Below are 144,179 nucleotides of genomic sequence, written 5' to 3'. Positions count from 1 at the left end.
CATCACTCTGAGATTTTCAATTGTTTTTGCAATTTTCATCACCACAGAGTGAAGCACTGAGCAAAGAGGTTGCCATCAGCACAGAAACACTCCAGACGTCGAGATCTGAAATCACAGAAGTCAAGCGCACTCTTCAGAGTCTGCAAATCGAGCTTCAGTCACAGCTTAGCATGGTGAGAGTGTCTTAGACCAATCATTCAAAAACTGATCTTTAACATGAAATAATATAATATAATATAATATAATATAATATAATATAATATAATATAATATAATATAATATAATATAATATAATCAATAATATTCATGATTCAAAACTTTCTTAATAATCCTAGCTATCCATATGATACATCTTCTCACTAATATTTCTGATGTGTTTTTTGCTAATCATGATATGAATGAACTTGTGTGTAATATTAATATGGCTTTCAGCTAAACCTGTGATGATTTTTGCTAATTCTCTCCATATGATTTCTTGCTAACCTTCATGACCCTCCCTTCCTTAAACATGCTTCATCTTCTTGCCTGTTTAGAAAGCATCTCTTGAAAACACTCTGGCTGAGACACAGAACCGCTATGCACAAATGCTCACTGGCTATCAGGTTCAGGTGACGAGTCTGGAGGAGCAGCTGCAGCAGCTTCGTGCTGATCTGGAGCGTCAGTCTCAGGAATATCAGATGCTGCTGGACATCAAGACCAGACTGGAGATGGAGATCGCTGAGTACAGGAGACTGCTGGATGGAGAAGCGACCACCAGGTGAACAATTCACAGAAAATTTTAGTAGATTTGGGGAATATGTAGATGTTGTCTCTCCTCACCTTTCTGCTCACTTTGTCTTTATTTCATCTTCTAGCACCACAACCTCCTCTAGCTCCACCACTCGGAAGGTTGTGATTGTCACAGAGGAGGTGGTGGATGGTAAAGTGGTAAGCTCCTCCAGTTCTTCTGAGAGCAAAACTTTCACCAAGTAAGCATGTTGGGTCTCCACACATCAACGAGATGACTTCCATCCCTATGACATGCTTTCTCAATGCTTCCAAATTAAAATAAATTCAAGTCAAAGCAGTTCACGTGTCTGTTGTTCATTTTACCAAAATTTTCTATGAACCCACAGATCTGGGCCTTTAGCTAATAGAAAAGTTATTAACAAAAATCTTAACAAATATTTTCAATTGAGACCAAAAGATTGAGACTGTGTCTGTGTCCTTAAAGGCTGTTCCACATGTCCTTAGGAAAAAGCTCTGCCCCATGCTGTAGTTTTCATTATTCTAGGTACTAATAAAGAGCCTGCACCTTAAGATTAAAGGAGGCATAGGATAGTGTGTGTTTTCCCAAACAGTGTCCAACACCATTGAAAAGCGTGCTCCAGAACAGGCTGAATGAAGGTGAACTAAATATGAAGTCTGTATGCTCAGCAACTCTTAACGGTTGATCTTTCCTCATAATGTATGTTACATCATTATACCATGTTAGGTCTGAGATGAACTGGACACATAGAAGCTTAAAAGATTCCAATCAAACTACACATTGACCAAGCAGGAGAACAGGGGGGGGGGGGGGGGGGGTTAGGTATATTTTAAAGTTATTTAAAGTTGATTAGCATATCTTTTGATTTAACAGCATTTGCTGAAATGGAACATATCTGGCGCTACTGAACAGCTGCATCAACAGCAGCTTGAATTTGACAAGAAAGAGTTCTCTTTAACAGCAAACACATGGTCTGTGTTTGTGAACCCTTTATAATTTCCTACATATCTGCATAAATATGACCTGGAACATCATCAGATTTTCATCTAGTCCTAAAAGTAGACAAAGAGAACCCGATTAAACAAATGAGACAAAAATGTTATATTTGGTCAGTTATATGTGACAATGGTCTTGAATGTCCTCCATCTGTAAACAATCTGTCTGACTGTGGATTGGTGGAGTCCAAACTCTTTAGAGATGGTTTTGTAACCTTTACCAGCCTGATGAGCTTCAACAACTCTTTCTGAGGTCCTCAGAAATCTCATTTGTTCGTGCCATAATAGACTTTCACAAACGTGTTGTGAAGATCAGACTCTGATAGATCTCTGTTCTTTAAATTAAACAGGATGCTCACTCACTCACACCTGATCATCATCATATTGATTGAAAACACCTGACTCTAATTTCTCCTTCAAATTAAAATACTTTTGTCACTCACAGATATGTAATATTGGATTTTCCTCAAAAAAATAAGTGATAAGTATAATATAAGTGTAACCAATGTATTGTATGAAATCTATTTCATGTCGTGATAAACATTTCCAGCTCAGTATAAAGGCAAGAAAAGCTGTTATTGCCTAAGTTATCCTGGAGGTGTCAGTAAGTAGTGATGTTAGGTACAAGTGAAGGCTGGGCACGTGCACATATACACCCACACACTACGCAATGCTCCGTGAGAAGTGCGGGAGAGAAGCTTGCTCTTGGGTTTGCTTGGTAAATTTCACATCATCTAGTGTGTACCTCTAAAATGTTGGGAGTTTCAACTCCTGGGGATTGAAGGTATTGTGCGGTGCAGGAGCTCCTAATTTTTCCCCACTGCCATATTGTCAGCTGTCAGAAAGTTGTTAGCAACACTATAGTCAAATCACTTATCAGATCAATTACTGATTAAATTTAAATCTAAGAACCCTTTAAATGTGATCCTGGTGGTAAATCTAAATCCACAGTCACATAATTACAATATTTTTGTCTAACTTTTTGTTTAATTGGGTTCTCTTTGTCTACTTTTACGACTTGTGTGAAAATCTGATGATGTTTTAGGTCTTTAGAAAGTTCACTTACTTTTTCCACAGCACTGTGAATGTTTAATGGGATGTATTCAATAAAGACATGAAAGATTATAATTGTTTGTCTGTTGTTAGCTGTAGCACATTGTATTTGTCTACACTGATAAACCTTGCTGTAAATTACAGGGTAAATAACTGCACAATAGCCAGTGATTTGCTGTAATATCGGGGAACAGTATTTTAGTCATATTAGGTGCATCTTTAGGAATTTATGTAGTGCAAATAAATCAATTACAGTAAATTACTCTATGTACCCATTACAGGTACCAACTGTAACTTTAAACAGTAAATTACTGTCCTTCGAACTACTCCCATGCATTACACACTATCGGAAAACGACCAATGATTAAACAGGGGCGGAGACTGAACATAATCATAATAAAAGCACGTGTCCAAAGTAACAAAGTCAATGTCACTGAAGACTGATAAGCGTGCTTTCGCTACGTGCTCACGCATCAGGCTCGTGCAAGGTCGTCTCTTCGACCTTGGACAGGAACTTGGCTTGGGAGGTCACCTCGTTGACCTCACTTTAAGCTGGAGCTCTGGAACTGAGACAACCTCGTGGGTCTTAGGCTGAAACTCAGGGGATGAGACCGCCTCGTGCGTCTCATGCTGGAGCTCTGCAGGTGAGATTACCTCGTGGATCTCAAGCTGTATCTCTGGAGAAGAGGTCGCCTTGTTGACCTCTGGCTGGAGCTCAGCAGATGCTCGGTGCATATATATATATATATATATATATATATATATATATATATATATATATATACACACACACACACACATATATATATATATATATATATAGAGAGAGAGAGAGAGAGAGAGAGAGAGAGAGAGAGAGAGAGACTTTCATTATAAAGACAATCATCTAGGTAATTTAATTTGTGTTGAATTATTACAGGATTGGAAACACATGAGAAGCAATGGTGACCATTATGTTTTGGATTGTGTAGATTTTTTTTATTGTTTTTTTAGTGGGGGGGGGGATAACAGTAAAGAATATTTCATTATTTTTATAACACCAGAATGACTACGCAAAAAGTCATTCTGCAAAATGCAGAACTTCTTTTATTGAAGGGAAACAAACACGAGGAAAAGACTAACTAGGAACCATCATTATTTGTAATTTAATAACTAGAACATAAACTCTAAGAAAAAAGTACTCAATAATCAAAACACAGTGACTCGACAAAAGCAAAAAGAGACCCAAGCAGAAAAGTAACCTGACTTGCATTAATGCTCCAGGAACTGAGGAGGAAAAAACAAGCAACGTAAATAGAGCACTGATCCATCAGGGGGAATAACAAACACCTGGGTATGATTAGACATGAAATGGAGGGAGAAGTTCTGCATGACAGTCACGGCCCTCTAGTGGCCAAAGATGGAATTGTCCCTGTGAGCCATGACAACACTTTAAATGTATATGCAGTAATATACTGTGAGTGTTTGCGTTGCATTACAGTAATTATTATTATTCACTGTTAAAGTGACTAGCTGCCAACAGTGTTGCCAGTATTTTAATGTATAAAAGCCTGGTAGGGTCAAACAGTATATACCTGTGACTTTGATGAAGATCAGATGACATTTTATGACAAATTAATGCAGGAAACCAACTAATTCCAAAGGTTTCACATACTTTTTCTTGCCACTGTATAGTGTGTACAGTACAGAATATATTATGCAGAGGCCTCATGAACCAGAAATAATAACGTGTGTGTGTGTGTGTGTGTGTGTGTGTGTGTGTGTGTGTGTGTGTGAGTGTGTGTGTGTGTGTGTTAGGGCCTGGTAATATTGCTTAAATATTATATTTAGTACTTTTCATTTACAAGCACTAATACAATTGTGTGGAAAAAATAGAGTATGCTAAAATTGTAGGATATATACAGTACTTTTGTTACATGTAGAACATTTCTCTCATATTTACTACAGCTTCACTGTTCCTGTGGGTGGGGGTGTGGGGAGGAGGTGGGGTGGATTTGGGGGTGCCAACACTGATCTTGCATACCCCTCAGCGAATGTGCAGTTGCGCCCCTGGGAACATGTTTAACTCATAGTACTCAGAAGTGCTTCATGTTGAGATTTTTTGTCATTTTTGTCTTCACAGAGTGAAGCGCTAAACAAAGCGGTCACCACCAGCACAGAAACGCTCCAGAGAGCTAGATCTGATATCACAGAAGTCAAGCGCAAACTTCAGAGTCTGGAAATCGAGATTCAGTCACAGCTTAGCATGGTGAGAGTGTCTTAGCCCAAATATTCAGACACATCTTTATAACAATCTTTATAATATAATACAATAGTACAAGTAATTTCTTGCTAATCTTCACAATGCTACTCAATATAATACAATTTCATTCTAATATTTAGGATAATATTTTTTAATAATTATGATAAGAATTGTCACTAAGAATGATGAATTTGTGTGTAATATAATTATGGCTTTCAGCTAATCCACATCATGACCTCTTGCTAATCCTCAGTGAAGGTTTTCACCAATCTTCTAATTTGTTATCCCTCATGAACTTTATTTAGTAAAACATCTTCTTGTCTGTTTAGAAAGCGTCTCTCGAACGCACTCTGGCTGAGACACAGAACCGCTACGCACAAATGCTCACTGGATATCAGGTTCAGGTGACGAGTCTGGAGGAGCAGCTGCAGCAGCTTCACGCTGATCTCGTTCACCAAGCTGTGGAGTTTCAGATGCTGCTGGACATCAAGACCAGACTGGAGCTGGAGATTACTGAGTACAGGAGACTGCTGGATGGAGAAGCGACCACAAGGTGAACATTTCAGAAAAAAACTCTGATTTGCATAAATGTTGATGTTTTCTCTTGTCCAGTTTTTGTTTACTGCTCATCTTTATTTCCTCTTCCAGCACCACGAGCACCTCTACCTCCACTACTCAGAAGGTTGTGATCGTCACAGAGGAAGTGGTGGATGGTAAAGTGGTCAGCTCCTCCTGGACTCCTGAGAGCAAAACTTTCACCAATTAAACATCATGAGTCTCCATGCACTGATGAGATGACTTCAAGCCCTGTGACATGTTTCCTCAATGCTTACAGAGAAAATAACTTCGAGTCAAAGCACTTCACATGTCTGGTGTTGATTTTGAATTCCTTAAAATAGTTCCATCAATACTTAGCTTAAAAATTGACAGAAAAATTTAACAATATGTATATTTATTTTTTTTATATCATGTGTGAGGGCTTAGTTTAGAATTGGGTGTACTGGAAAACAAAAATATATAGAGTCTGAAACTTACATCATAATCTATAATTAGATTGTTTCCAGGCAGACTTGCCATAATGAATTTATTCATCATTATTAAAGCATTAGTTAAATATTATATATATATATAACTGTAAAATTCCTCATGGAACCATTCCTATTATGTAATGGAAACAATTAGAGTTTCTGAATGCCATGTATTTTTATTTTAGCAGAAAATTTAATTTCAATTTTGGAAACCTAAACAGTCTGTTTAATTCTTTGACACAAATTTCATTTCTGATCTCAACACATTTATTTTCTAACTCTGGATGTTTTAATCACTCACTCACTGTAGATAGCTTTATCATTGTTTACATCATACTAGCACTCATGTTAGCACTGAGTAAGAGTCACACTCTAGCCCAAAGATAATTATCCTAGATAAATAAACGGAGTATGCAAATATCTCAGCTAGAAAATGAATCATATATAAACAAATGAACCTCATAGTAAATTAGACTAAATGGTAGCCTCAAGCTTAGTGTTTAGCTAGCTGATTTACATATATATGATTGTCGTCCTAATCTAGTTAACACTGACTTAGAAGACTCTATAAATAATGCTAAATACAGATATAGAAGAGATCCATCTGTCAGACTACAGAGTGAAAACAGAACAGCTATTAAACATAAACGCTAAGGTCTGTGTCATGCTACCATCCAAACAGGTAAATCTTAGTCTTGTTAACAGGCTAAATTCTTGATAAATAAACTGACTCTATATTCAGGAATGGATAATACTTGGGTATTAAGTTTTGTTAAGTTACATATAAATGTTGTACATTTAAATGTGTTAACTATGCTAGCTGCTAAAGTTTTAATATTTTCATTTATCGACTTAAATTAGCTAGCTATGTTGTGTGAATTGGCTTGATAAATTAGCTAGCTACTACAGGTTTGTCATTTTGCTAGTTGAATTAGATAGCTAGTTAATTTTTTATGCTAATATGCCTTAGCATTTATTCTAAAAGAGAAAGTATTATAAAAAAAATAAAAATTTTAAAAAGTTAACCAGCCAGGCAAATTCTAGGTTTGTCTGAGTTAGCAGAATATTTTCTATATAACTGATTGCTTAGACCAGTGATTCTCAACCACTGTGCCACGGCACACTAGTGTGCTGTGAGAGATCGTCATGTGTGCCGTGAGAAATTATCCAATTTCACTTAATAATACACCATTGTCGAGTGTCTGTGCTGTAATATAGTGACTGGCAGAGTAATGTAATATTCGTCCGCATGGCAGCAGGTAGCTAATTGCCTCGTTCCTTCTTAGAGACAAGAGAATTAGTGGCGCATGCGACGGGTCGTGGTGACAGTGATGGAGAAGTTTTTAAAAAGGAAAAATGCAAATTGAACTGGGCCCTGGACAAGATTCTGACCCAGGTGAAGGCCCTAGTGTGAGTGGTGGTAAAAAGAAGCTCGAGGCAATATAGCAAAAGCTATCTTTCGTTCGGGTTTACTTTCACCGGGGATGAGATGACACCGACTCCATTATGCTTGGTGTGTTGCGAGAAACTGTCCAACAGCACCATGGTGCCAAGCAAGCTTAAACACCATCTCCAAACGAAACACCCGTCGCTTCAAAACAAGCCGATGGACTATTTTGTTCGCCCACGTGAAAACACAGAGAAACAGGCAACTTTTATGAGAAAAACCACAAAGGTAAATGAGAAAGCCCTCAAAACTGGTTACCTAGTTGCTGAACTCGTAGCTAAATCAAAAAAGTCCCACATTGTGGCAGAGACGTTAATACTACCTGCCTGCAAAGCCATTGTCAACGAGATGCTCAGCCTGACGCGGTTAAAGACATATCTAAAGTCCCGCTCTCAGATAACACAATTGCCAGACGTATTGATGACCTGTCCACAGACATTGAAAGCCATGTTTTGGAAAAGATACGCATCAGTAGGAAATTTGCATTGCAACTTGATGAGTCTACGGATATTAGTGGACATTCTCAGCTCTTGGTCACTGTGCATTTTGTGGATGGAGATGCCATTAGATAGATAGATAGATAGATTGGGATAAATTCTTTAATATCTGTATACCGTGTTGATATTTCTGTAAAGCTGCTTTGAGACAATGTCTATTGTAAAAAGCGCTATACAAATAAAATTGAATTGAATTGAATTGAATTGAATTAGAGAAAACTTACTATTTTGCAAGGCACTGCCAGAAAAAACAACAGGAGAAGAAATTTTTCGGGTCACATCGGAATATCTTGACCAGGGAGGACTTACACGGGAAAATTGCACAAGTGCTCCAATTTTCCACAACATATCTGTGTGAGCTGAGCTTTTCAAGCCTAACTGCTATAAAAACTAAAAACAGAGAGAGACTAGGAGCTGTTGAAGAAGAGCTTTGTGTGTGTGTCTTTCTTCAATTCCTGCCAGGATATCAGCTTTTTGTTCATCTAAACAGGCCCAGGTTTCACACTGAGTGAGTATAAATAAATTGAGAAACTATATTGTAATTATATATACCGTATTAGGCTACAGAGTGTCATTTTGTAACATTTTTGGTGGGTGGTGTGCTGCAAGATTTTTCCAATGTAAGAAATGTGCCGTGGCTCGAAAAATGTTGAAAACCACTGGCTTAGAGAACTTGTGAGTCAGGTGATGAACTTGTGGTCTGCTATTTTCATCAGTTAACAATATGATCAGCAGCAACAGTGACTGAATGTGAATGGCCACCAATTAGCATTATGTACATAGCATCATGATAATTAGTCACTACCAGCCAAGATCAGGATAACAAACATCTGTCTTCTGTACCTGCAGGTTCTGTCCAGCAGAGAGAGATATTCTCTCTCTCTCTCACACTCTCTCTCTCACTTCTATATACTCTGTCAGATATTCTCTCATTGCTTTGTACAGCTTTACATTGTATAGGAAATTAGATATTTATAAGTATACATAAAGTATATTATTTGTAGTACTGTTGTTTTGTTGGTGTTTTGTAATGGTTGTTGATGTTTTTCTTACTGTTTTTTATTTGTTTATTTGTTTTTATTTGTTGTTACTGTTTTTTCTTGTTGTTTTCGACTGGTAGTAGCAGTAATAGTAGTAGTAGTAGTAGTAGGAGGAGGAGGAGTAGTAGTAATAGTAGTAGTAAGAGTAGTAAGAGAAGTAATAGTAATAGTAAGAGTAGTAGTAGTTGGTTTGTTATTGTTGTCCCTGTGTGTGTTTTAGGTTTCTGATTTATGGTCTGCAGTCATATTTTCTCCAATAAATATATTTTTTAACACCAAAAAAGTTATAACAGGTTTTACACACTAATAAAATTAAATACAATTAAATAAAATAAACAGCAGAAACATTCATGTAGAATAAATAAAAGACAGATGGAAAAGGAGTTGATGTTGAGATTTGTACACGGTCAGTAGAGGGCAGTGAAAGAGTTGTGTCCCAATCCTGCTTTTAACACTTACTCGACTGCTTGACTAAATAAGTTATTATTATTATTATTATTATTATTATTATTATTATTATTATTATTATTATTATTATTATCTCTGTACATAATCTCTCTCTCTCTCTCTCTCTCTCTCTCTCTCTCTCTCTCTCTCTCTCTCTCTCTCTCTCTGACTCTGTGTCTCTCACTCTGTCTGAGTTCAGGGTGTAGTGAGAATTTAACAGATTTAGCAGATTAGCACTGAGCACATTAATTTTATTATAAACTACAACTTTGATCCTGACCTTCAACACTTCACCCCCAAACACCCATTCAACTTTACCATCTACTTTATTATATTTATTTGTTTATTAACTACATAAAATCATGCTGAATAGGTTTTTATTTCTTCTCCTTAAGAATTGAGCACAGTGTTCCTGCCTGTCTGATCTCGTCCTCATTCCTCTGCTGAGTTTTTGACGTCTGATGAACCTGTATACTGTTAGCATAGGGGCGAAAACAGGGGTGAGAATAAGGGGATGATTTCACCTCTTCAGTATGCTTCTAACTTGTGTTTGCATGTTCGTTTGTGTTTGCAAGTGTCTTACTGTTTATTATCGTGGAGATGCATAGCATACTTGAGAGGCCCAAAGCGCACTGTGCCACCAAAGAAACCCACACAACCCATTAAATTTAAATGGCTGTAACATATAATCAATCCGTAGCATCAAACTAATGCACCTCACCATACACTCCCTTGAATGAACAAGTCCTTCTTCCATTTTTCATTTTTCTTTTCTTTTGCACCTGATTTATCATAGAAAATGTCAGGGTTACGCATGTAACCCTGTTCCCTGAGAAGGGAATGAGACATTGCATTAGCTGAACATTGTGGGAAGTGCCCTAGCGCATGAGCGATATCTGAAGCTTGTGTAACATCATGCCTATTTAAAGGCCTGCTGTGATCAGGTGACATGGCAATTAAATGCGTCGCATGATATATAAACGACACCTGTGAACCGCACCATCAGCCTCTATAATCTGAAGTGAAGACGCAATTCACAGGCATGCCCCGGTATGACAAAGCTACGCAACGTCTCCTTCCGTTCTCAGGGAACAGGTTTATATGTGTAACCCAGATATCCCCTTTCAAAGGGAACTTCCCGTTGCGTTAGCTGAATGCTGTGGGCACGAGAATACCCAGTCCATCATACTAAGGGTACGGCCTGTTCAAAAAGACCCGAGTCTGAGGGTCACTGCAAGACACTCGAGCATGGGCCAGAATGTATATCCAGGCTGTAAAATCGAATGAATGTGTGCGGCGTAGACCACGCTTAATTGCGACGCGCTTAATTGCCACATCACCTGATCACGGCAGGCCTATAAATAGGCATGACTTTAAAAAAGCTTCAGATGCCGGTCACGTGCGAGGGCGCTTCCCACCACGTTCAGCTAACGTAACATGAAGTTCCCTTCTCAGGGATGAATGAAAGTAACTTATTCCCGAAGACTCTGTATATATAAGAAAATGTCTCATTTATTAGCTACACATTAGCTGCAAAATTTTCACTGGGTATAGAATCTCTTACTGCAAACCAAAACAGACAAAACATTTTACAAAAAAAGTGGAAATTTTAACTTATTTGATCAGCTGGTGATTGTAATTAAAGGTTAACGGTCATGGCAGTGTAACAGTCAGTACAGTAATTTTACGCTTTAACGAGTGAAGAGTCATTACAGCATAATACTTATTACAGTGTAACCGTCATTACCTTGTAATGGTCACTGCAGTGCAGCTGTATGGGGTTCTAGATTCTAACTTTCTTGAACCCTGAATATGATCTACTGTACTGTGTTAGTGTGTTAGTGGTGTTTGGTACACGTGGCAAGTGATCTCATTGAGAGTGGTTGCAGGTTTCTAAGTCTCTCTGTCTCTCTCTGTCTCTCTCTCTGTCTCTCTCTCTCTCACACACACACATGAACAAGTTAGTACAGACTACTGCATGTTCTTCATGCCTTGCCTTCGTGGGGTGTAGTCTGTTGTGACAGAATGTCACTGTGTTCATATTTTATAATGACTTACGAACATATAAACAGCTTGAAAGTGCAAAGACACAAAAAGCCCACAGATAACCTGCAGAGATTCATCACCTGAAATACAAGTGCAAGCTTTAAAGTGAACTTTCTGGTCACTATAGATCATTTCTAACTGAGGGTCGTAGTCAGAGTCTGCAGCTTAAGTCCAAATGTTAAGTCAATATTTGTTACTGATTTATTTAGCTACTGTAATTTTATCCATTAAAGATTCACTCCTTGAGATCAGCAGTGCCTCTGATTAAGATCCGTCTCCTTTGATCATTTCAAGGTCTTTAAAGTAAAAATATTATTAAGTAATTAACTAATAGTGTCTTATTTATGTATTTTATGTATTTGTGTATTTATTAATGTCCCTCAATCAACCACAACCTCACTGTACAGCTCGGCTCAACCACACTCAAGCCAACAAGGATGGCCAGGAACATTGGGGTGACTCTTGAGTTCAGCTTGACCTTTACAGACCACATCTCAACAACTGCACAGTCCTGTAGGTTCATCCTGTACAACATCAAGAAAATCAGACCCTACCTCACCGAACAGGCTCCACAGATACTAGTCCAGGCTCTTGTTATCTCAAAACTGGACTACTGCAACTCACTACTCTCGGGCCTCCCAGCAGCTCCATCAAACCCCTTCAGATGATTCAGAATGCAGCAGCACACCTCGTCTTCAACCAGCCCAAGAGAACCCATGTCACACCCCTCTTCATCTCCCTCCATTGGCTTCCTGTAGCGGCCCGCATCAAGTTCAAATCCTTGATGCTCACCTACAAGACCTTGTCTGGAACAGCGTCCCCTACCTCAACTCTCTCCTGAAGGCCTACGTTCCCTCTCGCAATCTGTGATCGATTAGTGACTGACATTTAGCAGTTCCTACTCAGGGTGGCTCAAGGTCCCTTTTAAGAACCTTAAAACTAACTGTTCCTCAGTGGTGGAAGGAACTTCCAACCTCAATCTGGACCACAGAATCTCTCACCATCTTCAAAAAACAGCTAAAGACCCGCCTCTTCCATCAACACCTAACCAACTCATAATAAATAACTAAATAAATAAAAAATTACTCTGGCACTTACATCTCTACTCTGCACACTTTGCTACTTCTGGAACTCAATTAATGGATCTTGTACTTGTATTGTTCTCTGCTTGATATATCACTTTGCTTGTATTTTCTCATTTGTAAGTTGCTTTGGATAAAAGCGTCCGCTAAGTGAATAAATGTAAATGAAACATGTGTGAGAAGTCTCTCTCTCTCTCTCTCTCTCACTCACTCACTCACTCACACACACACACACACACACACACACACACACACACACACACACACACACTTCCTTTAAGAAGAAAAAAGCATGCTGACAGAAAGAGCTTGAGGTGAGATTAAACAGTGATTTATGAAGGGTGGAGAAGAAAGGATCCATCACTGTGTGAAAGTATGACAAAGTGTGTTTGTATCTGTGAACGGTTTGTGTGTACATGTGTGTGTGTATGTGGGTGTGGTTCCAACACACCCTGAATTAAAATTAAACCACAGAGCAATTCAGCAACTAATTCACTATAATTAATCACAGTCACAGACTAAGAACCCTGTGTGTGTGTGTGTGTGTGTGTGTGTGTGTGTGTGTGTGTGTGTGTGTGTGTGTTTGTGTGTGTGTGTACGTTACTCATGACCTGCTGAACTGAACACTCTGATCTCGCTTATTAAAACATAAACCGCACAGTGTACATAGTAGCACTGTTTTTTTTTCACGTTAATACAGTAGTGGGTGTGTCCCATTTAAAATTATTGTCTTCACACCTGTGTAGTGTGATACAGCCATACAGCTCACTACAAAACCTACATCACAAATTAGATATAATTCTTCTAGAATTAAACATTCCAGAGAGAAATTGTTTTTTTAAATATAAATTAGTAGTTGAAAGTTTTATGCAGTTTATCAAACTGATTCTTTTGAACTGATTCAGTTTCACCTGGGGGAATATAAACCCTCCAAATTATAACAAATTAAATTCTAAAAACCAAGGCAGCTAACGCTAGCTAAATTTCATAACAATTTAATATTAACTGTTTGATCTTAGAAAACACTAAGTAGCTTGGTAAGGTTAATCAGTTACTTCTTTTTTAATAATAATAACTGCACTGAGAGAATGAGCGGAGCATAAAAGAGCACTTCTACATTCACATGTATAACTTACTGCAGGTTTCACAGTAAGATGAACATCGTGAAGAAAATATGTTGTGTTGAGTGTAAATGTTGACTGCTGCTTACCAATATATTTTCAATCAGTACGTTACATTATCTACTTATACTTACATTACTTTGATTAACTTGTAAAAGCTATGAATAATCATTTAGGTTTTTAATACATAGTTGAAAATATGTCCTTTGATTCATTTATTTGTCCATGGGTCATATTCGGCTTGTGTTCACTGGTGTAGGTTTTGTCGTCAGGAGGGTCATGCAGATGCAGTTACATGGGGTATTGATAATAGCTAGTCAGAAAATATGATAGCGGAGTTCAAAACAGAAAAAACTTCAGAAGGTGGGCTTTATTTTATTTTGGGGATTTCATTTGGACTAGCTTTATCGTGGCCTTTATTTGATGGCCCATTGAGACATTGCTACCTGTTAAAAATCTATATTAGTATTTGTTATGCCTACTATGAGCTGTGTAGAGATGTTTGATTTGGATAAGGTGGTGACATCGTGTCTCTCTTGCTGCAGTAAAGTTAGTTTCAAACTTAGACATTTTTGATAGTTCTATGCTATATGTATTGAATGTGACTTAAAAAGGAGAAACAACTACACCCATTTAATCGAGTTGGGAAGCAGATTCGGAGTCGGTACAGCGTTTTCTCACTTCGAGGATCTGTGTGACTGAAGCTTTAGTGAGTGTGCGGAAAAAAAGAAAAGTGTGAAAGGTTTGACATTTCAGGAAGATCTTGCTGCACAGGAGTTATGAAATGCAAGCCACTCTAACCAGGTGGATATAATTAGAACTTGTCAAGTGACAAGTGAGTGTTTTTTATTTAAAACAATGGGTCATTCCAAAGAGATCCAACTCACTAGGTAAATGTCAAAAAACAAAGAACAGGCAGTGGGTCAGGTGATGTTCAAACCAGAAATAACACACATGAATGTAAGGCTTGGTGCGTCAGGTAAATATACAGAGCTGAACAAATACTTTATGAGGTGAAAGTGCAGTGAGGGTGCTTATACACTCCCAGGTGTCCATGTTTGTAAGTGGAGGTGCATTGTGAGAAGTGGAGATCAGTGCAGATTCTGGTGTGGACATGACACTATGCTAAAGCTGTATGTGGTCATTGTACTGTGAATGCTATCTTGCTATGGGCTCATAACCTTATTACAACCTTTCTAGAAGGTGCCTTAGTCCACCACGATCCTCACAGAGCCGGCATCAGATTTAACAGACCTGAACAGGCTTCTGATAACCTTCGTAAGGTGACCTTGCACAGAAACCCTGCAATGTTGCTCCAAAATCATCTGGCATGAACACCGAGCTTAGCTGATGGATCTGTAATTTGCTCAGTGGCCTTGAAGGGTTTCTGCCCAAGGTCCTATCACAGAGTTTTGGATTGACTCTGCAGCTTTCCATGAAGCAGAACTTTCAGAAGGTTCCGTTGCTGTGTCCTGCAGGTAGTCTAGGTAGTGCATGTGCAGGTTCTTACGTGTGTACTTTACCAGTTTGTCTTCTTTTTTTTTCTTTTTCTTTTTTTTTACAGATTATAATAATAATTTAATTACAGTGATTATTAAAAGGAAACCACAAACCTGCTACTACACAATGAAAAGCACTCATCACTCAACAACTTTAGACAATAATAATTATATTATATTTATGTTATGTTATGTTATGAGGTGCACTGTGCCTTTGTGGTTAGTGTGTTTGCCTCACAGGTTGGGGGTTTGATTCCCGCTGCTACCCTGTGTGTGTGTGTGTGTGTGTGTGTGTGTGTGTGTGTGTGTGTGTGTGTGTGTGTGTGTGTAGTTTGCATGTTCTCCCCGTGCTGCGGGGGTTTCCTCCATGTACTCTGGTTTCCTCCCCCAGTCCAAAGACATGCATGGTAGGTTGATTGGCATTTCCAAAGTGTTCGTAGTGTATGAACTGATGTGTGAATGTGTGTGTGTGTGTGTGTGTGTGTGTGTGTGTGTGTGTGATTGTACCCTGTGATGGATTGGCACCCCATCCAGGGTGTACCCCGCCTTGTGCCCCATGCTCCCTGGGATAGGCTCCAGGTTCCCCACAACCCTGTAGGATAAGCGGTATAGAACATTGATGGATGGATGGATATTATATTATATTTTAATGGTGATGTTTGGAGGTGAACTATAACATATTGCTGAGACTGTGATTGATGAAGTGTGTGTGTGTGTGTGTGTGTGTGTGTGTGTGTGTGTGTGTGTGTGTGCGCGCACATGATCAAACTGTATGTAGCGTGAGAAAACTACTGTAACATTAATGAGTCATATTCGAATAATATAATTTCTCCCCTAAAGGCAGAGAGTTCAGAGCAAGGATTCAAATTAAACATTAAATTTCCTCTATTCCAAAAATTCATAAACCAGATAAATTTATTAAACTGTAATTGCAATTATTTTTTAATTCAATTCAGTTCAGTTTTATTTGTATGTCGTGTTTAACAGTGGACATTGTCCCAGAGCGGCTTTACAGAAATATATAAATTCAGGATATTAATTGATCCCTAATGAGCAGCCAGAGGCGACTCAGAAGGGAAACCATCCTCATCTGGGTGACAATGGATAGTATAATTATAAATAAGTCCCTTTGGTAAATGTGCTAATACAACATGCTCAAATAGTGCAGTTGTGTAAACAGGAAGTTCATTACAGTTTCTGCATGAAGTCTGTTGTGTTGAACTTCTCCACTGTTCACTGATGGAGATTTGAGTGTAAAACTGTTTGTGGTATTTGCAGTGCTAAAGCTATCGCAGCATCTGCTTTCTAAATGTGTGAAAGCCTACCCAATATATAAGTTTTGAGGTCATTTATGCGATAACATATTCAGAGATTTTAACTCATTATATTCTAAAAAGGTCTTGACATGGAAACATGTATCACTTATCCAGCTTTTTTATGTTTTTTGCAGATAAAGTAATAGCCATTCGTTCTTCCTTCACTTCACAATTGTCAGTCCTGTCCCTGAATTCGCTATACCGGTTTCCTTTGATCAATTTCAACATGTTTCTCTAAAGGAACTGTGTGATCTGGTTAACCAGATGAAAGTAACATCCACTTCACTTGATGTTGTTCCCTCTGTGATTATAAAAGCAACTTTTTCTGAAATTGGCCCCAGTATCCAGGTGTTGATAAATTCATCTTTGGATGCAGGGGTGGTCCCAAATTGTTTTAAGCATGCTATTGTTCAACCTTTGCTTAAGAAACAGGTTTTGGATGAAGGTTGCTTTAATAATTATCAGCCTGTCTCTAAGATATTGCTTCTGTCAAAGCTGTTAGAGAAAGTTGTGTAGTCACAATTGCTCCTGTTTTTAAATTCAGCTATGCTATTGGAACCTTTACAATCTGGTTTCACTGCTTTTCATAGCACGGAGTCTGCTTGGTTAAAAGTGTCCAGTGACATTTTACTCGCAGTGGATGTTGGAAAAAATACTGTTTTGATACTGCTAGATCTTACAGCTGCCTTTGATAGTGTAGACCATAACATACTTCTCTGGCACTTAGAGCATCTGTTTGGTATCAAGGGTACCGCCCTACAATGGTTCAGCTCATATCTTAAGGACAGGTCCTTTTCGGTAGCTTTCGATAATTTCTCCTCATCTTCCGCTCCTATTATTAGTGGTGTACGTCAAGGCTCCATTCTGGGCCCACTTCTTTTTAACTTATATATGCGTCCGTTGGGGAATATTATTAGGGCACACGTCTCTTTTCATTTATATGCTGATGATACCCAGTTGTACATACCGTTGAAAGCTGGTGACTCCATTCAGCCATTGTTGGACTGTCTGGACGACAATAAAAAATGGTTAACAAATAATTTCCTCCAACTTAATGAAGACAAAACCGAAATAATTGTTTTTGGCCCCCTGAGATTTAATGAGCTTTGTAACCATTTCCCCTCAATTTCTTCCCAGGTTAGGAACCTTGGTATCATCCTGGACTCAGAATTATGCTTAACCAAGCAAATAAATTCAGTTGTTAAGAATAGTTTTTATCAACTGCGAATTATTCCTAAACTTAAAACATTTTTGCTTTTCCAAGATTTGGAGAAGATTATTCGTGCTTGTATCACGTCGTGCTTAGATTATTGTAATTCATTATACTTGGGTCTTCCTCAGCCATCTCTTGCTCATCTCCAGATGCTTCAGAATGCAGCTGCAAGGCTGTTGACAAGGGCAAAGAAATTTGATCGATCACCCCAATTTTAGCATCGCTCCATTGGCTCCTTTTCCATTTTAGGATTCAGTTTAAGATTCTGTTGTTTGTCTTTAAAACTCTTAATGATCAAGTTCCTTCCTATCTCAAAGATCTTCTTACACCACATTCATCTAGCAGATTTTTAAGATCTTCTGATAGGTTTATTTTGCATGTCCCTCGATCCCAGTTAAAAACAAAGGTTTACAGTTGCTGCCCCTCGTTTATGGAATCACTTGCTACTGGATATCTGCCTTGCACCTTCTATTACCACTTTTTAAAATAGGCTGAACATATCTCTTCTCCCAGGCGTTTTAATCAAATTTTTACTATTGTCTATTGTCTGTCTTTATTTGGTTTTATTCTGTTTTCTATTTTACTTTTCTTGACTCTGTTCAGCACTTTGGTCAGCTTTGCTGTGTTAAACATGATTTATAAATAAAATGTAACTTATTAAAATTTAATTAAATTTTTTTTTTTTATTCTAAATCTTTTGTAGGTTTGATGGTTTTGAAAGTAACGTGAAAGTAAAGTAATTAGTAATTATCATGTCCCCTGATACATCCCTCCACAGCCCCTCAGGACCGCTCTTCTTTGTCTGCTTGGCTTTATGACCATTCTCAGATCAGGCCTAGTAGCAGGCCGCGACCGTGGCCGCCCGGTTCCCCTGGCTGTTTGCGGGGGTTGGTGGGCTGCCATACTCACCTTCTGTGTCTCCCTCGCACTAGTGCTGGCCCTCGACACTCGACACAACAGGGAAGAAACTGGCTGAATGCCACCATATGTCGAGCTCACTCAGCAGGTCTGCTTGGTAGGCCTGCAACACTGTCATTGTCTGCAGTGACCCACAAGCAAGACTACTCCTGCATAGGCCTTGCCCACCATTGCCACGGTGGCCTTACATGGTGGCTTGGATGGCAAAGCTGGCCCCCCTAAATTACCTGCCGTGGATGGAGAGAGGTAGCTCGCAAGCGCCTCCTCTACCTTCAGTATAGCTAAATATCCATGTCATTTATTCCCCACAATGGGGCTTATACATGGTTTTCCCCCAGAACCCTGATATTTTGTCATGAACTTCTGGAAGAAAGGGGAGTTTCTGCAGTGTGAGGGATTTACTTTCATTGGGGAGAGAAAGTTCAACCATCCTTAGTAATCACTTCAAGCAGCTCTTTATATGCTGCTCTCAGTTCTTAGTACACTCTTCTCAGAGAGGAATTATTACTATTATCTTTGTGTGTGTGTGTGTGTGCGTGTGTGTGTGTGTGTGTGTGTGTGTGTGTGTTTTGTTTTTTTTTGTTTTTTTTGGGGGGGGTGGTCCCTTTTGGTTTTGCATAGCGGAAGGAGGAGTCGTGACACAAGCTCCAAAATCCAGCGGAGAGCCGGACCCAGAAGACAGAGCAAAAGATAGAGCAGCGCTCGTCCTCTTCCGGATTCATAAGAGATACCCCGGACCTGAGACGGCTAGCTGCCTCAGCAGCGGCCGGCCCAGATCCGCGAGGCTTTGAAACCCAACTTGCTTCAGCTTCCGAGAAGAGAGAGAGTCGCGAACGGAGCTACCTTTTGTAGGCATTACAATGCGCAGCCTCTCAAGGCTTCTATCGCGTGCTCCTGTCTAGACACTTCATACAGAAAGTGTGCACTACTCCCCATGATGAAATGGGAGCAAGCCGTAACACACTTTCTGAATTCCCTCACTCATACTTTTCTCTCTCGTTCATTCCCTTATTTTTCTTCTTTTTTTTTTAAAGGGATTGAAAAGTTCTGAGATTTTCAGAAAAGATAGAGATGAAATGAAGTATCTTTTTGTTTCTTTACACAAACAAACAACATGCATGTCTCGCTGAAATTAATAAGACTGATGGCGCAGTTCACAGGTGTCATTCATATATCACGCGACACGCTTAATTGCCACGTCACCTGATCATGGCAGGCCTATAAATAGGCATGCTTTTACACAAGCATCAGATGCCGGTCACGCGCGAGGGGCGTGCCCCTAAGTTATGCGCCCCTATGCTAAATGCAACGTGAAGTTCTCTTTGAAAGGGAACAGAGCGACATCCTCAGTGGAGCAGGAGGGCAGAACTTGGTTGTCCTTGTCAGCAGACTCGGGCATGATATCCCCGGCCTGGCTTGATTGCGGAGTGATGGCTACTGCACAGCCAGTGGGAGGAACAAAGCTAAAGGCGGAGCCTGAGGGGGAATGCGACATTCCCTGTGATGCTAGAAGGGAAAGTGCCACTCTCCGCTAGGTCCATGGGGGGAGCGAAGTTCTCCGCGAGGTCAGAGGGAAGCTCCAAGATTTCCACAAGGCCAGAGAGGGGAGGCAAGGTTCTCCGCGAGGCCAGAGGGAGGAGCGATGCTCTCCGCGAAGCACGAGGGGGGAACGATTCCCTCCGTGGAGCAGGAAGGGGGAACAACATATGGCATGAAGCAAAGAAAAGGAGCAATGTCTTCAGTGGAACATGGAGGCAGAGCGACGTCCTCAGTGAAGCAGGAAAGTTGAGCGACGTCCTCAGCCGAGCAGGAAGGCAGAGCAACATCCTCAGCCGAGCAGGTAGGCAGAGCAACGTCCTCAGCCGAGCAGGAAAGCAGAGCGAAGTCCTCAGCCGAGCAAGAAGGCAGAGCAACATCCTCAGCAGAGCAGAAAAGTGGAGTGACGTCCTCAGCAGAGCAGAAAAGCCACGCGATGCCCTCAGCGGAGCAGAAAAGCAGAGCGAGGTCCTCAGCGGAGCAGGAAAACAAAGCGGAGTACTTGACCATACCGGGACGCAGAGAAGCATATCCTTCAAAACAGGGTGACTGAGCGGCATCCTCAGTTGAACAGGAATGCTGAGCGGCATCCTCAGACGAGCAGTGAGGCTGAATGATGTTTTCCATCGACTCGGCATGCTGGACAAGATCTACAGTGGGGAGGCAGGGTGGGAGATTGTTCCAGTCTGGTTGGAAGGCACCCACCTCGGCTTCTCTCTCTCTCGTACAGGGACTCTTTGACCCTGAAAAATTCCACTGCATCCAGATTCATGGTCATACGTTCTGTCAAGCTTTCAAGGTTGAGATGGATGCAAGTGCAGAATATCAAAGTTTTAATAAAGAAACAAACAACATACAAAATACACTATAACTAGAGGCAAGACACTGTGGCAAAGATAAACATAAACTAAAGAACAAAAACACGGCTACAGAGACAAAGGTAAAGAAAGGCAAACGTGAGACAAAAGGTGCAGTGCAAACTGTGGCTATATACATGAGTGCTCAATTAACAGGAACGTGATTCAGGTACAGGTGGTCATGTGACTGTGATGCAGGGGCTGCTGGGAACTGTAGTTCCGACTTCCTTCACTGATTTCATGACAATTACTAATTACTTTACTTTCACGTTACTTTCAAAACCATCAAACCTACTGAGTTTTTTCAGTAATTTTATTGTAAATGTAGGACATAATCAGAAAAAGTCGGATTTATAATAAAACGTGCCTCGGGTGTGTCACTGTGTGTAGGACGACCAGACCCATAAAATATAAAACTTTTCTAACTAGGCTAGTTTGGTGTCACTAGCCAAGGGGAGGCACAGCTAAGCTATCACTGTATGGGTTTAGCTGCTACAGAGTCATGTAGAGTTCATTATCTTTCCTTCTGCTCTGCTCAGATCATGTTCACGTAAACTGGAACTCATATAGACATTTACACACCTTGTTTTCCTGCTCAGCATCAGAGGATGTTTCAGTTTCAACACCTTCACTCCTTTAAAAAAAACTAATCAGTGTGTATCCATTTTCGCCTCACACTGACTGTGAGCTAGCGTTCGGCAGAAATGAGTATGTATTTTCCTCTAAACCCTATCTGATTGGTCTCGCTTCCGTTCACTGAAGATATAACAGTACAGGCATCTTCTTTTACTGACGTTCAGTTACACAGAGATGAACCACTCTGTGTGGAGAATTATTCGGGGATAAAGGAAAAATCACCAGGGCTACAGCCCCAAATGCCCGGGCGGGGTTACGCCCCTGCAGCCACGCTAAACCTGATTTATTTTTTAAATGCATTTTATTTCATATTTTTTCTTAACAATAAATTTATAATGCAAGTAACGTCATTTTATTGGCGCCAGTAACTGTAATCAAATTACATGAATTTAAAATGTAATGCGTTACATTGCATTATCAGAAAAAGTCATTAGATTACAGTAACGCTTTTCTTTGTAACACATTATTCCCAACACTGCACTTATGTATGCACTTACTGCACATGTAATGAGAATATTTCTTGTAATCACCAAAACAGTATGATCATTCAATTTAGTACTTTTAACAATTTAAGATACACATTTCAAATCACCCTTGGTTCTGAATAAATGTTATTGTACTGGAATACAGTGTACACAGTCATCACAACTTACATTATCCAACCAATCTGACTAAAGAGATAATATAAACATTTATACGACATGTAAAATTTGATCAAAGAACATGTCAAAAGTCACTTATGCAGGAAAACTATTTTTTCACAGTATTTTCTCAACATTACTGTGGTTACATTGTGAAAAAATAAATGTAAAACATTTACTGTAAATGGAGGTAATCTCAAATTAATTAACATCAAGCCTGTCTTCAACATTGATCAACAATGTTCATCAACATCACAGTGAATATCCTCGATGTTCATGCACCGTGGGAAAAACCTTCTGGCATGACGAAATCCAGGCTTGACATTGCTCTGCAGTTATGTCATTGCAAGCCTCATCCATGGCTTTAAGGAGGATGACATGCTCATGGGGATGGTGATCATACACCTTCCACCTCCAAGTAGAGAAGAATTCCTCAATTGGGTTGAGGAAAGGGGAGTATGGTGGGAGATATAAGGTCATGAACCGAGGATGAGTCTGAAACCATTCCCGAACCAGCTCTGCATGATGGAAGCTGACACTGTCCCACACAATAACATAACTGATTTACTGTACCATAAAAGTATAGTTTATAGTTAGCAGACTTACCGGTTTTCTTGGCAAAATGTTCTGATGATGGAGCTGACAGCTGATCTTTTGAACACCTCTGTTAACCACATGCTCAACAATTATGGCCCAGACCTTATTTGAAATGACAATATGTTGCCTTCTTCTTACATTCCTCTAATGCCCACCTCTTTGTCTAGGCCCATGCCCACCTCTTTGACTAGGCCCATGGCCACCTCTTTGTCTAGGCCCATGCCCACCTCTTTGGCGGGGTCCACGTCTACCTCTCTCTTCCACTCTATCCTGCTCCATGTTTGCCCATTGCAAATGCTCACACAAAGTTCTACTTATATGATATTCAATTGTGATCACCAGGTGAAAGAAATTAGTAATACTTGGGTTTTATTATGATTGGTCTATCCTGGTTGAAACCGCTCTTAAAGCAGTTGTTGTAGTTGATACCTTACCAACACACACAGACCAGTTGAAAATCTATAGACATACTAAATGATTAACTGATTAACCATTAAGTTTAGTTGGATTAAATGATAGACAAATGTATTAAACTGAATGAGAAGAGATGCAAATGAACAGTTTGATAGTAATAGTATTACGAAAGACAGTTACTGTGAATTAAACATTTATATAGCGGAAACTTATTATTTGTAGTGAAAGGAATACGTTGTGATTTTGTCTTTTGTACTAACATAACTGAAAATATGCTGAAATGTTTGAAAAAAGTGCATTTTAATGATCTCTTGTGAGACTAGTATTAAGAGTTTACTACAAACTTACTACAATTGCATTAAACCAACTTTTAAAAACTGTAAAACATGAAGCTGAGGGGAGGGAAAACATGACATTTCCTGCTTACATCCCTCTGAACTAGGGGAGACAGTTGGGGGGGAAACTACAAAATTAAGGTGTGTGAGACCCCATTAATACATGTTGAGGGATTAAAAATAAAGATCTATTGAAGTAAATGTAAAACCACAGATTAAGACAGAACACATGAAGACACAGTCCTCCATGTCCACATCATTACTGCACTGCAAACATAATGCCAACTCAATCAAGGACTTTCTGTAAACTTCTGAATTCATTCTGCTGCTCCATCATGAGTTCCATCATCAATAAAGATTAGTGAGAATATTCCAGAAGCAGACATGCAAGCCATGACGCTACCTCCACCATGTTTCACAGATCAGCTTGTATGTTCTGGATCATGATCAGATCCTTTCTTTCTCCACACTTTGGTCTTTCCATCACTTTGGTAGAGGTTCAGGACGTTTGTGGATCATCTCTGTATTTCTTTGTGAATTCCAGTCTGAATTTCTGACTCTTACTGCTGATGAGTGGTTTACATCTTGTGGTATGTCCTCTATATTTCTGCTCTCCAAGTCTTCTTCAGTGGATTGTGAGACCTTCACCCTGCCCTGTGGAGGTTGTTGGTGATGTCACTGACTGTTGTTTTTGGGTTTTCCTTCACAGCTCTCACAATGTTTCTGTTATCAGCTGTTTCTTTTTCAGGACATTCCAGATTATTGTATTGACTATACCCAATGCTAGTGCGATGCCTCTGATAGATTTTCCCTCTTTTCTCAGCTTCAAAATGACTTGTTTTCTCCCATAGACAGATTCACATGTTCCAATATTTCTAATCACCTGATCATCACTGTGATATATGATTTATAAACGTTGAGGTCTAGAAACATCTGATTTTCGATGAGAAGAACAGCTCTGAGTTGTAGTGTTATAATCACTGTAACTGTGTGCGCAGTCACAGGGAAGTTAACTCCAGATGAAGTGTGTGTGGTTTAACCATGTGTTTGTTCAGATTATTAATTTAAATATATGTGCACATGCCAGTTTATCTCCGTCTTAGTGAAATCCTCCTTAATTATAAAACTTTTACTTCCCTACACTTGCTCACAGCTCCATTCCAGATCCAACAAAATCCTCTTTAATACTGTGTGTTTGTGTGTGTGTGTGAGAGAGAGAGAGAGAGATAGAGAGAGAGTGTAAGATGATGACAAGGTGCAGAACCAGTTGAAGGATTCCAAAGATGGACGTTCAACAGGAATCAGATCATGTGTTTCTTCTTCAAACTGTTTCCACAAAGTCTGAAGCACACAGTTGTGTAGAACGTCTCGGTACGCTGTAGAATTCCAATTTCCCTACGAACTAAGAGGAACCCAAACACTGTTCCAGCACGACAAAGTGCACAAAGGGAGTTCCATGAAGATGTGGTGTGTAAAGGTTGGAAGAAGCTAGAAGATCTTGAGTGTTCTGCACAGAACCCTGACCTCAACCCTAGTGAAGACCTTTGCGATGAACTGGAACTGGAGTCTCCTCACATCAACATCAGAACCTGACTTCAACCTCACTAAAGCTCTTGTAGCTGAATGAACACAAATCCCCACGGCCATGCCCCAAAATCTAGTGGAAAGTCTTCCCAGAAGACTGGAACAGGACGTTCAACAAGGACATATGGGTGTGATGAAAACTTTTGGGCATATAGGTGTATATTGTTCAGATCATTGGCAAATTGCTGTGGTATAAAAGGAGTAAAACACAGGGATTGTGCCCTTCAGTATAGTGCCCTTCAGTGTAGTGCCCTTCAGTGTAGTCTCTTTCAGTCTAGTGTCCTTCACTGTAGTCTCTTTCAGTGTAGTGTCCTTCAGTGTAGTCTCTTTCAGTGTAGTGTCGTTCAGTGTAGCGTCGTTCAGTGAAGTATTCTTCAGTGTAGAGTCTTTCAATGTAGTGTCCTTCAGTGTAGTGTCCTCAGAGTGACCTGTTGTGTGAGAGCTAAACTGTGATGTGAAGTCGTGACACGTCGAACAAACAACATGAAGAGACATGAAAAGAAATGAAAGAATGAATGAAAAAGGGATAGAGTGTGGAATTTTACTGCAGGCTGTTCTCACACACAAACACACACACAAACACACACACACACGCACATTCGAACACACACACACACACACACACACACACACACACACACACACACACCTGTAGAAATGTAATCACTCTAATGAATGGATTAAAATTAAATCAGATTAATAAATATATAAAAATCATACAGTAATGTTTATTATGTGTTTACTGTAAGCAGATATTTAAATGTGTACAATATAAACATATCACAGTCGCCTTTATTTATATATCACAAATATAAATATTATATATTTAAAAGACGAGTGTCAGCCAAAGTGCCATACTTCATCTCGGCTAATTCCAAACAATGAAATAAAAGAGAAATAAAAGGAGATACAAAACGAGAATAAAAGAATAAGTAATAATAAATAAACAGTAAATCACAGGAGAAATAAAAACATTAAAAGACAAAACCACAGATAAAAGACGGGACACAAACCGAAGCCCTGATACTACAGATCTTAAAGACCTCCCGATGCCTGGGAAAATAAATATGTTTAGAGTGGATTTAAAAAGGTCTATATTGAAGGATGTCTTTATGAAAAATGGTAAGCTGTCTCAGATCTCAGAGCTGAGGTGGAAAAGTCCTGCTCAAATCTGAACATCTTCTGTCTGAGGAACGGTAGAACGGAGCTGCTTAGACAATCTTAAAGTTCTGAAGGTGTTTTGAAGACAGAGGAGAACAGAGATATAACTGAAAACTTCTAACTTTAAATACAAATAACAAAAGCTTGAACTGTGTTCTGTATTTGACTGGCAACCAGTGAAGGGAGGCCAAGACAGGAGAGATGCGTTCTGTCTTTTTGGTGCTCTTTTTCACACCATTACCCTTCTGTGTAAATGCTAGAGACTGTTACGTGTGTGAACATCTCAGACCAGCAGTTTCTGAAATACTCCACCATCACCTGAAGCTCCTGGACTGTACTTGCACGAGTTTATACACTGCACTTCTGGGACATGATTGGCTGATTGGATAATTACATGAATGAGCAGGTGTTCCTAATAAAGTGGACTGTGTATATATAAAGATGGTATGTAGAATAAATATTGTATAAACCATACAAATAATCTAAATTATATCTACAGCAGTTTCTTTTTTCATGAGTGAGTCTTAAAGTTTTAAATAAACTTTAACTCTGTGACTCATTTCTGATCTCTTCTAGTCATTAATTATCATGTTCAACAGCGGGCGTGTCACCTGCACCTGTGTGTGTGTGTGTGTGTGTGTGTGTGTGTGTGTGTGTGTGTGTGTGCTTGTTTATGCACGTATTTGCCTTTAGGACTGGGAGGAACCCTATTATATATATATATATAAAAAAACAAAAAAACAATACAAACTGTATTATAGAAAAAAAAAACATTCAATAGAGGTTTTGTGTGTGTGTGTGTGTGTGTGTGTGTGTGTGTGTGTGTGTGTGTGTGTACATTTCACCTGCAGGATGATTAACTGCTGAAAACATCAGACAGCATAAAACTATACAACTGTACAGCTCCTAAAAATATTAACTAAGTAATTTCATCCATCCATCTTCTATACTGCATATCCTCACTGGGTCATGGGGAACCTGGAGCCTATCCCAGGGGACTTGGGGCACAAGGCAAGGGACACCCTGGGTGGGGTACCAATCCACCACAGGGCACAATTACACACACACTCACACACCCACTCATACACTTCAGACACTTTTTTTGGATATGCCAATCAGTCTACAGTCTTTGGACTGGGGGCGGAAGCCGGAGTACCCAGAGGAAACCACCAAATTCATTTAATAATCAATAATTTCCTTTTTTCAGGAGATTGTATTTTAAAGATAATTTTGTAAAATCCAAATAATCTTTACAGATCTTTATTGGAAAGGGTTTAAACGATGTTTTTCATGTTTGTTCAATGAACCATAAACAGTTACTACACATGCAGCTGTGGAACCATCGTCAAGACACGAACAGTTTACAGGCGTTAGGTGATTAAGGTCACAGGTACAAAAATTAGGACACTAAAGAGACATTTCTACCGACTGAAAAACACCAGAAGAAACATGTCTAAGGTTCCTGCTCACCTGCGTGAACATGCCATAGACCTGCTGCAGGGAGGCATGAGGACTGCAGATGTGTTCAGAGCAATAAACTGTAATGTCTGTAATGTAAGACGCCTGAGACGTGCTACAGGGAGACAGGAAGGACAGCTGATCGTCCTCGCAGTGGAAAATTACATCCTCCAGACGTGATGGAGAACTTGCAGATACTTTAGTGGAAGAGTGGAGGAACATCTCGCAGCTAGAACTGACCACTATGGTGCAGTCCATGAGGATGAGATGCACTGTAGAACTTAAAGCAGCTGGAGAATACCAGATACTGACTGTTCCTTCTTATTCCTTCTTATTCCATTTCTGTTCCTCAAACGTCTGTGAAACTTCTTCAGTTTATGTCTCAGTTGTTGAATCTTTTTATGTTTATACAAACATTTACACATGTTGAGAAATTTGCTGGAAATAAAAGCAGTTGAATGTGAGAGGACCTTTCTCTCTTTTTTTTGAGTATATTAATGAAAAACAATATAAATGAGTAACAGCAAATAATATAACATGATAATCAGAGCTGGTTAAAGTGGTAAATGACCTACTACTGGGGTGATTCTCATTTCTTATTTGTGCATCCACATTTCCTTTCCTCGCTTCCTTTCCTTGTGTCTTTTCTTGCAAGGATGAGATGTGAGAAGAGAAGAATCGAAGCAAGTCAAATAGAATATCTTTGCTCTCGGCCTCGTCACAAAACGACTTCAATTAATGATGATGTCACCTGGATTACCTGACTGCACTTCAGGGATCTGCCCTTATGTTTGGAGTTTGGTTAATAACAACATTATTAATAAAGCAAAATGCACTGAAAGTATGTGAAATGTCTGGGTTATTCAACACTATATATTGATATATTAATATATTAGTGAACAAAACATAATTTATCACATCTTTTGTGCAGCTTTGCATATCCAAACATGCAAGGATCAATTAATTACAATACTCATTGTTATCATATCACAGTAAATTCACAGCACTCACAACCACAGTATAAAAGGACCTTCTATGCATTCCCTCTTTGTGACGCACAGGCTTAATTACCTTGTCTCTGTTGTTACTTAACCTTATCGTGTCTGTTTATTCTAGTGTTTTGACCTTGCTTACGTTTATGACTTTGTCTCTTTGCCGTGCCCTGTTTGTGCTGTTTGCCTGATTGCCTGACCTCTGCATGTTCATGATTATTGTCTTCTGCCTTATCCTTTGGAATTGTTGTTTCTGGATTAAAATACCTAACCTGCAATTGCTTCTGTCTGCGCTTCCAATACATGACGGAATACTTTGCCTCAACATGGAAGCAGCAGGAGAGTGAGGAAATCGTCACGCTAGCGTAATTAGGGATGTCTGGCCACCATTCATGTCAGTCCAGTTTCCCCTGTGAACTGACATAGATCTTCTGGATCCGAATAATGGATTGTGCGACTACCCGAGGCAGTTCCTGTTCCACTGCCAAATGTACCTTTCAAGCCTGGCGAACCCCAAGCTGGACAAGAGGCAGTGGCTTGGGTTCATTGTGTCAAAGCCTTATAGCCTGGCCTACCAATGGTTGGAACATCTGGCCAGTACAGGGTTCAGTGCCCTCACCAATGTAACTGTTTGTGGAATTATTTCTAAAGGAGTTTGGGAATCCAGGGCAGAACTGCAACATGGATGAACTTTTGAGGGGAGTCAGAATGATGAGCAAGTCCGATCTACCATCAGACAGGGCAGCCTCCACCGCTCAGCTCCAGCACCAGGCTGACAGGGCGGCAGTAGGGGTGATGCAGGCATGCAAGACTGAGGGCTGCCATAAAGAAGCCACCCTACAGTGTCCAACGTGCACTAAACTCGGGATACGTGAATCATATTTCTGCTCCCAGGAATGTTTGAAATGCAGCCGGCACACCCATAAATTGCTCCACAAGAGAGCAAGAGCTGAACTCAAGCTTGAGACCCATAAGGTGGTCTCAACTGCTGAGCTCCAGCCGGAGGACAACCTGGCGACCTCATCACCAGAGCTACAGCTTGAGATCCATGAGCTGTTCTCAACTGCAGAGTTCCTGCCGGAGGTCAACGTGGCGACCTCTGCTGGTGAGCTACAGCCTGAGATCCACGAGGTGGTCTCCACTGCAGAGCCCCTGCTGGAGGTCAACATGGTGACCTCGGCTCCAGAGCTACAGCCTGAGATACACAAGGGGGTCTCCACTACAGAGCCCCTGCCAGAGGTCAGTGTGGCAACCTCCTCTTCAGAGCTCAGCATGAGACCCATGAGGTGGTCTTATCTCCAGAGCTCCAGCATAAAGTCGGAAGAGACGGCCTCTCAAGCCAAGTTCCTGTACGAGGTCGAAGAGACTGCTTGAGTCTCAGGCTTGAGACTGACGATATGGCCAACCAAGTTATGCTCAGGCTTGAGACTGATGACATGGCCAACCAAGTTATGCTCAGGCTTGTGACTGATGACACAGCCAACCAAATTCAGTCGGCAGAGTCAGTGAAGAACAACACTCAGCCTCTCTGCATTGGAACCTGTGGGTCTGTGTGAACATTTTGCACAGAGGTCCAGGACCGTCGGGAGGGAGTGTATTTTGGTGCTTCAGGAGAAGAACCCACACCAGTGACTACAATTCCCATACTGCACCTCACCTTCATTCTAATCATGCACATCTGTATCCAATTCACAGCACTATCACAAACACAGTTTAAAAGGAACTTCTATGCATTCACACTTTGCGAAGTATACGCTCAGTTGCCTTGTCTCGGTCATTCCCAAGATTTATATTGTATCTGTTTATTCTGGTGTTTTGACCTTGCTTACGTTTATGACTTTGTCTCTTTGCCCTGCCCTGTTTGTGCTGTTTGCCTGATCTATTGTCTTCTGCCTTATCCTTTGGACTTGTTGTTTTTGGATTAATATTCCTAAACTGCACTTGCTTCTGTCTGCGCCTCCAATACATGACAATTGTAAACAGTTTATTATTTAATTATATTTCACACAAAATTCCATCACATCATCAAAGGACATTTTGTATGATATTGTGGCAAATGTAAAGGAGGAGGGGATTTTATATGTGTGTCAGGTTTTTCGACAAATACACTTATGTATCCTCGCTCCTAGCTCCTCTGGAAGCTTCCTCACTCCACGTTCCTCGCCTCCATACAGTGCAATTTGAGAACTGATATGTCCTTCAAAATGGTTGACATCTATCAATTTCCAGGTCAGGGAAATGGAGGATGTGGATGGAGGAGTGAGAAAATGAGAGAGCATCAATTTGAGTATTGAGAAGCACTCCTGGCCTCTGATCAGGGTTGTGTCTCCTGCTTGTGTTGCTTAATTTTAGTGCAGATTTTGATATCATTGCATGCCATCCTATTGAAACTATTCTCTTTGATAAACTAGAAAATGTTGTCATTAAGGTAACGGTCCTCTCCTTGCTCCGGTCTTATTACACTGATTATCAGTAGTAATTATATATGCATACTGAGGCAACGTTTGGTGTTCCGCAAGGTTCTGTTTTAGGCCCACTGCTTTTTACTTTACATTTATTCACTTAGCGGACGCTTTTATCCAAAGCGACTTACAAATGAGAAAAATACAAGCAAAGCGATATATCAAGCAGAGAACAATACAAGTAGTGCTACAGTACAAGATCCATTAATTGAGTTCCAGAAGAAGCAAAGTGCACAGAGTAGAGGTGTAAGTGAATTTTTAAAAAATTTTTAATTTAATTACATTTTTTTATTATTATTATTATGAGTTGATTAGGTGTTCACGGAAGAGGTGGGTCTTTAGCTGTTTTTTGAAGATGGTGAGAGATTCTGCGGTCCGGATTGAGATTGTAAGTGCATTCCACCACTGAGGAACAGTTAGCGTGAAGGTTCTGGAAAGGGACCTTGCGCCACGCTGAGTTGGAACTGCTAAATGTCGGTCGCTAATCGATCGCAGATTGCGAGAGGGAACGTAGGCCTTCAGGAGAGAGTTGAGGTAGGAGGGTTCTGTTCCTGACAAGGTCTTGTAGGTGAGCATCAAGGCCTTGAACTTGATGCGGGCAGCTACAGGAAACCAGTGGAGGGAGATGAAGAGGGGCGTGACATGGGTTCTCTTGGGCTGGTTGAAGACGAGGCGCACTGCAGCATTCTGGATCATCTGAAGGGGTTTGATGGAGCTGGCTGGGAGTGCTGAAAGCATTTACATATGTTACCTATGGGCAAAATTATTTATAAACATGGTATTAACTATTATTTATTATTAGCTATTAACCCAGACACCCCAGCCTACAAACATGGCCACCCTGGACTCCATTTCCCAGAACACACATGTACACGGTCACTGTCTAAGTCACTGGACTTTTAATTGTGCATACTTGCTTCCAATTACACACACACACACACACACACACACACACACACACTCACACTCACCCCTTGAAAAGATCATTTTTTATCCTTTTCTGTGTGTTTTTGCCTAGTCTTTGATATCCTGTTAGTACATTGCCTGACCATAGCCTGTTCATGTTTTTGATTTGGATTTGGATTGTTTGCACTGACTTTTATTAAAACTGCCTTACCTGCACAACAATCTGTCTGAGTCTCCCTAACATGACAGAATACTTTGCCTCCAAACATGAATGCAGAAGGAACACGAAAGGGACGTCATGCCAAGATAATCATGCCAGTGCTTAACTCCATCCGTTTTGCTCTATGGACTTTCATGTATCTACCTGAACCGGTTAATGGATTTTCTTTTTATCCAGAAAGTTTTCTTTTGCAATGCCAATTTTATTTTGGCTTCTCCCTGCAGAGCTCCCTCCAGCAGCCGACAGGGCGGCCTACTTCCCTGCGTAGTTCCATCTAGCAGCCGACAGGGCGGCCTACTTCCCTGAAGAGCTGCCTACAGAGGCCGACAGGGCGGCCTCCCTCCTTGCAGAGCTCCCTCCAGAGGCCAAGGTCAATGTGGCGACCTCACTTCCAGAGCTCCAGCCTGAGATCGAAGCGGTGGTCTTCCCTGCCGAGCTCCAGTCTGAGGTCAATGTGGCGAACTTGCTTCCAGAGCTCCAGCCAGGGACCAACAAGGTGGTCTCTCCTGGCATGTTACTGTCAGGAACAGACAGTGTGGCCTCCGATGACATACTCTTGCCAGAGGCTGACAGCACAGCCTCCCATGCTATGGTACTGTCAGAGGCTGAAGCTGCGGTGTCCCATGCCATGTTCCTGTCAGAGGCAGACGGTGTGGCTTCCCATGCCATGCTCCTGTCAGAGACCAATGGTGTGGCCTCCCTTGTTCAGGAAGCCCTGAACAAACCCTGCTCACACCTGAGGCCAACTAGATGGCCTGCCGAGCCCTGCTCATGCCCAAGACTGACAAGTTGGTTTCCAACGCCATGCTCATGTTAGAGATCGGTGAGAGGGCCTCCCAAGACCTACTCTTGCTTGAGGCCAATGAGACGGCCTCACACACCATGTTCCTGCCAGAGGCCGATTACACGACCTCCCAAGCTATGCTCACACCTGAGGCCACGAAGACAGCTTCCCATGCCATACTCCTGCCAGAGGCCGACTGTGCAGCCTTCCATGTCATGTTCAAGCCAGCCACCTGACCCCGGGATGCATGTCACAGCATGGCCATCTGACCCCGGTGGGCATGTCGCAGCCCGGCCACCTGTCCCCAGCAGGCATGTTTCTGAACCTCCGCCTACTTCCTGCCTGAAGCCTATTGTTCCCGACCCCCGGGAGGGTGTGTCATGTCACAGCAATACCTGAACTCCATTTCCCAGCAGACACAGCAGCCTACAAACCTGGCCTCCCTGGACTCCATTTCCCAGAACACACACTAACACTGCCTCGTTCTCTCTCACCAGACTTTTAATTGTCGAAACCTGCTTCCATTTACACACACATACTCAGCCAGAGACCAGTGAGGTGGTCTCCCTTGCCAAGCTCTAGCCAGAGGCCAATGTGGCAACCTCACTTCCAGAGCTTCAGCCTGGAACCAACGAGGTGATCTCCCATGCTGAGCTCTGAGGTTAACGTTGCAACCTTTTTTTCCTCACGAGTTCTTCCTTAACACCGTCACCTCTGGCTGCTCATTAGGGATAAATTCATACATTTAAAATAGATATCCTTATTTATATGGTAAATGGCGCACTTATATAGCGCTTTTATCCAAAGCGCTTTGCACTGTGTCTCATTCACCCATTCACACTCACACACCAATGGTAGCAGAGCTGTCATGCAAGGCGCTAACTTACCATCGGGAGCAACCTGGGGTTCAGTGTCTTGCCCAAGGACACTTCGGCATGTGGAGTCATGTGGGCCGGGAATCAAATCGCCAACCCTACAATTAGTGGACATCCTGCTCTACCACCTGAGCCACAGCTGACCCCATTATATAATTCTGTAAAGCTGCTTTGGGACAATGTCCACTGTTAAAAGTGCTATACAAATAACACTGAACTGAATTTAATTGAACAATTAATTATTTTATATAATAATTAACAATATAAATAACATTAATTCTTATTATTTTATTGAACAACAACAACAAGACTAAGAAGAAGAATATTGAATTGTTCTTGACTTGTTAGTGCGGTTCTGCTTAGAACCCTGTGTGAAAGGGTACTCATCTGTTTGAAGCTAGCTGGCACATTTTTCACAAAGAATATACTATACATGCTCAGAAATAAAGGTTCCTTAAGGGTGTATTGCCAAATAAAAGGTTCTTCCGCTTGTAAAATGGTTGTTTTGAAGGTTCCACAAAACAAAAGGTTCCACCTTAAAAGAAAAGGTTTGATTCTATTGTGTTGAAACACTTTACAACTAAACCAGTACAGAATTCTAAGACTGACACTCCGTCTGCAGGCTGTGATGAGTTTTATTAGACGTTCTCTACTCGACTTAGTGTGCTGGATCATGATCAGGCATGCAGACACAGGAGAACTGCAGCAGGTTCTCACAGGAGCATGGAACAGACTGTGAGACTTTATACAGCTTCACACACAAACTGTGATTTACAGTTACAGTGTTTCATTGTCATGTATATCTGTATTTATTTTATATGTGTATTATAGAGACTATACCTACATTCTAATTAATTTCATTTTTGTTTCAGTAAGTCTCCAAGAACTATTTTCTCTCATTTAAATTCAATTACATTTATTTATTTAATTATTTGTGAGCCAAAAAGGCATTTCTGATTTTTATTCCTGTTATTTAGGTTAAAGTTTGTGTTATTCTTGAGCAGCAGAGAGAGAGACATTGTAATAATGATAAACTACATCAAATACAGAAGTCATAAAAAGTGGTTTTATACCAAAATTAGGAATGCGTGGGAAACGGAGTTAGGAGTACAGATAAGTGAGGAGTGTTGGGAACATGCTATAGGGAAGGTACAGTCTACCACTTCTTGTGCTCGTCTTGGACTTATCCAGTTCAAAGTTTTACACAGAGTCCATCTGTCCAAGTCGAGACTTTCTGTAATATATCCGGACGTAGAGGACAAGTGTGATAAATGCCATGGCTCTCCCTGCCATCATGATTTTCTTCTGCCCTGATCTCCATGGTTTTTGGTCTGGTTTTATTACCATCATGTCCACTATTCTCAGGGTAGATTTAAAGCCTTGCCCAGTGATTGCTGTGTTTGGGATTCCTGACGCCTCAGTTCCATTGAGCTCGGTACAAAAAGATATTATCACTTTCACATCCCTAATAGCAAGACGTTTCCTACTGTTGCATTGGAAATCTGCTAAATATCCATCTATCTCCCAGTGGCTAAAGGATGTGATGTTTTTTCTAAAACTCGAGAAAATAAGGTATACGGTGAGGGGTTGTATGGACAAGTTTTTTTTTTTATAAACGGCATCCCTTTATTGTATACCTTATGGCGTTACAGACACTTCCCACTTAAATTTTTGTGCCTGTTGTTGGATTTTACAATATCTATGTAACCAGTGATAGTTATTGGGTAGCCATGATGAGCCAGGGGGGTGGGGGGCGGGTTTGTTTTCGGCGTTTGTACTTTTAATTTTGTTTTCCTTTGTTACTATAAAAAGAAGGGGGAAAATGTGAATGATTTCTGCTGTGTGTTGCTCGGTTTGTTTTTTCTTTTCAGTTAAATAATTGGGAAAAAGAAATGAGTAAAAAAGGAATGTTCAGCAGACAAGTTCAGCAGAAATGTTTAGTTCAGCAGACATGTTCAGCAGAAATGTTCAGCAGACATGTTCAATAGAAATGAAACTGGAGATTGTTTGTTTGAGCTGATACTTAAAAAAAGGGGAAAAAGGTTTTCACACACATGTTTAAACTTATAGGACTAAAACTACTAACATGACACTTTACTGATATTTTAAACCAGGCGTTCACTGGGTGTGGTTTAGAAATGTGTGTGTGTGTGTGTGTGTGTGTGTGTGTGTGTGTGTGTGTGTGTGTGTGTGTGTGTATGTGTGTGTGTGTGTGTGTGCACGCCTTGACCAGTGAAAGTAGCTCACTTGCGAAGCAAATTAAAAAACAATGTAAAGCAATAAAACCAAGTATAAAAATTACACCAAATCATGTTTTTAATTTTTAACATAATATTTAAAATATATTCAGAACTTCAGTTAGTTCACGTTCAAGGGGATTACTCACCAGCCAGAAATGTATAGTACAGGGGACTGTAATTATCCTGGGGGGGGGGGGGGGGTTGGGGGGGGGGGTGAGTGTGTGTGTGTGTGTGTGTGTGTGTGCGTGTGTGTGTCTGTGTATTTGCCTTGAGGAGTAGGTGTTGGCCAAATCCTCTACATTATGTAACATAGTATTGTGTAATCTTTCCCTCCCTCCTCCTGTTCCCTTTGCTCCCTCCCTCGTTCCATTCTGAATAAAAAGGTATCTGTTGTGCATCTCCTCACTCGCTCATCACTTGTTCCCTCTCAAGTTTGATGCTGAATTAGACTCCATTGCTTCATCACCATGACATCCGTTGTTCAGTCTCGTACCAGCTTCAGCTCAGGTGGATCTGGTGGTTCCATGCGCTCCATGGGCGGTGGCCGTGTGAGTGGCGGGAGAGCCCAGAGCCTTTACGGAGGCAGTTATGGTGTACGGGTCTCCAGTGGCCCGGCACTCCTCGGCTCTGCAGCTGGAGGTGGCTATGGCGCAGGTGGTGGCTTTGGTGCAGGTGGTGGCTTTGGTGCAGGTGGTGGCTTTGGAGCAGGTGGTGGTTTTGGTGGAGGCTTTGGAGGGGCCGGGGGCGGTTTCAACTTAAATGATGCCGTCGATGTATCAACAAGTGAGAAGCTGACGATGCAGAACCTGAATGAGCGTCTGGCCTCCTACCTGGAGAAGGTGCACACACTGGAGAAGGCCAACGCTGATCTGGAGCTCAAGATCCGCCAGTTCCTCGAGGGCAAGACCTCACCAACGGCCCGAGACTACTCTGCCTATTTTACCACCATCAGTGAACTGCAGGACAAGGTAGGACTCTACATCACTCACTATATACTTACTCACTATGGTAGGGCCCTAACTCGAGGGCCTTCACTCTAGGCCTTCTCTCACTGACTACCTTCTTTGTATAGTCCCTCCAGGATTTAGTGATGTTGAGATTGCAGAAATTAATGCAAAATCAAGCAAATTCTGTAATATTTGCATGAGCCTGCAATTTTTCAAAATCATCACAACGCACATTCAGTCAAAGCACTCTTCTCTTTACGTTTGTCGAATAAGAGTACAGCTAAAAGGTCTCATTTACCAGCAAAAATCACTTTGAAAGTCTGTGTAAAACAACTTTGTGCAATTTAAATTTAAATTTAAAGTGAAATCCTGTAGGGACTGTTTGTTTTGCTAAGATAGATCTCTATCCAGGTTAGGGCCCTCAGTTCCTCACTAACCCCAACTCACCTGGGTAGGACCCTCAATTCTTCACGATCCCCATTTTACTGTGGAAGAACCCTCAGTTCTTCACTAAAACATTCTCACCAGCTTAGGACCCTCAGTTCCCTCTCCAGGATGAGACCCTTAGATATTCACTATCCTGATCTTACCTTGGTCAATTCTTCATTATATCCTTTCTCACAATGGTATGGCCTTCTCTTACTTACCATCTACTTCCTCACTGAAGTAAGGCCCACAACTCCCTCACTATCCCCATTGACTATCTGCTTGGTTAAGTGGTTTGTGTAGATGCAGGGTTAGAACGTCACTTTCTCATAAAAGTAGGACCCTCACCCCATCTATATCCCCTTTGTCAATAATACAGGAGCATGCTTATTCCTCACTACATTAGGACTCCCAGTCCCTCACTATCCCCTTGCTCACTGAGAGAGTGGTTAGTTAAGGGGTCAAGGTGAAGGGGCGGGGTTTTAAAGTGTGGTGTACACCATTGCATAAGCAATAAATCACCTGTTATTCTGGCTCAGATAAATAAAGGAGGGTAATAAAAGCAGGAACACACTTTCACTGTTTTGTATCAGTGAATGGAACACCCTCCGGCATACACACACACACACCCACCCATCCACCCACCCATGCCCACACACACACTCAGACAGGACCACACCCGCCATTCAGAATAACAAAAAACTCGAGTTACTGCCACATTGTGACTCATCACCCTGTGGCTATGTTTGAAATTACACCGGAGATCCAGACTTCCTCTTCACTTTTATTAATCTATTTATCGACTGTGATGTGTTCATTTATATCCTGTAGATCCAGGATGCCACACGCATCAATGGAGGCATTTACCTCAGCATCGACAACTCCAAGCTTGCTGCTGATGACTTCAGAGTCAAGTATGTTCCTTTCTATAAAATAATAAAATAATTTTTCAATTAATCCATACTTCAGTGCAATGAGAGTTATTTTGTGTAATAACAGACAGAATGTTAATCACACTAAGTATCTAAGCTTTTTAGCAATTAATAATTCCATAATTCATGATGTTGACCTCAGTTTTGCTCATTTGCTTTGTGTTTAATTGTGAAATATATGAAAATATTTTGGAATTTTTCAGGTATGAGAACGAGCTGGCCATGAGGCAGTCGGTGGAGGCTGACATCGCTGGGCTGAGGAGAGTCCTGGACGAGCTGACGTTGGCCAGATCCGATCTGGAGATGCAGATTGAGGGTCTGAAGGAGGAGCTGATCTTCCTCAAGAAGAACCATGAGGAGGTGTGTGATGGAGTGACATAGTTATCTACACATCACCATAGAACTAGCACAACATTTCTGGTGGCTGTACCTATCTCACCCTGTTAGCTCCATAATTTTGATCTCCTCAGCCAAGAAGTGACATCACATCGCTTACAAAAGTCACTTGATTGAAAGCTGACAGTGAAGTGAAAATAAACACTGAAATATAGTTTTGTTACAGTTTTGTGGAAATTTGTGGGATGTAAACACGTATAGCTAGAAAACTAGCAAAATAGCTACTGAGGTATAGGCTACTACCAGCCTACTATTATCCAGCTTGATTAATGTGCAGGCAACACATTTTTATGTTTTTTTTTGTAAAAAAAAAAAAAAAAATGTAAAAAATCCAAGATTAGTTAATGTTATATGGCTTGTGTTAGCCAGGAAAGGTTGCATGTGTCAAACTAATTTTACTTTCCAACGCTTTCAAATTTTTATTTAATTTTGACTTTTTTACATATGTGCTCTGGAAATGCACAGGCATCAATTTCACAAGATAATCTAGCAAATGCTAATAACCTAACTATACAGGACAAACCATTCTTAAGAAGCTATTTAGGCTACATATTTAATAGACTAATTGATTTACCACTGTGTAATTAAATGGTTTGAATCCCAGGCAGTTTCAGTAAATAACAATGATGGACATGGTTATAAATCATATCACACTATAAGTAATAACAATATAGCATAGAATTAGTGCTTATTTCAGGCCTTGCTGTTACACCCTCGTACTTCACCACCACCCTTGTTTTCTCTGCAGGACCTCCTCGCTGCACGCTCTCAGATGAGCGGTCAAGTCCATGTGGAAGTTGACGCCAAACCGCAGGAAGACCTCAGCAAAGTCATGGCTGAGATCCGCGAGCACTATGAAGCTGTCGCTAATAAAAACAACCGTGAACTTGAAGCTTGGTTCCAGACCAAGGTAAAAAAATAATTAATTTCCTTGTACAAGCATTTGCACTGTGCTACAACTTCAGACTTGTCTTGTTAAACACTGCCATGAATGTTTTTTTCTCCAGAGCGAGGAACTGAACAAAGAAGTCGCCGCCAGCACAGAAACGCTCCATACCAGCAAATCTGAAACCACAGATTTGAAGCGCACGCTGCAGGGGCTGGAGATCGAGCTGCAGTCACAACTCAGCATGGTGAAGAATAACATTTCTACATTTATATTCTAGACAATCAGCTAGCATCACCACTGTAGCAATGCTAAAAATAGATGGTATTATTACAAAACTAGCTAGCAAATTCAGTCCTCATGAAGCAATTCTAATAAAACCAGCTCATATTGGTCATACTGCACAGTAGCTAACATCATTCACAAAGTTAAACTATGATAGCGCACATTACAACTATAGCGATGTTAAAAAACAGATCATCGCTATTATCATTACTCAGCGTTGCCAACTCTCACACATTTGGCATGAGACGCACGCTTTCAGGCTCTGTCTCACGCTCTCATGCTACCCAAGTAAATCTCACGCCAAGTGAAGATTTTGTTAAAGTTAGTATGCCATTGGGGATAGCCTTCATTATTTGTGTAATTATATTGTAAGTGTATAATTGCCCATTCTTGTCAATAAGCTGGTTTCCAATTAATATGTTACACTGGAAGCAGTTCTCCATGTACACCGACTTATTATAAGTGATATTACTATTGTTCTGGTACAGTAACATTTGTTTGTGATAACTAGCCAGGAAAAGTCGTACTTGACAGTTAAAACTGTTATAGTATGATGTTTGGGGCGGGACACTTCAGATTCTAGAGAGCATTTGATTGGACAGAAAATCTGACGAGAAGCTGAAGTGTACAATGGTGTAATCAAAATTGGTGGCAGAGAGAGACTGTAAATTTTTAATTCATATGTCTTCTAAATATGAATTTTGTCATTGTTTTGGAGTACACTATACTATACTTATAGATTAAGCGAACACATTCATACATTTTACCAACATAATTCTCATTTCCACACAGCAAAAATCTAATTTATTATTGATTATTACCAGCTTTGAGTGCTCATTTATTAACCCAACATTCTTCTTTGCAGAAAGCGTCGCTGGAACACACTCTAGCAGACACAAAGGCACGTTATTCAGCCAAACTAGGAGGCTACCAGCAGCAGGTGACAAGTATGGAGGAGCAGCTGGTGCAGCTTCGTGCTGATCTGGAGCGTCAGTCTCAGGAGTATCAGATGCTGCTGGACATCAAGACCAGACTTGAAATGGAGATCGCCGAGTACAGGAGACTGCTGGATGGAGAAGGTGCAAGGTGAGATATCAAAAACACAGTTTACCCAGAATGCATTGCAGTGGCCTGACACACTTTCCACTTTCCATTTCTCACTTTCCATCTGTACAAGACACACTGCTAGGTAGTTACTTTGTAAACTGGCTAGCTAGCTAACTAGACCAAAATGTGCAGTAAGAGTAAAAATATGTTTTTGTGTGTGTGTGTGTGTGTGTGTGTGTGTGTGTGTGCAGCAGCTCCAGCTCCAGCTCCAGCTCCAAGCGCAAGGTAGTGACAGTGGTGGAGGAGGTGGTGGATGGCAAAGTCGTCAGCTCCACTTCCAAATCCATCACGGAGAAACACTGAGGAAACATCACGGATGAGAAGAACATGAACGTCTTCTGAGAATCTTATGACAATAATCCAAGAATTATGACAACGCTAAAGCATCAATAAAGTGTTCAAACTCTTAAACAAGTGCGTTTGTGTCATGTGGTTTATTCACCCTCGGTTGGGGTTGCGGGGGGGGGTAACAATGGTGCACCAATTTCACAATTCTATGTGTGGATGCTTCAGAAAAACCTTTACATCGAAGTGGAAATGTAGGTTTGAATTTATCATGCTAAAGCTGACAGATTGGTCAGGTTAAACTTTAAATTAGTTATAAAGCAGAATGGCTGTAGACAGGATAAAAATAAATTATTCAAAGTATTAGTTAAGTAAATGGGAGGATAGAGTGATAGAAAGAAAGAGAATTGGAAAGTAAATAAAAAGTAATATGATTATGAAGAAAGGACATAATGAGATGGGAATGTTATAAAATACATACATATAAAATGTGAAAATGATGACGCATGAAATGAATTATAAGTTTGAAAACACAGATCAGTGATAGCGCTAGCCCATTCTGGATGTTTTTAAATTCAGTATGTATCTAAATTCCAAACAAAAAAAGTACTGCTCATCTTTTGGATAAGACAGGAAAATGGGTGCATGAGACCGAAGAGCTCTGAGAGCCACAAGCCATGACGACTGATTTCAGGGCTTTAGGTTTGACAAAAACAACTTTGATGTCTTTAAAGTTATATACAATAGCTCTGGATATTCAGACATGCAAGCAATTGGGTCATTCCAGTTGAAGTGGTCCAATGCAGGTTACTTGACCCTTTTTAATTTTCCTTAAAAAAAAAAAATTGGAGTAATATATTGGCATTGCAAAACCGCCACTTTTTAAAAAATATATATATTTTTTTACTTTCTTTAACGACGATGGCCATCTTTGTGTCATGGCCCAAAACAAACAGGTTATACAGCTGTTTATGGAAACCCCAATATCTCGGCTCGGGATTACACTATCTCCTTGGAATAAAACTAATCTCTAGAGAACAGTACAAGGTACATGTACAAATATAAATATTTGCACATTCATGTTCCTTAGTCTTCGAACTTAAGTCCAAATGTAATTCTCAAGATTGCTTACAGTTCTTTATTTTGGGTCAATTTATAATGGGAAGGGTCTCAGCCTTAATTTTTTAGGGGGTACCTAGGTAAGTATGGTGTGCATGCAGAACATTTCAGGTTTAACAATTCTCTTATATCTTTTGTGGGGGCAAGAAAGGGTAACTTTTAATAATTCCCCTCAATGTCAGGTTGAATATCTCTGGTAGGAGACCAGATACGAACCTGAAATTTTCACAGAAATAAGTGCTCTATAGTAAAAATTTTGAGCTTCCACTGGTTACAGAACTAGTGCTAGTAGAATCTTGGAAAAAGTCTACTTTATTCATGCATTTTGAGAAATGAACAGATGTAATATAATCATAACAAATAATAAAAATGAACAGTATTTTACAGTAATTATGTTTATAATAGACATATAATAGCTTATGCTTGTCAATGAGGTTGTAAGTGAAAGCAAGTTCAGGTGGATGCAAATGTTTAATATTTAATTTAAATCAAAAACAAAACAAGAACTATGAACTCGTGGCAAGGTACAAGGTCTAGGAAATATAACTATGAAACAATAAACACGAGACAGACAGGATAGCATAATACAGCAACAGAAGACAAACGCAAGACTACCAGTGCAGTGCAAAAGTGTCTAATATACTAGTGCTAATTAACCCAAAAACATGAAACAGGTGAACCAGTCATGTGATGTGGTGCAGTGGCTGATGGGAATCGTAGTCTCAAGTCGTTTCCGGCAGATCCATGACAGAGGTATAAAATGTTAATACATTTGATATTGGCAACAGTGAAGCATGATGTATAACAGGGTTTTTAAAATCTGCGGAGTTTAGATCCAACCTCCAAATGTACCTGCCCGTAATTTTCTTGAAATCCTGAAGACTTTTGTTAGCTTGTTCAGTTGTGTTTGATGTGGGTTGGAGATAAACTCTGCTGAACAGTGGACCTCGAGGGCCAGATTTGAAGAACCCTGATCTATCATGTTCGTACAGGTGCGCAGTTGGTGTGTGTGAATAGATTTTATCCAAATAATTACAGTGTTCAGTTGGGTGTTTTACAAATGAACAGTGTGATAAACAGAGATGTGGTGGTGTTTCCCCTGTGATAAAAGCATTAAGTGATTTCTGAGCTGTAGTCATGTTTTGAGTGGTCTCAAACCTGAAAGGTTCTGCCTGCACACTATACTTACCTAAGCACCCCCTAAAAAATTATGACTGAGACTTGAACCCTTCGCATTATAAATTGACCCTAAAAGTGGAACTGTAAGCAATCTTAAGCATTACATCTGGATATGTTCGACGTCTAAGAAACAACAATGTGCAAAATTTTTATATTTGTACATGTACCTTGTAATGTGCTCTACAGATCAAGGGCCATCCTGAGCCGTCCTGAGCCATATAACCAAAACATCCAACACAAAGATGGCCGTCGTCATAAAACCAAGTAAAATAATAAAAAAAAATTTAAAAACCTGATGGTCTTTCAATGTCAATATATAGATGTTAAAAAAGGTTGTTTTTTTTTGTTGTTTTGTTTTTTTGTTTTTTACAAATATAGCTAAAAGCAGCAATGGCAGATTCCTCCTCAAGATTGTGGCACATTTCAAAATTGACAGAGTTGACAGAGTAGAGAAATGTATCCCACAGATGCAACATTTCAAAGCATTTGAATCAATGGTAAGTTCATTTTGTAGTTTTCTGTCCTCTGCTCACGTGTTTCTGAGTGAGCATATACAGAAAATATACACATTTCAGCTTGTCAAGAGGCTTGAATGACCACTCAGGCAATAAGTTAAGTTTTTTACAATGCTTTTTACATTGTTCCATGAGTGCAATCATGTAATTTCTCAAAGACGTGTTGAAATTTTATTTTTAAAATTCAGTTCTTCACTACCCCCAATTTACTGTGGTAGAACACTCAGTTTTTCACTTAGATCTTCTCACCAACTTAGAGCCCTCAGTTCCTCACTACACATCTAAGTGGTTAGTGTAGATGCAGGGTTAGGACATCACTTATTCATAAAAGTAAGACCTCTCCCCATCTATATCCCCTTTATCACTAAGATAGGAGCATTTTTATTCCTCACTACATTAGGACTCCCAGTCCCTCACTATCCCCTTGCTCACTGAGATAGTGGTTAGTTAAGGGGTCAGGGTGAAGGGGTGGGGTTTTAAAGTGTGGTGTTCACCATTGCATAAATCACCTGTTATTATAATTTCTGTGAATGCTGGCTCAGATAAAGGAGTGTAATAAAAGCAGGAACACACTCACTGTTTTTGTATCAGTGAATGGAACACCTTCCAGAATACACACACACACACGACCACACCCGCCATTCAGAATAACAAAAAACTCAATGCACAACTCAAGTTACTGCCACATTGTAACTCATCACCCTGTGGCCATGTTTGAAATTACACCGGAGATCCAGACTTCCTCTTCATTACTTCCTTTTTACTTTTATTAATCTATTTGTCGACTGTGATGTGTTCGTTTATAACCTATAGATCCAGAATGCCACACGCATCAATGGAGTCATTTACTTCAGAAACTTCCTGTGACTGGGCGATATTTCCATGTGAAAATATGCATCTTTTACATCTATCGTCACAAACCAGTCCTCAAACTGAATCTGTGGAATGATAAGTTTGGGCGTCAGCATCTTGAACCTGTATGTCCGAAGAGTACAGTTCAGATGACGCAGATCTAGAATTGGCTGTATACTCCCCTCTTTTTTGCGGACCAGGTTTATATGGCTGTAAAAACCTCCCTCCCTCAGGGAACAGGGTACACTTCCTGCACTAATGTCGGGCTCTGGTCTGTGCTGACTACTATGGTGACTACGGGGGGGTCGTGCTCTAAACTGGACCCGGTAACCATTTTCTATGGTAGACAGAACCCGTGGAGACACATTTGGCAGTAGTTTCCATGCTGCCAGATGGTCTTTTATTGACGTTTGCTTTTCCACATTCTATTGGAGGGAAAGCATCAGATTTCCATTGCCCTGTGACAGCTCGCTGACCAGAGAACACTGAAAACTTGGCACAGCCTTGGCTAGGGGAGGCCCTACAGTAGTACTGGGGGCTAACTGCTCTAACAACCTCATGTCCCCTGATATGTCCCTCTGTGGCCCCTCAGGACTGCTCTTCTTTGTCTGCTTGGCCTTTATGATCATTCTCAGATCAGGCTTAATAGCAGGCTGTGACTGTGGCCATCCAGTTCCTCTCCATGGGGTGAGGCGGGCCACCACATTTGCCTTCTGTGATTCCCTCACACTAGCGCTGACCCGGGCTCCACCCGTGGATGTCTGGGTGAACTCGACACAACAGGGAAGAAACTGGCTGAATGCCACCATATGTCGAGCTCACTTACCAGGTCTGCTTTGATAGGCCTGCAACACTGCCATTGTATGCAGTGACCCACAAGCAAGACTACTACTGCATAGGTCTTGCCCACCAACACCATGGTGGCCTTACATGGCTTGGATGGCAAAGCCGGCCCCACTAAATTACCCGCAGTCGATGGAGAGAGATAGCTCGCAAGTGCCTTCTCCACCTTCAGCATAGCTAAATAGCCGTTCATTCCCCACAATGGCTGAACAATCCAACATCGCTTATAAATACGGTTTATGTATGCTTTTCCCCGGAAACGTGATATTTTGTCATGCACTTCTGGGAAGAAAGGGGAGTGTTCTGCAGTGTGAGGGAGATTTATTTTCACTGGGGAGAAAAAATCTCATTTGTCCTTAGTAATTACTTTAAGCAGCTCTTTATATTACTGAGAGCTGCTCTCTGTTTTTGGCACACCCTTCTGGCTCCTCTGTGTCAGAGTGGAATTTTTATTTATTTATTTATTTATTTTAATTTTGGCTTTCCATAGTGGAAGGAGGAGTCATGACACAAGCTCCAAAATCCGGTGGAGAGCCGGACCCGGAGGAGATGGAGCAGCACTCATCCCCAACTCCTCTTCAAGATCCATACAAGATCCATATGAGATCCCGCGGACCAGATCCGCGAGGCTCTGAAACCCAACACCCTTCGGCCATGAATAGAGCGAGTAACGAGTGGAGCTGCCTGATTTTAAGGCGTTCACAATGCACATAGTCAGACGTCTTCCCCCAGTGATGAAACGATCAGCAAGGAGTGACACACTTCCTGAATTCTCTCTCACTCAACAAATCCAGTCTTCACAGGTGAAACCCAGGGCTCAAACCAAGAGTAGATGTTCAGAGCTAGTAATTGTTTAAACAATCAGTTTAACAGGGTACTCCTGGGCGGCAAGAAACACCTATGGTTTCACATGTTCCAATATTTTTGATCATTTAAAAAATGGGTGGCTTCAAACAAAAGGTGCCATGTTCTAAGTTGTTTAGCATGTCTAGATGTAAATATTAGGAAATGAAAGCTGAAATTTTGATCTATCGTGTAATGTTCACCTTTTGATCTCAAACACAAATGTGTAGCAAAAACAATAGAACTGGTCTTGCCAATCTAATAATTTCTGTATGGGGCTGTATGTGCATGCTCATTCATGCATGTGTTATGCAATCAGCCATGCAGATACAGGTCAGAATGGTCAGAGCCCTGCCGAGTGATTACTGAAGAGTTACTGTAGCCTTCCTCAAATCAGCTCAATCAGTCTGGTCATGCTCCTCTAATCTGTCTCACCAACAAGGTGTTTCCACTTGCTTCCTCCCTATCCCAGGAGATCATCAGTTTCTGAAATACTCAAACCAACATCCATGCCATGGTCAAAGTCACTGAGTTTACTGAGATTTTTCCCCATTCTGATGTTTCATGTGAACATTAACCTTTGAGGACCATGTCATCGCCGGTGGCGATTATTGTTCTTTACCCAGATACATCTTCTTCATTTATCAGTTATTTATTTTTAATGTACCATCTTGAAACACATACTATTTAAATATTATGGTAGGTGAACTTGTGCTGAATACTAAAAAGTCATGTGACTTTTGAAAATAGTGCTCATATTTGTTCAAATTGACAACAATATCAGAGCACACCAAAATCATCAGCGTGTCTGAAAATACCTGGGGTCCCCCAACGGTTAACTGAAGCTCTTGACCTGTGTCTGCAAGATATTATACACTGTACTGCTGCCTCACGATTGGCTGAAAATCTTTAGATAATTGCATTGATAATTGCAAGGGGTACAAGTGTTCCTTATTAAGTGGATCATTAGTGTAGATTGTCCAAAGAATTGACATAGATAGCAGAACACATTTCTGAAAATACAATATATACATCAGAAGTGTAATGTTGAGAATCTATCCATAATGATCAGGTTTATTTTCAGAAAGAGCGTCTCGTTGGAGGACTTGGCTTACATCTGTTAGGTATAGAACACAAGCTTTTGGCAGTGGTGGCTTAACTGTTAATGCTTTGGGTTATCAGAAGACAGGGGGTTCAAACCCTTACACCACCAGCTTGAGCAAGGCCCTTAACCCTCTCTGCTCCAGGGGGCTGTATCGTAGGCAGCTCTGTGATGAGGGTTACTCTGCTGATCATATCATTAATTATTGGTGTAATAGTGTTGTAAATGGTGGAGTGTACTGCTGCAAAAGAAGCTTAGTGAAGAAATTCCTTGCCATCTCATTGGGTGGTGTGGGCAATGCTAACTCCCATGTGCTATTGTTTTTAAAACATTTCTAGCACCCTTTATTTATAAGTTTTAACATTACTACAACAGCAGAAGACCTCATCACATTCCACTCCTGTAGCTAAGCACAGCAATCTGAGGCTACAGTCTGAGGACACAGACTCACCACACTGGACAGATTAGATAAAGACCAGGTGATGTGTTTTTATAATCTTCATCTGTCTAGTTTTAGTCAGTCTGTGTCCACGGTCACCGTCACTGATTCCTGTTCTATATAACTGCAGCTGACTAATGCAATTTTATTTTAAAATTGAAATGACCAGAGGACCTGCACTGTGATATGTGAAGAGATGTGGGATGGGTTTTAGGGTTCCAGTGGAGGAATGATTAAAAAGTAAAACTAATGAGAGGGAATGAATAATTAAACACGGAGATCCTGAAAAAATAAGGACTATTCATATACCTGGTTTTAAGAGATGAATGGAGTTTCTCCACTAGGGGGTGCTGTGGAACTGGAAGTGCTTGCTAGTGAGCTTCATCAGCATACAGCGGCCATCATGTTCATAAGGAAATATAATCATGAAATAAGTGAATAAACAAACTACTTTTCTCTTGAAGCCACTGAGTTTGGGACATTGCCCAATGTCACTAAACAAATTTCTATATAAATGTGTGTAAGATTTACGAGAAACTCCCTGTCCTCACTCACTCACACACACACACACACACACACACACACACACACACACACATCTATCTTCTGTGTGATTGGTTTATGAGGTGTATGTATGTGAAAGATTTACTGATTAAGATCAGAGAGGTGACTATAAAAAATAGTTATTAGAAGGAGATTTTGTTTACTCTTACTCTTGTTGTTTCATTAATACTTATACAGTAGTCCCCAAAAGTATTTGGACACTTAAACCACACTGTTGGCTCAGTGATTAAAGGCTCTGGGTTACTTGTCAGAAGTTCATCACCAAGCTGCCACTGTTTGGCACTTGAGCCTTAACCCTCTCAGCTCCAGGGGACCATATTTGATTTGGACAAGGCAATAGGCTTTAGGACAGGGCTGTAGGGTTTAGGTCAAGGCTGTAGCGTTTAGGTTTGGGCTGCAGGGTTTATATCAGGGCTGTAGGGATTTGGACAGTGTAGTATGGTTTAGGGCAGGGCAATAGGGAGTAGGACAGGGCTATAGAGTTTAAGTCAGGACTGTATAGTTTAGGTAGGGGCTTTAGGGTTTAGGTCGGGGCTGTAGGGATTAGGATAGGGATGTGGGATTTAGGGAAGGGCTGTAGGGTTTAGATCAGGGCTGTAGGTATTAGGTCAGGGCTGTAGGGTTTAGGTCAGGGCTGTAAGGATTAGGTCAGGGCTGTAAGGATTAGGTCAGGGCTGTAGGGTTTGGATCAGGACTGTAGGGATTAGGTCAGGGATGTAGGGTTTGGTTCAGGGCTGTAGGGTTTAGGTCAGGGCTGTAGGGTTTGGTTCAGGGCTTTAGGGTTTAGTTCAGGGCTGTAGGGCTTGGTTCAGGGCTGTAAGGATTAGTTCAGGGCTGTAGGGTTTGGCTCAGGTCTGTAGGGTTTGTTTCAGGTCTGTAGGGTTTGTTTCAGGTCTGTAGGGTTTGTTTCAGGGCTGTAGGGTTTGTTTCAGGTCTGTAGGGTTTGTTTCAGGTCTGTAGGGTTTGTTTCAGGGCTGTAGGGTTTGGCTCAGGGCTGTAGGGTTTGGTTCAGGGCTGTAAGGATTAGGTCAGGGTTGTAGGGTTTAGGTCAGGGCTGTAGGATTTGGTTCAGGGTTGTAAGGATTAGGTCAGAGCTGTAGGGTTTAGCTCAGGGCTGTAGGGTTTGGTTCAAGGCTGTAGGGTTTGGTTCAAGGCTGTAGGGTTTGGTTCAAGTCTGTAGGGATTGGTTCAGGGCTGTAGGGTTTGGTTCAAGGCTGTAGGGATTGGTTCAGGGTTGTAGGGATTGGTTCAGGGCTGTAGGGTTTGGTTCAAGGCTGTAGGGTTTGGTTCAGGGCTATAGGGATTGGTTCTGGGCTGTAGGGTTTGTTTCAAGGCTGTAGGGTTTAGGTCAGGGATGTAAGGATCTTCTATCGACTTAAATAATTTCTCCAATGATTTTTGCAAGACTACAGCCGAATCTCTCTGTACACTTGTTGTGATGCCATTAGTGGACACAAGTTAAACACACAGAACTGGATACACTCGTGGGAGTGTGTGTGTGTGTGAAGTTAGTCAGCTTTGTTCCACCTGGCACACTGCATTCATATTCACCATATCCTACATTACATGTTATAAACCTGGTTATGTGGAAACAACCGGAAGTTTAATTTTATTCCGTTTTATTTAATGGAGTTTAAAAACTAAACATTTATAGCACCGTTGTGGGGCCGAGTAACATGCTCTATTGTTCATTTACACCCACTGTTAGAGATTATACCTGCAAGATTGCGGCTGTGTGACTCCTGCATTCATTCTGCATTCTGATTGGTTAGAATGTATTAATAAATTATCAGTACTGACAGTAGTGCAGCTACAAATCACAGGTTTATATTAATGCTTTCGTTCTGGTACCAGCACGTGCCCAAGCATTTCATTACCAACAATGACCATTTTTTATTTATTAAAGAATGACACATCATGCCTTTTATCCATTTATTGTTACATTAATATTCTGTGAAACGTGTTACTTAATAATTGTGGAACATCAGTGAAATGAGTTAGTTCCTGTTCTCACTTACGTTATAGCAGCTATAAACACTCATTCCCTCACCAGCGTGTCTTTATTCCCTCTCTTTATTCCCTCTCTCTTTATTCCCTCTCTTTATTCCCTCTCTCTTTATTCTCTCTCTTTATTCTTTCTCTTTATTCCCTCTCTTTATTCTCTCTTTATTCTCTTTCTCTTTATTCCCTCTCTTTATTCTCTCATTATTCCCTCTCTTTATTCCCTCTCTTTATTCCCTCTCTCTTTATTCTCTCTCTCTCTTTATTCCCTCTCTTTTTTCTCTCTTTATTCTCTCTCTTTATTCCCTCTCTTTATTCTCTCTCTTTATTCCCTCTCTCTTTATTCTCTCTCTTTATTCCCTCTCTTTATTCTCTCTCTTTATTCCCTCTCTTTATTCCCTCTCTCTTTATTCCCTCTCTTTATTCCCTCTCTCTTTATTCTCTCTCTTTATTCCCTCTCTTTATTCCCTCTCTCTTTATTCTCTCTCTTTATTCTCTCTCTCTATTCCCTCTTTATTCCCTCTCTTTATTCTCTCTCTTTATTCCCTCTCTCTATTCCCTCTCTTTATTCCCTCTCTTTATTCCCTCTTTATTCTCTTTCTCTATTCTCTCTCTTTATTCCCTCTCTTTATTCTCTCTCTTTATTCCCTCTCTTTATTCTCTCTCTTTATTATCTTTCTTTATTCCCTCTCTTTATTCTCTCTTCAAGTTAAAAAAAGGCAACAAAAAAATATGCACCTTCTTAGTGAGATAAATAGCAGTGTGTGTGTTGGTGTGAAACAGAGTGTAAACTCTGTGATGAAGATGTTGAAAACTTAAAGTTACAGCTTCACCTCTGACTGTTACACAGTGCTGACACTGGAGACTCCTTCCTTAAACATTATATAAACACATTCCACCTTACAGATCAATGTTTTTTGTTTAGATCTGTTTATTATTAATGTAGTTTATTATTAGTAATTATCTGTTTATTAATAACTGTTACTATAGAAACAATAACTTTAACAAGCGCATTAATATAAACCTGTGATTTGCAGCTGCACTACAGTCAGAGCTGCTGCTTATAGAAAACTAATCAACACCTTCTGACCAATCACAATCCAGAACTCTACAGCAGTGTGGTGTAATGAGTGTATAATAAATCAGGATTGTTGCTAAAATTCACCACTTTGGATGTGTGTGTGTGTGTGTGTGTGTGTGTGTGTGTGTGTGTGTGTGTGTGTGTGTGTGTGTGTGTGTGTGCGCGTGTGTGTGTGTGTGTGTGTGTGTGCGCGTGCGCGTGTGTGTGTGTGTGTGTGTGTGTGTGTTATTACATGAAACGCTTCTGTGTAAAGTGAGATGAGCTGGGTGTGGGGCAGCACAGGGGTGTGTCAGTGTGGGGGTTTTCAGTGAAAGTACTGAACAGGTCTGGACTAGAAAGTCTGGATTCTTTAGAAGACGTGTTCAGCGCTCAGGAATATGCAGAACATATCGTTTCATACAGAAGAGTTTTATTGTTATCATTACAGTAAAACACACAGAGTACACTGAAACAGGTCCATGCTCGTCTACATGACTTTCACAAGGCTCAGGTTATATAGATATATAAATGTTGTAAATATATAAAACTGTTTATTACCGACTTGAAACGGCCGAGGGCTTAGGCTTTTTTAGCTGCGAGTGAAGTAAAAGTGAGATGAGACTCTTACATGCATACAGTTATTGTACACAAATACCATGAATCAGAATACAAACCACCTTTAACAACAAATTAATGATTTCTGCACAAACGCATCAGAAATCTTTGGTGTATATATATATATATATATATATATATATATATATATATATATATATATATATATACACACACACATATTAATATCAAGTGGTAGCTCAGTGGTTAAGGATCGGAAGGTTGCACCACCAAACTGCTCCTGAGCAAGGCCCTTCAGTGTCAACTGCTCAGATGTACAGTATCTCACAAAAGTGAGTACACCCCTCACATTTTTGTAAATATTTGATGATATCTTTTCATGTGACAACACTGAAGAAATGACACTTTGCTACAATGTAAAGTAGTGAGTGTACAGCTTGTGTAACAGTGTAAATATGCTGTCCCCTCAAAATAACTCGACACACAGCCATTAATGTCTAAACCGCTGGCAACAAAAGTGAGTACACCCCTAAGTGAAAATGTCCAAATTGGGCCCAAAGTGTCAATATTTTGTGTGGCCACCATTATTTTCCAGCACTGCCTTAACCCTCTTGGGCATGGAGTTCACCAGAGCTTTCAGGTTGCCACTGGAGTCATCTTCCACTCCTCCATGATAACATCATGGAGCTGGTGGATGTTAGAGACCTTGTGCTCCTCCACCTTCTGTTTGAGGATGCCCCACAGATGCTCAACAGGGTTTAGGTCTGGAGACATGCTTGGCCAGTCCATCACCTTCACCCTCAGCTTCTTTAGCAAGGCAGTGGTCGTCTTGGAGGTGTGTTTGGGGTCGTTATCATGCTGGAATACTGCCCTGCGGCCCAGTCTCCGAAGGGAGGGGATCATGTTCTGCTTCAGTATGTCACAGTACATGTTGGCATTCATGGTTCCCTCAATGAACTGTAGCTCCCCAGTGCCAGTAGCACTCATGCAGCCCCAGACCATGACACTCCCACCACCATGCTTGACTGTAGGCAGGACACACTTGTCTTTGTACTCCTCACCTGGTTGCCGTCACACACGCTTCACACCATCTGAACCAAATAAGTTTATCTTGGTCTCATCAGACCACAGGACATGCTTCCAGTAATCCATGTCCTTAGTCTGCTTGTCTTCAGCAAACTGTTTGTGGGCTTTCTTGTGCATCATCTTTAGAAGAGGCTTCCTTCTGGGACGACAGCCATGCAGACCAATTTGATGCAGTGTGCGGCGCATAGTCTGAGGACTGACAGGCTGACCCCCCACCCCTTCAACCTCTGCAGCAATGCTGGCAGCACTCATACGTCTATTTCCCAAACACAACCTCTGGATATGACTCTGAGCATGTGCACTCACCTTCTTTGGTGGACCATGGCGGGGCCTGTTCTGAGTGGAACCTGTCCTGTTAAACCGCTGTATGGTCTTGGCCACCGTGCTGCAGCTCAGTGTCAGGGTCTTGGCAATCTTCTTATAGCCTGGGCCATCTTCATGTAGAGCAACAATTCTTTTTTTCAGATCCTCAGAGAGTTCTTTGCCATGAGGTGGCATGTTGAACTTCCAGTGACCAGTATGAGGGAGTGTGAGAGCGATGACACCAAATTTAACACACCTGCTCCCCATTCACACCTGAGACCTTGTAACACTAACAAGTCACATGACACCGGGGAGGGAAAATGGATAACTGTGCCCAATGTGGACATTTTCACTTAGGGGTGTACTCACTTTTGTTGCCAGCGGTTTAGACATTAATGGCTGTGTGTTGAGTTATTTTGAGGGGACAGTAAATTTACACTGTTACACAAGCTGTACACTCACTACTTTACATTGTAGCACAGTGTAATTTCTTCAGTGTTGTCACATGAAAAGATAACATCAAATATTTACACAAATGTGAGGGGTGTACTCACTTTTGTGAGATACTGTATAAATTAGATCAATGTAAGTTCTGGATAAGGGCATCTACCAAAATGCCATAAAAGAATAGTAATAAAATCTGTACAAGTCCATACAGGCTTTGTGTGTGTGTATGTGTGTGCGCATGTGTGCGCGTGTGTCTGCGTGTGTGCGCGCGCGCGCGTGTGTGTGTGTGTGCGTGTGTGTGTGTGAAGGTCACAGTATGTAAGGCAAGTCTGTTCTCGTGTCTCTGATGGAAAATTTCTTCAGAAATGTTTCACTGGCTGAGTCACTGATCTTTATCTCTCTCTCTCTCTCTCTCTCTCTCTCAAACACACACACACACACACACACACACACTGCAGAGCTGGCAGATATCCTAACCCTCAGTGTTACGGATCATTAACACATGATCAACATGATGTTGAACAGAAAAATGATCTTCAGGAGCTTTCATGTTTGAGAACCATCACTTGGTTTTGAAGGAAATAAACAAACTGTTCCTAAAACTTGCTTTTGATGACCTGATCATTTATTTCCGTGCAAACGCAGATCAGTTTAATTACATGTGGTTTTGTTAGTGCCTTAAAATAATTTATAATAAAATGCATCCTAGTTTTAGTGTGGGGCGGCTGTGGATCAGGTGGTAGAGCTGAGCCCCAAGTTGCTCCCAATGGCAAGTTAACGCCTTGCAGGGCAGCTGTGCTACCATTGGTGTGTGTGTGTGTGTGTGTGTGTGTGTGTGTGTGTGTGTGTGTGTGTGTGTGAATGGGTGAATGAGACACAGTGTAAAGCGCTTTGGATAAAAGCGCTATATAAGTGCACCATTTACCATTTCTAACATGGTTCTGCATTTAATCGTGATATCTGATTTGAGAATGAAGAGACTTGTGCATGGATCACTTTAATGGTTGTTGATTTAAATCCAGTTTCTCCACCCAATGATAAACCATGCAGGAAACTGACTTCATTAGGGTTTTTAATCAGTTTGTGAGGATATAATCTCAAAGGCAGATTAGTGTCATGGGCTACTGCTTTGTTCTCCTTCCATTAAAGGAATCATTCATAATTAACACCTTACAGGTTAAAGTAACTCACACAAGGTTCAGTCTTGCAATAAGAATTTCTTCCACCGTGTGAAACATGCTTGGTATCCGTGATCAGTTTCACCACCTGAGGCTTTGTTTTTATTGGCTGCGTAAAAGAATCACTGATGTGACTTACAGGGTTAAATGTTTACGCAATGCACAATCTTTACAAGCTTACAGATATAATATCGCTCACCACCTGGAGGTTCCTGAGTGCAATTATGAACGAATTCGGACTCGTCACGGACTCTGGCATTTTGGACTCGTAAATTTTTCCGAGTACAGTCGACTCTGTGTGACATAAAGTGAACGATAAAAATAAATAACAAGCTGATTTAATTCCAATTAATTCTCAATATTTTCTCCATTTTTCAAAGATTTGAGAACATGCGAGACGCATAAGATACACATTTTGTGATATACATAAAATGATGTATGGAAACAGCTCAAGGGCAGATTTCTTTTGTGAAACACCAAAACTTATGCAACAATTAGTTTAAACATTTTTAAAGGATGATGCCATCACGCACACCATTTTACAGACAAAAGGCCAGTTGCATGGAAACAGGCAGGAGACAGCGAATATTGCAAACTTTTTTTGATGCACTTTCACTTTGTGAATAACACAAAAGAGCAAAAAAGTGGATGGAGTTTAGTACTTGTTTAAAAACATTTAAAGTATTTATAATGCACTTTAAGTGTGATAATTCTGTCTACAAATTACGTTCTTAAATCTACTGTGCAATTAAATGCAATAAGTGCAATAAGTGCAATTAAAAAAATATCACAACTAAATGCGTTTAGGATGTTTAAGCTAAAACATCACGTACCCAGCTGACAAACAAGGTCCCCAGAACATCCCCTAAATGGCCTCTGCGAACGTCCCCGAACGTCCATGTGTAGTCCGGACATTCAAGGGGACGTTCACAGGACGTCCAGCAGCCATTCGGGACACTTATGGGACTTTCGATTAAAGTCGTCTGAACGTCGTTTTATTTTACTTTTCGGCTAACCAGAGAAAACAGACACGTGAGAAATTGTAAGGAACAAAGTACATTTATTTTAATTGAACAATTGTAAAGGTGCTGTGCCCTTTCCGTGTGTGTGTGTGTGTGTGTGTGTGTGTGTGTGTGTGTGTGTGTGTGAGTGTGTGTGTGTGTCTGGTTGTCAGCTGTGTCCGGGGTTATTCCGATGGCATTTCTTCTCGGTTTCTAACCTAAAACAACGAAATGAACACATTCAGTAGTGTTATGATTTGATATATCTAAAATGTTGCCTAGCAATCTCTTTACAGGTGAGGGACACTAAATTCTGTGTTAAAACTGAAAAGCATTCACACAAGTCTCTAATGAACCTAATATTTTAATTTGTACGAAACGTCCCCAGCGAACGTTACAAACCGGACCAAATGCGGACCTAAGTGGACGTTTGCACCGTCAGGGGTACGTCCTCTGTTTGCTGGTCATTACAATTTAAAAACACTTACACTGTTATAAGTTCTTCCGATATAATACATTTAGTAAGTGTTAACACTAAAAGTAATAAAAGTATGTAGTTTTTTTATGAACAATAAATTTTAAAAAGTAAATAAATTCTTAAATATATTTTTCTTTTACAAAAGCAGGACTTTTCAAACATTTGGCCACTTTTTGATTGTTTTAAACAGATGATTATCTGCATTTTATTTTATTTGAGTTAAACTATTATGTTTAAGTGTACAGTAAATTCATACACGCCTCCTGCAGCAGTTTTTTTATTCATTAAAGATCGTGACATCCTGTGCAAAATCACTTAATGCCATTTCTTTTGTTAGCACACCCCTGGACGTCTGCCATGTGGAGATGTTTTGTGATCAAAAGCTCATGTTTGTATAACCGTAGAATGATTTAAACTCAGGCTGTGATTTGCTGGCTCACCCACATGATCAATCTGTGCAAATTCCACTGGTGGCTTTTCTGGTCGCTTTCTTTCTCCTGGACAGGTTGTTCTGGTTTGAGGTGTTTTCACCCTGCGGCAAGGAATGTTCTGTTAAGTTCTCCCCTTAAACCCCCACCCCTTTTTCAGGATTTTAAAAGCAGCCAGTTCTCAGCTCTTGCCACTTGTTCTTCTCCAGCGTGAGCAGAAGAGTTCTACATCCTCATCATCATCATGGCCAGCACTTTCTCCAACCGAAGCTTCATCTCATCCTCCTCCTCTTCTGTGAGGAGCGGCTCAGCCCTGCTCCTCGGAAGCTCCCGAGGAGGTGGCAGCGTGTATGGAGGAGCTGGAGGGTCCGGAGTGCGCATCTCCACCTCCAGGTTATCCGTCGGAAGTGGCTTTAACCTCGCCGACGCTGTCGATGTTTCAGCCAATGAGAAGCTGACGATGCAGAATCTGAACGAGCGTCTGGCCAACTACCTGCAGAAGGTGCACACGCTGGAGAAGGCCAACGCTGAGCTGGAGCTCAAGATCCGCCAGTTCCTTGAAGGCAAGGCCTCGCCCGCTGCCCGAGACTACTCTGCCTACTTTGTCACCATCAGTGACCTCCAGGCCAAGGTATGGCTTTAAATTTCCCCCTATCAGCTTCCTTACTAACCACTATGCACTCTTTAGGGACTCAGCCTTTGTAGTCATGTCATAGTAGAGAGGATATGGTGCACCCATGGAAATCCCACAATGCACTGGTTAGTGTTAATAGGATGTAGTGCATAGTGAGTAGGGTACTCACGATCACCTTCCCCACTATCCCACTGATGAAGTTCACTTTAACTCTACTGAGTGGGAGACTGGTGATGATGTATTTGAAATTAATGAAGGTGTACTTATTACTACGAGCAATCATCCTTTATCATAACCCTGCCCTCAGTGTAACCCCACTTCTCACTCACTCACACTTATATGCTGTAAACCATTTAGGATGACCACAATCTTTAAAATCCATCCTTATTACACATTTACCTGCTCTCTGCACATTCACCTGTCTGTCTGCACATTTACCTGCTCTCTGCACATTCACCTGTCTGCCCATTCACCTGTCTGTCTGCACGTTCACCTGCTCTCTGCACATTCACTTGTCTGTCTGCACGTTCACCTGCTCTCTGCACATTCACCTGTCTGTCTGCACATTCACCTGTCTGTCTGCATGTGTGGTATGCTATATAATAGCTATATATACAGATATATACAGCTATATATACCAATAATAGGCTATGTAATAGTATATAATAGCAGGATAATAGCAGGAAGATAAAGGCAGAGCGGCAGGAAGTCCTTCCTCATTTGTCTTCAGACATGTTTACCCAATCCCTTTGTCCTACAGGAGGCACGCCCTTCTCTTTCACCTGATCCCCTCCCCACACAAAGGCCACACCTATCTCTTTCATCCAATTCCCTCTCACTACAGGGCCACTCCCATCTATTTCACCCAATTACCTTTCATTACAGGGGCCACACCAGCTCTTTGTACCTTTTTATACTTGGATATTTTATTGGAAATTAAAACTTGTATATAAATGTTTACCTGTGATTATTTTACAGATCCAGGGTGCCATTGCTGTGAATGGAGGACTGTACCTCCACATTGATAACGCCAAACTTGCTGCTGACGACTTCAGAGTAAAGTGAGTGTCCAAAACCGTTATTTATAAAACTATATAGTGTGCATGATTCTCTAGTGTAAGCAATAGGGAGCAGAATGGTGTCATGTTCTGGTTCTACTTTAAGTTTATACAGCTTCTCTTAGAATAAATAAACACAACCTTGGAGTACAACAGGGTCTGTTTTTTCTTCAGTTTGACCTTCTCAGGTTGAGATAAACTACAGGTGTAAAACAGATTGTTTTTATTGTGACAGGTATGAGAATGAGCTGACCATGAGGCAGTCAGTGGAGGCAGACATCGCCGGGCTGAGGAAGGTTCTAGATGACTTGACGTTGGCTAGATCGGATCTGGAGATGCAGATTGAGGGTCTGAAAGATGAGCTGATCTATTTGAAGAAGAACCACGAGGAGGTGAGGCATGATCCTCAACCATCTGCACAAAGAACCACTTCATTAAACTTACAGCACTCAGCATGTCACAGTTATCATGCAGTTATCATTTACATGGTGTATTGCAATACATTTAATGCACCTAGACCTCATCGGCTTTAATACACCTAGAAAGCTTCAACCCCAAAGACCTCATCGCTGAGGAATTCCATCACCTCAAGGTGTCTTTGTGGATACAATGCTATCAGTAGCTCACATCTCGACTATGTTCCTGTAGGAGCTCTTGTTGGCGCGTTCTCAGATGGGTGGACAGGTGAATGTGGAGGTGGATGCCGCACCACAACAAGACCTGAATGCCGTCTTGGCCGGAATCCGCGAGCATTACGAATCCGTGGCCGCTAAGAACCGCAAAGAAATTGAGGCCTGGTTCCAGACCAAGGTGAGTCTGAATTGGAACGTGTTTAACTCTCAGTGCTCAGAAGTGCATCACTCTGAGATTTTCAATTGTTTTTGCAATTTTCATCACCACAGAGTGAAGCACTGAGCAAAGAGGTTGCCATCAGCACAGAAACACTCCAGACGTCGAGATCTGAAATCACAGAAGTCAAGCGCACTCTTCAGAGTCTGCAAATCGAGCTTCAGTCACAGCTTAGCATGGTGAGAGTGTCTTAGACCAAACATTCAAAAACTGATCTTTAACACGAAATAATATAATATAATATAATATAATATAATATAATATAATATAATATAATATAATATAATCAATAATATTCATGATTCAAAACTTTCTTAATAATCCTAGCTATCCATATGATACATCTTCTCACTAATATTTATGATGTGTTTTTTGCTAATCATGATATGAATGAACTTGTGTGTAATATTATTATGGCTTTCAGCTAAACCTGTGATGATTTTTGCTAATTCTCTCCATATGATTTCTTGCTAACCTTCATGACCCTCCCTTCCTTAAACATGCTTCATCTTCTTGCCTGTTTAGAAAGCGTCGCTTGAAAACACTCTGGCTGAGACACAGAACCGCTATACACAAATACTCACTGGCTATCAGGTTCAGGTGACGAGCCTGGAGGAGCAGCTGCAGCAGCTTCGTGCTGATCTGGAGCGTCAGTCTCAGGAATATCAGATGCTGCTGGACATCAAGACCAGACTGGAGATGGAGATCGCTGAGTACAGGAGACTGCTGGATGGAGAAGCGACCACCAGGTGAACAATTCACAGAAAATTTTAGTAGATTTGGGGAATATGTAGATGTTGTCTCTCCTCACCTTTCTGCTCATTTTGTCTTTATTTCATCATCTAGCACCACAACCTCCTCTAGCTCCACCACTCGGAAGGTTGTGATTGTCACAGAGGAGGTGGTGGATGGTAAAGTGGTAAGCTCCTCCAGTTCTTCTGAGAGCAAAACTTTCACCAAGTAAGCATGTTGAGTCTCCACACATCAACGAGATGACTTCCATCCCTGTGACATGCTTTCTCAATGCTTCCAAAGTAAAATAAAGTCAAGTCAATGCAGTTCACGTGTCTGTTGTTCATTTTACCAAAACTTTCTATGAACCCACAGATCTGGGCCTTTAGCTAATAGAAAAGTTATTAACAAAAATCATAACAGATATTTTCAGTTGAGACCAAAAGATTGAGAATGTGTCTGTGTCCTTAAAGGCTGGTCCACATATCCTTAAGAAAAAGCTCTGCCCCATGCTGTAGTTTTCATTATTCTAGGTACTAATAAAGAGCCTGCACCTTAAGATTAAAGGAGGCATAGGATAGTGTGTGTTTTCCCAAACAGTGTCCAACACCATTGAAAAGCATGCTCCAGAACAGGCTGAATGAAGGTGAACTAAATATGAAGTCTGTATGCTCAGCAACTCTTAATGGTTGATTTTTCCTCATAATGTATGTTACATCATTATACCATGTTAGGTCTGAGATGAACTGGACACATAGAAGCTTAAAAGATTCCAATCAAACTACACATTGACCAAGCAGGAGAACAGTGTGTGTTTGGGGGGGGGGGGGGGGGGGGGGGGTGTATTTGAAGTTGATTCGCATATCTTTTGCTTTAACAGCATTTGCTGAAAGGGAAAAGATCTGGCTCTACTGAACAACTGCATCAACAGCAGCTTGAATTTGACCAGAAAGAGTTTTCTTTAACAGAAAAGACATGGTCTGTGTTTGTGAACCCTTTATAATTTCCTACATATCTGCATAAATATGACCTGGAACATCAGATTTTAACACAAGTCCTAACAGTAGACAAAGAGAACCCAATTAAACAAATGAGACAAAAATGTTATATTTGGTCAGTTATATGTGACAATGGTCTTGAATGTCCTCCATCTGTACACAGTATGCCTGACTGTGGATTGGTGGAGTCCAAACTCTTTAGAGATGGTTTTGTAACCTTTTCCAGCCTGATGAGCATCAACAACTCTTTTTCCAAGGTCCTCGGAAATCTCCTTTGTTTGTGCCATAATACACTTCCACAAACACGTGTTGTGACGGTCAGACTCTGATAGATCCGTGTTCTTTAAATAAAACAGGATGTTCACTCACACCTGATCATCATCCCACTGACTGAAAACACCTGACTCTAATTTCACCTTCAGATTAACTGCTAATCCTAGAGGTGCACATACTTTTGCCACTCTCAGATATGTAATATTGGATAATTTTCCTCAACAAATAAATGACTGAGTATAATATTTTTGTCTCATTTGTTTAATTGGGCCTTTATGTACTTTTAGGACTTGAAGAAAATCAGATGATGTTTTAGGTCATATTTATGCAGAAATAGATCAGACCTGTTTGTCCAGCACATCCCACAGATGCTCGATAGGATTGAGATGGAGGCTGAGTCAACACCTTGAACTCTTTGTCATGTTCCTCAAACCCTTCCTGAACAATGTTTGTAGTGTGTCAGGGAGCATTATCCTGCTGAAAGAGGACACTGATAGTAGGGAACACCGTTACCATAAAGGGGTGTACTTGTTCTGCAACAATGTTTAGGTAGGTGGTACTTGTCAAAGTAACATCCACCTGAATGCCAGGACCCAAGGTTTCACAGTAGAGCGCCACACTTCTTCCGCCAGCTTGCCTTTTTCCCATAGTACATCGTGGTACCATCTCTTGCCCAGGTAAGTGGTGCACACGAACCCAGCCATCAACATGATTAATCAGACCAGGCCACCTTCTTCCATTGCTCCATGGTCCTGTTCTGATTGCTCATTGTAGGAGATTTCGGTGGTGTACAGGGGATCAGCATGGTCACTCTGACCACTCTGCAGCTACGCAGCTCCATACGCAGCAAGCTGTGATGCTCTGTGTGCTCTCACTCCTTTCTATCAGAGCTAGTATGAACTTCTTCAGCAGTTTGTGCTACAGTAGCTCTTCTGTGGGATTGGACCAAATGGGCTAGCCTGCACTCCTCACATGCATCAGTGAGTCTTGGGAGCCCATGACCCTGTCTCCGGTTCACCAGTTGTCCTTCCTTGGAGCACTTTGGGTAGGTACTAACCACTGCATACTGGGAACAGCCCACAAGACCTGCCGTTTTGGAGATGCACTGAAACAGTCGTCTAGACATCACAATCTGGTCCTTGTCAAAGTCACTCAGATCCTTACACTCACCCATTTTTCCTGCTTCCAACACGTCAACTTCCAGAACTGACTGTTCACCTGCTGCCTACTAAATATACCCCCGCAAACCCGACAGGTGTCACTGTAACGAGATAATCAACGTTATTCACGTCACCTCAGTGGGTTCGTTATGGCTGATCTGTGTATATATATATATATATATATATATATATATATATATATATATATATATATATATATATATATATTGGGTGTAAACATTCAACTCAAGCAGCATATTAGAGTGGAATTAAAGTGGTAGTACAATGCTGTGCAAACATTGTCAGCAAGTGGCACTGCATATGGATATGAATAGTAGATGGTGGTATTCCAATTATTAAAGATCAACTACTGTCCAATGAGCTTATCCTAAGACTGGTTCAGTGCAAAATAATGTCCCAGCATACTGTTATACAATATTTACATTTACATTTATATATGTATATATATATAATACACTGTATTAACGCTGTTGCTACAAAAGACCTCTTGTACTGCTCCTTAGTACAGTGGGGCTGAATGAGTCTTCTACCAAAAGAGCTCTACTGTTTAATTGCTGTTTCTTGTCCATAAAGGCTGCGTGTTTATTGAGTGTCCTCTTTTCCACCACCACCACCACGCCAAAACTCACCAGAGAGCAGCCCCAGACTGAGCGAGCTTTCTTGATCAATTTTATATAAGATCAACATTTCCATCTTTAATTTAAACATTACAACTTGTACAATGCCACTGAAAACCAAACTTCGAGTATCCTAATTGCATAAGTGCACACTCCTCTTAACTAATACTAAGTGGAAACGTCCTTTGATTTTTTTACAGCACTCAGAGTCTCTCGGCTTGGCACATCTTGACTTAGGAATATTTCCCTAATCAAAAACATTCCAGTTCCATCAAATTGTGAGGTTAGTATCGCTTGATTCAGGTCTGGACTTTGGCTAGGCCATTTAAAAACACTGATCTTCTTTTGATTGAGATTTGTTGATTTGGATGCGTGCTTTTGGGTCATTGTCCTGCTGAAAGGTAAAATTCTTCAGGTTACTAGCAGACACCTGAAAGTTCTGCATTAAAATCAGCTGCTATTTGTAGTTATCCATGATTCTCTCCACCTTATTGAAAGCCCCATTCTGGCTGAAGAAAAGTAGCTCTAAAGCACGATGCCGCCACCACTATGCTTCTTTGTGGGGATGGTGTTCTTTTGGTGATGTGATTTTTTTGCACCAAACATACCTTTTGGAATTATGGAACTATTATACTTTTTGAAATTGGTCTCATAAGACCATACTACATTTTGCCACATGGTTTGGGGTGCTTCAGTTGAGCGTGGATGTTTTTTGTGAAAAATGGCTTTGGTCTAACCTTCCACCCCACTGCCCAGATATGTGAAGAATATGAGAGATTGTTGTCACATGCAAAGAGGAATCAGCACTTGTTAGATGTTCCTGCAGCTCCTTTAATTTTTCTATAGGTCTCTTGGCAGCCTCCCTGGTAAGTTTTTGTCTTGTCCTTTTGAAAATTTTGGACTGACGTCCTGTTCTTGGTGATGTCACTGCGGTGCTCCATTTTCTCCACTTGTTGATGGTGGTCTTCACGGTGTTCCATGGTACATCTAAAGTATTGGAAGGTTTTTATACCCCTCGCCTAATCGACTCTTTTCGACATTGATACCCTGTACAGGCTCTGTGACCTTTGCGGATCATGGCTTCAGCATTCAGATGAAACCAAGAAGATGTCAAGAAAATCCGACAGAAACAGCTGGTCTTTTTTTGTGGTTAATCAGAATAATTTCAGTGATGACAGCTGCATGATAATTACTTTTGAACATGAGATTATCATCATCATTCTTATCACAGCCATACCCCCAGTGATAAATAGGTGTGCACACTTATGTAACAAAGTTATTATAACTTTTTTATTTTTTCCTATTGTCCCTTAAAATATTTCTGGTTGTGTTTCACTTTTATACACTGTAATTTCACATTAGAGGTGGAAAAGTTCTCACATGATTTATCTAGGTTTAATTTATTTAGTTTTTTAATTACAAAAAACTTGCCTTTGTAACAGGTGCATGTTGACTTTTATATCCATGTACAACTGGTTAGGCAGAGGAAAAACATCACACAGTTTGGTGTGTTCCCACCAAATAGTTATGTGGGGTTAACCACAAATATTGTACTTCGCTATACAAAGTCAGGCTAATGTGGATAAAAGCCAATATTGATCTACAGTGACAAAACAGTGACCCTGCAAAAGTCTATAAAACAATATGTACATAAAACAATAATTTTGGGTATTACACCATCTTCTGCCAACTTTGGAAAGCATGCAAAAAGGACAGCCTAAAGACCGATGAGATCACTAAGGATGGTACAACTTAAAAACCATGAAGATGGCTTTGCAATTGATACGAATAGTTTTGCTATGCTTTAGGACTACAATTACAAACAGTTTTGCACTCAAGTCTCCGTTAGTGAACTGTTGACAACTTAAGACTATAAAACAGACTTCATGTGAAAACTGTAATGAATTTCCTGGTTACACAACTGCACTACACTACTTAAATCGGGTTTAATAATGGTCGGTTTAGCCTGCTTGTCTGCTCCCTGGGCTTGGTTCTGGATTGTTCCAGATTAACTAGACCTGGTCTGAGACTATGTGCTATGCTGCAAGAAATGAGAGCAGCACCTTCCCAAGTTGGATGGACACCATCCCACCCTAACAAGCCAGCCTTGCCCTCAGAACTACTCCAATTATCTATAAAGCCCTCATTGTTTTTGGATCACCACCTGGACCTCCAGCAGTTCAGCAAATATAATGCTAATTTACACACCTCTACAAAGTTATTCTTAGTCACCTCTGACTAACAAAGGCATATATCACTGTGCTTTCCTAAGACCCTAAGATTACCTGCTATGTCCGGCACCCTGACTCCTAGTTTAGAGCCCCTAAAGGCCTAGCTAATTTCACTTGCCTTAAGATAGAGTCTCCTATAACCAGAGCTCTTTCAGGTTTCTCAGCAAGTTCTTCACTGAGGAGAGCAAACCTGTTGGAAATGTGAAGCAGAGAGGAGTGGTGCTTCCATGGGCAAGCCTTAGCGTTAGCTTTCGCTTTGCGATCATGCCGCTAAGTCATCACCCATTCACCATACTGTGAGGGCTCTAATGCCGGAGTTGGGGGATTGCTATCTCTGCATGAAGCATCCAGACTTTCCCTTACAGAAACTATATTGCTCTCACTCGCATTAACCCTCTCTAGAGGTACCCATCCAGACTCTAATGCTCTCCCAATATTGTCTTTTTAAACTCTTTATCTAGATCCAATAGGGGAGAGTGGGGTAAGATAAGACATTTTTTGCTTATTCTCAATAAGTAAAGAAAATGAGGTAAAAATACAATGAAAATATCTGACCTAATTTCAGGATGTTTTCTACTAATTTAAATTGTCAGAATGCATCTATGACAAAGAGTTCTAAAAAATATGGCTGAGTTTGCCCCAGGTTAGGGGTAAATTGATCCAAGTCAGTGGGTAAACTGTCCATCTAACTGAATCTGAATCAAACCCATGTGAAATTTTAGAGATAATTTACCTCTTTTAAAAAATATTTTTCCTTTTAGATATGTCATCAAATGGGATGGGAAGATACACTGTGATTTTCTTCTTGGTTTGTTTCTTTATCAGCTTTCTTTGCTAATTAATGTTACTTTCCTTTTTCCCCTTCTGTTTATTTTTTCTCTTTTCATGTGCCATTTCAATTGCCTGCCTTTCAAGTGTGTCGGTTAGGATACTTGTCTTCATGTGCTTTCGACTTGTTTGTACCCTTGGCTGCTGCCTTTTGGGTAGGGGTAGGATTTCAGTAGGAGACACATATCCAGGTTTCCTGGGATGCAGCATTTTACCACTTTGTGAAGGTGAAGGCAGCTCAGCAGAGGTGGAGGTTGAAGTTATGGATGAATCATCTGCAACAGCAGACTGCACACAGGGTTTGGCCTCTCAGACACCATGGATGGCTCAAACTCTGCATCAGAGAAAACATATCTGTTGTGAGGGGAAATCCCTGTGGATCAGAATCCAGAGGAGATGTTGAGTGATGTCATTGAAAGACTCATTCACACATCCATGGATTTGGTACATTTTGGCTGCTTTTCCTGGGTTAGATCTCGTCCAGCTATCAAGAGCTCTGTTGTAATAGGTCTTAAATGGACTGAGAACACTCTTGTCTAGAAGCTGCAGACGATGGGACATGTGGGGCGGAATTGTGAGCATGATAATGCCATTTGTTTTTGCTATATCCAATGCTCCCAGGGAAATGTGGGCCTCGTGGTTGTCAAGGATTAGCAGAATGGGATGGTCAGAGGAAAAGTTGGTGCTGAACCAGATGTTCGAGGAACTTGGTGAAAGTGTCTCCATTGATCCAGCCAGCTCTGGTAGAGGTACCAACTGATCCTGGTGGTGCTCCTGTAATGAAATGGTCTGTGTATCTAGCTCTTGGGAAGATAAACCTGGGAGGGACTGCATTCCCAGTGGCATTTACTGCAGAGACTACAGTCACAAGCTCTCCTCTTTCAGCAGATGTGATGTGGCACCCACTTGCTTCTTTCTTTTTTCTGTCATCACCTGCTTTGGTGTCTGCACTGTTGTAAAACCTGTTTCATCAACATTGTAGATCATGTTTGGAGGGAATTTATGCCTGTAAAAATGAAAAGATATAAATACATAAAAGAGTTGTGACTAGAATCCGAACAGTTACAACTTATAGTAAATTTACTTAACTGTTGTATATAGTTGTCAGTAATAGTTAATGCTCACAAGTATATTAATTCTGTTACCTGTCCATAACTTTAGCTAGATTGTCAAAGAACTCCATACCATTTCATCAATTAAACTATTCCTGATCCACTTGGTAGATTCGTTATCGTCAGTGTTAAGATTCACAACGAATATTGCAGTCTTATTAATGTAAAGGGTCCTAATACAGTTGAACCCACATTTTTACACAATCTATTCTTAATTTTGGGCTTTCTTCATGGAAGCTTAATAGTCACCGGTGATTTTAGACCAAGAAGGCGTCTACACAATCCCAAGTTCCTCAATTTTGTAGGAAGTCAAATTGATAAATTTTTTGAGTGGAATACAGACCAGATGTCTGCTTTAGTATGATGGGAAGCATTCAAGGCCTACATCAGGGGGCAGATGATTATCTATACTATCTCTAAAACAAACAGATTTACCCTAAAAATGCTTGATTTGGAACAGAATATTATTATTAACATATTATGACCAAGGAAAAAAGGTTGGAAGACTTTTATTTCAATCAGCCAATTGAAGAGGCAGACCTGCATGCAGCCATTGGTTGTATGAGTGGTGGGAAAGCACCAGGTCCAGACAGCCTACCCATAGACATCTATAATATCTTTCCCAATAAACTGATATCTCCAATGATTGATGTGATAATTTGACAATGAAGAATGTCCCTCATCCCTACGCTCAGCCCTCATAACTTTAATCTTTATACCAGGGAAGGTACCCAAGAAATGTGGCTCCTACAGACACATTAAACTTTTAAACTCAGATATCAAGATACTTGCTAAAGCCTTGGCCAGCAGACTGGATAAATATTTACCATTATTAATTAATTCTGACACAATTCTAAACACGAGGTTTAAACTCCTGCAGTACAAGTGGATTATGAGCGTATACTCCAGAGTTGCTACCTGAATTTAACCGCAACATTCCCAATCAATGTATCAAATGCAGCTTAGAGCTAGGAACTCGATATCATTGCTTGTGGAAGTGTGGACAAATTAAATTCTTTTGGGAGAAGGTTTTATATTTTTTTTTATTGTTGGTGTTAAAATAAAATGTTCTCACATGTCCTAAACTCTGTATACTTAACATTCAAGAACATATTAATCTTCTGTTTATTACAAGCAAAACTTGCAGTTGCTCGTCACTGGAAAAAGAGAAAGTCCTCATTTTAAACAGTGACTTCAGCCTTCTCATTGTTTGGCTCTGGAAAAAGTACATATAGTGTTAAGGAAATCCTGAATTTTTTATTTTTATTTTTATTTTTTTTTAAATGTGGAACCCCTTTTTAAAATTTTTGAAAGAATTAGCTCCGAATAGTATATTTTCTATCTAACCTGGCTTAACACCCATCACATGTTATGATATTAATGTGCCACGGTTGGGATATATATACACATGTATGTACAGTATGCATGTTTTTATTATTATTATTATTATTATTGTATTGCCTTTCTCCCTGCTCATTTGGTTTTCCTTGTGTATTAGTCCTATTATTTGTTACTTTCTCTGACTAATTTTCATTATTGTTCTGTTTTGATGTTCTATCTAAATTCAATAAAGATAGTGTTGAAAAAAGAAAAAGAAAGGAACGGTATCATTTAAACGGCGACACAAACAACAAGGAAATTATTCGAAAACAGGAACTACATCACAGGAGCTAAATTTAAAAATATATTTCTGTAAAGCTTTTTTGTGACAATGTCAACTGTTCAAAGCTCTATACAAATAAAACTGAACTGAACTGAATTTGAAGGTCCACCTCAGTCTCACCTACCGGCAGTGGTGTTTTCTGTTCCCTCCTCTTTCGTGGGTCAATAATCATCTCCTTGCTTTTGTTGGCAGGGAGAACTTGTTGGTCTGGCAGCATGCCACCATATCAGCCACCTCCCTTCCCTCACCTATGCTTTCTCTTTATCTCCTTCAGTGATCAGTCCAATGACTGTTGAATCATCTGCCAGATTGAATCTGTCCTTGTTGTGAGAGAGCTGTGTGAATTGCAGAGTTGATTGCATTTTCTGTGGACCGTTTTTTGTCATAAACAAACTGGAATATACAAACAAATTTAGGTTGCAAGTACTAACTTGTTATTTACTAGCTTGTGAGTCATTTCACTAAAGGAAGCTGAATCCAGGACTGAAATAAAAAGAAATGTAATCATGTCACAGTTTGTGTCACGCTAGCATATTACTGACAGATGTTAGCGCGATTAGCAGCCACTCCCGGACCCCGAGGCTGAAGCGCCAAATGAACGACAAATCTGAACACAAGCATGTACACACCTGGAGAAAAAGCCTGAAAAAGCAGTTTTGTTTGCAATTAAATAAATTTTTCATTCACACACACACTCACACACCATTGGTAGCAGAGCTGCCATGCAAGGCGTTAACTTCATGAGCAACTTGGGTTCAGTGTCTTGACACTTCGGTATGTGGAGTCATATGGACTCATGTGGGCCGGGAATCGAACCACCAACCCTACAATTAGTGGACAACCTGCTCTACCACCTGATCCACAACCGACCATCATCACAATGAAAACAAAAAAAGGCTTGAAATATTTCACTTTGTGTGTAATGAATCTAAACTATATGAAAGTTCCACTTTTTAAATTAAATTATGGGAAAAAACAAACTTTTCCACGGTATTCTAATTTTTTGTGATGCACCTGTGGAATGGAACAACAAGTTAAGATGTCTTTCTTGAAAGGATGGTTGAAACCATTAGGTTAAGGTTGTGGTTGATGTTCTTTCATTGGTTCAGTTGTTAAAAAAAGGGAGATGTTCTGATGAGTGTCTGTAGGGGGCACTAACGCACCAAGAAGTCCATGTGTAAGGGTAAGAGTAAAAATAAAACGATGCACGTGGCATCTGAGAATTAAACCTATTTGTCTTTGGTCTGTGCAAAATAACAAATGAAACATAAACGGATTTAAAAACATGTTTAATCGTTGATATGGCAAAGTTTTCTGTAAGGAGATGTTTATCGTTTATTTGACATTTATGGAAGGAGTCTCCAGTGTCAGCGCTTAGTAACTGTCAGATGTAAAGGGTTAGGGTTACTTGGGTTTTCTTGGGTAACTTAAAGTTTTCTCACATCTTCAGTCAATTTCAATTTATCCATTCAGTCATGTCCAACTTTCGATGACTTTATAGGTGAGCGTTCTATCCTGCTATCCTGTCCAGCATTCTTCTTTCAGCTGCTTGATTTTCATATTGATATACGCTTTGATGGTGTCGAGCCAATGTGTTCTTTGTCGGCCCCTTCTTCTGGTTTATCTGACCATTCCCAACATTACTGACTTCTCTAGTGAGTTTGCACGTATGACGAGGCCAAAGTAAGTCAGTCGTATTCTAGTGATTTTAGCTTCTCATGATGTCCCAAGTTTTATGCAATCCAGCACTTCTCTGTTCACTATCCTGGCTTATCCTGGCGAAAAAATTTCCTCCAGCACCACATTTTGAATGCATCCTTCTGTCTGCCTTTCTTGCATCCACTTCTTGCACCCATGCATCGTCAGGTGAAAGACGATGGCTCTGACTACTCTGTTTGTGGTGGTCAGAGTGATATACTCTTGGCAAGATTTCATCTTCAGTACAGAAGACTTCATGAACCCATAGTCATCTCATACATTGAGTTTCTGGTTGAGAATATGCTGTTCGTGTGCCGCTGCCAATTTTCACCAGAGCTTTTTCTTATTTTATTTTATTTTTCTTTTTTCTGTAGTGTGTGAGCTGGAATTTGGATGTTTGTGTTCTGTTTTGTTGTTCTGATGTTTTTTATTGTCTATATGTACACAGGCAAATGTACGTTTGCCTATATAATTAGTGCGGCAAAAGACGCCCTGGGTTCTCTTACCCTATTCAACTTCAAATGTCTATGGTTGCAATTCCCCTTGTATGTGTTTCAATGTCTTAAACTGTCACTAACTAGATGAATGTTTTTTTAATGGTATACCTATGTGTAAGCTTGTTAACTGAGGTAATGCTAAGTGTAGTCAAACCCCTTTTCTAATGCGTACACTCTATTCTATACTAAATGAATATAAATCTTAATCTGACACACCAGCCCTCCACACCCCGTATAGCAATAATGAATTCCCAACAACCAGGTAAAGTTTAGGTATATGTATTAAAACACAATTCTTTGCATGTATATCAACTTAGAAATAAAACGTATTCAAAACTTTAACTCAATGTTATACCTTTTTCTGAGGTTTTTAAATCAATACCATTACCAAATCAACAGGTTACATATAACCCCATGTACATGCATAAAACAAGCAGTTTTCAGTTATACCCTTTAACCTATGGGCCCAAAACAATAGCCTACCTAAGCGGGCACACCAGAATTTATATAAACCCCCCACACACCACTGTTCCTGATGCAGGCCTGAATCGTAGCTTGGGGACGTTGAGGCCTTAGAACTGTATTGGCCGCTTCATGTGAATCGCGCAACAAAACCAAACAAATTCACTCACGAGGTTGATGGGGATGTCTGTGCCCGGAGAGGGTCCATGCACTGTCACTGCAGCCCTGCTCACGCGCACTCGGTGTGCGCAGTTGCTCACGCGCTCTCGCGCTCTCGGTGTGCGCAGCTGCTCACGCGCTCTCGGTGTGCGCAGTTGCTCACGCGCAGCTGTAGTTCGCGTATCAGTTCAAACAGCAAGCTGTCTTCCCCCGGTTAGTCTCGCAGTCTTGTTCCTCAGAGGCAACTCATTGGCTGTCAAAGCCAGTTAGCATAACACAGTCCCAGCTACCGAGTTGCTAACTTTTCAGGCAATACTATAAGCTGAGCTATTCCGACAAATTCGTTTTGAAAAGGTCTCTATGTGATACCGACTTCTTCTGCATGCAAAGTAGTGAATAGATTATCGGTCTGACAACCATTAAGTGTTACTTAAGCACGAAAAGTAGCATTAATCACTTTACAGTTCTCCAGTGTGATCTTCTCCATGCCTCGCCTGCAGCCGAAAGAGAGCGTGACTCTTCCTTACGCAGGATTTGCATCCTCCCCTGACCTCTCACCTTTCCCATTGACTGGCTAACATTTTAACCTAGAAACAAATAATTTTATATCTTTCACATTTTCTATCATTTTCGTGGAACAAAGTAGCAATCTTTTCCACATGCATTTGTACATACAATTAGTTAACATGGAAATACAGAATTCCAAAAATACAGTGTCTGTGTATTTAAATTCGTACAAAACAAAAGGAAACTTAACCATGTATTTTCTACAGGGTTACAGACACAAAGAAGAACATTCCTGACTATAAATATCCATATCCACATTGAGAAGGCGCTAGGATCTGGCAACCTGAAGTGTCACTGAGGAAGCAGCACCCTTCGAGCTAACGCTATTACATTAATTTCTTCTAATCTCTATACTTTAAAATTATTTACCTTACGTTATACAAATATAACTGACACTACTTTAGATAAAACAATCGTAACGTTGCGCTGTCGCAAATTTGATCTGTATTTTGTTTTTTGTTTTTTGTTTTTTTTACAAAACATCCGCGACTAGCTTGTAGCCCGTAGCCCGCTAGTATCACCTACCGCTAGCCTTGTTTACGTTTCTCACTTACCGCTGTTCTGGTTTTTTTTTTAAAAAAAACAAATATGTCTGCTGTCTCTCCGGTTTTGAGTGCAGATGAGGACTCGCTCGAGCTTCACATGGTGCGGCTGAAACTGGAGGATGTGGAGAAGCAGATCCGCGGCCTACTCGACAAGCAGACCCAGCTGCTGGAGCGACAAACTGCGCTGGAAACATCTTGTGCCTCTGCCCACATATCCAAGGTAAGCACACAGCGTGGTATTTCCACTCCCAGCCCCTCTACGCCATGTATTTCTCTGTGCAGGGACCGTGCACCTAGGACTTTCCCAGCCGTGGTCTCCGTCACGCCGGCGCCAACACACCTCGGGCCTTGGGTGAACCAGCGGCAAAAGGCGCGGGCTGGACTCTCTCCACCTCCGGTGTTCGAGATTCCAACCAGGAACCGCTTCGCCCCTCTCCGCCAGACCAGACCCAACGCTGTGATCGTCGGGGACTCCATTGTGCGGAACGTCCGTGTAGCCTCATCTAAAGGTAAGGTGCGCACACACTGTTTTTCTGGTGCTTGTGTCCTTGATGTCGCTGCGCAGGTATCCGGGATCCCGAAGAAGGACGAGCGCATTGGAGCGGTTGTGCTGCACGTGGGGACGAACGACACCAGGCTGTGGCAGACGGAGGTTCTGAAGAGGGACTTCTCCAGCCTGATCGAGACGGTACGAGGCAGATCACCCACCGCGAAGATCATCGTCTCTGAACCTCTTCCCACATACAGATGTGGAGCAGAAAAGTTCAGTAGACTTCTAGCATTAAATGATTGGTTAGCCTCTTGGTGTAATGAGCAGAATCTGCTGTTTGTCAATAACTGGAATCTGTTCTGGGAGCATCCTAGGTTGTTTCGTCCTGATGGCATGCACCCCAGCAGCCTTGGAGCGGAACTGCTTTCAGACAACATTTCCAAGGCTCTACACTCCAAGTGACTGCCTAGCGTAAGTACATCTTCCAATAATAACAACATTCAGTATAATCAATGTTCAACTAAAAATCCGGCAAAGGTAATACATACTATAGAGACTGTGTCTGTTCCCCGAGCTATACAAATATATAGAAAATCTCGGAAAGTCTATCTTCGTAACCTAATTAACATAAAATTAAATCATATTGAATGCACAGCCAGCACTTTTGATCTGAGGCTAGGACTATTAAACATTAGATCTCTTGCGTCTAAGGCTCTTATTGTTAACGACATCATTACTGATCAGGAATGTAATTTAATGTGTTTAACAGAAACTTGGATTAAACCAAACGAGTACATAGCATTAAATGAAGCCAGTCCTCCTGGATACAGTTATGTACATCAGCCTCGTTCAACTGGTAGAGGAGGAGGTGTTGGACTCATCCATAGTAAAAATCTAATCGTCACACAAAAACCTAAGCATAAATTTAATTCTTTTGAAATTCTTTATACCAGTATAAGTTATGTAGCCACAAAAAATAAGTCAATTCCTCTAATTATTATATACAGACCCCCAGGGCCATATACTGAATTTCTTAGTGAATTTGCAGACTTTGTCTCAAACCTGGTTGTGTCTGTAAATAAAGCATTAATCGTCGGAGACTTTAATATTCATTTTGATAACCTGGAAGACCCTCTAAGATTAGCGGTTGTGTGCATCTTAGATTCAGTAGGGATTAATCAGAACGTAATCGGGCCTACTCATAATGGTGGTCACACTCTTGACCTCATACTAACATACGGACTAAGTATAGAAAATATTATCATTTTTCCGCAGTCTGAAGTTGTCTCAGACCATTATCTTATCTCGTTCATAATACGTATTGATCATAATATTTCCACCTCGCCTCGCTACCGCATAAAACGTACCTACACATCAGCTACTGCACCGAGCTTCATAAATAACCTCGCAGAAACATCAATTAGATTTGGATCACTGTCAGATCACACAGAACTCGATCAGGCGACTGAAAGCTTGGAGTCAACACTCCGCTACACGCTAGATAGAGTGGCTCCACTCAAAAGGAAAATAATTAGAGAAAAAAAATTGGCACCCTGGTATAACGATCAAACGCGAACCTTAAAACAGACAACTCGACAATTAGAACGTAAATGGCGTCAAACCAAACTGGTGATATTTCAAACAGCATGGAAGGAGAGCCTACTGAATTATAGGAAATCTCTTGGCGATGCTAGAAAAATCTATTTCTCCACCTTAATAGGAGACAACAAAAACAATTCTAGATTCCTTTTCAACACAGTAGCAGAATTAACTAGGAATAAAACCACTACAGAGAGAAACACTCAATCATTACATAGCAGTGAAGATTTCATAAAATTTTTCATTGACAAGGTTGAAAATATTAGACATGAAATACAGGCCATTAAATTAAAACCGGACAGTACTGTAACAAACCCATTACATGACAATGTAGCAATATCAGATCAATGTTTAGAGTGTTTTGCTCCGCTTAGAGAGACCGAACTAGCTACATTAATCTCTTCAGCCAATTCATCAACTTGCATACTAGATCCCGTACCTACATGTTTGTTTAAACAGATTGGTCCAGGAGTAATTGAACCACTTCTAAATATAATCAATTCTTCCCTAAGCACTGGCTATGTACCTAAATCACTTAAATTAGCAGTTATTAAACCCTTGATTAAAAAACCTGATCTTGACCCGTCTCAATTGTCCAACTATAGACCAATATCAAATCTCCCCTTCATCTCTAAGATTTTAGAAAAGGTTGTAGCAAAGCAGTTATGCTCGTACTTAGATAGGAATAACATTCATGAAATGTATCAGTCAGGATTTAGACCTCATCATAGCACAGAGACAGCGTTAGTTAAAGTAGTAAATGACCTTCTACTGACTTACGATCAGGGTTGTGTCTCGCTGCTTGTGTTACTCGACCTTAGTGCAGCTTTTGATACTATAGATCACACTATTCTACTTGATAGATTAGAAAATGTTGTTGGTATTAAGGGAACAGTCCTCTCCTGACTCAGGTCTTATCTGACCGATCGTTATCAGTTCGTAGATGTAAATGGTGAATTCTCCATGCGTACTGAGGTTACTTTTGGAGTTCCACAGGGTTCTGTTTTAGGCCCACTGCTCTTTACTTTATATATGCTACCCCTAGGTCAAATTATTCGTAAACATGGAATTAGCTTCCACTGTTATGCTGATGATACACAGTTGTATGTTTCAGCGAAGCCAGAGGACAGACAGAAGCTTAGTAAAGTTGAGGATTGTGTAAAGGACATTAGACATTGGATGTTAATTAACTTCCTTCTACTTAATTGTGATAAAACAGAAATACTTTTATTAGGCCCACGTGTAGCTAGAAGTAATCTTTCTGATCACATGGTTACTCTGGATGGTCTTTCTGTTTCATCATGTGCAGCAGTTAAAGACCTTGGAGTGATTATTGACTCCAGCCTATCATTTGATGCTCATGTAGATAATATTACTAGGATAGCCTTCTTTCATCTCAGAAATATTTCTAAAATAAGAAACATATTGTCACTACATGATGCGGAAATACTAGTTCATGCATTCGTCACCTCTAGATTAGATTACTGTAATGTCTTACTGTCTGGATGTTCCAGTAGGAATATAAATAAGCTCCAGTTAGTCCAGAATGCAGCTGCTAGAGTCCTAACTAGAACTAGAAGATACGACCATATCACACTAATATTATCAATACTGCATTGGCTCCCAGTAAAATCTCGCATTAATTATAAAATACTTTTATTAACCTATAAAGCACTAAATGGTCTCGCGCCACAATATCTAAGCGACCTTTTGGTTTTATATGATCCGCCACACCTACTTAGATCAAAAGATGCAGGCTATCTGACGGTACCTCGAATAGTGAAGGCTACAGCAGGGGGAAGAGCTTTCTCTTATAGAGCCCCACAGTTATGGAACAGTCTTCCTATTAGTGTTCGGGACTCAGACACAGTCTCAGTGTTTAAGTCTAAGCTTAAAACGTATTTGTTTACTCAAGCCTACCCTGACTAGATTCTGTTCTACTACTTCGCAGTCATAATGATCTTTTTTCTCCCTCTCTCCTTTCGCCGAGCCCCACACGAATTTATGGAGATACTAGAGATCCAGATCCTTTCTGCCTCTGGATGGAGTGCAAATCTTCTTTAATTCCAGACTGCTGGGACTACGGCTGCTCCTAACGCCATACAGACTTCATATAAATCCATAATGAACTTTTTCACACTATCTGTTGTTACCCAGATGAGGATGGGTTCCCTTCTGAGTCGGGTTCCTCTCAAGGTTTCTTCCTCTTAAAACATCTTAGGGAGTTTTTCCTTGCCACCGTCGCCACTCAGTGGCTTGCTCAGTTGGGATAAATTCGCACCTTTAATATCTGTATACCGTGTTGATATTTCTGTAAAGCTGCTTTGAGACAATGTCTATTGTAAAAAGCGCTATACAAATAAAATTGAATTGAATTGAAAAAAAAATTGAATTGAAATTGAATTGAATATTCACCATAATGAATAATGGAAACTTCCTATTCTCTATTCCCTCAGATATGTATAAGTATGTTTAGATTTTAGTTTAATTTCTGTGTCATGAACTTTTCTAGACCTGTCTGCTGTGTACGTGCCAGTAAACTTCCTATTTTCTGTTAAGCGAATAGATACTATATATGTTCAGAAACATGTACATTCTTGTATTGCCTAAGATGTTTTTCACGTATGTGGCCAGACAGTTCAACTACCATATTATTTCCACACAGTAGTGAGCCTACCCTGGCTATTTGTACCTCTGTATATACCTATAAAACCTCTGTGAAATCTGCATCAAACCAGACGTCTATTTGAACTGCTCTGGTTGCCAGTGTGTTCATTTAGACTCTCCGGCGCCATATACGCTCCATTATAACCCACATGCGCTAGTTTTTCTTTTGAGTAAATGAACCAAGAGGCTGAAAAGGCTGATGGAGGAAAGAGGGATAATAGAAGCTGTTATTTGCTTTATCCTAACAATGAATAAGCCGTTTCTCCACTGCATATTCAAGAAGAGATAATAAGTAGCAAGCTTTGGAAGTTCTAGTTAATTTTCCACCAGTGTGACGGTGGTGAGTATTGTTAGTTGCTGGTTCTGATGTTAAGCAAGAACCAGAAATGATCTAGCTTGGACGTACTTGGCCGGCGTTGGATGTGGGGGAAAAAGAGTTTCCATTTTCTATTGCCAAAAGCTTTGGTACTTTCTGCAAAAGGGTCCATTGTAACAAATTAATTTTTTCAACCCCATGGAGAGGAAAGTGTTTGTCATTCAGGACAAACAAGGACAAAAATAATAATACTGGTTTCATTTTCAACTTCTAGTATTGTCCTTAATTTAGTGAGGTGCAAACAAATGGTAACCGACACACTTTCATTTATTTTTTCAGATTAATGTTACCTAGCAGATCAATCATCTGTGGACTTTGTTTAATCGTAACAGCAGCTCATGTGAACAAAAATTCACAGTTGAAGTAAACACAACAGTTAATAATGCAAATATGTAAGTGTTGAGAGTTCAGAGGAAAAACGCTCTGACTGAATGCATAAAGTGTGTCTACACTACATGTGTAATGAGTTTGCATTTCTATCTAGAAGAAAAATGTTTAGTAAAATATGTGACATCAGTCGGCTGTGTGAAAACGTCTAAAGGTATTTGCATTGCTGTAGTCTTTTTCTCTTTTATACTCTAAACTTGAAGTCAAAGGGGCTTCTTTGACAAATGAACCTGCTGTCGCTAACATCTCTTCATGCTGAGAACTGTTCTTGAGGAATTCAAACCTGAAGCAAAAAAAAAAAAAACCCTGTGGGAATGAAACTTGGTACCACATAAGCTCCTGAGAGAGTGGGTGTCAATCATACAGTGTTCACATAACATCTAAAATCTACCTTTAAGGCATGAACCCATCTATAAAAGAAGATTCAACCAAGCTATAAAGGTCTGCTGAACTTCTCAATCTCACTCACTCTCCAGGGTAAGACCGAAAAGCCTCCATCAACATGGCCAGCACCTTCTCCACCTACAGTAGCTTTGCATCTGGATCCATGGGATCCTCACGTATGTCTGTTGGTGGTGGAGGTGGAAGCCGGGTCAGTGCAATGCGGGCTGGAAGTGTCTATGGTGGAGCAGGAGGGTCTGGGGTTCGTATCTCCCAAGCTTCTCGGTCCTTGTCTATTGGTGGATCTGGAGGCAGTATTGGTGGAGGCTTCAACAGTGGTGCAGGTTTTGGTGCAGGATTTGGAGGTAGTGCAGGGTTCGGAGGTGGTGCTGGGGAAGGGGACAGTAGCATCATCGGCAATGAAAAGTTCACCATGCAGAACCTTAACGATCGTCTGGCCTCCTACCTGGAGAAGGTGCGCTTACTGGAGAAGGCCAATGCAGATCTTGAGCTCAAGATCCACCAGTTCCTGGACAGCAAGACCTCACCTACTGCACGGGACCACTCTGGCTCCTTGGCTTCCATCAATGAGCTCCAGGCCAAGGTAGATCATTCAAAGGTCATCTTTAAAGAAAAATCATGCTTTTATGAAATTACATTTGCAAGGGATCCTTATGCCCTCTTCACTGTATCCAAAGGCCACACCAAGTCTTTTTAGTAAATCAGTATTTGTTCACCATTCTCTGTACTTTTCTTTCAGCAATTGCTGATCATTCTGAAAATGCGTAGTTACCCAGGGTTGACCATTTTGATTGTTGCATGTGTTCTCACTTTATATCTTTGGATTGATGTTTTCAGATTTGGGATGCCATTCAGCTGAAGGGTACGGTCTACCTTAGCATTGACAATGCCAGCTTGGCTGCAGATGACTTCAGGATGAAGAAAGATATTACTATGATGTATAAAGTCCTTACTCTAGATGTCTGAGGGTAAAAAGAGATATCATAAGGCACACACAGGTAAGAATTATCAAGCAATGTCTTTACACGGGTATGAGAATGAGTTAGCCCTGCGTCAGTCTGTTGAGGCCGATATCGCTGGACTGAAGAGGTTGCTGGATGATCTGAACCTGACCAAGAAAGATCTCACCCTGCAGATTGAGGCCCTGAATGAGGAGCTGGTCTTCCTCAAGAAGAGCCATGAGGAGGTGATGAATCTTTGCAAGAAAACAAAATTATAAACATGCTTCAGTATGTCAAGCTGATGTGTTTAAGTAGGTTAAGACAAGTTTTATAGATTTGGCATAATCACTTCATGATGAAAAGAAAAGAAAAGGTTTGCAAATGTATTCAGGTTGGAACTCATGTTTCTCCAGGAACTGCTAGCTGCACGCAGCCAGATGAGTGGACAGATTCATGTTGAGGTTGATGCTGCACCACAGCAAGATCTCACAAAGGTCATGGAAGAAATCCGCGAGCACTATGAAGCCGTTGCTGCCAAGAACCAGAGAGAGCTTGAGGGCTGGTTCCAGACAAAGGTGCGTTCTTACTGGGAATTGAGTGGGTAAAACATTGGATTAGTGATTGGAAGGTGATGAGTATAAACTCCAGCACTACCAAGCTGCCACTGTTGAGCAAGGCCTTTAACCCTCAACTGCTCAGATCTATAAATGAGATAAATGTAAGTCACTCTGGATAAATCCCATAAATGTAAATGTACTGGAGCATAAATGATCAAAGCCAGACTACAGTTGTTGTTTTTTTATTATTTAATAGCTTCTACAATTTTGCAGTATAAGGCAAATGCAAATTTTTTATACAAAGTGAATCCGATTCAAGCGCAGAGCTGAGCTGCTCAGGAGTCCAGTGATGACTCTGTGACAACCTTCAGATTCTTATTGTGGAAGCTTAGCTATGTAATTACAGCAGCTACTAATCTAGGACTTACCAATCCTGAGTACCCTTTTTGATTACATCACAAAAACTTGGCTTATTGTAACTCATTGCTATTTTTTCACTGGCAGTCTGAAGCCCTGAAACAGGAGGTCGCTGCCAGCACTGAGACACTGGCCACCTCCGAAACAGAAGTGAACACCGTCAATAGCACAGTGCAGTCTTTGGAAATTGAGCTCCAGTCTCTGTTGGCCATGGTGAGACTAAAAACTTTTTTTGCATGATTGTCTACTGTATGTTCTGCAAAAGCATTTGTGGTATCAAGGCAAATTTCCACCCTGGTTACCCCACCACAGAAAGCCTCCCTTGAGGGAACACTGTCTGAGACTCAAGCCCGTTATGCCATGCAGTTATCAGGACACCAAGTGCAGGTAAGGTCTTACCAAACTTTATCTATGAAATTGTAAACCTCTGAAAAATGCAGTTTTTGCTTTTTCCAAACACAAAGTGAAAGTTGACAGATGTGGTTCTTTACTGTATCTTGTTTTCTGTGTTATTCATGTTTTCCCAAATTAGGTGACGAATATGGAGGATCAGCTGGTGCAGCTTCGTGCTGATCTCGCTCGCCAGTCTCAGGAGTATCAGATGCTGCTGGACATCAAGGCCAGACTGGAGCTGGAGATCGCTGAGTACAGGAGACTGCTGGACGCTGAGGCCAGCAGCAGGTAAACTAACTCAGTAAACTGGTGGACTCATTTATCCAAAGCAGCTTACAGGAGAGGCAGAATGGCAGTCCTGGGAATGCTAACCACAATATTCCCTTTTTGTATTTCACCAGTCCCTTGATTTCCTCCACCAAGACCTCCACCACCAAAACCGCAATCATCACCGTGGTGGAAGAGGTGGTCGATGGGAAGGTCATCTCTACCTCCTCTACATCTATTACTAAGTAGTAAAGGATAGATTGGAATTGTCTTTATTGGAATATAATTCACCAAACATGTCAGTTAAAAAATAAAACATTTTCACTCGTGTTATTTTGTGGAAAATGTTGTGTTTTGAAACATCTGTCACACACACACATTAACTATTTGGAATTTTGACTGTTCAGAAATATTCAATCCACAAATAAAAATGTAAAATATATTTATTAGGTCAAACAGTTTGAGCTCAGGAATGTTGCAAAAAAAACTTTATAAACAGGGCAATAAACCGTTACTGGACTGAAGATTCTCGAAAGGAAGAACAAACATGAACGGTGTTTGATGAGAAGCTTCAGGCAGGCCATATATCTGTAATATGGAGTAGATGAAGAATGTCATATTAATATTTGCTTACTGAAGGAATACCAACAGATTTTGTTGGTGCACTCATAGTTCTTCTCAGCTCTGGCTCCACATTTTTCTATAAGCAATGGAACAGAGCTGGAGCTGAATGTCAATTTAACCAAGCTACAATATTTTTTTAGACATTAAACTCCAGATACTAAACTCAGACATTTAAAGCAACTTTCTGAGAATAATATATTCTGCTTATAAAACAAAATATTTTTACTTCAAATCTCTTCTCCACAACCACAAAGCCTTTAAAGTCTTTATTACAGTATTACAAAACAGGTGAATTGTTACATCAAAATCTAATTTCCAATAAAAAAAAAAACTAGTAGAAACATATCGAATGAAAAAAATATGCCTAAATATTGAATATATCGCTGTTTCATTCATATTTATGCTATGTTTTCACTTATGGAATATTTCCCTATGATATAAGATCTGTGCACAAGTTTTTTGATAGAGCAGTCTGATTTATCTGAGGAGAACGTGTACATGCAGTGAAGATCCACCTCAGCTTTCAGCAAGAACTTTTATACAGACATGCCCTTCACTTAATAACATAGAGCAAGCCTTCAGAGCATTCCTGTGTGAATGTGATTATTTAGCTGTATATCAGTGCAGTTCAACGTTTGGATGATTGCCAGCTTTGCATTGCGTGTAGCTGGTGTGAAGAATGAAAACTAGTGCAGGTTCTTGCATGCTTCTCGCTTCAGGCGTGTGCTTAAATTCTATGCGCATACATTTCTTTGAAAAACTTAATCCCAGTGTGACATGTGACCTTTCTCAAGGCTTTTTTGGATAATTAAGGATTTTTAGCTTCTTAAAGGGGTTCTAATGGAAACTCTGATATTGAAACACTTTTTATGGTTCTACATTCTGAGTAACATCTTGCACACGTCAGAATGAATGAAAGAATTAATTAATATAACATCTAAGGTCACTTTACAGTTTTGATAAAGAAACGCATACAAAACACACAAAATAATAATCAAACAAATAGACAGCCTCGTTAATTTTGAGTCCTTCAAAAGCTGACCTGATCAAATTTCAGTGGTAAAGCTGATCCCACATACAGTCCCAATGAAGGATTTTTTAAAAATCATACCTTGCAGCTCCAGTAAGAAAATGGATATTCATAATACTTTAATGATTCAGAACACTGGATGAATTTGAATTTATTCAAGTAGTGAAATATGCAATTTTGGAAAAACTCCACCAGAGCCTTCTGCAGAATCTGGTGGTTGTTGTGATGTTCTCAGAGAAGTTAAGCCCATCATGTAAAACCACACAAGATTTTCAGTCATGTGTGTAACGGATGGTGAGGTTGTCAGTAGGTGGATTAGTTCAGAGCAACTTGGGACGTGAATGGAGAAAAAGTGACATACATTGTAAAATAAACCGTAAGAGCTAATCACTGATCACCGAGAACTGGTATAAATGGAGAATAGGAATAGAATGAGTACTGAGCCCTGAGGGACTCAGAATAAAGCTGCGAGGTGATGACACTGAAAATCTCAATGCTACATCATAGGAGCGCTCCCGTAAGCATGTCAATAGGCGGGTTAGAATGTAACTTCAGATCTTAAGCTAATGTCTGTATGACTAGAGATGATGGATGTGGTCATTCAGTGTCAAAAGCAGCAGATGATGTGAGATAGATGGAGATGTAGGATGCTGTCTTTTATGTATGGTGTGAGGTCATTGTGTGAAGAAGGGACTGGGTAATAGCCAGATTGTTCATGTTGTTTCTCTTCTTCTGTGATCACACTGCAAAAAATGCCTTTCTTGAAACAAGCAAGACCGATGTAAATCTAGTTCAATTGTACTAAATTGAAGCAAAAAAATTTGCCAATGGAGTAAGCAAAACCGGTAAGAATTCTTGAAAATAGTGTAAATATCTAGTCACTAAAAATGCTACTGGATCTTAAAACTAGACAAATTAAGCAAGTTGTGTTTATTACAAGCAATGAAAGTTATCAGTTATTCCAGATAGACTTACTTAAAATGAGTATTTTGGTCTCTTGATTGAGCTGCATTTAAGAATTTATCCCTTAATCTAAGATTAATAATTAGAAAAAAAAAAAAAAAAGCTTGACAGTTAAGTGCTGAAAACCTAAAACTTCTATAGAGGTGCATATTAGGGGTAACACAGAACAGGTGTTAGTGATCAGTGGGACTTGTGACATAGTCATGTGACATGCTGGGGGTGATGGGTAATGTAGTTCAGTGTGGATTTCAGCATAACCAGGACACATAGCTCCTTCATTGAAAAATCTATTTGTTCAAGTGGTTTTAGTCTTAAAATAAGGAAAACACTTATGTTCCTCTGCTGGAATATTATGCCAACCATTGTTGTAGCTTATTACTGGTTAAATCTAGCTTAATATTTGCTGGAAGATCTTATTAAGACAAAGTTAGATATCTTTTCTTAAAATGAGATTACCTTTCTAATGCAAAACATGCTGGACAAGATTTATTTATTTATTTATTTATTTATTTATTTATTTATTTATTTATTTATTTATTTAACACAAAAATAAGACTTTTGACTTCCTTGAAATTCCTTTACTGCAGTGCAGTTTGAATTTGTGGGAAATTGGATCCATATTGTGTGTAATGGTTTGTAGCCCTTCCCCAGGATGACTTCTCGTGATGACCTTCTGTGCAAAGTGCATGGTAAAGTCATGAGCTTTAAGACAGAGACTGTGTGTGGGATTAAGGAAGGAAGAGAAGGTGAAGAAGGATAATGTAGGGTAGAGATATGTGTGATTTTAAAACAAAAGAATGAATGAAATTATGAAATAAGATTATTTTGGTGATTAACGTATGTTACCTTTCTTTCATGTTTCAAAATTATAGAACAGGAAACATACAGAGATAATAAAAATACAAAATAATATACAAAAAAAAATACAAAAATGCAACAAGACACAAGGGTCCAATTTTATCCATGTTCAGTCATACATGTAAAAAAAAAAAAAAAAAAAAAAAAAAAAAAAAGGATTATAAATAACAGCAAATTAGAAAGATAATTTCATAAAAACCACCTAATATTTCAGTACAACAGTAACACGTCGCTCCTTGTTGCTGAAATGACATTCACTTACCGCCATCTAGTGTTCTTTCATTGTGTTCTTGGTATTAAACCTGATCTCCATTCAAGATAAACCACACTGAGGAGATGCTGAATCAGGGCTTTGCAGGTTTGCAGCAGCTCCTGATGAGCAGGTATGACATGATGGCAGAAGAAAAGAAACTGTAAGACACGTTTCTCTTAGTTGTAGCACAGACTACAAGAACTCTGTAATCTGAATATGTTAAATAATAACTGAAGTGTTGCTAAGTGACTTCTATCCAAGAGCATTAAATCGATCTGAACCAGTAACAGAAGTTGTCACATTTTCCTCCAGCGGAGATTCACTCAAATAAACAGTGACGTTTATATTTATGGCATTTGGCAGACGCCCTTATCCAGAGCAACTTACATTTATCTCATTTATACACCTGAGCAGTTGAGGGTTAAGGGCCTCGCTCAGGAGCCCAGCAGTGGCAGCTTGGTGGTGGTGGTGGGGTTTGAACTTCCGATCAGTAGCCCAACATCTTAACCGCTGAGATACCACTGCTCCGATGGAGCTGAATAAAATAAACATTTCAACTCTATTTCACTTTGCAGATTTTATAGCAGGTACAGTTTAGTCTTCTAGAAAAGCAGCTCTGTCAGTAGTTCCAGCGGTGTGTTATATGTTATTGTTATATGACGGATGATCCAGATAATCAAAGTATAATAATAACTGGAGTTAACATGCTGTCTTAACAAGGAAAATGTAAATAGTGAAGTTTTCAGCAAACCTATTGGTGTGGTGCTGTGATGTTTAGCAACACAGTCGTGGGTGAGCGTACATAAATATAACATTATCAATTCATTAATTGTGTTGTATCTGTAGAAAAACAAAAAGGTATTTTTTTCTATAAACACCATTTCATGCCAGATCTTAAATGGGTCATGACATGAGAAGTCAAATTTACCTTGATTTTTGACATATAAAAGGCCATTGTACCATTAAAACTGCAAGTTTCATATCTCAACATGTCCTACTCAATACAAAAAGAGCACTTTTTTAACCAAGCTCAAAAAATGGTTCATTTGGATGTCGCAGGATTTGTGACGTCACACGGGCAAATACATTTGCATAAGACTGCCCCTACAACAAGACATTGACCCCTACTTTTACATCACTGCACCATTAGCCCCACCCACTCGTGATAACAATATAATAATATAACAGTATTAGATCAATAATTAGAATGTTTTACTCCCCTTCAAGAGACTGAACTAATTTCAGTCATTTCTTCATCAAAATCATCAGCTTGTATATTAGATACACTACCTACATGTTTCTTCCATCCATTCATCCATACCGCTTATCCTTGCTAGGTCACAAGAACCTGGAGCATGGTGCCAGTCCATCGCAGAACACAATCTCACACTCATTCATACACTATGAACACTTTTGGACATGCCAATCAGCCTACCATGCATGTCTTTGGACTGGGGGAGAAAACTGGAGTACCCAGAGGAAACCCCCACAGTACGGGGGGAACATGCAAACTCTGCCCACACAGGTCTGTGATGGGAATCGAACCCCCAACATTGGAGGTGTGAAGCAAACATGCTAACCACTAAGCGATCGTGCCCACCTACATGCTTCTTCAAACAGATTATTCCAGAAGAAATCACACCCCTTCTAAAAACAATAAATTCTTCCCTTAGCACTGGTTAAAATCATTTAGCAGTTATTAAACCCTGATTAAAAAACCTGACCTCGACCCCTGTCAACTGTCCAGCTTTAGACCTATATCAAATCTCCCCTTTATCTCCAAGATATTTGAAAAGGTTGTACACAGCAGCTATGCTCGTACTTACATAGGAACAACATTCATGAAACGTATCAGTCAGGATTTAGACCTCATCATAGCACAGAGACAGCGTTAGTTAAAGTAGTAAATGACCTTCTACTGACCTCTGATCAGGGTTGTGTCTCGCTGCTTGTGTTACTTGACCTTAGTACAGCTTTTGATACTATAGATCACACTATTCTCCTTGATAGATTAGAAAATGTTGTTGGCATTAAGGGAACAGTCCTCTCCTGGTTCAGGTCTTATCTGACCGTTCGTTATCAGTTCGTAGATGTAAATGGAGACTTCTCTATGCATACTGAGGTACAGTTTGCTGTTCCACAAGGTACTGTTTTAGGCCCACTGCTCTTTACTTTATATATGCTACCTCTAGGTCAAATTACTCGTAAACATGGAATTATCTTCTACTGTTATGTTGATGATACACAGCTGTATGTTTCAGCGAAGCCAGACCACAGACAGCAGCTTAATAAATTTGAAGAATGTGTACAGATCTTGCCTTTAAGAATGTGCATTTTTTCCACACGATTCGTCACATGTGATCACGCGGCACCCTCTTCTTAGAATTTAAATTCATTTGTTGTGCTTCACACAATAACCACCAGGTGGCGCATGGAACAACATATTGTAGCTGAACACAGTACATTAAAAATGTGTGTGTTCGGTTAGATCTAAGAAAAATATTACGTACGGTTCACATAAAATATTACGCTTCCTATCAAAACTTATCCCAAACCTAATTTAAACAAGTTTCTAATTGTAAGATTAAATTATACAAAGGAGAAGTTGAGGATCAATCGCTTCTGAAAGTATGTTTAAGGAAATGTGTAGGTAACTGAACTTTTGTTTGTTCAGTTCCTTTAGCTTTGTTTATGTACATGTCTCCTTTACACTAGCAGTTTCAAAACCCTTGCTCAAAAACTTTGAACTTTGTCAGCTGTCTAACTATAGATACACTACAGGTGCATCACAAAAAATTAGAATACCGTGGAAAAGTTTGTTTTTTCCCATAATTTTATTTAAAAAGTAGAACTTTCATATAGTATAGATTTATTACACACAAAGTGAAATATTTCAAGCCTTTTTTTTGTTTTCATCGTGATGATGGTCGGCTGTGGTTCAGGTGGTAGAGCAGGTTGTCCACTAATTGTAGGGTTGGTGGTTCGATTCCTGGCCCACATGAGTCCATATAACTCCACATACCTCCACATGCCGAAGTGTCCTTGGGCAAGACACTGAACCCCAGGTTGATCCCGATGGCAAGTTAGTGCCTTGCATGGCAGCTCTGCTACCATTGGTGTGTGTGAATGGGTGAATGTGTAAATGAGACACAGTGGATAAAAGCACTATATAATTGCAGACCATTTACTATGATTATGGCTTACAGGTCACGGAAATAAAGTATCTCAAAATATTAGAATAAAGAATGACCAGTCACAGCAATATGACCTTGTTGAACATCCCATTACAGATTTAGTCCACCTTTGCTGTAATTATAACCTCCACCCAGCACTAATTTTTCACCTTAGTGGCTTGCTGAAAAGACTGACTTGTTCACAAACAAAATATATCTATACATCACCTTAGTGCCACAAAGTTGGGTTTCAGTGTGGGCTACATTGGTACATTGTTACTACTACACATGCCCAAACAATAACATAGCTCATGTCAGATGCCACAATTCACAGACAATACAAAGGCATCTGGGTGTTGTATTTGGATATACATGATGGATTATTGTGAAAATATTTGCATCACAGCATATTAATAAACCTATCATCCTATTTGAAGCGTGAGGAGTGTCACTTGTGGTCATTCGTGGTGTTCACCATCTACCTCCTCCAGATTTTACAGGCTGAATGTTGCTTGATCACACCCCATATGATTTGTGGTGTGTTTGAGTAACTTTTGCCCTCAATAAAGATGTTTGTTCTTTTAATTAGCCTTCGCATTGCCAAATTGTAACAGTTACACCCTGAACCTGAGGCTAAATCCCTGATAAACAAACTGACTATGCAAACAAACTAGCCTGACAATAACAAGTAATAACTGCCAACCTCAGGAACTCTTGCTATATTACTGACCACATATTTCTAGTTACTAACACTTACTGTGCAAACTCTCCAATGTCATGGTATATAAAATATGGTATATGATATGTAGTACAGTAATGTATATACATCCTGGTGCCATCTGGTGCATCCTGGTGCCATTTCTTCCACCAGGACGCACCATGTAAGGTAAGCAACGCACACACCATGCACATCCACATGGTCTAAAAGAAAACGTGATTCATCAGACCAGGCCACCTTTTTCTATTGTTCCATGGTCCAGTTCTGATGCTCACATGCCAATTGTTGGAGCTTTTGGTGGTGTACAGGGGGTCAGCATGGGCGCTCTGACTGCTCTGCAGCTACGCAGCTCCTTATGCAGCAAGCTGTGATGCTCTGTGTGTTCTGACTCCTTTCTATCAGAGCCAGCATTCATTTTTTCAACATAATGATGGAATTGGATACAGACATATTTCAAAACTTTTGAATCTTCCAGTAAGCACCATTGGCGCCATTATCCACAAGTGGAAGCAACATCACTCCGTCATCAACCGGCCATGCACAGGAGCTCCTCCCAAGATTTTTGACCAGGGAGTCAGAAGAATAGTCAGAAGAGTAGCCCAAGAGCCAAGGACCACTCGGAAAGAGCTCCAGAAACACTTGGAGGCAGCAGGTGCCATCGTCACAGAGAAAACAATAGGCAATGCACTCCACTGCTCACGCTCACCCCACAATTACTACCCACCCACCCATTACTAAAGAAAAGGCATGTCGAAGCTCGTTTAAAGTTTGCTACAACTCATTTGGACAAGCGTATGAAATACTGGGAGAGTGTAGTCTGGTCAGACGAGAGCAACATTGAACTTTTTGTCTGTCATTCTACACACCATGTTTGGAGAAGAAATGGCACTGCACATCATCCTAAAAACACTACACCAACAGTGAGGTTTGGAGGTGAAGCATCATGGTGTGAGGCTGTTTTTCATCACATGGTACTGGCAGACTTCATATAATTGAAGTAACAACGAATGCAGCCCTTTACCAGGAGATTCTTGAGAAAAATCTGCTGCCATCCACCAGAATGATGAAGATGAGACATGGGTGGAGCTTCCAGCAGAACAACGATCCAAAGCATACAGCAAAGGAAACTCTTAATTGGTTTCAGAGAAAAAAATCAAGGTGTTAGAATGGCCCAGTCAATCACCAGACTCGAATCCAACTGAACAAGATTTAAAGACAATATGTTTAGTAGAATGGACCAAAATCACACCTGAATACTGCGGCCCATTAATCTCTTCATACAGGAAGTGTCTTGAAGCGTCATTACAAACAAAGGCTTCTCCACTAAGTATTAAATACATTTCAGTTAGCGTGTTCAATACTTTTTTCCCCGTGTCATTCCTCTTTATTACACATAACTTTATTTATGGACTTTAATGTTGTGAATTCCTTATATTTTCAGATTTCTTGAGTTAATAATGATGTCTGGTGAAAATTTCATGTGAATATCCTCATTGGAAATATATTTACTGAAAAAACTGTAGCTATTGCGCTGTTCACTTGGTCTAGCTGACGTTCCTCACACCACAAGACAAAAAGTCGCCACTTGAGTGCATATAATTTCGTCGTGGATGGTGCTCTAGCGTTCAACATGGTCTCTACAACCTCAGTTGTGAGACCAGAATCTATGGACCCCTCAAGGGCCAGACCCACTGTTTCCATAGTTCCAGCCAAGGGTGATAAATCAACCCTCTGGCTTGAGACAGTAGGTCCCTGCGGACGGGAATCTTCCAAGGAGTGCCGTTTTTATATCATGTGACGCACTTCAATGCCATGTCACCTGATCATGGCAGGCCAATAAATAGTCATGATGTTACACAAGCTTCAGACGCCAGTCACGCATGAGGGCACTTCCCATAGCGTGGAGCTCATGCAATGTTGAGTTCCCTTTGAAAGGGAACTTCACATCCATGATTACACATGTTTTTTAATCCATTTGTGTGAAGCATCATCCATACAGGTCTCTGTTATGTAGCTGTTGCTGTCTGAGCTGCTGTTATAGAAAATTTATCAACATCTAACCAAACAGAATCCAGAATTCAACAGTGCTGTGGTATAATGAGTAATAACATTTTGAGGTTTCATTTTAGGTGTATCTTCAATTACATTTACTATATTACAAGATGCTATACAGACTCTGTAAGGATTTACACTTGAAACAAGAGGTTTAATGTCCAAAAAGACTCCTCTTCATGCTAAGTTTCCAAAATGTTCTGCTGTGTGATGACTGATTTTAACTATAGTGAAGTATCTTAACTAGCTAGAGTAAGTGGCAGCTAAATGTATGCTGATTTGCCAGTTTATTAGGCATCATCAGTGTATTGGACAAATCTGTGGACACTGTTAATAATGAGTCTTTATTGGTCACATATACAGTAGAGCACAGTGAAATTGTTTTCTTCGCATACCCCAGCCTGTCAGGAAGCTGGGGTCAGAGTGCAGGTTCTTTTCATAACATAATGTATGTTCACAGCTTAGTGAGAATAAATTAGGCTTATCCGAATGCAAAAATGTGATTAGATCTATTTAGATTAAACATCTCTGCACACTATTCCTTTGTTAACTGTGTAAAAGCTTCTGGTGAAGGTGAGATTGGCACAGGTTATAAAAGAGAGATGCAAATTTCACATATTTGCATTGCTGTGATCTTTCTCTCTTCTCAAACTATAAAGCAACAAAGGTTTCTCCATCGGGAAGATGAAACTATTTTATTAACGAATAAAAAACTGTTGCTATTGTTTCTTTACTCTGAGATCTAACCTAGAGGAATTTGGATTTGGAGCAAACACCCCTGCAGTAGTGAGAGGTGGGGACACACATGCCCCTGACAGAGTGGCTATCAATCACATAATCTTTAAAAATCTACCTTTAAGGCACATTCAATTAGCGAATCCATGGGAACCTCAACTGTTCATCTACAGTTTGATGATTCAACAAGGGTATAAAAGTCAGCTGAATTTCTAGTTTTTACTCATTCTTAAGTGTAAGACTGAAAAGCCTCCATCAGCATGGGACGCAGCACCTTCAAAACACGTGGTAGCTTTACATCAGGATCCATGTCCGTTGGTGGTGGTGGTGGAGGAGGAATGGGCAGAAGCTTATGGGCTGGAAGTGCCCATGGTGGAGCAGGAGGTTCTGGGGTTCGCATCTCCCAAGCCTCTCGTCCTTTGTTGGTTGGTGCATCTAGAGGAACTGTTGGTGGAGGCTTTGGCTCTGGTGTAGGTCTTGGTTCAGGTCATAGTCTAGGTCATGGTATAGGTCTTGGTTCAGGTTTTGGTGTAGGTCTTGGTTCAGGTCTTGGTGTAGGTCTTGGTTCAGGTCTTGGTGTAGGTCTTGGTTCAGGTCTTGGTTCAAGTGCTGCTGCAGGTTTTATTGGTAGCTTTGGAAGTGGTGTTGGGTTTGGAAGTGGTGCTGCATTCAAAGTTGGAGGTGGCATTGAGGGAGCAGATGTTGGTATCATGGGCAATGAGAAATTCACCATGAGGATCCTCAATGACCGTTTGGCCTCCTACCTGAAGAAGGTGCGCATGTTGGAAAAGGCCAATGCAGAGCTTGAGCTGAAGATCAGTCAATTTGTGGACAGCAGGACATCACCTACTGAACAGGACTACTCTGACTCCTTGTCTACCATCAATGAGCTCCAGGCTAATGTAAATCTTTTCAAGTTGACCTCTTTTGCCGCAGTTAGCTTAGGTTTTAAAGTGTGAAAAGTATGCTTGGGACATAAACCATTCATATTGCTCTTAGACTTTTAATCTAGAAATGCACAGTTACTATAGCTGTTTATCGTCTTTTGTGCCATGATTAAATACATTGCACATGGTTTAACTTTATGTCTTTGGTTTGATTGTTTTCAGATTCTTGATGCCATTAAGTTGAAAGGTACAGTCCAGCTCAATGTTGACAATGCCACCTTGGCTGCAGATGACTTTAGGATTAAGTAAGAACTCATATTGCATTAAAGGGACATACATACATATGTGCCATATGTGAGGAAATGAATGTATTCTTTTAAAGAAATTAGCATATAATGTCTTTACACAGGTATGAGAATGAGTTGGCCATGCGTCAGTCAGTTGAGGCCGATATCTCTGGGCTGAAGAGGCTGCTGGAGGATATCAACCTGAGCATGAAAGAGCTCACTCTGCAGATTGACACAATGAATGACGAGAAGGTCTACCTCAAGAAGAACCATGAAGAGGTGATGAAGCTGTACATGCAAGCAAAATGCTAAATGTACTTCTACCTGTCAAGGAAATGTTATGAAGCAGGTTATAAATTTCAGAGTAGTCCAAACACTAAATGACCGATCATGTTTTAGTGTTTTTTTAAATGTCTAGAATAGAAAGGACAAGTGCAGATTTTTAAAAATGACAAGCTGTTCAGGTACCCTTTGGACAAAATTCAGTCACTGATATTTATGAATTTATGTAAATCACCTTTATGGATAAGTGAGTTAAGGAGCACTGCATCTGAACCATCTCCTCAAACTCTGATGTATTTCAAGGAAATGGTGACAACACGCAGCCAGATGAGCGGACAGATTAATGTGGAGGTGGAGGCCGCACCACAGCAGGATCTCACCAGCGTCCTGGAAGACATCCGTGATCACTATGAGAGCGTCGCTGCCAAGAACCGGAGAGAGCTCGAGGGCTGGTTCAAGGGCAAGGTGGGTTCCTCCTGGTGCAAAAATGATCAACCTTCCAGATCACAGCATTTTACTAGGGCTGAAAGAAGGTCAGGTTTTAGTGATGTGTGCTACTGTTTAAAAAGTTTAATCTAATTCAAGGACAGAGCTGAGCCATTATGTGTCCCTGTAACAATGCAGGGATTAAAATTTCAAATCTTGGACTAACTTACTTCAAGCATCCTTGTGATTATGTTAACTAAAATATAACTCTTCTATTCTAAAAATAAATTTTCATTATCAGTTGGAGACTCTGAAAAACGAGGTTGCTACCAGCACACAGACCATAGCAACCAATACAACAATGACTACGGAGAAAACCAAAGTGCAGGGCCTGGAACTCGAGCTCCAGTCTGTTTTGGCTGTGGTGAGATTTACATATCAGCATTTTTATGTATTTCCTGGTAAACAAAACCAATTTCCTATGTATTTACAATATAAACATTTACTGAAAACCACTTTGTTTCACCACAGAAAGCATCCTTGGGAGTAAAACTGCAAGAGACACAGGCTTTCTACACTGCGCACTTGTCAGGATACCAACTGCAGGTGAGGATGGATCAACACTCATCGGATAGGAGAAGATTCTTATATTGTCAAGTACAGGGCTATGCAGAGAGTTCCTCAGGGGCAGGGGCTCAAACGTAAAAAAAAAAAGTGCTATATCACCAAAGAGCTAATTTGACTACTTTACTAATGTAACTCCATATTCTTGTCCCCTTGGTAGACTCTGTACTGTAAACAGACTGAGTGTGGTCACAAGAATGTATATCAGAATGACATGACTAATATAAACTAATAGTATTTTATTTTTTACATTTATAGAAATAATTACAACAAAACAGCAACTTTTAGTGGAGAGAGGAATCCAAATAATCTTTAAAGGAAAATTTAAATATTATGAAATAAAACAAAATAAAACTACAGGATTACCATCCACAATTGTAGTGATACGCCCACTGTATATCACTTACTGAAAAGTCAGAAAAACTATTAATTACACAATCACATGTACATTTGTCAGCAGCACTTTATTTCCATAAAACTGCAGCACTGCTTGCTGAACTGGATTTTTACTCTCAAATCTCGTCATTTTTCCTTTCAGTATAAAAAGATAAAATGAGATTTTAATGATCTTATATAACATTTTTTCATATCAGTTAGTCTACAGGATAAATTTACCATATTAGATAACAAGGGGCAAGTTACTATATGTATATACTATAATTATATTCTAAATGTTGAAAACTGGGTGGTTATTATTCTGTGCTGAACAAAATGGTTTTTATTTATATTAAAAAAAAAAAAAAAAAGCAATAGGACAGTGGGGGCGGTGCCGTGGGGGGAAGGGGAGATTTGTGTGTACATTTACATTTACATTTATTCATCTCACCTTTCTTCACCCATGTTGATAAGGAAGCTTCCCTTTCTCTCCCTCCTCCTTCAGTTTATCTTTAATTCTCTGCTTCTCTGTCTGTTTAGCATCGTGCCTTTACTGAATATATAACATACATACATATAACAAAGTTACTTGCATGTCTGGATGTTTAATGAACTTGTGTAGTTAGCACTTACAATCACATTCCCTCTCAATCAGTTAGAAAACTAGCAGCGATAAGCTTATAAAATGCTGATGATATTATAAACGTCTCTGGTCAAGTATCCATATTAGTTAGAGGTGAATGCCATGTGTGCAGATGTTATGTAATGTCATTGATATATAGAAAACAAGTGCCAAATTTATTCAAGCTTAATTAATATACAATATGTACATACTATACAACACAAGACAGATTAGAGGTTTGTTCAAATGTTTTACTTTTCTAACATCAGGTCAACATTAGGAGTGTACACAAATGTGTAACAAACATCAAGAGATACAGAAGCTTCACTGGGTGTCTGTTAGTTCTGTGTCCAGGGATTCAAAGAGCTTTTCATTCAGGTTGTGCTTCATTAGTTTGAGTTAAATGAAGAAACAGTATGATATTGAGGTGAGATATTTGATAATTTTATAAGCTAACATATTGAATTCCACCAATATTGATGAAATATATAGCCACTTTGGTAAACATTTCAGTGCTACCATTTAATGACATTTAAAGGGCTGTATGTTGCCAGCAGTAGGCAGAGCAACCTACCAGTGATAAGGACTAGACACACCAGACATTAAGGATTCGTGTGTTGTTGTGAAATGAGCACTACTAGAGACTGAAGCATTGTTGCTTTTCCTGAGCATTTTAGAAACTCCCTAACCAGTGTTGACTTGTATAAACATGCCAAAGTACAATAATATGGATCAAGTGTGTAATTAATTGGGATGTTTCTCAAATCGAAGGTGACAAGCCTGGAGGAACAGCTGCTGCAGCTTCGTGCTGATCTGGAGCGTCAAAGTCGTGATTATCAGATGCTGCTGGACATCAAGACCAGACTGGAGCTGGAGATCGCTGAGTACAGGAGACTGCTGGACTTGACTGGGACCAGCGCAAGGTGAATAAAATCTGAATGAAATCCAAATAAATCTTTTTTCCTGTCCATGTTCTGTGTCTCTGATAGTTCAGAGTTGTTTACATTTATGTTCATCGTGCCTTGTAAGAGGTAATTGTCAAGTTGTTGGACAGAATTGTGGTAGAACAACAAAAGTGGACAACAGTAAGTAACGTTAACAACAAGCTAGCCAGTGGACAATATCGAGTAGCGTGAGCAACAAGCTAGCTTGCTACTGTTGGTGATAACTCCAATGTTAATGATTACATTCTCAGAACAGTGATTAGTACGATTTAACTGAGAACTGTGTCTGTATATGAACTGATCTAAAGCCAATGCTGCTGTAAAAGTTTAAAAGTAGAGATGGGGATATTGATACTGTACTCCGTGTGAGGGCCATGTTGATTTGACATCACTCCATATACGGGGGTAGGAACTGGTTGAGGAGACTTATCAGCTGTAAGTGGGGAATTACAAGTTTAAACTTTGCCTAAAACACACATTTCTCTCATCGCTAGCATAGATAAGAGAATGTATAAATTCCCAGTCCATAAATTAACTATGCACACAACAGGGTAAAGCATTTAAAGTTGTTGTTCTTCTCTGTTTCACCAGTCTCTTTGTTGCTAACAGCAAGAGCTCTGAAACCAAATCTGCCACCACTCCTAAGGCAGAAGGTGATAAGCAGGATCAGAAGGATGAGAAGACACAGTCACCTGACTAACAACAACAAAAGTCATGATGGAATATATTTGACTAATAAGCATTTCAGTCAAGTAATAAAAAAAACATTTCGATCATAATGGTCGTTTTGTGTTCTGTTTCACACACACACACACACACACACACACACACACACACAAATCAAAGATTCACTTTGAACTGTCAGTTCACAATAAACAGTGCTTGTGTAATCCATCAATATCCTAAATTAGCCACTGAAAACATTAATTAAGGCATAAGTTAATATATCTCTGTATTAACGTTGAGTTTAGTGTTTGTTAATTAGTGATGCTAACTAATGCTGTAAATAATGTCAATTTAACTGACTGCACTGCATTAAAGCCTGTGTTCCTAGTTAAACTGAAATACCAAGACAGAATATTACATGTTGCTAAGGAAATTATTATTTTCCACCATGAAACTGCTAGTTTTTTTCCCTAATGAGTATGAATAATTATTTAATTTAAATTTATTTATTTAATAGGCAGAAACATAGTCAAAAACAGGTGTGGGTCAGGCGAAGTACAGACAGGTATAAACTGCATAGACGAGAAACAGGGAAATGAGGACGAGAGCAGGATTAAAAACCGGGAAATGAGGACAATGAACAAAGGCTTGGCATGGCTCTGGCAGCAACACACAGAAACAATACTTTATGCTAAAGTCCCCTTTACTAAACATAAAGGGCATAACACAGAACAGCTGAGACATTAGGAAACAATCAATAACATTACAGAGGCAGAGACAGGACAGAAACCAAAATAAACACACAGTGAACAAAGTTAGACAACCCGGAAGTGTGCACTTTTACTTCACTGCCGGAGAATTCAGCACAAGGGAAATTACATGACAATAGTCGGTTCATTTTCATAATATAAGTTTTAAAATTGTAGTGGAAATGAAAGTTGCTACATAAATACTGTTCATATTCATTATTATTATGTTGTGGATTCAGGGTGAAAGCACTGTGAACAGAGGACTGTACCGTATTATAAGTAATGTCAAACTGACAGAGTATACAGATACAGAGATGGTGAATGTAGAGAGGCCGTGATGGCAAGTGCAGACAGACCGCGATGGTGAGTGTAGAGAGACCGCGATGGCGAATGTAGAGAGGTCACGATGGCGAGTATAGAGAGACCGTGATGGCGAGTGCAGAGAGACCACGATAGTGAGTGTAGAGAGACCGCGATGGTGAGTGTAGAGAGACCGCGATGGTGAGTGTAGAGGGGTCACGAAGGCGAGTCTAGAGAGACCGTGATGGCGAGTGTAGAGAGACTGTGATGGCGAGTGTAGAGAGGCCGTGATGGCGATTTTAGAGAGACCACGATGGTGAGTGTAGAGAGACCGCGATGGTGAGTGTAGAGGGGTCACGATGGTGAGTGTAGAGAGACCGCGATGGAGAGTGCAGAGAGACCGTGATGGCGAGTGTAGAGAGGTCACAATGGCGAGTCTAGAGAGACCGTGATGGCGAGTGTAGAGAGACCGTGATGGCGATTTTAGAGAGACCACGAGGGCAAGTGTAGAGAGACCGCGATTGGGAGTGCAGAGAGGCCGCGATGGCGAGTGTAGAGAGGTCACGATGGCGAGTCTAGATAGACCGTGATGGCGAGTGTAGAGAGACCGTGATGGCGAATCCAGAGAGACCACGATGGCGAGTGCAGAGAGGCCACGATGTAAAGTTTGCCAAATGTGTCACCTGATCATGAGCACAAAATTAATTTTACATATTCACCGTAGTGGCTTTCTGAAAAGACTGAGTTGTTCACAAACAAAGCATATCTGTCCATCACGTCATATCAGAGCATGACCATGCCACAGAAAGTGTAAAGACATCTTGTATCTGAAAATATGTGTTTGCTTTGGGTGCTTAGTACACCTTCTTTCATTAAATACAATTTGATGCATGTTATGTTTACCTCCTGGGTAGAAAAAGAGAAGTGTCATTGTGGACATTTGCGGAGATCATCTTCTACCTTCTCCAGATATTACAGACTGAATACTATAGTTCTCATCTGATGTGGCATACTATCGTCCACGTCAGCAGATAGCACTTTTAGTGCTGTTAGCAGACACACCTGGTGCCTGAAGCTAAAACCCAATGAGCAAATCTGAGCAAAGACATTGGGTTTTAAAAATACACTTATTTTTATTTATTTATTTATTTATTTATTATTTCTTGTTTCTCTGGGCTTCTTAAAGGGTGTTCTGATAGATGGGGCCTGCAGTAGGATGACATGGTGTGGGGTTTGAGCAGAGCAGTGCTGCCTCAGCCTTCAACAGATGCTCCAATCCAGGGAGATCTTGGGCTCAGGAGGTTTCTGCCCTTACTGCCCTCTGTACAGATTCCCATGAGGATTTCCCCTTGGAGCTCCTATGGGCTGAGACGATGAGGCATGCCTTTAACAGAGTAAGAGTAATCAATGGTCAGTTGGTAGAGCTAGGAGCTGCCTTATACTACCTCTATTTTTCAAGGATAGGTTGTATCATGATGCTCAAATAAATCAAGAACTTACCCAGTTGTTGGTACCAAACAGCTGCCAGGAAATATCTTTCCAGGTGATTCATCATAATCCCTGGCATTGTCTGGGCATTCGTAGTGGTATATGCCAATGATTATATATATGCCACCCCAAAGTGCTATTGGACCTACTCATATTAATCAAGGATTCTCTTTGAGAGGATTGTCATTGATGTCACCTTGCCTTAAGAACAGAACATGAGAGGGTACTGCTTTGTTCCAGTACTGGTGGACTATGCAACATGATACCCAGAAAGCAGTGCAGTTTTGTGGAGACACTCTTCCAAGTGATCGCCCAAGTTATAATCCCAAAACGGTTTACCAAGGCACTATGTTAATTTCATGGATACTCTGTGATCTGTTTTGGATTGTTGTGAGGCAAATGAATTTATAGCCGTGTTTACCACACACAGACAGATGTTCTGGTTAAACTCTAAGAAGATCATTCATAAGTTTATGCACAACAACACTTGGAACTTGGATAAGTAGCTTGACCCTTGTTTTTCACAAACCAAAAGGAAGGGTAACAAATTAGTGTTTTTAGGGCTTGCTGGCTATTATCACAGATTTAATCTGCAATATTTTGATGTCACCAGCCCCTTGACTGACCTTACTAAATAAGGCGCACCAGACCTGTCATTTCACTGAGAAACTGCAAACTCCTCTGTCCTGTAATCCTGTGGTTTTAGCTGCACTACTGACAGAACTGCTGACAGTAACTAATCAGAATCCAGAGTTGGACAGTGCTGTGGTGTAATGCATAATACCCATTTGATTTCAATGTTTTGTAGTTATATCTTTAATTACATTTCCTGTACTATACAAGAATCTTTGTGTTCATAATCTGTAAAACACGAGGTTGGAGCTTTGACATCCAAAAGACATGTCCGTATCAAAGACATAAGCTTTGCATTTGATCTCTGTTCCTCAGAGTATAACACACTCCGGTTTAACTAAGCTTCCACAATTTTTTGTTGTGTGACTAGTTGACTGTGTAAAAGTTTCTTTTGAAGGTGAGATGGGCACAGGATTTACAAAGAGATGCAAATTTCATATATTTACATGCCTCTGATCCTTCTCTCCTTTCAAACTATTAAGCAAGAAAGGTGTCTCCGTCGGGAAGATGAAACAATATTGTCAGTAAATAAAACGTTATTATTATTGTCTCTTTTCTGTGAGAATTAACCTTGAGGAACTTAGTAAAATCTACCTTTAAGGAATGAGGAAAAAAACAATGTTGATTCATTTTGGTAGATGACATAACAGTCAATTAGCGAATCCTTGGGAACATCACCAGTTCAGCTACACTTTGAAGCTTCCAACAGGGTATAAAAGTCCATTGAATGTCTAGTCCTCACTTACTCTCCAAAGTAAGAACAAAAAGCCTCCATCAACATGCAACGCAGTAGCTTTGCATCAGGATCCTTGTTTCTCACTGGTGGCAGAGAAAGAATCCGGGGCAGCAGCATACAGGCTGGAGGTGTCCATGGTGGAGCAGGAGGCTCTGGGGTTCGCATCTTCCACTCCTCTCAGCCCTTGTTGGTTGGTGCATATAGAGGAGGCCTTGGTGGAGGTTTCAGCTCTGGTTTAGGTCTTGGTTCAGGTCTTGGTGTAGGTTTTGGTTCAGGTATTGGTGCAAGTTCTACTGCAGTTGGTGGTGGGATTGGTGGTGCTTGGTTTGGAGGTGATGCTGCGTACAAAGGTGGTTCTGGATTCGGAGGAGCTGGTGGGGGAGCGGGTATTTTAATCCTCGACAATGAGAAGTTCACCATGAGGGTCCTCAATGAACGGTTGGCCTCCTACCTGAAAAAGGTGCACTTGTTGGAAACGGCCAATGCAGAGCTTGAGCTGAAGATCAGTCACTTTGTGGACAGCAGGACACCTACTGAACGGGACTACTCTGACTCCTTGTCTACCATCAATGAGCTCCATGATAATGTAAATCATTTAAAATTTAACTCTTTTTCTGCAGTTAGCTTAGGTTTTATAGTGTGAGAAGAATGTGGTGCATAAAACACTCATCTTGCTTTCAGAGTTTTAATCAAGACCTAAGTTAATGGCTCACACTCCTTGTCTAATCACGTTATACTTTTTTTCAGGTGAAAGTATTTGTACTTTACTCTTAGGTTATGGTAGTTTTGTAGATGGTGAGAACACTTATCCTAGAAATGCACAGTTACCTTGGCTGATGAGTTCCCTTGTCTTCTGCACGGTGATCAAGTACACTGCATATGGTTTCACTTTATGTCTTTCGGTTGATGTTTTCAGATTCTTGATGCCATCCAGTTCAGAGGTGCAGTCCATCACATCCTTAGCAATGTCACCTTGGCTGCAGATGATTTCAGGATTAAGTAAGACTTCATGAAGAACATATTGTAGATGTATTACATGAAAAGATCATATTGTAGATGCACTACAGGAGGGGAAAAAGAGGGGTTTTTTTTTTTAAAGGAATTAACACACAACGGGCCTCATTTATCAGTCTTTACATAAAGTTGTGTGCAAATATTTGCACAAGCCAAACTGAACTAAACATTTTCACCAGATTTAAAAAAGTTTTGGAAACACTGATTTTCTTCATACTTGCATGCACACATTGATAAATGCCAACCACACGTAAATGACCAAGCACATGATTTACATTTTATTTACATTTGGTGATGTCCATAAAACTCCATAAAAGACAAAGCTCCCAGAGCTGAAATGACCTGTAAAGGGCAAAAAGGTGTAGTCTTAAAAGTTAATTTTTTAGTCGTGTCTAAGGCAATAAAAATATATTATTTAACAGAGTAACAGCAACTGGAAAGGTTAAAATCCAAATGACAGAAAAGGATGAATAAGAAGTTAATTAATTGAGGTTAAAAATGTAGGTGTATATATATATATATATATAATATACAGTTGTGCCCATAAGTTTGCAGAAAAGAAAGAAAAAAAAAGTGCCCATGCAGTATCTGCTAAATCTTAATACTGTTAAAAAAATACGACGGATCATAAAAATCCCATGTTGTTGTTTATTTAGTTCTGTCCTGAATAAGCTATTTCACATAAAATATGTTTATATAAAGTCCACAAGGCAATAGTTGAATTTATAAAAAATTACCCTGTTCGAAAGCTGAATGATCCACGACTGTGTTTATGTGTTGTGAGAGTTCTTCATGAGTCCCTTGTTTGTCCTGAGCAGTTAAACTGCCCACTGCTCTTCAGAAAAATCTTTCAGGACCTGCAACATCTTCTGCATATCTGAGCTCTTTCCAACAGCAGTTATGTGAGGTTGAGATCTATCCTTTCACACTGAGGACAACTGAGGGACTCGTACATGACTATTACATAAGGTGCAGACGTTCACGGAATGTAACAAATACATTAAGAGGCAGGGGGGCGTAAATTTTTTAACAGGATGATCGGTGTAAATTGTTATTATTTTGCCTTCTGGGACACATGTAATGATATTTAGAGTCTGAAGGTCAGTACTAAATGAAAAAAAGATCTTTAAACAAAATAATAACAATCCTGTTCAAAAGTTTACATCCCCCTGGCTCTTAATGTATTGTGTTGCCTTCTGGAGCATCAGTAAATGTTTGCACCTCATGTAATAGTTGTGTACGAGTCCCTCAGTTGTCCTCTACTTGTTCACACAAGCTATTTATATTTTAAGGAAAATACTCCAATATTACATATCTGTGAGGGGTAAAAGTATGTGCACCTCTAGGATTAGCAGTTAATTTGAAGGTGAAATTAGAGTCAGGTGTTTTCAGTCAGTAGGATGATAATCCATGATGATAATCCAAAGAACAGAGATCTATCAGAGTCTGATCTTCACAACACATGTTTGCGGAAGTGTATAATGGCACGAACTAAGGAGATTTCTGAGGACCTCAGAAAAAAGTGTTGTTGATGCTCATTAGGCTGGAAAAGGTCACAAAACCATCTCTAAAGAGTTTGGACCCATCTGTGAAACATGGTGGTGGTAGTGTCAGGGTTTGGACCTGTTTTGCTGCATCTGGACCAGGACGACTCGCCATCACTGATGGAACAATGAATCTGAATTATACCAGCGAACTCTAACGGAAAATATCAGGACATCTGTCCATGAACTGAATCTGAAGAGAAAGCAGGTCATACAGCAAGACAACGATCCTAAACACACGAGTCGTTCTACCAAAGAACGGTTAAAGAAGAATAAAGATAATGTTTTGGAACGTCCGAGTCAAAGTCCTGACCTTAATCCAATAGAAATGTTGTGGAAGAACCTGAAGGGAGCAGTTCATGTGAGGAAACCCACCAACATCCCAGAGTTGATGATGTTCTGTACTGAGGAACGGGATAAAACTCCTCCGAGCCGATGGGCAGGACTGATCAACACTTACCCCAAACGTTTATCTGCAGTTATTACAGTTATTACTGCACAAGGAGCTCACACCACATACTGAAAGTACATACTGAAAGCAAGGGTGCACATACTTTTGTCACTCACAGATATGTAATATTGGATAATTTTCCTCAATAAATAAATGACCAAGTATAATATTTTTGTCTCATTTGTTTAATTGGGTTCTCTATCTACTTTTAGGAAAATTTGATGAAGTTTTATATCATATTTATTCAGAAATGTAGAAAAGGGTTCACAAACTTTCACGCCCCACTGTAAGTATCCAGACCCATAACGGAGTATATAGTTGAACACCTTTGGCAGCTGTTACAGCCTCAAGTATTTTTGGGTATGATCCGACAAGGTTTGTACACTGTTAATTGGGGATTTCTCCCTTCTCCCCCGATCGCTCGGTTTGGCCGGATTGCCGGCTCTAGGAAGAGTCCTGATTGTTCCAAACTTCTTCCATGTAAGAATTATGGAGGCCACTGAGCTCTTGGGAAGCTTCAATGCAGCAGAGATATTTTTGTAGCCTTCCCCAGATCTGTACCTCGACGCAGTCCTGTCTCTGAGCTCTGCTGCAGTTCCTTTAACCTCCTCATGGCTTGGGTTTTGCTCTCTTATTCATTTACAGCTCATCGACCTTATATAGACAGGTGTGTGCCTCTCCAAATCATGTCCAATCAGTAGACTTTGCCACAGGTGGACTCCAATCAATCTGTAGAAACATCTACAAGATGATCCAGAGAAACAGGATGCACCTGAGCTGCATTTCAAGTGTCATAGCAAACAGTCTGAGTGATATTTCAGTTTCTTCCTTTTTAACAAATTTGCAAAGTTATCACAAATCTGGTTTTGCTATACCATATGCTCTCTTTCACAGTTAAGATTATCTTAACGTTGCAATATTTTCGGGAAACTCAGCCAAGATCTGTCACCTAGTAAAGTGGTGCACAGCACTGAGCCATTTTAACATATAGACAGATATATACCAGTATATGAAAAAATGCAGTAACTTACTGAAAATTACTTTATTTTGAAGCCAGTTAATTGAGGTTTACATCATTGTTCTTATGCATAAATGTACAATCACATGGGAATGAGTTGGATACAAACATTATTCCAAAATTATGGTATTTTAATGAATAACAAATATCTTGTGTAAATGCTCCTATGGACATTATCAGCTTGATAAATGAGGCACAATGTCTTTACACAGGTATGAGAATGAGTTGGGCATGCGTCAGACTTTTGAGGCCGATATCGCTGGGCTGAAGAGGCTGCTGGATGATATCTACCTGAGCATCAAAGAGCTCACACTGCAGATTGACACACTGTATGAGGAGAAGATCTACCTCAAGAAGATCTATCAGGAGGTGATAAACCTATCCAAGCTAACAAAATGCTAAACGTATGGGAAATGTCAGGGTAATGTGGTGAAACAAGTTTTCATCAAAGTACTATACAGTGCCCTCCACTAATATTGGCACCCTTGGTAAATATGAGCAAAGAAGGTTGTGAAAAATTGTCTTTATTGTTTAACCTTTTGATCTTTTGTTAAAAAAAATTCACAAAAATATTCTGCTCTCATGGATATCAAACAATTACAAATACAACACAGGTTTATCCAAAAAAAATTATATATTTGTTAAATTTAGGTGTGCAACAATTATTGGCACCCTTTTAGTCAATACTTTGTGCCAAGATAACAGCTCTGAGTCTTCTCCTATAACGCTGATGAGGTTGGAGAATACATGGCGAGGGATCTGAGACCGTTCCTCCATACAGAACCTCTCCAGATCCTTCACATTTCTATATGGGGTTCAGGTCAGGGGACTGGGATGGTCATGGCAGGACCTTGATTTTGTGGTCAGTAAACCATTTCTGTGTTGATGTTGATGATGTTTTGGATCACTGTCCTGCTGGAAGATCCAACCACGGCCCATTTGAATCTTTCTGTCAGAGGCAGTCAGGTTTTCATTTAATATCTGTTGATATTTGATAGAGTCCATGATGCCATGTATCCTAACAAAATGTCCAGGTGCTCTGACAGAAAAACAGCCCAAAACATTAAAGATCCTCCTCCATATTTAACCGTGGGCATGAGGGACTTTTCCATACGGCCACCTCTCTGTGTGCTCCAAAACCACCTCTGTGTTTATTACCAAAAAGCTCTATTCTGGTTTCATCTGACCGTAGAACCCGATCCCATTTGAAGTTCCAGTAGTGTCTACACACTGAAGACACTCGAGTTTGTTTTTGGATGAGAGTAGAGGCTTTTTTCTTGAAACCCTTCCAAACAGCTTGTGGTGATGTCGGTGACTTCAGATTGTACTTTTGGAGACTTTCTGACCCCAAGACACAACTAACTTCTGCAGTTCTCTTTTTGGCCTCTTCACAGTGTGTTGAGATGATATAGTCACACATCCAATTCCAACTGGATTCATAACATCTCCAGTTGACTGGAACTTCTTAATTATTGCCCTGATGGTGAAATGGGCATTTTCAGTGCTTGTGCTATTTTCATATAGACACGCCCATTGTGTGGAGCTCAACAACCTTTTGCCGCACATCACAGCTACATTCCTCGCTCTTACCCATTGTTATGAATGACTAACGGAATTTGGCCTGTGTGTTACCTTTATTTATACTCCTATTAAACAGGAAGTCATGCTTGAACAATTTCCTGTTCCTAGTCACCCAGGTGTACTAAAATTTTTTAAATATCATTGGGAATATACTTCAAATATATTTTTCTCAGTTCATGGGGATTCCAATAATTGTTGTACACCTATATTTGTATTTTTTATAAACCTGCAATTGTTTGAGGTCCATGAGAGCAGACTGTTTTGGTGGATATTTTTAACAAAAGATCAAAAGGTTAAAGAATAAAAACAGTTTTCTCAGCCTTCTTTGCTCATATTTACCAAGGGTGCCAATATTAGTGGAGGGCATTGTAATAATAATAATAATAATAATAATAATAATAATAATAATAACAATACGACTAATAATAATAATACTCTTTATTTATATAGCACCTTTCATACAAAAGGCAGTTCAAAGTGCTTTACAAAAAAAAAAAAAAAGATGGCAGCATTCAAAAAACTAATAAATAGTTAAAATAAAAATATTTCCTAAAAGAGCTGCCTCCTTATGAGTGCACGTCCCTAAGAACAGAATACAGTAAAACAGTTAAGGAAATACATTAAAAGCTGAAAAGAGAAAGAAAGAAAAATCTTTTTTAAGATTAACTAAATGGCGGAGTCATGTTTTGATCATTTTTAATAACTAAAACAAAAGGGAAAGTTACTACATATTTATTTATTTATTTATTTTATCATTTGTAATTAATGATCAAAAAATTGCTTAATGATATTTAAAAGCTATTCAGTTTCCTCTGTGAGAGAGAACTGAACAGAAGTCAATCACTGGTATTTATTTAAATCACATTTATGGATAAGTGAGTTAAGGAGCACAGCATCTTAAACATCTCCTCAAACTCTGATGTATTTCAAGGAAATGGTGGCAACACGCAGCCAGATGAGCGGACAGATTAACGTGGAGGTGGACGCTGCACCACAGCAGGATCTCACCAGCGTCCTGCAAGACATCCGTTATTACTACGAGACTGTTGCTCTCAAGAACCGGAGAGAGCTCGAGGGCTGGTTCAAGGGCAAGGTGGGTTCCTCCTGGTATACAAATGATCAAAACTCCTGTTTTTAAAGTACTACCTTGTGCAGTAATAACTGCAGAAAACGTTTGGGGTAACTGTTGATTAGTCCTGCACATCGGCTTGGAGGAATTTTATCCCGTTCCTCAGTACAGAACATCTTCAACTCTGGGATGTTGGCGAGTTTCCTCACATGAACTTCTTGCTCCAGGTTACACCAGATACTGAAAGCACATACATTTACCACGCACAGATATGTAATATTGGATCATTTTCAATAAAGAAATTATTTTTTTTCAATAAAGGGTGCTACCAAGGGTGCTTTATTGAAAAAATTTCATTTTTTCAATAAAGAAATTAATAAGTATAATATTTCTGTCTCATTTGTTTAACTGGGTTCTCTTTATCTACTTTTAGGACTTGTGTGAAAATCTGATGACGTTTTAGCTCATATTTATGCAGAGATACAGAAGATTTTAAAGGGCTCACAAACTTTTAAAGACCACTGTATGTGATAAGAGTATAAAGAAAGTCTCTAGCAAACTAGCACAGACACACATGTCCTTGAACATTGGTGATTCTGAGTGTGTGCACATTCTGTATTTTTCCACTTCTGCAGTTAGAACATTACGACATACAGTAACTTCAAGGCTCAAAGAATACAGAGTACAGAGACAAAACGAAATGCATATGTATAAAGAGTTCCACCTCAATAACTCCTGTTTTCCATTGGCAGTTGGAGACCCTGAAAAAAGACCCTGCTATCAGCACAGAGACCACAGGGACCTCCCAAACAGAAATGAATACGGAGAAAATCACCGTGCAAGGTCTGGATCTCCAGCTCCAGTCGATGCTGGCCGTGGTGAGATTTACATATCAGCTTTTGTATGTATTGCCAGGTGGGATTGTAGTCTCAGAATATAGCAAATGTTAACTAAGAGGTTGTTTATAGTGTAATGTAGTCAAGCAAACAAAAAAACATTGTATAGGTGTTTACAATATAAATATTTTATAAAACCTTGCCACATTGTCTTACCATAGAAAGAATCCTTGGAGGAAAAACTTTCAGAGACACAGAATTTCTATGCAGCGCAGCTGTCAGGATACCAACTGCAGGTGAGCCATGATGAGCACTCATTTAAAGTCATTATTGCTTTAAAAACAAGTTTCAAAGAAATGGCACATTAATTCAAGCTCAAATAATATACATTATAGATTTACGTTATAATAAAAGCCCAGACACTACAGAGCAGGGCTTTTTAGAATTTTTGTAATTGACTTATAATGATAATGAGTCTTTATTGGTTACATATACATTACAGCACAGTGAAATTCTTTTTCTTCACATAACCCTCGCAGTTTAGGAAGTTGGGGTCAGAGCGCAGGGTCAGCCATGATATAGCGCCCCCTTCTAGCAGAGAGGGTTAAGGGCCTTGCTCAAGGGCCCAACAATGGCAGTTTGGCAGTGCTGGGGCTTGAACCCCCCGACCTTCCAATCAGTAACCCAGAGCCTTAACCACCAAGCCACCACTGCCCCTATATGCTATGCAATATATGCTATGCATATTCACTGTGTATGTTAAAATATGTCCAGTAGACGACGTGACCAACCAGTTATAAAGACCAGACATACCAGGCATTAGGGATTCATGTGTTGCTGTGAAATGGGCGGGACTATCGATTAACCAGTTTCTACATCCCAATAGTTGCTATTTTCTGAGAATTTTAGAAACCACCTAACCAATGGTGACTTGTAGAAACATGCCATCGTATGTAAAGTGCATCAAATGAGTAATTAATTTGTATGTTTTCCAAAACAAAGGTGACAAGTCTGGAGGAACAACTGCTGCAGCTTCGTGCTGATCTTGAGCACCAAGGTCATGATTATCAGATGCTACTCGACATCAAGACCAGACTGGAGCTGGAGATCGCTGAGTACCGGAGACTGCTGGATGTAGGGGCCAGCGGAAGGTAAATTAAATACTATTAAATTAAATGAAATCTTATTAAGTCCCTCTTTTTGTCCATATAATGTATCTCTGATAGTTCAGAGTTGTTTACTCTTGCCCACATAGCTGGAATGGATAAAAGAATGTGCAAATTCCCGGTCCACAAATGAATCATGTACACAACAAGGTAAAGTATCTAACGTCATTGTTGTCCTTTTCTGTTCCACCAGTGCCTTAGTTATGTCAGGCCAACTCCATCAACGAACTCCGTTTCCTAAAACGCTCCATGGCCTAGGGACACAGACATGGCGGGCCCATACTACACTTCCCAGAATCCACTACCGCTGACACACTCACAATCACCAGACTTCTGAATGCACTCATCTGTTCCCAGTCACTCAAACATTCAAAGAGACTTTCACACCACGCATGTTGCAAAGTAACGGTCAGTTTGTGTTTACATCTGAACTTACTAAGCCTTCGTTTCTGTGATCGTTATTCTAGTATCGAATCTGATTGTTTCCTTGTTTTCCCTCTGAATGCTGTTTGCTGATTGCCTGACTATGGCTTGTTCTCTGACTCTGAAGTTGTCTAATGATTTGGATTTGTCTGTCAGCCCCTTAATAAATAACTCTAACTGCAATTGCATACGTCTCAGCCTATTATCTCTGACAAGTTGCTACCAGCAAGAGCTCTGCTCTACGGAAGATACCACCTCAGAAGAGAAGGTTGACGAGAGGGCTTTCACCTGCTGAATAACGTCAACCAAAGTCATGATGGAATGTATTTCACTAAGCATTTCATTCAAGTAATAAAGATAAAATTTCAATCATGATGGTAGTTTGTGTTTACTGTTTCACACACACACACACACGCACAGACACACACACATCAAAGAATCATAACTGTCAGTTCAGCAATATACGATGTGTGTAATCCATCTGTAACTATGTTAACTACTGTTAACATATTATTTAAGGCATAACTTAATATAATTCTGTATTAAAGCTGAGGTTTAGTGTTAACTAGTCATGCTAAATAATGCTGTAAATAATGTCACTGTAACTGACTACACTGCATTAAAGCATGTGTTCCTAGTTTAACTTCAATAACGGGATATAATATTAGATGTTGCTAAGCAAATTCATAAATTTCCACTATGAAACTGATTGTTTGGCTTGTTTTTTCTTAATAAATATCGATAATAATGTTTTAAAATCATATTTCTACTACGTTGTTAATGTTCAGCTGTTTATGTAAGGGCCATAAACATTACAGTTTCACAGTTTTAGTTGATTCTTGGGTAGGGATGGATTAGTAAGTCCTGGGCCCTTTCGCAGGCACATCTTCCCACCCCAATATGGATAAAAACAGTACATGGAGCCCTGACCACACCCCAACTAGCCTTGCAACACATGCAGAAAAGAAAAACACAACAAAAATGCATTCATTAGTACTTTACGAGGACTACACATTATTGCTCTTTGGGTTGGCAGGTCTAAGACTGTATATGAAGACAAACATGTACACAACCAGGAACACAGTGTATACCTCTATTCCATTTCAGCCAGATCATCCATGCAGCCACTCACCTGGCTACTATCATCATTCGGATCATTTATCTCCAGGTCCATTCTCGCCAAGCATCCAGTTTAAGTTGACCTTCATCCTTGTATATATTCACATCATTATTTTTAAGTTTGGCTCACCCAGTCATCTTTCATTACACTCAACTTTGCTTTCAGGCTAATCCTGAATGCAAAACTAAACTTGTCTCCCAGACTAATAATATTTCATCTCATCTAGATGTATTACTTTACATATATTGTTTATTGCTGTGACATTTTTCAACCCTGTTACAGTAAAATTCTGTCACTGGCCATCATGAGCAGATTTTACAACAAATTGTGGACCAACTGCAAAAGTAGTCCACAGATTGGTTCACAGTCTGTTCAGCCAGTGGTGGCATCCCCTGGAGGGTGGTCTTCCCATGCAACCCTATCACCAGCCACCATACCGAACCCCGTTATCCAGCTTCAGAGTGGTACAATGGTGAGCCAGGTCATTGTCAGGGGTTTCGGTTACAGCGTTCTCCAGAGTTCAAGCTACAGCTCTCCTGTTTTCCTCCCAAGCACTCCAAGGTCACTCATGTGATCTTTTTACTCATGGCTAGAGCTCTCACGTTTCCAGCTTGGGAACAGCAGTCGACACTGTGCTCCTCCTTTGATGAGTTTGTGGACAACCTCCACTGAACATTTTACAGTGCCGTTGGTGGGAGCAAGGCAGTTCCATGGTCAGTAGCAGACTATGCCATTAAGTTCCACACTCTGGCAGCTGAGAGTACGTGAGCCTCTCTGGAGCAGTGATGGCCAGTTCTCAACAGCACCTGTTGGAGGAACTTAAGGATCTGCCATTGTGCTTAGAACAGTTGTATAACATAGACATTCATTTTGATAATCACTTGTGAGAGTGAAGAAATTGGAAATCAGAGGGTCTCCGACATCCAGTGGCATGGCATGTTGTGCAAATGGTCCCTTCCCTTTGCTCTCTTCTGAACCCCCAGAGTAATCCATGCTGTTGGGTAGTACACATCTCTCTGCCAGGAGCGGGATCTGCATGTTCTACAGGGCAGGTGTCTTTACTGAGGTAAACTAGGGCATTTTAGGTCCAAGTGTCCCAAACTTCAGGGAGTAGCCTACCCCAGGAGCCTAGATCTGAGGTGGACCTAAGGCATTCTCCCTTTAATTAGGGCATTTTCCTCTTGGCAATGATTTCCTTTTGAGTTGCTGCAGCAGGCATCCATTTTTTCCAAGCTGGACTTGTGCAGCACTTGTATCTGAGTGTAGGGATTATGTCTCCCGGCAGGCCTGGGAACACCTGGGAATCCCCCAGGAGGAACTGGAATCGGTCACTAGAGAAAGGGAGGTCTGGTCTGTCCTACTTCGTATGCTGTCACTGCGACCCTTACCAGGATAAGTGGTGTAGAAAACGAATGGTTAAAATTGTATTAGAAATGAATGTTGCTATATAAATAATTTTCATGTTCATTATTATTATATTGTAGACTCATGGTGCTAGTGTTTCTCATTCATCCATTCACACACACTACCATGCAAGGTGCTAGCCTGCCATTGGCAGCACCTTGGGGTTCAGTGGCGAGTGCAGAGAGGCCGTGATGGTGACTGCAGAGAGGCCGTGAAGGTGGGTAAAGAGAGGCCGTGAAGGTGTGTAAAGAGAGGCCGTGATGGTGAGTGCAGAGAGGCAGTGATGGTGACTGCAGAGAGGCCGTGAAGGTGGGTAAAGAGAGGCCGTGATCACGAGTGCAGAGAGGCCATTAAGGTAAGTAACAAGAGGCCTTGAGTTGTCATTTTATTAGGCATCTCTCTTTCCAACTACATACAGTAAAGCATCTGGAGCTTATTAGACAAATCTGTGGCCGTTGTTAATCGTAATATACTCTATGTTCACAGGTTATTGGAAGTAATTAAGGCTTATGCAGATGCAAAACTTTGAGTAGATCTATCTAGACGAAATAGAAATGGCATTTCTGCACAATATTAACTGCTATTTTGAAGGTGAGATCGGCATAGGTTATAGGAGAGTGATGCAAATGTACATATTTGCATTGCAGTGATCTTTCTCTTCTCTCAAACTATTAAACAAGAAAGCTATCTCCATCGGAAAGATGAAACAATCTTGTCAACATATAAATATAGAGCAAAAACCTATGTAAAACTGAGAGGTGGTACCATACATGCCCCTGGCAGAGTAGCTGTCAATCATATAATCTTAAAATCTACCTTTAAAGGCATGAACCCATTACAAAAACAGCTTTTTATTTATTTAATTTACATAAATTGCAATTTGTGAATTCATGGGAACCTCACCTGTTTAGCTACAGTTTGAAGCCAGGGTATAAAAGTTTGTTGAATATCTAGTCTTCGCTCACTATCCAGAGTAAGACCAAAAAGCCTCCATCAACATGGCCAGCACCCTCACAACACATGGTAGCTTTCGATCAAGATCCTTGCCCATCGGTGTCAGAAGTGGAAGCCAGGTCTGCAGCTTACTGGCAGGAAGTGTCCATGGTGGTGCAGGAGGCTCCGGGATTCACATCTCCCAAGCCTCTCAGCCCTTGTCCATTAGAACATCTAGAGCAATCACTGGTGGAGGCTTTGGCTCTGCTTTAGGTCTTGGTTCCGGTCTTGGTTCCGGTCTTGTTTCAGGTATTGGTTCAGGTATTGGTGCAGGTTTTGGTGGTGGGTTTGGAAGTGGTGCTTGGTTTGGAGGTGATGCAGCATACAAAGGCAGTGCTAGGTTTGGGGGTGCCGCTGGGGAAGCAGATGTTGGAAACATCGGCAATGAGAAGTTCACCATGAGGATCCTCAATGAACGGTTGGCCTCCTACCTGAAGATGGTGCGCTTCTTGGAAAAGGCCAATGCAGAGCTTGAGTTGAAGATCAGTCAGTTTGTGGACAGCAGGACTTTACCTACTGAACAGGACTACTCTGACTCCTTGTCTACCATCAATGAGCTCCAGGCTAATGTAAATCATTTAAAATGTAACTATTTTGCTGCAGTTAGCTTAGGTTTTATAGTGCAAAAAGAATGTATAGTGCATATATGAGTCTTGTTAATGGCTCACACTCCTTTTTAAATCACTTTTTAGTTTTTTTTTTCAGGTGAAAGTATTTGTACTTTATTTATTCTTAGCTTCTTAGATGATGTTAGTTTTCATATTGTGAACAAATGGCCTAGAAATGCTGCCTTGGATGTTTTTTATCATCTTCTGTGCCATAAGTACATTGCACATGGCTTCACTTTATGTCTTTGGGTTGATTGTTTTCAGATTGTTGATGCCATTCAGTTAAAAGGTGCAGTCCATATCAACATTGACAATGCCACCTTGGATGTAGATAACTTTAGGATTAAGTAAGACCTCATATCACATGGGAAGAACATATTGTCGCTATATTACACGAGGGGAAATGGAGGTATTTTAAAAAAGAATTCATATGCAATGTCTTAACACAGGTATGAGAATGAGTTGGCTCTGCATGAGTCTGTTGAGGCCGATATCTCTGGGCTGAAGAGCCTGCTGGATGATATCTACCTGAGCATGAAAGATCTCACATTGCAGATTGGCACAATGAATGACGAGAAGGTCTACCTCAAGAAGAACCATGAGGAGGTGATGAATCTTTCCAAGCTAACAAAATTCACTTATGTCAGAGAAACTGGTGGTTTTGGATTGGTTGAAGTAGACCAAACACTAAATGGAGAAGTCATTGTTTGATGCCTTTCACATCTAAAACAGAAAGGAAAGATACAGGTCACAGATTTAAAATTTTACAAGCTATTGTAAAAATTTACACAAATTACAAGCACTTGTGAGCCAGAATTGAACAAAAGCCAATCAATGATATTTATGGATTTATGAAAATTACTTCTTGCATTGGTAAGTTAAAGCGCACAGCAGTTCAAACATCTCCTCCAACTCTGATGTATTCCAAGGAAATGGCGACTACACACAGCCAGATGAGCGGACAGATTCATGTGGAGGTGGATGCCGCACCACAGCATGCTCTCTCCAGCGTACTGGAAGACATCCGTGATCACTACGAGACCATCGCTGCCAAGAACCGGAGAGAGCTCGAGGGCTGGTTCAAGGGCAAGGTGGGTTCCTCCTGGTATACAAATAATCAAAACCAAACTACTCTCATTATAATAGGACTGAAAGAAGAATGTCAGGTTTTAGCAAATATATTTTTTATCTAATCCAAGCACATAGCTGAGCCAAAAACTGTCTCTGTGGTAGTGCTGGGATTAAAATGCCCCATTCAAGAGTCCATGATCAGTAGACATCTGAGACTAACTTATACAGAGTATCCCTTTGATTATGGTAACTAAACTATAACTCTGTTTTTGCATTGGCAGTTGGAGACCCTGAAACAAGAGGTTGCTACCAGCACAGAGACCACAGCAACATCCAATACAGCACTGAGTATAGAGAAAACCAAAGTGCAGGGCCTGGAACACGAGCTACAGACTGTTCTGGCCGTGGTAAGGTTTACTTATCAGCATTTGTCTGTATAGACCACTTCTGTGCACATCCTTTTTGCAAAAAGACCAGAGAAGTCTATAACCCTGAAGCTACTTGGTTATAATCTGACTTAAGAAGCTATCAAAAATTTTATTTAGGAGTCAGATTGACATAACTTAAAATGTTATTCACTTATCGTTAACAATAAAAGAGAGGGAGCATTATTCAGCTAAATTAATACTTTTAAATGGTGTAATTCTAGAAGATTCTTGTGGCTTGACATCCTATCAATGGATAGATTATGCTAAGTGGTGGTCTAGCCTGCATTTACCAAAAATATATACAAGCTACACAGGTTTGTTAAAGCAATGTACATTAACTATGATAGCTAACTAGCAAGTTATACCTATTAAATTCACTTATATGATAGATAGCTACTTACTTGAGATGACTGCAAAGACGAACTGCCTAACTGCTAACTGCCTCCTGAAAACCATCTTCTACTGGAAACTTAGTAAGGATATCTGATTCAACAGCATACAGTGGTGCTTAAACGTTGGTCAGCCCTTTAGAATTGTCTATATTTCTGCATAAATATGACCTAAAACATCATCAGATTTTCACACGAGTCCTAAAAGTAAACAAAGCAAACCTGGTTAAACAAATGAGACAAAAATATTATACTCTGTCATTTATTTATTGAGGAAAATGATCCAATATTACATATCTGTGAGGGGTAAAAGTATGTGCACCTCTAGGATTAGCAGTTAATGTGAAGGTGAAATTAAAGTCAGTGGGATGACGATCAGGAGTGAGTGAGTGAGCGTCCTGTTTTATTTAAAGAACAGGGATCTATCAGAGTCTGATCTTCACAACACGTGTTTGTGGAAGTGTATCATGGTACGAACAAAGGAGATTTCTGAGGACCTCAGAAAAAGAGTTGTTGAAGCTCATAAGGCTGAAAAGGGTCACAAAACATCTCTAAAGAGTCTGGACTCCACCAATCCACAGTCAGACAGATTGTGTAGAAATGGAGGAAATTCAACACCATTGTTCCCCTCCCCAAGAGTGGAGACCAACAAAGATCTCTCCAAGAGCAAGATGTGTAATAGTCCACTAGGTCACAGAGGAACCCAGGGGAACTTTTAACCATCTAAAGCCCTCTCTCTCGTTGGCTAATGTTAATGTTCATGAGTCCACCATCAGGAGAACACTGAACAACAATGGTGTGCATGGCAGGGCTGCAAGGAGAAAGCCACTGCTCTCTAAAAATAACATTGCTGCCGCTCTGCAGTTTGTTAAACATCACGTGGATGAGACAGAAGACTACTGGAAAAATGTTTTGTAGATGGATGAGACCAAAATAAGAATTTTTTGGTTTAAGTGAGAAGAGTTATGTTTGGGGGCACACGGTGGCTTAGTGGTTAGCACGTTCACCTCACACCTCCAGGGTCCGGGATTCAAGTCCCGCCGGGGCCATGTGTGTGCGGAGTTTGCATGTTCTCCCCGTGCTGCGGGGTTTCCTCCGGGTACTCCGGTTTCCTCCCCCAGTCCAAAGACATGCATGGTAGGCTGATTGGCGTGTCTAAAGTGTCCGTAGTGTATGAATGGGTGTGTGAGTGTGTATGTGATTGTGCCCTGCGATGGACTGGCACCCTGTCCAGGGTGTACCCCGCCTTGTGCCCCATGCTCCCTGGGATAGTCTCCAGGTTCCCCGCGACCCTGAGGAAGGAGTAAGCGGTAGAAGATGGATGGAAGATGGAAGTTATGTTTGGAAAAGGAAAACACTGCATTCCAGCATAAGAAACTTCTCCCATCTGTGAAACATGGTGGTGGTAGTGTCATGGTTTGGACCTGTTTTGCTGCATCTGGACCAGGACAACTCGCTTCACTGATGGAACAATGAATTGTGATCACTGAATTACATCAGTGAATTCTAAAGGAAAATAACAGTTCATCAGTGATGAACTGAATCTGAAGAGAAAGTGGGTCATGCAGAAAGACAATGATCCTAAACACACAAGATGTTCTACCAAAGAACGGTTAAAGAAGAATAAAGTTAATGTTTTGGAAAGGCCGAGTCAAAATCCTGACCTTAATCCAGTAGAAATGTTGTGGAAGAACCTGAAGCGAGCAGTTCATGTGAGGAAACCCACTTATTGATGCACAAGGAGCTCACACCACATACTGAAAGCAAAGGTGCACATACTTTTACCCCTCACAGATATGTAATATTGGATCATTTCCCTCAATAAATAAATGACCGAGTATAATATTTTTGTCTCATTTGTTTAATTGGGTTCTCTTTATCTACTTTTAGGACTTGTGTGAAAAGTTGATGAAGTTTTAGGTCACATTTATGAAGACATAGAAAATTTTTAAGGGTTCACAAACTTTCAAGCACCACTGTGCATGCTCTTAAAACTCATTATAGTCTCCCTCCATTTTTCTGCATCCAGGAGGCACAGCTGAGGTCAGGGTGACGTGTCTCACTCAGGGGTCTATTGACTGGTTAAAATATGGCCTCAGAATATAGCAAATGTTAACTTAGTGTTTGTTTATTGTACACTACTGCATGAAAATATAAAGCCATTGCATATGTGTTTACAACATAAACATTAACCAAATCCTTACTACTTCATCTCACCACAGAAAACATCCTTGGGGGTAAAACTGTCAGAAACACAGGCTTTATACACTGCGCAGTTGTCAGGATACCAACTGCAGGTGAGGCTTGAGGAACACTAATGGAGGCATTAATGATTTGTGTGCTGTTGCTATTAGTATTATAGTATTATATATAAGTATTAATCTATTAGTATTATAGTATTATATATAAGTATTATCCTATAAGTATTATAGGAAGACTTTTACATTTAAGTAATGCCCATGAGGAGTTAAGGCTCCTCTTAGATGGAGGGATAGTACCAGTGATGGCTCGTACAAACATGCTATGGTACAGTAATGTGGATCAAATAAGTAATTAATTTGTATGTTTTCCAAACTCAGGTGACAAGTTTGGAGGAACAGCTGCTGCAGCTTCGCGCTGATCTGGAGCGTCAAGGTGTTGATTATCGGATGTTGCTGGACATCAAGTCCAGACTGGAGCTGGAGATCGCAGAGTACCGGAGACTGCTGGATGTAGGGGCCAGCGGAAGGTAAATAAAATCCATAGAAATCAAAGTAAATCCCTCTTCTGGTCCATCTTCTGTGTCTCTGAACTTTCACAGATATTCTTAGCTTGTATAGATAAGACAATGAATTAATTCTCAATCTATAAATTAATTATTAATATAAAATAAATTATCTATTGTCGTCATTATTATTATCTGCCTGTATTTCACCAGCACTTTACTCATTACTGGAGAGACATGTGTTACCAAGTCTGGACCCAAGATTGCCTCTGCTCTCAGACCCGCACCTCCAGAAGCAGGTGCTACCACACCTGAAGTTCCAACTGAAGCTGCTCCCAGTCCCAATTGAATCTGCTTCCGGGCCCGTACCTCCAGAAGCAGGTGCTACCACACCTGCAGTCCCAATTAAATCTGCTACTGGACTTAGACCTCCGGTTGACCAAGCTACCAGACCCAGACCCAGACCCAAGAATGAAGAGCAGGTTAATGAGAAGGTCTCCTCCACCACCACAACTATTGACTAACAACAATTTTTAAAAAATGTTCACTAAATGTTTCAGTTGAGAAATAAACATAACCTTTCAATCATGACCCTACTTTGATTTTATTTTTTCACACAAACCATCAACTTCAAAAAACAATACACGTGTAATTCATCTGTAGTGAAAAATGAGGTAATAAATTATTATAAAGTACTGTATATTACAGTACATTACTAATTGTGTAATTATGGATTTTACCAATTAACCACTACAACCATATTAATTAAGACATAAGTTACTATAATTCCTTATTAAAGCTGATGGTTAGAGTTTGTTTGTGTTAACTAGTGCTGTGAATAACGCTGATATAAGAACATCTCAGTATAAAACATGACCAATTCAACTCACTAACACTCCATTCAAACCTGCATGCATACTATAGGAACTGATCAAATTATTATTTCCTCTATGAAACTATTTATATGCCTTGTTTTATTCCTAATGAATATGAACAATTATGTTTTCAATTATATTACCACTACATCGATGATATTCAGCTGTTTATTCCTGGGCTATTTTAATATTTTAAGCAAAGGCAAAGATTACAAACATCACTTCATTTTAGGGAGGAATGGATTAGCTGTTTACAAGCTTGTCTCCCATGGTGCCTGCCCCGCCCTGCCCCACCCTGCCCTGCCCTGCCCTGCCCCGCCCTGCCCCGCCCTGCAATCAAACACATTATTCCTCTTCAGGGTTGGCAGGTCAAAGACATGAAGACAAACATGGACACTGCAGTGGAGACCATGAACATGGCGTATAGCTCTGTTCCCACCCAGATCTCACCCAGCACGTCTGTGCACCACTCACTAAGTCACATCGTTCAGATCATTTATCTCCATGTACATGCAGCTTCCTGTCACGTCGCAAGACGTAAGGGAGTAGGATATTGAAGCAATTGCTGTTAAGAGCTTTTATTAAAGGAGACAGGCAGTTAATCCAAAACGTGAAACAGATGCATAGTCAGTCCCGAACATAACCAGTGCTAAGCGCTGGCAGATGAAAACAATAAGCTACACCCCAAACAACAACCAATAACAGAACAGGGAGGAGACTGAACAGAAACAAAACAAACGCATGTGTCCACAGTAAACAATGTTATGGTTGTCCACATTCGAAGAGCGGGCGCTCACACACCTTGCTCGTGCATGTGTGCGCCCTCCGGCTCTCAAAGCGTGCTAGCTAAAGGGGAAATCATGACACTTCCCATATAATCCCATAGAATCCTAAATACGAACCTTGTCTCCCAGTTTAATAAATCTGTTACTTTGCTTAGATTTCTTACTATAAATATATGACCAGTATCCCAGAGCCTTAACTGCCAAGCCGCCGACAAGCTGCCGGAACCTCCTAATGTTTAGATTAGCACAACCAAATTGTTCTCTTTTTTTCATATTTCAGAAAATGGTCGGCAGTTTTCAGTTATTGCTTGATGATTTTACACAATTTGTTAAGATTTTAAAAGAATCTTTTGAAGAATCAAATATAAAAATGATACAAACCTCCACAGACAATACAGGCAAAGGCATCTCTGTCTGCTGCTGCTTGGACATCAGTCAGGGACACTGTTGTCCTGCGACTGGAATAAATCCATGAGTTTGCTGCCACAACAACCTCTTCAATTGTGTCCAGAACATCTTGGAGGCAAGTATCTTCTCATCGACTGTGCATGAAGTTGTAATGAATTTTATTTATAATGAAATGCAGCAGTTTCTGTACCTCAGTCTCCTGCATTTAGTTTCTCGTGGCTGCAGGAGCAACAGCAAATACTTTCCATGCGTTCTGTTTCCAATATGCTGATCCTGTACAGTAAATAATTTATAAAACATAAACATGAGACATCATGGCTCAAGAAGGTAGGGTGGTGATCTCAACACTAGATGGTTGTTGGGTTGACAACACTCGTCCTGTCATGTGGAAGATAACAGGGATTTGTTTCTGAGATAGATAGATAGATAGATATATATATATATATATATATATATATATATATATATATATATATATATATATATATATATATATAATGTTCCTGTTCCTGTTGAAAATACAACTATAATAAACTATTCAAAATGTTCAGTTATCCAGCACTTCCTCTCGTTGGCCATCAGTCAGGAGCAGTGTGTCCTCTTGTCCGAGGCCATCTTTAACTTTACTGACAATATCCAGAACAGAAGCCTCAAACTCAGAAAAACCTTCATCATGTTTTGCTTGTCTCCAACTTGCCATCCAGAAGTTCAGCAATGAAAACACTCCTAAATATTTATAAAAAAAAATAATTAAAAAAACTATTTATAAAAACTAAAGCAGTTGTGCACATTTGATATTAGCGAGTATCCTGTTCCTGCACATTATATGTTAGCATGCATGCTGCAGTTTGATTTCTCTCGCTTAGCCACAACATAAACGACTAACGCACTGAAAGCAGGTAATCCTGTTGTAATGTTAAATCATCTGAGGTTTGTGGTTATGGCCAGAGTTGCAAGAAAGTAGTTCCCAGTAATTTTAATAAAGAGGTCATTGTTTTATATGTTATTGTACTGCGATGCTAAAATAGTCTACTAGGTGTAGCATATTCAGTCTTGTTTGGAAAAACCTTTGGAAAGTTTTTGCATAGTAGCTCTGGGAACTGCAGAAGAACCAGTCACAGAACCCGCAGCTGCACCGACTGGAAGAGCGAGAAGGGTTGGGTGTTACTGGTGGATTAGGTGAGCACGCCGCACTGATGTTCTCACCGTGCAACTCATAATGCCCCTGCTGTGAGGTCAATAAGACTGAAGTGACCGTCCAGCGCAGGAAACAGAGCCATTGTGCCATCATCAGTGAATTAAAGACTGGGGACATGGACCTTTAAGACTTATTTTTCAAGTTAAACAGAGTTGAGGATATTTATCAGAACATTGGAATTGATGGTGTAATTGAACAGATTAGACAGTGGAATTAGACAGTGGAATTAGACAGTGGAATTAGACAGTGGAATTAGACAGTGGAATTAGACAGTGGAATTAGACAGTGGGACAGAACAGACATGATGATGCATGCTGAACAAGAGCCACTCAGTAAAGAGCAGAGAATGATTTTATCTTTATTTTATTTATTTATTTTTTGCTTGGACATGAAGAGGTATATTAGACTGTTGTCACTTTAAGACCTAATGCACGGGTTCAATACAATTACACATCTGATCTTCTCAGCAAATCCCAGCATTTTCACACATAAACCCAGTTCACGCTGCACTGACAGACACCGACCGAGGAGAACCATCACCAGATCACAGTACGTCCCTTCCACAAGCCAACAAAACCAACAAGGGTAACATACTGATCCGACAAAACCTGCCGGAGTGTCTGTCGCTGCAGAGTGAATTGGCCTTAAGTGTGTGTGCGTCTGTGTGTGTGTGTGTGTGTGTGTGTGTGTGTGTGTGTGTGTTTGAATCTGCAGTATCTGAAAGATCCTGTACAGATGTTGTCTTCTTTCAGAGTTACGTGTTTGTTCCCTCTAAACAACACAAAACTATCTGTGATCGTCAGAGTGATCGTCAGCGCGTGATCGTCAGAGTGATCATCGGCGTGATCGTCAGAGTGATCGTTAGCGTTTATCGTTGGCGTGATCGTCAGCGTGATCGTCAGAGTGATCGTCAGAGTGATTGTCAGCGCGTGATCGTTGGTGTGATCGTCAGAATGATCGTCAGAGTGATTGTTAGTGTTTATCGTCAGCGTGATCGTCGGCGTGATCATCAGAGTGATTGTCAGCGTTTATCGTTAGCGTGATCGTCGGCATGATCGTCGGCGTGATTGTTAGCGTTTATCGTTAGCGTGATCGTCAGCGTGATTATTAGCGTTTATCGTTAGCGTTTATCGTTAGCATGATCATCGGCGTGACTGTCAGCGCTGTGAGGGCAATAACGTGCTACTAAGTTCACAGCTAGCTGCGTCCGGGTCAGGCCAGTTTCGGGCTGTAGGAGTTTTTCTCATTTATTATTTTTTAACTTGAGCATAAAATCAAAAATACGAAAAAGAAGTTGTTATTTGTTTTTTAAATATTGTACTTGTAAATGAATAATGACATATCAAGTCCTTTATCGACTTTCTGAATTTGAATTCTTAATTGAATTTGAAAAGAACGAATGATACACGGATTCTGCAGCTTTCAGGTTTTTGTTTTGAGTTATCAGTTAAAGCAGATTTAATCGTAACACTTTTTAACGATCCACCCTCTGTAAAAATGTGTGTGTGTGTGTGTGTGTGTGTGTGTGTGTTTGTGTGTGTGTGTGTGTTTGTGTGTGTGTGTGTGTGTGTGTGTGTGTGTGTGTGTGTTGACACATGGGCTCTACAGAGCAAACAGTTCATAGGAACTGGGTGTGTGGGGGGGGGGGGGGGGGGGGTGATATGGGTATGTGTGAAATGCAAAAACTGCTTCTGTTATTGTTGGAGTTGTAGCAGAGGGTGTGTTGATTCATTCTATAATTGATCCAAGAGTGAAAGCATCATTACACTGACAAACACATTCAGGAAATATTCAGCTTTAATAACAGAGCATTGTGATCTACTGGATTTAATGCACTGATGGACAAGTAACCATGACCCTCCCTCTGTCTCTGCACAAATAACAAATATAAATAATGAAACTGTTAAAAAAGAGAAATGAAGGTTACGTTAGAGCAGGATGTGTGAGGGTAAATATAATCCCTGCACTTCTTCACTGCGTTTAAGATCCAAGCTTGTTTTCATATTCCAGTGTTTTTCCATTAAACTAAGTGTAAGTGCTAATTCATTTGCTAATTGTATAAATGATGATTATTAAGGATAATTACACTGAAATAAAGAACAGAATCACTGTTTATAATTATAGCACATGTGGGAAATAGAGAGAGAGAGAGAACTCGGGTGAGACTAGCTATGACATCATAACTAAAACAGAGAACCAGAAGGAAACACAGACATGAGGATGCTCTTGCAGACGGAGTTGAAGCTGAAGCAGAAGTGAGACCAGCTTTAATGGGTTTAATCTTTATAAAACATGGTAGCTACATATCTGTTGCTGTGTGTGTGTGTGTGTGTGTGTGTGTGTGTGTGTGTGTGTGTGAGTGTGTGTGTGTGGGTATGTGTGTGTGTCTGTGTGTATGTGTGTGTGTGAGAGAGAGAGAGAGAGAGAGAGAGAGAGAGAGAGAGAGCTGCAGGTGGTGAGTGAACAATAAAGTTGTCGCTGTGGAATTTACACACCTTAATGCTGCTCCCCACACAGCCACGCCCATGCAGCTGCAGCCTTAACATTCAATTTCATGCCTTATATGTAAAAAAAAATTTTTTTAATAATAATAATAATAAAAATGTAAGACACTATAATTATGGTTGTATCTAAATCACCGTCAATATAATTAAATGTGTGTGTGTGTGTGTGTGTGTGTGTGTGTGTGTGTGTGTGTGTGTGTGTGTGTGTGTGTGTGTGTGTGTGTGTGTGTGTGTGTGTGTGTTTGTGTGTGTGTTTGTGTGTGTGTGTGGGTGAGATTGTAAACTTGGTGAAAACATTACAACAGCTAAACAGCTTGGAGACCCTGTTCGGACTGGGTACTAGGGCCATTTCAGGTGATCTGTTCACACCAGGTACGATCACGTGTCTCCTCTGAGCACTTCTGTTCACATTTCATCAGTAGCAGGTTGCCAAATTTTCCAAAATCCCATACCCATCTGAATAACTAATTAAAACTGAATAAAAGCTCAAAGTGTTTATGTTTAGGCATCAGACGGAGAATCATTTGCTAATTCAGTCAGCAGGAGTTCGGATCAGTGGATAAAAGCTTTCCTCATACCGTTCTCTGGATCTTCTCAGCTCAGAGAATTAATGAGCTTTCCACAATCACACACATGAAAAGAGAGAAGAAGTAAAAACTGAAATAAATAATAAAATCTATGATGCGTCACTGCGAAGAGAAAGAGCAGCAGAAGAACTTGAGCATAATGTGTGTGTGAGAAGAGATCTCGCGAGGTCACATACATTCTCATAAAGAAGGTAAGATAATAAAGTGTGTGACAGCATTCCTGTAGAGATAAACATCACCTTGATGCCATTTCCATCTGCAGTTATAATCACTTTATATAATTTAGCGAGGTGTTGCTGGGTGTGGACAGTGTGTGACTGACACTGATTGCGTGTGTGTTGAGTAAAAATGTGTATCATTTATGTCTGACTGGATTTACCTGTGTCACGTTAATAATGTTGTTTTTAAAAGGACATGGATGACATTCCTGGACATCAAGTTCCACGGCTAAGCCAGAGTATAAAAAGGAGTCTCGAGACATTTATTCCCTCAGCCACTGCTTCGAATCGAATCGTCACACGGCAAGCTTCAAGCGAAAGTACTGCAACATGGCAAGTTACTTCTCCAGCACCTCTATGGCCGGTAGATCCTCCAGGTCGAGCCGAGTCTCAAGTTCTTCTCGTGCCATCAGCGTTTACGGAGGAGCGGGAAGTTCGGATGTGCGGATCTCCGCCGCACCTGTCAGTTTCATGCAGGTCTCTTACAGCTCCATGGGCTCAGATGACTCTGCAGTCATCGGAAACGAGAAGCTGACGATGCAGAACCTGAATGACCGTCTGGCCGCCTACCTGGCAAAGGTACACATTCTGGAGAAGGCCAACGCTGAACTGGAGCTCAAGATCCGCCAGTTCCTAGACAGCAAAGCATCACCCAAGGCCCGAGACTACTCCGCCTACTTCGCCACCATCAGTGACCTGCAGAACAAGGTATCTTCCATCACAGCTCCAGTAGAGTTCAGTACTTAATGCTGTTCTGTCCTGTGGTCACAGTTTTAATGCTAAATCATCCCTGTGACAGGAACATTAATTTATTTAGATCTCCTTCTGAATCTCATTCTGAATCTCACATGTTCCAGAAAGTCTCAATCATTCAAACATTCAGGTGGTTAACACCGTGAGAACACTGTTGCTAGGTAACTGGGAAATATGAAGCATGAGCTAGGTAATTACAGAGGCATTTTTATATTTATCAAGTCCTATATGCAGACAGTGTGAAGACACAGTGACCATGAAATGAGACAGAACCGTCTGGAACATCAACATTCACCACAGATGTGTTGGATAATTACTGAGAAAAGACCAGATTTAGCATCAACTGCTAACCAATCTGTTATCTGGATTGTTCAGGAAACAAGACATTTATACAGTGTAGAGACAGAACAATCCAGAACATTAAAATTGACCTCAGATGTGTTGGTAAATAACTTCTCAAAATAATCTCCCAACATCTAATTCCACTTAGCATCGACCGCTATCTGAACTTTTGGTAGCTGGTGGCTGGATTCCTCAGCAGTGTAAACACACAGTGAGAGTGGAAACGAGACAGAACCATCATTTACGTACCTCAGATGTTCTGCCCAATTATTGAGAAAATATTAAAATAGCACTGTAATTACAATTAGCATCAAATGTGTACACACTGATTAGCAGAAATAAAACTATTTCCACTGCTAATATGTTGTAGATCTACGCGGCTATCCATCTGAAGGGAGGAGTGCTCCTCAGCATGGAGAACTCACGCCTGGCCTCAGAGGACTTCAGGATTAAGTGAGTGTATGGAGGAAAATGTTGCTTAATGTTGTTCCTCCTGAATATATCATTTAAAGTTATGTTGATGCCAGTAATTAATAATTAAATGTTGTTACAACCAAGAAATGAATAAAAATAGTTAATGCATTTGCCCTCAGAAACGTATAAGTTTGAAAATGTAAATCAGGAAATGGCCTCATCATCCTATACCTGAAAACCAGGTATCGCTACATTAGCTAACCAGTTAGTTGATAGCTAGTAAACTAGTTCACGTTAGTCAGTTATTTTTAAGTACAATACTCAATTTACATGCTCATTTTCTGTATTTGGATGTATTTGAACATCACCATGACGACCAGCATCACAAATGTTACCTAATTTAGTGAGCTAGAAATGTAGCTTAGCACACAGTTGCTATAGAAAAAAAAATATATCTCCACATTGTTGTCCTTTGCAAATGGTGAATTAGTGACATAACAGTCCAAGTTCATACGTAGCTCCGCCCACAAATTCAGTTTTACACAGAAGGACTGAGAGTTTCTTGAATAATTTTGTTTAAATTTGATCCATTGTCTCTTTTGTTCTCGCCATAACGTGGTGCGCTAATTTGTGCTTTAATGAGGTTCGAGCACGAGTTGATGATGCGTCACACGGTGGAAGGTGACATCGCCGGGATGAAGCGGCTGCTGGACGATCTCAAATTGTCCAAGCAGGACCTGGCGCTGCAGCTGGAAGGCCTGAAGGAGGAACTCGCCTTCCTCAAAAAGAACCATGAGGAGGTGAGTTGTGCTCCCAAGAACAAATTAACAGTACAGTCAAGTCAAAGGAGCTACAAGTCAAAACATCACCTGCAACCAACGTGTGCATGCTTTAGGTCAAGACCTTTAACACCGCTACCTAGCAACCATTAATGGTTCTTAACACGCTATTTATTTAGTATTTGTGTCAGAAAGAGCTTGAAACTTGATCATTTGACCTCATTACTAGCCTTTCTTTTAATTAAATTGTTTTATCTTGATGAGGTGATTATAATAAAACACTGATTTTATTTACACAATTGGGGGGGGGGGGGGGGGAGTTCCTCAGTGGCAGGGTCTCAAACTTAAAAAACTACTTTACTAACTTTAATTTAGGAACATATTCTTATCCCCCTGTTAAGCAGTGGTTTGTGTGTTTTCTGTTGTAGGAGATGTCGCTGGCGCGTCAGCATATGGGTGGGCAGGTGAACGTGGAGGTCGACGCCGTGCCTCAAGCAGACCTCACTAAAGTCCTGGCAGAAATTCGTGAACAATACGAAACAGTCACTGAGAAAAACAAGAGAGAGCTGGAAGCCTGGTTCAAATCCAAGGTGAGCTGATCACCAGATGTGGGTAGAGTAGCTGAAAGTTTCACTCAAGTACAAGTAAAACTACTTATAACAAATAATTACTCAGTAACATTAACAGTAATAATGTTAATAATGACGTGAGTATTAAAGAGTAATAAAGAACTCGATGAGAAGACTCAAGTAGAAAGTGACTAGTTACTTCAGATCTGATTAAAATGAAGGGAAAGTCCTGAATCTCAGGTTACATGGAGAACTGTACGTCTCACCTCTCCCTCAAAGTGTGTTCTGGTTATATGATATAAAACCTGGGTTCAGGTTCAGGATGAAGCAGCAGATCCCAGTCCTGTGAAGGGTACAATAACACAACCTGTCATTTTCAACACAAAATCTCTCTCTCTCTCTCTCTCTCTCTCTCTCACACACACACACACACACACACACACACACAAACAAACATTTTCATAACAGTTGACTGTCTTTATTTTTTACAACATGTTAACAACATAAACAAATCTAGAACAGAACATAGCAGCGCCCACTAGTGGACAATTTACTCTACACAACCAATGAGAGCAGAAATAGTGTCTTAATGGTCAAATTTTTCTACAAGCACCATATCTACTAGGTGTCCACAAACTTTTGGTTATATAGTGTATCTATCTCTCTATCTATTTGTCTAAATTTGCCCATCAGAGGACGCTGCTGTTAATTTAAATGTTCTCATAAAACATTTTTCCATTCCCAAAAGGGAACATTATGATGGTCTTTGCTGCTTGTGATGCATCCTGGGTAATTACTACCAACGCTGATATAAAATTTGATCTTAATGTTGTTTTTTTGTAGACAGAGACTCTGAAACACGAGGTGGTCACTCAAACTGAGACCCTGCAGACGTCTCAAAGTGAAATCAAGAGCCTAAAATCCCGTCTGCAGGCTCTGGAGATCGAGCTGCAGTCCCAGATGTCCATGGTGAGGAACATCATCACGCATGTCTTCACTACTGTAGCCTGCTAGCTAATGTGTGAATTAGCAGTTAACGTATGACATTAAAACTTGAAGAACTTTACATTTTATTCCATTACCCACTCTAATGTTTTTCTGTGCGATTTTTCTGGATGTTTGTCACAGAAAGCGTCGTTGGAAAGCACGCTGAGTGAAACCAGGTCACGTTACTCCATGCGTCTGTCTGCATACCAAACACAGGTGAGCGTTACTGAGCTGTTCATTATTTAATGTTAACACTTCAACACTTCTCGAGGATTAAATTAGATTTGAATATGTTTTCAGGTGACGAGTCTGGAGGAGCAACTGCAGCAGCTTCGTGCTGATCTCGCTCGCCAGTCTCAGGAGTATCAGATGCTGCTGGACATCAAGACCAGACTGGAGATGGAGATCGCCGAGTACAGGAGACTGCTGGACGGAGAAGCCTCCAGGTGAGTTTTTATGAGCTACAGATATAACGTTTGTCGAGTGTTGCATAGTTAGCATATGAACAAAACTATGTGTAAATCGGCTAATTAGCACATGTTCTCTAGGTCTATAAACTATATAACAACATTTTAACATCATTTCACCCAAAAAATGAAGGTCAACACATATAATTTAGAGTTTTCTAATAATTAAACAAATAAAAATTATGAAATATTGCTAAAAATGTTGTGATATGTATTTTTCAGTAAAAATAATAGCTGGTCTCTCTGATCAATCAGGATTAATTTTACTCTGTGGATTATTACAGTGTGATTCAGATGAAGTGTGTAAAAGTGACTTTAGCATAAAACTTTAATAAATGATAAATACTGTAAAAATACTGTGCTAATAAATAATTATAATTACAGCAGTACGAAGACAACATCCAGCAGCACTTCGAGGACTAAGGTGATCACAGTGGTGGAGGAGGTGGTGGACGGGAAGGTGATCTCCTCTTCACAATCAACCATCCTTAAAAAATGAAGCTGGGATTCAGACACAGAGCTCCAGAGCGCCCTCGTGTGCCCGCGAGAAACACCACACGATCTGAGCTGAATAAACACTGCAACTCACTGCAACTCACCTCACCGTGTCCTGTGTCTCATTCACACACACACACACACACACACACACACACACACACACACACAGATAAATACACATACACACACACGCACACACACACACAGATACACACACACACACACACACACAGATAAATACACATACACACACGCACACACACACAGATAAATACACACACACACATACACACACAGATATAAATACATACAGGGATAAATAAACACACACACAAATACACACAGATATAAACACACACAGAGAGAGATATAAATACACACACAGATATAAATACATACACACACACACACACACACACACAGAGATAAATACACACACACATACACACAGATATAAATACACACACCAATACACACACACATACAGAGATATAAATACACACACAGATATAAATACATACACACACACACACAGATAAATACATACACATACACACAGATAAATACACACACACACATACACACACACACACACACACACACACACACACACACACACACACAAAGATATAAATACAAAAAATTCCATGGTCAAAAAAATTTCAATTACTATTAGTTCAATAAATATAATAATAAATATATAATATAAATATGCTAAAATAATAATATTAATTATAATAATTGAGTGAATTAAAATAAAATAAATATAACACATCTAACCTACATTTAGTAAAGAAGTAAATAAGATAAAATATAATTAGCATGTGAATGGGAAGTGTTAAACAAGACAGAAAAAAAACATTAAATAAAATTACTGAACTATTATAAATATCTTAAAAGCAACTTCTGCAGAATGAAACACACTCCTCCTGTATGTTTAAACAAAAATTCATTATCTATTAAATAAAATAAATATCATTAAATAAAACTTAAATTAGCATTGAATAATAATGTACCTAGTTGAGTGAGTAATGAAGAGCTGATTATTGTTAAATAACTCCGTGGATCACAGAAAAAACATTACATCCAGATTTTAATTACGTTAATAACATCAAAACAAAACACATTCCATAGGATGATTTCATCTGAAGGTTTTCAATACAGTAAACTAAGAGTATTTCAAATATATTTGTTTCTATAATATTTTAGGATATAATACAACCCGATTTCTTTTATTTATACAAATAAAACTTCCTCCATGTTTCTTCTGTAAATCAGTGGCTCCACCTAGTGTTAGGTTAATTTAGTCACAACCGGAATCCAAGTCTGATACAAATCTTTATTATTTAACGAAAACATTTAATACAAACTTCAGTAAGGTATCACACTGGTACAAAAACATCTGGCAAAAACATCTGCCAGTGCAGCTGGTGATGTAGCTTACAGCAGGTTATGGTCACTGAACTGCTGGATGTCCAGGTGCTGCTTCGAAAACAATGTGGACTTGATAGATAATTGCAATAGCTTTGAGGGCAAGGCTGGCCTGTTAGGACAGGATGGTATTCATCTCACTCGGGAAGTCCTGCTCTCATTTGCAGAGGACAGACAGCAGGTTAGTAAAGTTGAGGATTGTGTAAAGGACATTAGACGTTGGATGATTATTAACTTCCTCTTACTTAATTCTGATAAGACAGAAGAACTTGTACTAGGACCGCGTGTAGCTAGAAGTAATCTTTCTGATCTCACAGTAACTCTGGATGTTCTTTCTGTGTCATCATGTGCAGCAGTTAAAGACCTTGGAGTGATTATTGACTCCAGTCTATCATCTGATGCTCATGTAGATAATATTACTAGGATAGCCTTCTTTCATCTCAGAAATATTTCTAAGATAAGAAACATATTGTCACTACATGATGCGGAAATACTAGTTCATGCTTTCGTCACCTCTAGACTAGATTACTGTAATGCCTTACTGTCTGGATGTTCCAGTAGGAGCATAAACAAACTCCAGTTAGTCCAGAATGCAGCTGCTAGAGTCCTTACAACGCATTTGGTAGACGCCCTTATCCAGAGCCACTTACATTTATCTCATTTATACACCTGAGCATTTATCGCCTCTGGCTGCTCATTAGTGATCAATTTAAATAAGAATGTTTTATCCAGATTTCTGTAAAGCTACTTTTTGATAGTGTCCATTGTTAAAAGCACTAAATAAATAAAACTGAATTGAATTAATGCTCTTGTGGCTGAACGAGCACAAATCCCCACAGCCATGCTCACTCTTATGTGATTTTCTAATTTAATGTAATTGCCAAAAAAAAAAGGCTAAAAAAGAAAACTGCCATTTTCATTAGTTTCTTTAATAACTCGTTCCAGTACATGATTTAAAGAATTACATGGTTTCTTGATAAACGTGTACACGGTGAGTACGAAAAGAAATCGTCACTAAAACAGATATAAACAGATAAAACAGATACGAAACATTTCTACCAGACCCCCCTCCCCCAACATAATAAAGAAAGACACTTGCATAATAGCAAATCAGTCACAAACAGGTATGAAAATGTATATAATTATATATATATATATATATTTATATGTGGACTTAAAAAAAAAAAAAAAAAGGTAATACTTTGAGAGGTGTGTACAATGGAGCATAGAAGACAAAATCAATATATTAATGTTCATCTGTAAGTCTTTCATAAGTGAGGTTACTTTTTGTTTATGAATGTCTTTATTTCTCATCTGTCAATCATTCTCATGGGGTGGGATCAGTGATTATAACTGGCGTATTGAAGAGTAGTATTGTATCTCTGAACCTGATGATCTCCTGCACCTCAGAGCCCCTGTTCATATTAACATCAGTTCATTCACAGTAATGTTGGCGGGTTAAGATTTGCTAATATAGCAATACTATCATCAGCTAATGTTACTGCATTAGGCTCAGTGCAAAGAAAGTCTGGTTCCGAGTTCCACTTGACCTACTATCAAGAAGGTTTGTTATAGAACTACAAGGTTCCCTAGTGACGGATTCCCTTTGGTTCTGAAACCTTGATGGTGAACACCATGTGCTGGGACTGAATATTTTGGTCCTGGAAATGTGCATTGTGGTCATTTCAACAGCCTGAGAAGTCGACAGAGGAAATTAACTACCGTCACGTTTGTGCCCTCAACAAAACTTCACATCAGCACAGAACTCCATCCACCCACAATACGAAAGGAACCAGTCAGAGATCAGTTCCTGTATAAATGCCATGCTAGATTTTAACAGATGTAAAATGGACTTGATTAAGTGGACAAACCAAGAATCTATTCATTAGCCCACTAACAGAGTGAGAGCTCCAATGTGCCCATGGTTCCACAGGAACCTAATTAACTAGGCATTAATACTGATGAGGGATGTGCATAGGGATGTACCATTACCCCACAGAGGTAATGAGCAAGTCCTGGAATGCTTGGGGAATTTACGCCTCTGCTGTAGTATAGTGTGTTTGTGTCTTTGGTAAAATGACAGTCAATCTGTAGATAACATTTTAGCTATGAGCAATGCTGTTTTCTACAGCATATACAACACACAGAACAAGTTCTGTTCTACAAGTCTGGCCATGTTTTCAGTTCTGCTTAACACTTTGTGTTTAAACAGAAGGAATCTAGGTAACTGGAAGCAGGACCTTTGGAGGACCAGACCATGTCCACAAGTGCCAGGATTTGGGAATGAGTAGCAAGCTACAGTTACGGCATTGAGGTGGTTCACAGCACCAAGAACCGCATGAACCAACTGGAGTATTACGTAAATGGGCTGCACTTATATAGCACTTTTATCCAAAGCATTTTACACTGTGTCTCATTCTCCCATTCACACACACGCTCACACACACCAATGGTGCCATGCAAGGCACTAGCCTGCCATCGGGAGCAACTAGGGGTTCAGTGTCTTGCCCAAGGACACTTCGGCATGTGGAGTCATGTGAAGTCGTGTGGGCCGGGAATCGAACCCCCAACCCTACGATTAGTGGACAACCCGCTCTACCACCTGATCCACAGCCGCCCGCAAACAAAACAAATAAAAATGCTTAACAGGGTTTTCTTTCCTCTTCTGGCTGGACAGGGGATAAAACACCTCGGTGACTTCCACCAGTCTGGTCCACTGGGCAACTACAAATAAAACACTGATAGTCTGATCTCCTTCCTCATACTGGGGCTACTGGTCTGACCACTACTGAATAAAGTAAACATATTCAGTACGTACTCATACCTGACTCTGTCACTAATCCCACCCTCTGAGGCTGACTGACAATAATATGATGGATCAAACCATCACTCATAAATAAGTAAATTAAATAATTTTATATGTGATATCTATATATATAGTATCATTATTACAGACATTAACATTTTGTTTCATCTCCTGTGCTCCATTACGTTTTAGCTGCACTCGTTCTTCGTTATTGCGCTTTCTCTCGTTTGTGGATCTGTTCGTGTGCTTTGAGGTGGCCCGACTGGCTGAAGCACTTGCTGCACTGCGAGCACGAGTACGGCTTCTCACCCGTGTGGATCTGCTGGTGCGCCTTTAAGTGTCCGAGGCGGCCGAAGCTCTTGCCGCACTGCGTGCACTGAAACGGCTTCTCCCCAGTGTGGATCTTTTCATGAGTCTTGAGCACGCCCGAGTTCCCAAAGCTCTTTCCACAATACACACACTGGTATGGCTTCTCACCTGTGTGGCTCTGCTGATGGTTGCGGAAGCTCACCTCCTTCGTGAACGCCTTGCCACAGTGCTGGCAGGAGAACGGACGCTCGCCAGTGTGTACCAGGCGGTGTGTCTTGAGTTCCTTGGAGTGAAAAAAGGCCTTTCCGCACTCGTCGCAGGTGAACGGCTTCTCGCCCGTGTGGATGCGCTGGTGCGAGCGCAGGTCATCTGCCTTGGTGAAGCCTTTGGGGCAGAAGTTACAGTTGTAGGGCTTCTGGCCCGTGTGTATCAGTTGGTGCCGCTTCAGGTTGCCCGCTTGGCCGAAGCTTTTGCCACACTGCGAGCAGGAGTACGGCCTCTCACCTGTGTGGATGCGCTGGTGCGTCTTCAGGTTTCCCAGAGTGCTGAAGTTCTTTCCGCATTGCGTGCAGGAGAATGGCTTTTCGCCCGTCAGGTTGCGAGGTTTGCGTGGTTGAGTTTTTGCTTTCGCAGTGTCTGGGTTTGTGGCATTTGTGTTTGCATTTGCAGACTGCATGTCGTACATGTGAGCGGACGAAAATTCGATAACAGCATCAGGGCGGAGCTTATTGAGCTCAGTGCGGAGCTCCGCCATTCGGATTGACTCGAGAATGTTTGACTCCGCTGTATCCGATGTCTCAGACTTCTCGGATGCGAGCGTCGAGTCGTATTCGTACCGGCTGGCCTCAAGTTCCATTGCATAGTAACACTGCAGGTCGGAACTCTGATCCGACTTGATGTAGTCCAGGTTGTCATGCGACACGTAGTCAAAGGCATCATAACTCGGCTTATAAGAGTCCAACTCGGCGCCGTGGAACGAGTGCAGGTCCGACTTGATGTACTCCAGGCCACTGATCTCCATCCGGACGTGTTCCGATCCCAGCTCCGCAGTGCTCAGCGGCTGGATTTGGGTCACGTCCACGGTGCGGATCGGTACCAGCTCCAAGTCTGGGTCGCTCTTTACACATGGCAGCATGGCGGTTGGCTCTGCAACCTCTGAGCTAAGTGTGTTCAGCATGGCCAGTGTCGGCGTCACACACTCGGCACGCAGGGGCTCCAGAGCAGGAGACAGACACTCCGAGGCCAGAGCGTTCAGGCCTAACGCGATACACTCCGTCTCCAGCTCGGCCATCCTCAGCCAGATTCGTCCCTTAGCAGTCTACTTAATGCCAGCACTGCTGATCTCTTCCCTGATTCTGGACCCTGTATAAGCCAAACACGCACGCACACACACACACGCACACACGCGCACACACATGCGCACATGCAGACACACACACACACAGGTTAAAGTAATGTGAGCTTGAGTTTGGTACTAGCATGAGATTGATGATAATGAAGTTAACACATTAACAAAGTGTTCATGTAGAGCAACATACTGTACACATGGCAAAAAACATGTTAGTGTAACAACACACACTTTTGCAACGCAACAAACAGGCACACTGGTGTAACTCAACAAACACACGCTGGTGTAACACAACAAACACACGCTGGTGTAACACAACAAACACGCTGATGTAACAACAAATACACACTGGTGTAACGTAACAAATACACACTGGTGTAACGCAACAGATACACACTGGTGTAACGCAACAGATACACACTGGTGTAACGCAACAGATACACACTGGTGTAACTCAACAAACACACGCTGGTGTAACACAACAAACACACTGGTGTAACACAACAGATACACACTGGTGTAATGCAAAAAACACAACAAACACACGGTGGTGTAACACAACAAACACACAGTGGTGTAACAACAATGACACACTGGTGTAACACAACAAACACACGCTGGTGTAACACTATAAATACACACTGGTGTAATGCAAAAAACACACTGGTGTAACACAACAAACACACGCTGGTGTAACACAACAAACACACACTGGTGTAACAAGAAACACACACTGGTGTAACAACAAACACACGCTACTGTAACACAACAAACACACACTGGTGTAACACAACAAATACACACTGGTGTAACACAACAAATACATGCTGCTGTAACACAACAAAGGCATGCTGGTGTAACCCAACAAATACACACTGGTGTAACAACAAAGACACACTGGTGTAACACAACAAATACACACTAGTGTAACACAACAAAGACACGCTGGTGTAACACAACAAATACACACTAGTGTAACACAACAAAGACACGCTGGTGTAACACAACAAATACACGCTGGTGTAACAACAAAGACACACTGGTGTAACACAACAAATACACACTAGTGTAACACAACAAAGACACGCTGGTGTAACACAACAAATACACGCTGGTGTAACACAACATACACACTGGTGTAACGCAACAAACACGCGCTGTTGTAACAGAAAACTCACTGGTGTAATGCAACAAATGCTGGTGTAACACAAAAAATACACACTGTTGTAACACAACAAACACACACTGCTGTAACACAACAAACAAATGCTGATGTAACAAAAAACACACTGGTGTAACACAACAAACACACGCTGGTGTAACACAACAAACACATGATGGTGTAACACAACAAACACACGGTGGTGTAACACAACAAACACACGCTGGTGTAACAACAAACACGCTGGTGTAACATAAATACACACCGGTGTAACACAACAAAGTCATGCTGGTGTAACACAACAAATACACGCTGATGTAACACAACAAACACACACTGGCGTAGCACAACAAACACACGGTGGTGTAACACAACAAACACACAGTGGTGTAACAACAATGACACACTGGTGTAACACAACAAACACACTCTGGTGTAACACTATAAATACACACTGGTGTAATGCAAAAAACACACTTGTGTAACACAACAAACACACGCTGGTGTAACACAACAAACACACACTGGTGTAACAACAAACACACGCTGCTGTAACACAACAAACACACGCTGGTGTAACACAACATGCTGGTGTAACACAACAAACACGCTGGTGTAACACAAACACACTGGTGTAACACAAACACACTGGTGTAACATAAATACACACTGGTGTAACACAACAAATACACACTGGTGTAACACAACAAATACATGCTGCTGTAACACAACAAAGGCATGCTGGTGTAACCCAACAAATACACACTGGTGTAACAACAAAGACACACTGGTGTAACACAACAAATATACGCTGGTGTAACACAACAAAGTCATGCTGGTGTAACACAACAAATACACTAGTGTAACACAACAAACACAGTAGGGTAACACAACAAATACATGCTGGTGTAACACAAACTCACTGGTGTAACAACAAATACATGTTGGTGTAACACAACAAAGACACGCTGGTGTAACGCAACAAACACGCGCTGTTGTAACAGAAAACACACTGGTGTAATGCAACAAATACATGCTGGTGTAACACAAAAAACACACACACACACATGAAAATTGTGTCATTTATGACAGTATCAGTGTTGTGTTAATGTATTGTGTATTGTTTAGCTGATTTAATGTTCACAGTAAATTAGAAAATAATCCTAATATAAATCACAGGTGTACAACTGCCTCAATCAAACACACACACACACACACACAACAACAACAACAACAACAACAACAACAACAAACAGCTAGACTTAACACAAAGCTCTAATTTGTTTAGCTGGTGATGATGAAGATGATGAAGATAAAGGTTGTTACACACTGAATAAATAAAATCTCTCCTGTTTGCGCTCCAGTCAGAATAAAAGGTAAATATTTGCATATTTATTAGCATGTTAATGATGGCTTTAATAACAGGTCATGAGGCGCTTGCAGAAGTGTCAATCAATCAATCAATCAATCAATCAATCAATCAGGACTTCAAAGCGAGGCCGCGGTCTGATTAATGAGCGAAATCACAAGCTGCAGCGGTAAATAAACCTCATCTGTAGCATTAGCATTGTGTGCTAACATGCTAATCCGGGTCGTGCTGATGAAGCTTCCATACTTTCTGCTGCTTTTATTCAAACTGTCGGTGTGGGGTTATTTTTACACAATAAATCTCTCTCTCTCTCTGTGTGTGTGTGTGTGTGTGTGTGTGTGTGTGTGTGTGTGTGTGTGTCCAGCTGCTGAAGCGGAACTCGGATGATTGTGATGTTTTTGCAGAATAGAATTGTGCAGATTATCCGCTTTCTCGGGTTTATTATGCATGCACGCAGAGAAGCGGCAGAACAGGAGGAGTGTGTTGGAGTGTGTTGGAGTGTTGAGGAGGCTGAGAGGCCCACACTGCTGCTGCTGCTACAGAGGCCATCTTGTTTATGGCTAAAGCTATGTGCTACACACCGACACAAACTTCAGCACTCTCATTACCGCATGCAACTTTTCTTCTTTTTGTTTAGTTTAGTTTGTTTGTTTCGTTTTCACACGCGCAAATCCTTTACTTCCGCTCCTTCCTCTGCTCAGGTGTACATAAAAAAATAAACGGATGCGTGAAATCCAGAAACGGAAACGCAACAATTTATTGCAGTTATTCTGAATCTTATGCATGCATGCACTCGGCCGCGCGCGACCTGATAGGAGGGGGAAAACAGATGCACAAAAATAATGATAGGATGAAAGTTATAAAAATGCACGGGAGAGAAACAGGTGATCTGTGCACGCGCTTTTATTTTACCTGCAGTTTCCCCGGTGCATTGCTTTTTCCCCCTTCTCCCTCTCTCTCGCGCGCGCGTGGGCTCGTCGCTCAGCCCCGGAGCCGCCACGTCCGCGAGAAGCTCTCTCTCTCTCACTCTCTCTCTCTCTCTCTCGTGCCTGCCTCCTTTTTCTTCTCCTCCTCCTCCTTTTTCCCCGTTTCTGCGGCTCGCGCTCGTTTCTTCCAGTCAAATCGGTGGAACGGCAGTGCGCGCGCGCAGCAGCAGCTGCAGCCACATCAGGAACAGCAGCAGCAGCGCGCGCGCGGAGTCATGATGGCCTACTTCCGACCAAATGTGGGTGGTTTTATTTTCTGGTCGAGAGCGCGCGCGAAAGAGAAAGAGAGCTTTGACTTTGACACACCAAGCCGTGCATGCTGACAGATTCACCACCAAACGATTTGTGCACGGTGTAAAGCGGCACGTGCGTTGTGTTTACCGCTATAAATCACTAGTGCACTAATCCCGTGCATCGCGTGAAACGCGTTTTATAGCTGCTGTAGTGTGTGCATGGCACGTGCATTATTTACTGTCGTGCACGCTGTTAAAGTAACCTGCATGGACGGTGGCGGTGTATGGACGGTGCATTGTGTGAAATGTTGCATGTCATTTACTTTTTTTTTTTTGTCATGTGTTTAAATTGTTTCAATGTTCAGTGCATTGCTTTTTTCATTATAAATCACTAATGCATTGCATAAAATAGGTGTGTTTACCTAAGATATATATATATATATATATATATATATATATATATATATATATATATATATATATATATATATATATACACAGTGGATATAAAAAAGTCTACACACCCCTGTTAAAATTGCAGGTTTTTGTAATGTAACAAAAAATGAAACTGAGATAAATCTTGTGAGAACTTTTCACACCCTCATTGTGACATTACATTTTATAAAGATAAAGTGAAAAACAATCAGAATCTTTTTAGGGAAAAATAAAAAATGTACAATAACCTGGTTGCATACGTGCACTCTAAAAAACACCGGGTTAAAAACAATCCAAATTGGGTTATTTTTAGACCAAGGCTGGGTAAATACAGCACAGAACACATTTTGGGTTAAATTAACCCATTACGTGGAGTTGTCCATTTTAACCCAGCGAATGTGTTGTTTTTCAACCCAAAGGATAGTTTCATTTTTACAGAAACGCTGGGTTAATTTTATTTCATATATAGGTTAATATTTTTACCCTTTAAAAATGTCAAATATACCACATTATAAACACACGTCAGCATGGTATCTCCTTTATTTATACACAAGGTGTTCAGAAGTGTATCGCTAGAGTTGATAAAGTTGCGTTTATATATAGACTTTGAAGTAAATGACTTAAGTAAGTCATATATTTAATGAAAACACCAGATTTTGATCAAAGGACACGTTTAAAACATCCAAAAAAAAAAAAAAAAAAAAAAACCTGAGTAACCAACTGACGATCCAGTGTCCTTACAAACAAGTACCAAAGCTAACGAAGATAGCGGTGCGTTTAGTGTCACGTAAACTGGACTGTTATCGCACATTTCTGCTGTTTCTAGCATACAGTAATGCCTTTATGGATAAATATATTGATATGAACCTTGTTTCTCCAAATAAATCTAACAGTCTGTCTGTCTGAAAGCCGCTACCTCCACCTGAGCTGATTTGACCCAAGGAGCTGCTGAGGCGTCGGGGTGGGGGAGGGGAGCGCTGAGGCGTCGGGGTGGGGGAGGGGAGCACTGATCCACCTGTCAGTGAAAATGACCCAGCCACTAACCCAGCGGCTGGGTTACACTAAACGACCTAAAACTACCCAAGACTGAGAAAATAACCCAATCAAATGGACTTTAATGTGTATACACACATACGCACATACATAACAAACATATCTTGTAAAATGTTAATGTTTCATGTCGCTAGCTTTCCCGAGTGACGAGTTCACTACATAAACTTTCATTCAAGTTCGCTGCTGTCCGGTTTTCAGTGGTTATAATCTGTATTTAATAATAACTCGTATTTAAGTAGTTGCTGCTGATGATATTGAAGCTCTGCTGTTAATACAAAGCCTGGAGGCAGAATTCCAGGCATGGATCCGGATCCACTGCGACCCCGAGCAGGACACGGCTCTCGCTGACCATAAATGAAGGAGAAATGTGAAAAATGGGTCGGTGGAGTTGAGGGTTCTTTACTCCTTCAGTTCTTTAGGTGCAGATTTACAGTAAAGTTTACAGTGACGTTAACGACACCGTATACTTACTGTATTATTACAGCAGTAACTGTGATTTATTACAGGATTCTTACTTCAGACCTTTTCCTCATATATTCCACACGGCGCAGGAGGTTTGGACAGACTTTAAACTTCAACAGGTGATGAAATCGTACCTTTAGCTCCTAACTGTGGACACAGTGAGAGACTCGCTGTCTGATGGATCTGGAGCAGTTTTGGAAGGAAGTGTGGAATAAAAAGATCAAATGAAGAAGTCAGTAGACTCTTACCCCAAAAACACTGAGTGCTGTCTTACAAACAAAAGGTGCTTTAACAAAGTATGTTAAGGGGTGTACATACTTATGCAGCCAGGTTCTCATTTGTTTTTCTTTTTCTTCTTGTTCTTTTCCCCCAAAACATTTGTATTTGTATTTCACTGATATGTTGTTGGTTGCTATTTCCCATTAAAGGTGAAAAAAGATCTGACATGACTTATCTTATTTAAATGTTTTACACCACAAAAACCTGACATTTTATCAGGGGTGTGTAAACTTTTTATATCCACTGTATATAAACACACTCTTTATTACACAGCGCTTCAGCTATAGTACCGGTACTACACATCTCTTCCCTGGACCTGTCAATAAAGTCTTATTTTAAGTAATGAGTTGTTTTTAATATTTTTATTTTAAATCTTAAAGATTTCGCACAAGACACACAGTGATGAAGAACAGGTCCAGTTTAGTACCTTTATTATTACACAGAGATTGAAGATAAAATAGTAAAAATAATAATAAAGAAGCATTGTGTGGACAAGATGTATAGTTTATACATAATGCATTTATAATTTTTTTTCCACACAATTAACTACCAAATAAAAAATTCATCAAAGATCAAAACATCAAAATGAAGTGGAAAAGAAAATGTTACAAAAACAAGCCTCTTCCATTTAAGGGCAAATTGTCAACAAAACTGTAACTTCATTACTCATTGCATAATTCATTCAGTTTCTCATTCGTTATCTACAGCCTTGGACAACACACACACACACACACACACACACACTCCCCTCCAACACTACTGGAACAGCAAGGCCAATTCATTAGTTTGTGGTGTACACTAAAGACGTTTGGGTTTGAGATGAAAAGATGAATATTAGAAGATAGATCAAGATTTCAGTTTTTATTTCCTGGTGTTTACATCTAGACATAAAACACAGAACCTTCTGTATCAGATCACCTGATTCTTATATGAGCAAAAGTATAGGAACAGAGCGGTCCTGAAGTAAATGAGAGTAAATAACACTTGATATTCAGTTGCGTATCTGTTACTCGCAGTAACTGCATCACTCCTGCGACTCACTGACACCAAACTGCTGTTTCTTCTTCTGTGAAGCTTCTCCAGGTTTCTACTGCAGATCCTTTCAGCCATGACGCTACCTCCACCTTGTTTCACAGATCAGCTTGTATGTTCTGGATCATGATCAGATCCTTTCTTTCTCCACACTTTGGTCTTTCCATCAGTTTGGTAGAGGTTCATCTCGGTTCCAGAAATTTTGTGGATCATCTCTGTATTTCTTTGTGAATCCCAGTCTGGATTTCTGACACTTACTGCTGATGAGTGGTTTATATCTTGTGGTATGTCCTCTATATTTCTGCTCTCGAAGTCTTCTTTGGTGGATGGTGAGACCTTCACCCTGCCCTGTGGAGGTTGTTGGTGATGTCACTGAC

General features: G+C 40.4%; 10 protein-coding genes across 12 annotated transcripts in view; 9 read left to right on the top strand and 1 right to left on the bottom strand.

Moving 5' to 3' along the window:
- Positions 1-1,067, top strand: part of LOC108256995 (keratin, type I cytoskeletal 13) — a 3,533-nt gene extending 2,466 nt beyond the window's left edge. The window contains exons 5-7 of the mRNA XM_017454349.2: positions 48-173; positions 535-758; positions 856-1,067. Of these exons, the coding sequence (XP_017309838.1) occupies positions 48-173; positions 535-758; positions 856-973 (468 nt within the window). The 3' untranslated portion in view covers positions 974-1,067. The remainder of the gene's footprint in view (positions 1-47; positions 174-534; positions 759-855) is intronic.
- Positions 1,068-3,643: 2,576 nt separating this feature from the next.
- Positions 3,644-9,068, top strand: LOC108256996 (keratin, type I cytoskeletal 13). Its single transcript, XM_017454350.3, has 3 exons — positions 3,644-5,045; positions 5,369-5,592; positions 5,688-9,068. Exons 1-3 carry the CDS (start codon positions 5,043-5,045, stop codon positions 5,803-5,805), a joined length of 345 nt encoding a protein of 114 aa, XP_017309839.2. The 5' UTR covers positions 3,644-5,042; the 3' UTR covers positions 5,806-9,068.
- Positions 9,069-36,774: 27,706 nt separating this feature from the next.
- On the top strand, positions 36,775-41,785 carry LOC108256992 (keratin, type I cytoskeletal 50 kDa). 2 transcript variants are annotated; one of them, XM_017454347.3, is made up of 7 exons: positions 36,775-37,359; positions 38,596-38,678; positions 38,900-39,056; positions 39,841-40,002; positions 40,100-40,225; positions 41,129-41,349; positions 41,565-41,785. In XM_017454347.3, the coding sequence occupies exons 1-7, from the start codon at positions 36,859-36,861 to the stop codon at positions 41,671-41,673; spliced, it is 1,359 nt and encodes a 452-aa protein (XP_017309836.2). In that variant the 5' UTR covers positions 36,775-36,858; the 3' UTR covers positions 41,674-41,785. The 2 variants fall into 2 exon arrangements, with proteins under 2 accessions (XP_017309836.2, XP_017309835.2); XM_017454346.3 differs by having other exon boundaries at positions 41,562-41,785.
- Positions 41,786-57,846: 16,061 nt separating this feature from the next.
- LOC108256994 (keratin, type I cytoskeletal 13) lies at positions 57,847-61,268 on the top strand. Its single transcript, XM_017454348.3, has 7 exons — positions 57,847-58,300; positions 59,282-59,364; positions 59,597-59,753; positions 60,010-60,171; positions 60,264-60,389; positions 60,736-60,959; positions 61,057-61,268. Exons 1-7 carry the CDS (start codon positions 57,914-57,916, stop codon positions 61,172-61,174), a joined length of 1,257 nt encoding a protein of 418 aa, XP_017309837.1. The 5' UTR covers positions 57,847-57,913; the 3' UTR covers positions 61,175-61,268.
- An 18,505-nt stretch (positions 61,269-79,773) lies between these two features.
- LOC108257051 (keratin, type I cytoskeletal 13-like) lies at positions 79,774-83,013 on the top strand. Its single transcript, XM_017454451.3, has 8 exons — positions 79,774-80,277; positions 80,532-80,614; positions 80,724-80,880; positions 81,049-81,210; positions 81,697-81,822; positions 81,922-81,996; positions 82,142-82,290; positions 82,404-83,013. Exons 1-8 carry the CDS (start codon positions 79,795-79,797, stop codon positions 82,516-82,518), a joined length of 1,350 nt encoding a protein of 449 aa, XP_017309940.1. The 5' UTR covers positions 79,774-79,794; the 3' UTR covers positions 82,519-83,013.
- A 9,882-nt stretch (positions 83,014-92,895) lies between these two features.
- LOC128629095 (keratin, type I cytoskeletal 50 kDa-like) lies at positions 92,896-97,901 on the top strand. Its single transcript, XM_053675457.1, has 8 exons — positions 92,896-93,577; positions 93,785-93,867; positions 93,972-94,128; positions 94,435-94,596; positions 94,859-94,981; positions 95,089-95,163; positions 96,950-97,101; positions 97,714-97,901. Exons 1-8 carry the CDS (start codon positions 92,936-92,938, stop codon positions 97,820-97,822), a joined length of 1,503 nt encoding a protein of 500 aa, XP_053531432.1. The 5' UTR covers positions 92,896-92,935; the 3' UTR covers positions 97,823-97,901.
- Positions 97,902-101,684: 3,783 nt separating this feature from the next.
- LOC108257049 (keratin, type I cytoskeletal 13) lies at positions 101,685-110,979 on the top strand. Its single transcript, XM_017454449.3, has 8 exons — positions 101,685-102,280; positions 102,611-102,693; positions 105,934-106,090; positions 108,234-108,395; positions 109,124-109,249; positions 109,429-109,503; positions 110,210-110,358; positions 110,567-110,979. Exons 1-8 carry the CDS (start codon positions 101,738-101,740, stop codon positions 110,682-110,684), a joined length of 1,413 nt encoding a protein of 470 aa, XP_017309938.3. The 5' UTR covers positions 101,685-101,737; the 3' UTR covers positions 110,685-110,979.
- Positions 110,980-114,254: 3,275 nt separating this feature from the next.
- Positions 114,255-120,099, top strand: LOC108257048 (keratin, type I cytoskeletal 50 kDa). The gene is made up of 8 exons (XM_017454448.3): positions 114,255-114,882; positions 115,186-115,268; positions 115,371-115,527; positions 115,851-116,012; positions 116,274-116,399; positions 119,032-119,106; positions 119,389-119,537; positions 119,727-120,099. The coding sequence occupies exons 1-8, from the start codon at positions 114,319-114,321 to the stop codon at positions 119,860-119,862; spliced, it is 1,452 nt and encodes a 483-aa protein (XP_017309937.1). The 5' UTR covers positions 114,255-114,318; the 3' UTR covers positions 119,863-120,099.
- Positions 120,100-126,347: 6,248 nt separating this feature from the next.
- On the top strand, positions 126,348-130,997 carry krt1-19d (keratin, type 1, gene 19d). 2 transcript variants are annotated; one of them, XM_017454453.2, is made up of 8 exons: positions 126,348-126,796; positions 127,554-127,636; positions 128,241-128,397; positions 128,805-128,966; positions 129,789-129,914; positions 130,074-130,148; positions 130,233-130,378; positions 130,787-130,997. In XM_017454453.2, the coding sequence occupies exons 1-8, from the start codon at positions 126,419-126,421 to the stop codon at positions 130,896-130,898; spliced, it is 1,239 nt and encodes a 412-aa protein (XP_017309942.1). In that variant the 5' UTR covers positions 126,348-126,418; the 3' UTR covers positions 130,899-130,997. The 2 variants fall into 2 exon arrangements, with proteins under 2 accessions (XP_017309942.1, XP_017309941.1); XM_017454452.2 differs by having other exon boundaries at positions 126,349-126,796; positions 130,784-130,997.
- Positions 130,998-132,222: 1,225 nt separating this feature from the next.
- Positions 132,223-140,838, bottom strand: si:dkeyp-113d7.1 (COG5048 and zf-H2C2_2 domain-containing protein). The gene is made up of 2 exons (XM_017454450.3): positions 140,235-140,838; positions 132,223-136,805 (listed from the first exon to the last, which is right to left on the bottom strand). The coding sequence occupies exon 2, from the start codon at positions 136,732-136,734 to the stop codon at positions 135,343-135,345; it is 1,392 nt and encodes a 463-aa protein (XP_017309939.1). The 5' UTR covers positions 136,735-136,805; positions 140,235-140,838; the 3' UTR covers positions 132,223-135,342.
- Between the last annotated feature and the right edge of the window lie 3,341 nt (positions 140,839-144,179).

The sequence above is a fragment of the Ictalurus punctatus genome, chromosome 24, assembly GCF_001660625.3.
Source record: "Ictalurus punctatus breed USDA103 chromosome 24, Coco_2.0, whole genome shotgun sequence".
Classification (NCBI taxonomy): domain Eukaryota; kingdom Metazoa; phylum Chordata; class Actinopteri; order Siluriformes; family Ictaluridae; genus Ictalurus; species Ictalurus punctatus.
Note: the sequence above shows the minus strand (reverse complement) of the source record. Positions and strands in the feature narration are given on the sequence as shown.

What these genes read in the sequence shown, in the direction of transcription:
- LOC108256994 (XM_017454348.3), top strand. Translation starts at nt 57,914, where the DNA reads ATGGCCAGCACTTTCTCCAACCGAAGCTTCATCTCATCCTCCTCCTCT. An exon ending in TGAAGAAGAACCACGAGGAG is followed by an intron (nt 59,754 to 60,009) that starts GTGAGGCATGAT and finishes ATGTTCCTGTAG; the next exon opens with GAGCTCTTGTTGGCGCGTTC. An exon ending in AGGCCTGGTTCCAGACCAAG is followed by an intron (nt 60,172 to 60,263) that starts GTGAGTCTGAAT and finishes TCATCACCACAG; the next exon opens with AGTGAAGCACTGAGCAAAGA.
- LOC108257049 (XM_017454449.3), top strand. Translation starts at nt 101,738, where the DNA reads ATGCAACGCAGTAGCTTTGCATCAGGATCCTTGTTTCTCACTGGTGGC. An exon ending in TCAATGAGCTCCATGATAAT is followed by an intron (nt 102,281 to 102,610) that starts GTAAATCATTTA and finishes TGATGTTTTCAG; the next exon opens with ATTCTTGATGCCATCCAGTT. An exon ending in AGGGCTGGTTCAAGGGCAAG is followed by an intron (nt 108,396 to 109,123) that starts GTGGGTTCCTCC and finishes TTCCATTGGCAG; the next exon opens with TTGGAGACCCTGAAAAAAGA.
- si:dkeyp-113d7.1 (XM_017454450.3), bottom strand. Translation starts at nt 136,734, where the DNA reads ATGGCCGAGCTGGAGACGGAGTGTATCGCGTTAGGCCTGAACGCTCTG.
- LOC108257048 (XM_017454448.3), top strand. Translation starts at nt 114,319, where the DNA reads ATGGCCAGCACCCTCACAACACATGGTAGCTTTCGATCAAGATCCTTG. An exon ending in TACAGACTGTTCTGGCCGTG is followed by an intron (nt 116,400 to 119,031) that starts GTAAGGTTTACT and finishes ATCTCACCACAG; the next exon opens with AAAACATCCTTGGGGGTAAA. An exon ending in TGTCAGGATACCAACTGCAG is followed by an intron (nt 119,107 to 119,388) that starts GTGAGGCTTGAG and finishes TTCCAAACTCAG; the next exon opens with GTGACAAGTTTGGAGGAACA.
- LOC108256996 (XM_017454350.3), top strand. An exon ending in GATGGAGAAGCGACCACAAG is followed by an intron (nt 5,593 to 5,687) that starts GTGAACATTTCA and finishes TTCCTCTTCCAG; the next exon opens with CACCACGAGCACCTCTACCT.
- LOC128629095 (XM_053675457.1), top strand. Translation starts at nt 92,936, where the DNA reads ATGGGACGCAGCACCTTCAAAACACGTGGTAGCTTTACATCAGGATCC. An exon ending in GCAGATGACTTTAGGATTAA is followed by an intron (nt 93,868 to 93,971) that starts GTAAGAACTCAT and finishes GTCTTTACACAG; the next exon opens with GTATGAGAATGAGTTGGCCA. An exon ending in TGTCAGGATACCAACTGCAG is followed by an intron (nt 95,164 to 96,949) that starts GTGAGGATGGAT and finishes CTCAAATCGAAG; the next exon opens with GTGACAAGCCTGGAGGAACA.
- LOC108257051 (XM_017454451.3), top strand. Translation starts at nt 79,795, where the DNA reads ATGGCCAGCACCTTCTCCACCTACAGTAGCTTTGCATCTGGATCCATG. An exon ending in TCAAGAAGAGCCATGAGGAG is followed by an intron (nt 80,881 to 81,048) that starts GTGATGAATCTT and finishes ATGTTTCTCCAG; the next exon opens with GAACTGCTAGCTGCACGCAG. An exon ending in TATCAGGACACCAAGTGCAG is followed by an intron (nt 81,997 to 82,141) that starts GTAAGGTCTTAC and finishes TTCCCAAATTAG; the next exon opens with GTGACGAATATGGAGGATCA.
- krt1-19d (XM_017454452.2), top strand. Translation starts at nt 126,419, where the DNA reads ATGGCAAGTTACTTCTCCAGCACCTCTATGGCCGGTAGATCCTCCAGG. An exon ending in TCAGTGACCTGCAGAACAAG is followed by an intron (nt 126,797 to 127,553) that starts GTATCTTCCATC and finishes AATATGTTGTAG; the next exon opens with ATCTACGCGGCTATCCATCT. An exon ending in TCAGAGGACTTCAGGATTAA is followed by an intron (nt 127,637 to 128,240) that starts GTGAGTGTATGG and finishes TGCTTTAATGAG; the next exon opens with GTTCGAGCACGAGTTGATGA.
- LOC108256992 (XM_017454346.3), top strand. Translation starts at nt 36,859, where the DNA reads ATGACATCCGTTGTTCAGTCTCGTACCAGCTTCAGCTCAGGTGGATCT. An exon ending in TCAAGAAGAACCATGAGGAG is followed by an intron (nt 39,057 to 39,840) that starts GTGTGTGATGGA and finishes TTTTCTCTGCAG; the next exon opens with GACCTCCTCGCTGCACGCTC. An exon ending in CTGGATGGAGAAGGTGCAAG is followed by an intron (nt 41,350 to 41,561) that starts GTGAGATATCAA and finishes GTGTGTGTGCAG; the next exon opens with CAGCTCCAGCTCCAGCTCCA.